Raw genomic sequence first — 140892 nt, 5'->3', positions numbered from 1 at the left:
ATGTTATCGAGTTGTATCTACTAATAATATTATTATAAATTTATAAAAGTAGAGGGACTAAAATCAAAATTAAACTTTCCCCCCCTTCATCTCATTGCCCTTGGAAGGGGTTAGTTTTCTTAGTCCGATGCTGATGGATTGTTATGATAAATAATGATCTATGGTTATAATCCATCACCATCAAGCCTGATGCGGACGAGCAACATTTTAAAGCTTTGACAAGCAGCGCTTTATGTCATGTATTAAAATAAAGATTTAATCAACTCCTGTGTTTAGTTTGTATGTAGAATCGATACAGATTTAAGCTGTAGACATAATGTAATATGAATATATTCATATTGTGTATGTGTATACAACACCAAAAAATAAATTTAAAAAAAAATCAACATAAGAAAAGATATATATTTTAGGGGTTATAAAATTCTAGTATGAATATAAGGCATGTCTTAAATTCTTAATTTACCCTTAATGCAGGTCTTACAAATTTTAATCAGAATGATTTAGTAGGAATTGAGTCTAATTTTAATTTTACTGGTTGAAAATTACTTGACAGTTAAGTTTATTAATAGGTAAAATATCTTAGTAAATAAGATTTCTTAGTCCATTAATCCCATTGAATAACTCTTAGCCACAGTTTTAAAAACGGTGATGGATTTAATTATCAATAATAATTAATATTTTCATAAAATTACAAATCAATTTAGTTACTGAACTTTTTAATCTTAATTTTGGTTCTTAACTAATTCTAAGTAATTCATTTAGATCTAATCACTCCTAGCAAATGGTCAGAACTGTATTTGAAAGTGGAAAGTAACGTTATTTTCTTTTTGGTTACTATTGATAGCTGAATTACTTCAATTTTCCCATCGGAACACATGGAAAATGGAAAGAAGAGCGTTCATACACTGGACAAAAATAGTCAAATATTTCCATGGAGTCTCAAAGCATTAAAATTGGATTAGTTAACATTAAATTCTAATATCAACCAAGTTTCATACACAATTTATATATGTCATTAAAATTTAGATGAGACCAAGTTCGAAACTTGGAATTCACAATGCTGGAAGGACTTTACTTCAATACTTTCCTCGATTTTAACTGGATTAAATTCTAGTAATTATGTCAGTTTTTAACAATACAAATAGATGAAATTTTTAATAGAAAGAATCAGTTTGTTCTTTCATCTAACATGCAAGAACTAAATTATTTATTTTTTTATGTAAAAGGAACAAAATGTAATCTAACTCCTATTAAATCTTCATAATATTTTTACCTCAATAAACTCAACGTTAGACACAATCTAACATTTAACGTCTAAAAGTACAAGCTATAAGGGCTCCGTCAAAATGTTTTAAAACTTTAAACCAGTTAACCCAAAATTGTCACCGGAATCTTGTGATATCACCAGTCTACCCGGTGGATATATTATTTTTCTGGTCAACAGTGGTGGTCGGAAAATCCTACTAACGCATATATTATTTTAAACTAATTTGAAACTTTAAGAATTCAAAAATTGGGTGACAATTTCTCCTTTTTTATTAAAATGGGTTGCTTCTTTGCTTGTTTCAAGTTTGAAATGGGAATGAGATTCTAAAAAAGAATAAAGTCGTCAGCCTAGCTATGAAAGAGAAATTTTAATATTATTAATTATAACACTGAGATAGAAATAAAAGGACCTGGTGGCTGGTGGCTTTGAGCTGTGATTTAGCTGTCCCTTTTTTATTATATGTTTCTCACTTTGAATTTAATGCTCTAATTTTGGTTTTGGTCCTTCTTACTATGTTTAAATTCGAAATTTAATCTACCTATTTTAATTTTACGTAATTTGGTCATTCATTTTTTGTCATGTTACAAATATGTTAAAAGTGATAAAAGTGGTTTATTCAAGTTTAGGCCACGATTTAACTTTTAAATTATACTCGTATTTTCACTTTAGTACATGATTTTTTTTATTTTGATACTTGAACTATCAATTTCCTTCAAATTCATCTCAAAATAAAAAGTTGCTAATAACAACATAATATATGACACATTCTTATAGGATACCTATAATTCTTTAACGAATGTTTGATTTTCTTTTTTTTTTAATATAATATTAAGAGTAAGGGATAGGATAATACCATTCGAATCCATGCTAAATAAATATATGATTAATCATTATTCCATCCAAATCAAGACAATGACTAATTTTCATATGATCTTAATTGTGTAATTGAATAAAAAGATAAAATAATTATAATGTTACTTCAATGATACGAAGTAATAGTGTTGTCCTTCCGAACCTATAATAATATTATAAGATTGTAAATTTAAAATTATCCCAAAATTGAAGTAAAAGGACTAGATATCAAATTTTAATATAATATAAGGGCTAAAGATAATATTAGACCTTAAATCTAAATAATATATTTTATTATAACAGCTTTACAGAAATCCTACATTTATATTTATCTTCTCTCCCATACACACATCTCCATACTCCAAAAACCCAAGATCGCTCTCTCTTTTGTCTCCTTCTCTCTACATTTCCTTCTTCAGATCTCCAAATTGAAACCCCAAATTCGTGTTTTCTGCACAAACCCAAGCTTTTGTTCAAAAAAAGTTCAAAAAAAGGTGGCATTTTTAATATCAGATGTCTCATGTGAAATGAAGAAGACGAACATTATCGACCTCCATTGTTATTCTTCTTTTTGTTACCTTTTGTTTCTTTTAGTTTCAGTTTTTGTATCCTTATGTTCATGCGATGAGCATTATGCTTCCAGCCATGGCGGACTTACCGACAAGGAAGTGTCGTACATAAAGCAACGACAGCTGCTTTATTACAGAGATGAGTTCGGTGACAGAGGGGAGAACGTCACCGTCGACCCGTCACTGGTTTTTGAAAACCCGAGGTTGCGAAACGCTTATATAGCTTTACAAGCTTGGAAAAAAGCGATTCTTTCCGACCCGTTTAATCTCACCGCCGATTGGGTTGGATCCGAGGTGTGTGACTATACTGGTGTTTACTGTGCTCCAGCGCTTGATAACAAGAGAATCAAAACCGTCGCCGGTATTGATTTAAACCATGGAGATATTGCCGGATACTTGCCGGAGGAGCTTGGGTTACTCACCGATCTGGCATTGTTTCATATAAACTCGAACCGGTTTTGTGGTACGGTTCCGCATAAGTTTATAAAGTTGAAGCTGATGTTCGAGTTGGATCTTAGCAACAATCGGTTCGCCGGTAAGTTCCCTGAAGTGATTCTTAAGCTGCCTTTACTTAAATTTTTGGATTTGAGGTTTAATGAATTTGAAGGAACTGTACCCAAAGAGCTCTTTGATAAAGATTTGGATGCTATTTTTATTAATCATAACCGGTTTAGATTTAATCTACCGGATAATTTTGGTAACTCGCCGGTTTCTGTTATTGTTTTGGCTAATAACAAGTTTCACGGTTGTGTGCCGGCGAGTCTTGGGAACATGACGAGTCTTGAAGAGATAATTTTAATGAACAATGGGTTTCGATCTTGTCTGCCGGAGCAAATTGGGGGGTTGAGAAATATGACTGTTTTTGATGTTAGCTTTAATGAGTTAATGGGTACTTTGCCGGAGCAAATTGGGGGAATGGTGAGTCTTGAACAGCTTAATGTGGCACATAATATGTTGTCTGGGAAGATTCCAGCAAGTATTTGTCGGTTGCCGAAGTTGGAGAATTTCACGTTTTCGTATAATTTCTTCACCGGAGAACCGCCGGTTTGTTTGGGGTTACGTGCTTTTGACGATAGGAGGAACTGTTTGCCGGCGAGGCCTTTACAACGGAGTGCTGCTCAATGTAGGTCTTTCTTGTCTAGACCGGTGGATTGTAATTCATTTAGATGTGCTCCTTTTGTTCCTTCTTTGCCGTCTCCTCCTCCGCCTTCTCCGCCGCCGGTTGTTGTGCTGTCACCGCCACCCCATCGCCCGTTTTTATTCCACAATCACCACCTCCGCCGCCGCCGCCAGTATACTCTCCCCCTCCCCCTTCACCACCTCCACCTCCGCCGCCACCTGTGTACTCTCCTCCTCCGCCTCCACCATCGCCCCCGCCACCTGTTTATTCACCTCCACCACCACCACCACCACCACCCCCTCACCTCCACCGCCTTCACCACCTCCACCAGTTTACTCTCCACCACCACCACCTCCATCCCCACCTCCACCATCACCCCCGCCACCTACTTATCCATCACCACCTCCACCATCTCCTCCACCACCTTCACCAGTATACTGTGTGAGGTCTCCACCTCCTCCACCACCAAATTCACCCCCTCCACCACCTCCATTGTTTTCCCCACCTCCACCAGTTCCTTACTACTATAACTCCCCGCCACCGCCACACCATTCACCGCCACCTCCGGTACATTCTCCACCACCACCACCACATTCACCTCCTCCACCAATTTATCCATACTTATCTCCACCACCGCCACCACCTCCTGTTTATTCCCCACCTCCTCCAGTTCACTCACCACCACCACCGTCACCTCCTCCATGTATTGAGCCACCTCCACCACCACCACCACCAGCACCGTGTGTAGAGTACACGCCATCACCCCCACCCCCACCACCATCACCATCACCCCCACCCCCAATTCATTACAAACCACCTCCATCACCTTCACCCCCACCCCCACCAATCCATTATCATTCACCTCCACCACCATCACCTCCACCGGCTCCCGTATACGAAGGGCCACTGCCACCTGTAATCGGAGTATCATACGCTTCACCTCCACCGCCACCTTTCTATTGATTCTTTCAAGAATTTCCCTCTAACCTTGATTAAAAAAAAACCCCCAAAAAAGAGGAGAAATTCTCTCCCATAAATTATTTGATATTTGGAGTTGTGAAAAATAAAAAGTAGAGAAGAGTTTAGGTTGAAAGGAAAGTTGTATGTATAGGGGATGAAGTTGCAAAAAAAAGAAAAACCATAGTCATCTAAAGCCCTTACAATGGTAGCAACAAGCAACACTTGCTTCATGTTGCTAGCTTGCTTCTAGTTTGTGGGCTTTTTTCTTTTTATTATTGTTATTATTCTCTCTTATTTTTTTTATAGTATATTCTCATGAACATTTTACATGTACTTTATCATCATTTAGCCATTCATAATCAATTCTCCCTTGCTTCATTCATACCTTTTACATTCTAAATGCTGTTGGAGATTTCCAGTTTTTTTGGCTTAAAAATTCTGGGTTTTTTAAGTTAGTTTTGTATGAGTGGATTATGAAAAGGTCCCTGGAATTTCTATCGAGGAAGTAGGTGGTAATTGAGATGATTAGTGGGACCCTAAAAAGGGGGACATTTTCCTTAATTAGTGGTGGATTCAATCTGCGATCAATTTTTAAGCATTTAATTAATGTTGTTGGGATTTAGTCCCATGTGCAACCCTTAATGCTGGTGGGTTTAAAATTTCCAATTTTTTCTTTTTAAGAGATAATACATATCAATCACAAAGACCAATCAGTGCCATTACAAACGAAGGTCTATTTGAACTAGTTCAGTGAGAGATTTCTCATTAATCTAGTTAAAGTATGTGTTGTTATTCACCTGCCAATCTACCAATTCTCTATTCGATTCTCCATCAGTCTTATCCCAAATTGCTGAATAGCTTTCACACTATTAGTAATTTGCTAATTAAGATTTTACGATATGGAAAAATATTTAAAATAAGTGTATCGAATTATAAGTACAGATGTGCTTACTTTATGATTTGATTTGGAGCAATGAAACTGAAATTTTATTTTTTTAATTATACACGTACGTTTGAAACAAAAATTATTTATTTTTATATTGGAGTATTATAATTATTTATGTATACATTAAGTAAACTAAAAACGGTGTCTCATATGTTGGTACTTTATGTAAAAATGATTAAAATCTAAATGTCACGAATAGAATTGTATCCAATGACATTACATATTAAAATAAAGTTCACGTGTTTTAAATATATTTTAATTAGATTTAAGTTGACTCTTACCATTCGTTGTTGTAATATTAATATTTTAAATTTTAATTTAAATTCTAAATTTTAAACCTAAATTCGAGATTAATTTAATATCAATCCTAATTTAAGAACCACTAGTGCAATTAATGATTTTTTGGCATGTTTCGTTTTTTTCCCCTTTTTGGAATATGAAATTTAAGAGTTGAAAGCCATAGACACCACAATTGGCTATTGTCCTTTTTTTTCTCAACAATGTGGCAAGAAAACAATAAACCCAACTCTTCCTCAATTGGTACTTACGTTAGTGCTTCATTTTAGTAGGACATGCAGCCTCTCAATTGTGATGGTTGAGTCCATTAAATGTGATTCATATAAAATTAAATGCTATATCTTGTGCTATTACAATACCAATAAGTATTGAGTACATTACATACCTAAAGATAAGAGTTTTTGAGGCCAGAATTAAGTTTTATAATTTTTTGAGAGTTAAAATACAATTTTACTATTTTAAAAGCTTATATTTTTATAATTTTTTAAATAATTAAATCATTTTTTTTATCATTTTAAGGGGTCAAAGTGCAATTTGATTATATATTAATTTAAAACTTTAAAGGTCCAAAATTTAAATTTCACATTTTAGGTGAGTTGCCTAAGAGAGAACATAAGTTCTAGTCTTGGAGACGACATATTGGAAATGGCAACTACAAACCATGAACATGGACTATAAAACGGGCATTAAGAATATAAAAAAAGAACAATTGCCATTACAATTGTCCAAAATTATCCAGATTTAAAACAGCTCAAACAAATAATTATTACAACCAATTCGAAATGATCCAAAATTGAAATAATTTTAATAAAATAACTCAAAATTGTTTAAACATGCAATAATTCGAACTTGAAATTGACTCAAATCCCTTGTCTTCATCAAGTTGCAATATTAAATATTTGATTACCAGGAGCGTATCTAAGGGGCTTGGCAGGGGCCACTCCCCCTTAAAATGGAAAATCTTTCATTTAAGTCCTTTAAAATTTTTAAAATTTTAATTAGTAAAGGTAAAATTACATTTTTATTATTATAAAATTATAATAAAATTTTGGTCCTAAAAAATTTCTTACTTCACCATGCTGATTACTTAAATCAGTTTATTTGCTCTTGTTATTTTCTGGCCTACAAAGTAGAGTACTAAAATAAAAGGTATGAAATTGAACAATGTTGTTCTCTTTCAATAATAATTTAAATGGAGAATGTTCAAACAAAGAAAGAAGATCCATGACCCTAAAAATACGAAAAGTTTAGATAAAAAGGGTAAAATTCTGGTTTTGGTCCTTATGCTATGTTCAATTTTAGAATTTAGTTTTGATCATCCTAGTTTTATAACATTTCTTCTAATTAAAGTTTCATTAAAATATTTTCTCAGAAACACATTTTCCAACATATCGTTTGTTGTTGTTGGAAAGGGTATTTTTAAGTATAAACTACTATCCATAAAAGCAGTGGTTGAATGTAGGAACCATTCCATAAGGCAATCTAGGGTCACTTTCCTAGCTCTGAAATTTCAAATAGGCTCTTAACATATGATGTTATCAGAGTTGGAGTTTTGTAAATAAAAAAATTAATGTTTTGAAGTCAAGATTCTATTAAACACCAAATCTAAGTAAAAAGAAAAAAATTAAAATGAGATGCCATAACCTAGTCAATTTTGAGCTTGAATTCTATTTGTTTAAATTAAACTAAAAGCAAAGCCAACAAGCAAGTCTTCCACTTGCAAATAGAATGACAAAGATGCAGAAAGAGGGAAAATAAGATAGAAACTGGGGCCCTACAAAAGGTGATAGTCACATGGGATGTTAGAGCTTTGCATATCATTAAAAAAAATGATGTAAAACTTTTGAATTTTGGGTTTAATTTTACCTCAAAAATGGGGCATAACTATCATTTAATTAGTGTTTCAACAGGTATATGGAAGAATATAAAGCCGTTGCTTATGAAAATTAAGATTTCTTTTAACAATTTTATAATAGCTTCCTGTTTTTTTTACGTAATGTTTAGAACTACTCATAGCTCGTCTTTCAATTCATAAATAAGAGGATAACACGCTTTAGCGCACTCGAATCATAAATAGGAGTTTGACATTTTTTTAATGTAGTATTTGTGTTATTTTTTAGTCCAATTTAATACTTGTATTTGACAAAAAGTTATATGTTTCGGTACTTAAAAGTAACAATGTTAATATTTTAGTGTTTAATTTTGGTTTTAGGGTTAATTTGGCGAAAGTTAATTACTAATACTATTAGCTGATTATAAATTTTCATGAAATCAAATTTAGAACCCGAATTAAATACACAAAAAAATATATCATTGTTACCTTTAACAACATAATATATACATTTTGTTAAATACAAATATAACATTAACTAAAAAATAACACAGAAACTATATTAAATATATATTAAAGTCAAGCACAAAATTATGTATTAAAATCCTAAAAAATTGACCCCAATCAACAAAATGCAAAAAGGAAAACTAAATAAAATAAGCATTTCCCCATCAATTTACCAAATCCCACCCCCAATGATTTGTGTTGTTCTTATGGTAATCTTTTTGCCCATACTTGCTATCTAAGTATTGTTAAAAACAAACAAATCCTTACAAATAGGTAACCTTAGAAAAATAATGCATTTTGATGAAGATATTAAAAGAGGATTCGTAATTTTGTATCCCTATGATGATCTAGATGAGTTAATGTTGAGAGTAGGGGCAGCCGGCCAAAGCTAGGCATCATTGAGGACAAATCCGAATTTAATATATTATTAGCTGATACGTTTCTTGTATTTGATAAAAGTTATATATTTTGGTACATAAAGGTAACATTGTTAACTTTTTGGTGTTCAATTCAGATTTTAAAGTTGATTTCATAAAAATCCATAATTAGCTAATAAAATTAACAATTAACTTTCATCAAATTAACCCTAAAACCCAAATTAAATCACATCCATCAGACTATATTTGACAAATTAAATGCAAAATTAAACAAACTCACAATTAGCACTAAATTTATTATATCAACAAAATCATAAAAAATTCAAACCTAATAATTATATTAACAATTAACTTTCATAAAATCAACCTTGAAAACCCGAATTAAGCACTAAATGCTAGTACCATTATCTTTGGATTCCAAAATATATAACTTTTGTCAAATATAGATACTCAATTGGACCAAAATAACACAGGTACCACATAAGAAACAAGTATCAAGCTCGAGTAGCAAATGATATATTAATCCATTAATTAGTAATTATATATATCTTTTGCTATCTTTATATATTTATTATTTTTTAAAATTTATAAACAAAAATAACTTAATATATTTTTAGTATTTACATTATAGTATACTATGTCTATTTTTCATAATATATAAAAGAAAAAATTACAAACTGCAAAAAGAGTTAAATCGAGCTCATATTTTGAATTTTAGAGACTGAATCATCCCATATTTTAAACGGGTCTAATGTTTTTATCTTAACCCATTTTTCAATTCTAATATGTATGTCCTAACTCTCCCAAATTTTGGACAAATCTTGGGCTTGAACGAAAAGCATGATTCTTGAACATGTTTAGGTTTAATTATGGCTTTAGTTTTCTACACTATTGAAATTTAATATTTGATATTTAAGGGTTGGGAGGAGCTATTGGTAGTTTTAGGCATTGTATCAAAAAGAGCAGATGTAATAAGAACCTATAATGAAATTAATATTTTTTTATTTTTACTTTAACATGACTTATAACATTATTAGTAGGGCGAGGGTTTGATTGCGCTGAAATGCATTATTCTCCTATTTAAGGGTTGGGAGGGGCAATAGTTAATTTTAGGCATTGTATCAAAAAAAGTAAATATGATGAGAACTTATGATGGGATTAATATTAAAAAAAAAAAGAATAAATAATGACCTGAAATAACTTTTAAATGGTTTTAAATATTCAATTGATATGTAAATTTTTTATTGATAATTTTATGTATTCTTATCCTATCACTCTAATTATACCATCGAAAAACAGTAAAAAGAATGACTTCCACTTTATAGCTTTAACAGCAACAAATAAATATATCATGATTGTAGGCCTACTAATAAAATTATAAAAATAGAGAAATTAAGTCTCTAAGTTTCTAAAGCTTTTTAGTCATTGTGACAGTGATGGGGTGCTGGATTTAGTAATGCAACTTCAACAACAAGAGTACACGACCCTCTAATGGTATAATTGGAGTCAAGTTAGTAAATGAAATATGGTCCCCATAATTTAGTACAGTTGAATTTTGGGTCATGGAATCATTGATCAACATCATGGATTTATATATATAAGGAAAGGTAGGTAATGTTTATATTGAAAATCTTTAACGATTGTATTATGAATTCAATTTATAATTTTATTCGGAATTATAATTTGTGATTACTTGAACCAAAATAAATTCTTTAAAAGTATCTAATCTAATATAAAATTGAATTGTAAAATTTGATACTAGGTGCCAAGCACTTAAAAATGGGGTTATATATTGACAAATTTAAATTTCAAATGTATCAATTTGTTTTATGAGAAAAATATACCCCACGAGAAACATCAGGGGTTGACAAATGTCCTAGAGATATAATAAATATTTTTTTTTTAAAAAAAAGAGAGACATACAACATGCTTGTGAAATAAAAACAATACATTGTCAATGTAGCAAATATTAACCCTAAGTTGTAACTCTAATAATTCTAACAAGATATGAACTACAATAGGAGTCAAGGTATCTTGTACCAAAACTTTCAGAAATTTTCATCAAGTTATTTAATTTTTTTTAAAGTTTTCTCAATTTGATTTAATTTACTTTTTATTTTTATAATATTATTAGTAAATCTAAATTGATTTCACATTTAATTATTATCACTAAAATAATGATATGGAACCATTTTTTAAACGATGTTAAGCATTTAATGGATATACAAATTTTATATCGATTGAATATGATTGAGAACGAAGAAGAAAATAAATTTCAATGTCATAATTTTTTTTTTTTGGGGGTTGAAAGGAAACTAGTTAACAGGACTAGTTAGCACCAACTACAAAACTGAAGTTGTCTTCCGCCAGAATCCGCAAAACTGATCCGAGTGGTTCTGCAAACACTTGCATTAAACCAATATCAGCATGTGCAAGTTTGGCCATATGATCAGAGACGAGATTTGCAGTTTGCTGGACTTACCGTAAACGGACCACCAACTCCGACTGAGCATTTGCGACACTAAGCGTAACTCAGTAAGATTGCTGTCCACAGCACAGCCGGCCCGAAAAGCTTCGACAAGAACACCATTGTCGCTCTCCAACTCTACTTCCTATACCCCATTCACCCAAGCCAGCTAGAGGCCCTTGCCTCCAATTGAAAAACCGAAGCAGCCCTATATTCATCGCAAATCAAAGCTGCCAGTCCCCATCCGAGCCCTGCAAGACTCTTCCAACAGACGAACGTCGACAACTTCCGTCACACGCGCCGTCCGTATTAACCTTGATCCAAATTTCATGTCATAACTTTAACCACAACAATTAAATATATCACAATTTTCAACTACTAGTACAAGTTTCTAAAACCTTTTGGTTATTAAATTGTTGTGATGGTGATGGGATGTTGGCTTAGTAATGCAACTTCAACAACAAGAGTAAGCCAATTTGAGTCAAGTTGGTAAATGAAATATGGTCCCGATAAATTAATACAATTGAAGACTTTGATGTAAAAAGAAAAAGAAAAAGAAAAATAGGACTCGAATTTTGGTAATGGAATTAATAACTCTATTTAGAGTCTTATTTAAATGGTAGTAGTGTTTAGGACCGAACATAAGACCCAATGTTTATTAAAACTTCACTGTTATGGAAATCTTTTGCGATTTCACCTTAAATTCGGTTGACACCTCTTTTCGGATTTTAAATTTTAAGGATTGAAATGTAAAATTTGATACTAAAAGCGAGTTACTTAAATATGAGGTCATATTGAAAAATTTACATTTCAAATGTATCATCTTATTTTATGGGGAAGAACATAAGAATGAATTCTAAAATTGCTCATAAACTTTGGTTAAAAATGCAATGTTATACACGAACTTTAGGTTTGCGCATGTCATTTTGGTTTGATTTAATTTTTATAAACAACTAACATTATTATCGACATAATACAATTTTACATTTACATATTACATACATAAATAATTATAATATAAAAATAAATCGATGTCTTCATTTTTTTAAATATGCACAATTAAATTGAAATCAAAATTTAATATTTATAATTATAAAAAATTAAAATTCATATATTAAATTACATATTAAATCAAATTTTATATATAATTTTAATACAATATATAACCATATGTTAGAAGTCCTAATAAAAACAAGAGGCTGACTATAATGGAGCCAGGGTGCCTTGGGTTTTCAAATTTTTTAAAATTTCAATTCAGAACCCTTAAAATTTTTGGAATTTTAATTAACGCCTCCAAAATTTTTAAAAATTTGACATGAGCCACCATGAACAAGCCCATGAGTGTAATTTAGGCCTAGTTTTCATATTTGGGCCTATTAGTTTCTCTTTGAGAAAGTAGTGATGACATACATGTTCATTAAACAAGATGATAATATCTATTTATTTGGGCCATCAATGTTATTTTCTGTTTGGATTTCTAAAGGAGGTTTGACATGTTAACCACCCAATTTCTATGAGTTCTCAAACCTCATCTTAAATTAGTTCTCATATTTTAAGATGTTTTAATTATATCTCCAAATTATTCAAGTTATATCAATAAGCCCTTTCGTTAGTAAAACTGTTAAATGACGTGTCAAATCTTATATAGCCAAATTTTAGATATTTTTAAGAAAAAAGATGTTGCAGCATAACTTTTAAAAGTAAATACTAAAAATAAAGTAAAACTAAAAAAATAAAAGAGTGAACGATAAAGCATCCGTAAAAGTTCCAAAAAATTTAAAATCAATATTTTGACAACATCCATTTTAACAATATTCATTTTAGATTATGTCATACAAGATCCGATGTATCATTTAATAGTTAAATTAATAATTTTAATAACAAAAGAACCTAATTAATATAACACCGATAATTTGAGGATATAATTAGAATTATTCACTTATAAAAAAGTAGTCAAAACTCCTAAATCTTTACTATATTAGATTCACAAGCTAGATCATTCTATACATATAGATCAATCAAAAAGACAAAATGGTCTATTTATATGACTTTTTGGAGTGAATTTAGGGAGAAACTAAAAATTTGTTAAAAAAAAAGAGTTAGTAATGGTTATTATATTAATTTACAATTTCACAAAACATGAAGAGTTTAAATGGTAATTATACCATTTTTGGGTCCATGAAATGATTGAATGTCTAGGTATAAAGTGAGGATACCATATCTTCATGTCTGTTTTATAATTCAAAATTCGGGATTCATGGTTGCCCCTCCTAACAATATTATTTTCAAGATCTGAACTTTTGTTCTTTATTGAAAATGCAATATACCTATCAGATTTTTGCTGTTGAATGTATCCCCTAAGTGCTTCCAATTCCATCTCTTGTCAATAGGACGAAGCTAAAAATTTTATATTAAAGATTGATATTGAATTATATTATTTGGAAAGATCAAAATGTAATTTATTATTAACAAGTGCTAGGTGTAATGGTAAAGAATATTACAATTTTAACAGGAGAATTCAACTTCTCTTTTTAAAAATGATGTTGTTGAAAAGAATAATCACAAATATCAAAAAATTTAATATTCACGAATCATAAAATTAACATAAAACATATCGTAATTAAAAAAAAATAATTTTACTAATATTTTTAGCTGACACTACCTATCCTCTCCTAAGTGTTGGAAGGTCCCTACCTTCAAATTCTTTTATAAACTGTATTCGACTTGCCTTTGCAATTTTTGTGTATAGACAGACCATAATGGGAGTCGAGAGCCTTGGCCTATCTAAATATTTTTGGAAATTTTTATTAGGCTTTTGAAAATTTTAATTAAGACCTCAAAGTTTTAAAAAATTCTCATTAAACCCTTCAAAAATTTTGAAACTTTTAATTAAACACTTCCAAAATTTTAGAAATTCAATGTAAAGATGCGTTAATGATTTTGTGCCACGTAACTTGCCAAATTGTTCTCCCGAACTAGGCCTAAATCTAGGCAATCCATGATGGACATGTTTGGAAGAATAAAGACCAAATAAAGGGACAAAGTTAAAACTTTCTTTTAGGGAGGGCCAAAACTAAATTATAAATTTTTTAGAGTGTATAAGTACAAAATTTTCATTGTATTAACTTTGTTGATACCAAAAAGTGGCGTGGAAGTTAGAGTCGTTTTACCTTATTTGGGTTGAAAGTCGTAGGGTTTGATGGAAGAGTAAGGATGGAAAGGAGAAGGAGCAAGAAGGTAGGGAGGATGAAAAATGGGGGTTGGAGCTTGAAGGAAAGTGTCTATGTGTGATCCTCCCTTGCTCAGTGGCGAGATATAAATATGGTCAGCTTCCCTTGTCATGTATCGCCTCCTAATATGTTAGGTGGCCACTTCTTGATTCTTTCTTATGTAACATGAGATGATTACATTACATGATATAAGTGATTGATATTTTGTCAGTAATGTTTAATAATTGGATTGATAGTTGAATTTTATGTTTTTTAAATTGAAACAATGGTCAAATCGTTCAAGTTGTTAGTTTACTGGTTCAATCAATTCAATTGATCTGATCAAAAAATTATTATAAATTCAAAAAATTTAATTTTTTAAAAAAAATCTCAGTTCAACCGGTTCGTATTGGTTCTTAATCTGATCGGTTCAAAGTCACTCTTCAAACCGATACTCTGATTGATTCCTAATCCAATTCAAACATCACTAGTTGAATCAATTAAATTACTAATTTTGATTCAACTAATTCAATTGTCAGGCCAACAATAATTAAATAAATTATTAAAAATATTATAAGATCGATTCATCTGTTAGATATGGATTCAACACTAATATTTATACTTGTATACCAGCTAATTCCCAATTTAATTGATTAGTCCAGTGGTAGTAGTCTAATTGTCTGAAATGGTTAGCTTGTGATGTAGCAAAACAATTTGTATGGCGAAGTTAAGAGATTATGATGCCTTCATGAAGGTATCCTAGTGGCGGAGCGTACATGTATAACATAAATGCATCACCATTTTTGAGGCACCTGCTTGCCCGGGCGCCATCCTAGCCAGATATGTTGTACTTAACATGCTTGGTTCCAGCCAGAAACATCGTTTGTAATACTATTCTTTGTAATTTAATTTACTAAACCAAACAGATTAGATGCTAATCTGTCCAATTCCTTTGTTAGAACCCCCATTCAAACATAAGCTAACTTTTTTGTTGCTTTTTTTAAATTTAAATTCTGTAAATAGGAAGACCAGTCTATAATTATGGGCAATGAACATACAAAATATTTGTTGTTAGCCATTGATTTGTACCAACAAAGGCTCCTTGATTGACGTTATTTGCGTAAAATCAAACCCTTTTTTTCTTTCTTTTTTCAAATAGCTACAAACATAGTTATTCTGTTTTTTTTTTCCACTTTTTTTTCCTTTAAGTTTTCTGACATTTGTTAATTAAGAATTTAACAAAGTTCAAAACAGCTAAAGCAAGGGTAAACACGTTATCCAAACATAGATCACAAGAAAAGTGAAGCAATTTTTTATTACATTCTTACGTAGGAATCCAGCAATTGAAGAAAAGAAGGGTTAATTTCATTGTACATCCTCGAACTATAGTTCAAATTCTAAATCGGTCTTCAAACTTCAAAGCATTTTATTGAGTCTTGAAAGTATCATCATTGTATAAATCAAACAACTCAAATATAAAGTACATAAATCAAATTTTAAATAAGCATGTATCTATCGCATGGATAACTTGGATTTGACAGGTAAAAAAGAAAGGGAAATACTCCTCTTAAATGGTGATGACATAGTTTGCTTTTTTGATACATTAGATCTCAATTGTCCATGCGGTAGGTACATACTAATTATAATTTGATCAATTGTTTTAAACATGCTCTACGTTAGATGTGAACATTTAACATCAAAATTGATAGCTAGCCAAACAAATTAGCATAATTGATATAATATTGATATTTCTATGACTAATAACATAATTTAATCAAACAAATTTGACTACTATTGTTTGGGTCAAGATTGAACTTTTAAAATTCAAAAAGTACAATGACTAAAAATTAACCAATTCAAAAGGCATAAGGATTAAAATTGACCAAATTAAAGTGTACGAACTAAATCTATAATTTACATGTAGTACATAGATTAATAGTCAAATTTGATGTGAAATTTAAATACCAAAACATGAAATGAGTATAATTTAGAAGTTAAATCACGAATTAACCCAAAATTTTATTGTCTCATTGCTCTTTTAGCGTATGGATTATGGACCAGGTCCCCTACTTTAAACATAAAAGGGAAAAAGAAAAAAAGTACTTTAAATTTTGTCAGTCATTGTGGACAGTTCGATTTTGTATTGTGCAAATGAAAATCCACGTGATTTCAGAATTTTTTTTTAAATCTTATAAAATAAAATAAAAGTATCATGGATGTCATTGTATTAAGAGTCAGATTGTATTTTGTCAATTTTATTTAAAAATTGAGCAAATTAGTCAATGTACATTAGATCAAAGAGCAAACTGATCATTCTGTTAAAAGTTTCACTTATTCTTTCTGTTAAAAATTGACGTGATTAACGAAATAACTGAATAATTATATGTGATATGCCAAGTGTATCTAAAGTTGATGTACAGAGACGAACTTTAACCGTAAAAATAAATAGAATTTTTAATAAAATGACTAGTTCACTTTTTAATTTGACGTTTAAAAATTCTTTACTTATATTTTAAATAAAAATACAATTTAATTATTAATAAAAAATCTTTATAATATACAATATCCAAATCAAACTAAAGAAATAAGAAAAATAAAATAAAGTTAATAAAACCCCACTCTGGGAAACTTTTATAGTGCCTTATCTGGAATCATTCAATCTTATTATAGCTTTGTTACTTGTTTATTGGACCATTGCTCTCCTTTGCTCCCTTTTTTCTTTTTATCTCCCTTTTATAAAAAAGATATATGGATCAATTTTTTATTTGTTCATTATCATTTTATATTTAATGAATGGTAGGTACATCACCTAAAAAAAATAAATGATGTATTATTATTTTATTTACTTACTTGTGGCAGTACGATTTTTTAATCTTTATTTTTAATACAATATTTAAAATTATCTATAATTTTCCTCAATCCTTAAATAAAAAGATAATTCATTAATAATATATATGATATCATATATTAATTAAATATAATTTATAAAGATAGATATATACGTATTTATATGTTTATTAAGAACTATTACAACGTATATCCAATGATTACAAGAATTTACTATCATAAAAAGTGACAAAGATTGACATGTCTTTATTCTAATTGAGTGGCCTCTCATTTTCACCCTTTTCTTTTTTCCCTCACCACCAAATCAACAGTCCTTCAAGTATGTAATCATTCTTTTATTTTTAATATTTGATGTATATTTTTAGTAAATTCTTTGATATTATGAAGTGAATTTTTAAGTTTTAGTGTTTGAGTATGGTTGTTGGTTGATCTTAAGCAACACGAAATTATGGAAAACATTATTACTATTATTAAAACAAAATAATATTATAGATTTTAGTTTCAGTTTTGGTTTGAGAGTGCTAGTTTTCCTCCATTGATATACAATAATAAAAAAACAATATTGTCAATTGAATTTTAAGTAAATTTACATCATCAAGAGTATTTCTTGATTTAAAGGTTTGGAGTTATGAATAATTAAAAATTATCTTTAATCTTCTAAATGCTTTAATTTTACTTGGGCTCCCATCACTAAGTTCTTAACTTCATGTAAAACTTTAACATATGCAAGCAAGGGTTTTAGTTGTGGATCATGATTTTCCCAATTTTAATATGACTCTTTTTATGGGATTGAAATTGTATTTATCATAATTCCATTGAGGGTGCATGAAAAATCAGTGTTTGGCATGTGACCTAGTTAATGGAGTGTGTTGAGAAGTTAATGTAGTTAGTAGTTAGCAAAATTAGGCAGTTACAAGATTAGTTAGTTAGTTAAACAAATAGCCTATAAATGTAAACATACTCTGTGTATTAAACAAGTAAGTGAGAATTTTTCAACATGGTATCAGATGCTATGGTAGTCGTTTTTTCTGGCAGTTTTTGGTTTGTTCTCTAGGGCACTTTTCATTTGTGTCTTCGACGTTTTTTGGATTGCTGGTTATCTTTGTTTTCTTTTTGGGTTCTTTCAGTAACAAAGAAGATGAGTCTCTCTGATTCTGTTCTTGATTTCAATCACCCGTGTTATCTTCATCCATCAGATACTCCGGGTACATTGCTCGTCGCTCATCAGTTGACAGGTGTTGAGAATTACACTGTTTGGAGTCGGACGATGAGAATTGCGTTATTGGCAAAAAACAAGTTGGGATTTGTGGATGGCACCTGTTCTAAAACCATGGTACCGGAGGATATGGGTCATCAGTGGGAGCGCTGCAATGCGATTGTCCTTTCTTGGATTCTAAATACTGTTAGTAAAGAACTCTCGGCGGGGATTGTTTTTGCGTCCAGTGCGGCAGCAGTTTGGAACGATCTTAGTGAACGATTTCACAAAATTGATGGTTCAAGAATTTATTTCTTGCATCGTGAAATTACTACCTATTCTTAAGGTACGGTCTCAATCTCTGCCTATTTTACCAGATTGAAGTTACTTTGGGACGAATATGATGCCCTTGTACCACCGGTTTCTTGTGATTGTGGTCAGCCTCGACAGAATGATGTTCATGTTGGACAGCAGCGTTTATTCCAGTTTCTTATGGGATTGAATGAGTCATATAGTGCTGTGCGTAGTCAGATTTTATTGATGAGTCCTTTACCGTTTGTTAATCATGCGTACTCGATGATTATGCAAGAAGAGTCGCAGAGAAAGCATAGTTCTAGTAATGTTGGGGATGACTTGGTTCCTTTTTCTTCAGTTCAGATGGTACAGAAAAAACGATTTAATGGTATTTGTGACCACTGCAAAGTTAAGGGACATAAAAGAGAGACTTGTTATAAACTCATCGGTTATCCTGCAGATTTTAAGTTTACAAAGAGGAAAATGAATGTTTCTTCTTCTTCGGCAGTGAATAATGTTTCTACCCCTGACTCTGCTTGTAGTAGTGAAGTACTGGACTCTAGTGGGTCATGTCCGACAGCACCTATGTTTACACAAGATCAATATAACCAGATCATGCGTTTGTTGAATAAAGACCCTGTTGTCGTTGAAGCTGCTACCAGTATAGCAGGTATGGTGGATCTTGGTAACAAATGGATCATTGACACTGGGGCCACTGACCATATACTGTCGGATCTTCATTTCTTGGAATCTCCTGTTGCATGTCCATTAGGGTCACCAAGTGTTAGGCTTCCAAATGGGTCTTCAGTCTCCGTTACTCATACTGGCACTTGCACAATTTTACCTAACCTTTCATTGACAAAAGTTCTTTATGTTCCGAATTTTCGTTACAATTTACTTTCTGTTTCCAAACTTACCACCGATCTTCATTGTATGGTTTCTTTTTATCCTCATTTTTGTCTTATACAGGATCTCTCCAGTGGAAGGATGAGGGGGATTGGTAAAGCACAAGGTAGTCTTTATATCCTGGATCCGTCTCAACAGACTATGGTTTTACCTCCTTCTTTTGTTACAATGGCTTCTACAGATTCATCCATTGCTTCTATAGATTCATCCATTCTTCGGCACCATAGACTTGGTCATGCGTCGGTTTCGAGACTGAACAAGGTTCCTATTTTTTCTTGTACAAAATCTGCTATTGACAGTATTCATAAGTGTCCTGTTTGTCCACTAGCTAAACAAACCAGACTTCCATTTCCTATTCATAAGTCTCGTGCTAATACTGCTTTTTCTCTTGTGCACATTGATTTGTGGGGACCTTATCGAGTTTCTACTCATAGTGGTCATAGGTTTTTTTTAACGATTGTTGATGATTACACACGAATGACTTGGGTTTATTTGTTGCGCTCTAAGAGTGATGCTCTTATATGTCTCAAACAATTTTTTGTGTTGGTTAAAAATCAATTTTCTACTGTAATCAAAACTGTTCGTAGTGATAATGGGTATGAATTCTTTAAAAATGAATGTACTGAATTGTTTAATATGTCTGGAATTGTTCATCAAAGTTCATGTGTTTATACTCCTCAACAAAATGGAGTTGCTGAATGAAAGCACAGACATTTACTAGAAGTCGCCCGATCCTTAAAATTTCAGTCTCACGTGCCTAGCAAATTTTGGGGTGAGTGCGTTTTAACTGCCTGTTTTTTTATTAATCGTCTTCCTACGCCTATTTTAAGCTGGAAATGTCCTTTTGAGCTATTGTATCATAAGTCACCTGATTTTTCTCGATTAAAGGTCTTTGGTTGTCTAGCTTATGCTACTAATCCTAGCTACCATGATAAATTTTCTCATAAGGCTATTCCTTCTGTATTCATGGGTTACTCTCTTGTACAAAAAGGATACTTGCTGTTTAGTCTTGAAACCAAAACCTTTTTTGTTAACCGAGATGTTGTTTTTCATGAAACCATATTTCCTTTTAAGATTCCCACCAAACCGGTTTTGCCTTTTCCTGATGTTGATCCTTCTATTTTTCTACAACTTGAACCTTCCTCTTCCTTGTTTATTCCATCTTCTTCATCCTCTTCATCTTATGTACCCGAGCCATCTTTTAACCCTTCTATGCCTACTGCTGTTCCTTTACGACGTACTACGAGGTCTGTTAAGCAGCCTCCTTGGATGAAAGACTACGTTTGCTCTAACCAATCGTCCACTTCTTGTGCCACAAGTTTGTTTCCTATAGTTGCTGTTTATTCTTCTTCTCATTTGCCTATTCATACTCAATTGTTTGCTGCTCATGTTTCTTCTTTACTTGAACCCCGTACTTATGATGAGGCCCTTTTGGATCCTCGGTGGGTTGATGCCATGCAAAAAGAGATTCAAGCTTTGGAGGCTAATGGGACATGGGAGATTGTTCCTTTACCGCCTGGCGTTGTTCCCATTGGCTGCAAGTGGGTTTACAAAATTAAATATGCTTCTGATGGTTCGGTGGAACGCTTTAAAGCACGGCTTGTTGCTAAGAGATATAATCAAAAGGCTGGTATTGACTTTCATGACACTTTTTCTCCGGTCGTTAAACATGTCACGGTTCGGACGGTGATAAGCATGGCAGCCATTCATAACTGGCCTCTTTTTCAGATGGACGTATACAATGCGTTCCTTCAAGGAGACCTATTCGAAGAAGTTTATATGGAAATTCCAGTTGGTTTTCGCAGCCAGGGGGAGTCTCATGTATGTCGTCTGCGTAAATCGTTGTATGGTCTGAAGCAAGCGTCCAGGCAGTGGAACTCGAAGCTTACAGAGGCTTTAATACGAGGAGGATATGTACAAAGTAAATACGACTATTCCTTGTTCACAAAGAGGGATGGAGGTAACATGGTTGTTCTACTCATATATGTGGATGATTTATTAATTACAGGCAGCAGTGCTAGCATGATAGATGAATTGAAGCAGTTTCTGCATTTGAATTTTAAGATGAAAGACTTGGGTGTATTGAAGTTTTTTCTTGGAATTGAAATAATGAGATCAAATAAAGGGATTATATTGAATCAAAGGAAATATGCTTTGGAGTTGATAGCTGATTTGGGATTAGGAGAAGCGAAGTCAGTATGTACACCGCTGGAACAGAATTTGAAACTCACATCAATTGAGTATGATGAGTCGGTACAAACAAAGGTGGATGGAGATGATTTAGTCACGGATGTTACAATGTATCAAAGGTTATTGGGAAGATTGATATATTTGACAAATACACGACCAGACATAACGTTTGCGGTTCAACATTTGAGTCAGTTCATGCACAGACCAAAAAAATCGCATTTAGAAGCTGCTTTTCGGGTGGTACGATACATAAGGAAAAATCCTGGTCAAGGTATTCTATTATCTGCAGCAAGCAAGACACAGTTGATTGCTTTTTGTGACTCTGATTGGGCTTCATGCCCCATGTCTAGAAGATCGGTGACTGGTTTCTGTATAAAAATTGGAGAATCCCTTGTTTCGTGGAAGTCAAAGAAACAGACCACAGTTTCCCGATCATCGGCAGAAGTGGAGTATAGAAGTATGGCAGTGGTTGTAGCAGAGGTTGTATGGTTGAACGGTTTATTGAAAGAAGTTAGTCCCAATCAATTTGATAAATCATTGGTTCTTTCAGACAGTAAAGCAGCGTTGCAAATTGCTGCTAATCCCGTTTTTCATGAGCGGACAAAGCATATAGAGATTGGCTGCCATTTTGTAAGAGATAAAATCAAGGATGGAACGATTCAGATGCAGCACATTAGAACAACCGAGCAACTTGCTGATTTGATGACAAAGGCCTTGAGCATCAAACAACATGAGTTTTTAGTATCCAAGTTAGGGGTTAAAGATATATATCAACCCTCAACTTGAGGGGGAGTGTTGAGAAGTTAATGTAGTTAGTAGTTAGCAAAATTAGGCAGTTACAAGATTAGTTAGCTAGTTAAACAAATAGTCTATAAATGTAAACATACTCTGTGTATTAAACATGCATGTGACCTAGTTAATGGAGTGCATGCATCTTTAATTAAGCCTTGTCATTTTTTAGAGAATCTAAATCTTTTCTTAAATACATAATAAATCGGCAATCAATTCAAACTCATCATCATTATATAATTTTATTTTCTTAATTACTTAATTAATGTCCAATTACTCAAATTATATTCTTTAAAAAAACATTTCAATGAAGAGCCAATAATAAAGCTTGAATCTATGCGATTATTATTATCTAAAATCTAATTTAAGAACGAGTAATCGTTTTAGTTATAAAATTATAAATCTAAATATCAAATACGTGTTTAATTGTATTAAAATATAGGTTTATTAGGATATTTTACCTATATTTATTATTAAATAAATTTTAAAAGAAAATGTTTACATTACGGCTGTGACAAAATCTAATTATTATTAATTTCTCTAATTGAATTAGTGTTACAAATTAACCAAATACTAATTCAGCAACAAAAATAAAAATTGTATATGTTTCCAAAAACCAATCAAAGCCTAAATACCAATTTTTAAAATAGCAAAGAGACTAACACCATAACTTGACCAATAAAATAAAGGGATAAAATTCAAGATTACATATGAACTTTGGTCTAATGTGTGATGTTATATATGGATTTTTATTTTCTGCAATTTTATACATTAAATGTTGATTTGATTCAATATTCACAAATTACTAACACAATTACCGATATAATACCATTTTAGGTTAACATATTGCATATACAAATAATTATATTTATTCAATATAAAAATAAAACGACATATTTATTTCTCTAAATGTGTATAATTGAATCAAAATCAAAGTTTCATATTACATTTGAACTACTACAATCAAAATTTCATGTATCTAATTGTATTAAATCAAAATTTACATATCAAATTATGCATTGAATCAAATTTTAAATATAATTTTAATATTTATCTCTAAAAAATTTCATAAATTTATGGTATATTACTAGCTGATTAGAGTTTAATAGCGTGAATACAAAGCATTAAAAAAAGTGATGAATATTGATTGAGTCGAATGATAGTGAATTTGATATGTTTCATGTAAAGTTTGATATTCAGACATTATGGGTAAAAAAATCAAGAAAATTTTTTAAGGTGTAATTTGATAAAAGAAGTTTAATTTGGTGTAATTGTACACATGAAACACGAAATGTGATTCATATGTGTAAATAAAACTTTGATTATGATCATTGTACATTTTTAAAGAAATAAATAGATACATTTATTTTCATATTTGATTAATATAATTGTTTGTGTATCCAATATATCAATGTAAAACAATATTAATTCAGCATTATTGTTAGTAATCTGTAAAAATTGAAATAAATTAAAATTTGATGTATAAAATCAAAATTCATATATGATATTATACATTAAATCATAATGAATGCATAATTTTGATATTTATTAGAAACAACAACATTGAGGATGTTTGGCTCTTCACTTAAAGTTTTGACCGGAGATTAAATTTATTGAAGTTATAAACAAGCCTTGTAAGCAAGGATGTATAGGAGAGGGGTACAATAAGCTTACGCCATGGGAAAAGTGAAAGATGATGATGAAGAAACCCAATTACATACCCCAAAAGCAAGCTCTCCATCTCTTTTTCCCTTTATGGTACACACACAGATATATTAAAGAAACGGAAAAATCTATATCTCTTTCTTCTTCTTCTTCTTCTTCTTCTTCTCCTGAGATAGAAGGAGCTCTCTATTTGTAGAGAACGTTGCCGTTTTGGGATTTTAAAGCTTTGGACTAATCTCATTTTCCAGGTATACATATACGTTCATTTCTTTAAGACTGCAACTTTTATTCATGCGTTTTTCGGTGCGTGTTTATGATTTTGAAGAAAAATGTTTTGTTTCTTTCTATACTAATTTTCTTCATTTCACACCAATCCAATCACGAAAGGTTCGTGGTTAGATTTTTCAGAATTAAGATTAAATTGATATAATGTATAAATGTTGAAGATTAAATATGTTATTTTTAAAAGTAGGATAAAAAAGAAATAAAATTGAATAGTTTGATAACTGTTTTGTAACATTTCAGAGTTAGGTGACTAAAAAATAAATTTACTAATAATTAGATGATTATTTTGTAACTTTTCATAGTGAACTGATAATTAAGTGACTGCTAATATAAATTTACGCTAAAAAAAACTCAATTTTCTTATAGAAGCACACTCCCAACTTTTGACATTTTGATACTATGATTATTTAACTACTTTTAAATATTTAATTTTTAAGTTAGTTAATTGGACCAAAAATAACCAAATCAAACGTGAAATCAGCAGATTTTGCAAAGGTTAAAATTGTACCAAAACAGTAAAAGGACTGCTTGCAATTGAAGAAAAAGATTTCAAAGATTCCTCCACTCTTTTGTTAATTTCCATTCAGGTTCTCCATGCACAAATAACCCATCTTTATTTTTTTTGGTGACATAAATTTTAATAATTTGCATTTTTTGCAATGCTCTTTTTTCAGTTTTGCATACAGCAAAGAAAAAACAAAGATTCACTGCCAAATTTAATTTAGATGCATCAATTTCTTATTAAAGTAAAGATAAAAGCTGCAAGCTTACCCTGCATTGCACGCAATCAACTTAGGTTCTCATTTCTAACCGGTTTATTTCTAAGTTGGTTTAAATCATTATTTGGGTCTAAATTTCATAATTATTTTTCCCTTAGGGTCTGAACTTTTTTTTTATTATAAAAGTTAAGTCTTGAACTTAGCAATTATTCTCACATTGGGGCCTAAACTAGGCAACTGTTACCACATTGGGTATAAACTTTTTTTATCTAAATTAGTCTCGAACTTGACAATTATTCTTATATTGGTGCTTGAACATGGCAATTGTTCCCGCATTGAAGCCTAAAATTTAGGGTTAATTTTTAAAATTAACAATGTCACAAAGTAAAACAAAACTAAAAAAAAACCAAATTACATAATGTATAAATATTGAGGGTTAATTTTTTTATAATCAAGATTAAATTGATATAATTCACAAATATTGAGGGTTAAAGTTGCTATTATACTAATTTTAAAAGTTACCACAGTTAGCTCACTAGTGACCAAAAAAGACAAAATTAAATAATTAAGTGATAAATTTATAATTTTTTATAGTTAGGTGACCAAAAGGAAATTCTAACTATAGTTTAAGCTGAAAAGAAAAGAAACCCAATTTTCTTATGGAAGCACGATTTTCAATAACTCCCACCTTTTGACATTTTGGTAACGGTATCATGGATCCACTATGACAAAAAAATGATTATTTAAAAATTTTTTTAAAACAAGGTTTCCATTTTTGCAGTGAACTGGGAATCTACTGTTTTTTTTCCTTGCTACTTTCTTGGAACACAATGAAACCTGTAATGTAATGTAAGAATGGAAGGTAGTACTGGAAGGTCCAAAAGTGAAATGGAAAGTGGTTCAACAAGCAACAACAATGAAAGTCGTATAGCTTTCAAGGAAGGTTCCTGGTTTGGTCAGTTCAAAAATGGTTCCAACCCTTGGATAGCTAGATATGTCTATGGTTTGATCTTCTTAGCCTCGAATTTGTTAGCTTGGGCGGTCCGAGATTACGGCCGCAACGCGTTCCCAGAAATGGAAAGTAAGACGATTCGATTCAATTGTTTTGTCTCCGACATTGATTTCCCTTACATAACATGTTTCACGATGTGGTTGCAGGACTGAAGAACTGTCAAGGCGGCCGGGGGTGTTTAGGTGCCGAAGGTGTCCTTCGAGTGAGCTTAGGATGTTTTGTATCCTTTATATTATGTCAAATTTGATCCATTTCTAAATTTGTGTTGCATTGTTAATCTGTTACCTTAACTTTATATGTTAGGCATTTTATTTCATAATGTTCCTTTCAACTGCTGGTACTTCAAGTCTTTACAATTGCAGAGACACATGGCATTCAGGATGGTGGTCCTTCAAGATCGGTCTTTGGATTGCCTTGACGGCAACCGCGTTCTTAGTGCCTACTTTTATCATACAGATATACGGTTTGTGTTCTATTCATAAGTTCTGTTTTGTTAATAGACATCGATGGTCTTAACACGTGTTTTCCGGTTGCTCGTGTAGGGGAGATTGCGCATTTCGGTGCCGGGTACATGACAGATTCATGTTATAGTATGTTGAGGAAGTTGAAGATGCTTCCTATGTTATAATTATTCAAATCTTAATTGTTTTAAGATTGTTTTCCTTGTTCTTATAGGGTCTTTCTCTTAGTTCAGCTTGTGAGTGTTATCAGTTTCATTACATGGTTGAATGATTGTTGTCAATCAGACAAAACAGAAGATAAATGGTAAGTCTCGGCCCCGACTCGAACCGCACGATCGTGATCGTAACAATATTGATGAAAATTTACTTTATTTCTTCAGCCATATCCATGTGATGTTGCTTGCAATAGCTGCATATATTATATGTATAGTTGGGATCATCATGATGTATATATGGTATGCTCCAGAACCGTCTTGTCTACTTAATATTTTCTTCATTACATGGACACTGGTACTCATTCAACTCATGACGAGTGTTTCTCTTCACCCAAAAGTACGTACTCAAACTTCTCCGGATTGTATAATCCCATAGCATGATTTGTAACCTAATGAAGTGCATGATTTGTGAAACAGGTGAACGCGGGTATCTTAACTCCGGGACTCATGGGACTTTATGTAGTATTCATCTGTTGGTGTGCGATTCGAAGGCAAGTTTTTTAACCCTTTTGCAGTTTTGAAAACCGGCGTTGGATCGAGTAAATGTTAACCTATTAACATTTATGTGTTTCCAGTGAACCAGCTGGTGAAAATTGTATTAGGAAAGCAGAGGCTTCAAACAGAACAGATTGGCTTACAATCATAGTAATGTTTCATTCTTTCGAAAATGTTTTACGGGCCGAGACACGGTGATTAAACTCTTTTTGTGTTTCTTTCCAGAGCTTTATCGTCGCGTTATTGGCTATGGTTATCGCTACGTTTTCGACCGGCATCGATTCTCAATGTTTTCAGGTTAAAAAGGAAGCACCTGCCGAAGATGCGGTGCCGTACGGTTACGGTTTCTTCCACTTCGTTTTCGCGACTGGTGCTATGTATTTCGCGATGCTATTGATCGGATGGAATACTCATCATATTATTAAAAAGTATGTATTACATTTGAAGAATCACTTATTTGATAATAGGACTGGTTGTGACATGGTTTGATTTCGCAGATGGACGATCGATGTCGGTTGGACAAGTACTTGGGTGAGGATAGTGAACGAATGGCTAGCCGTCTGTGTTTACTGTAAGTACATAACTCGACTATTATCGACGAGTTTCGGACGATCCTTAAGGACTTGATATTTGTTGCAGTGTGGATGTTGGTGGCTCCTATCATATTGTTGAGGTGCAGACAAACAAATGAATCTGCATGAAATGGTGATCAGTCATGGATTTATTTTATTGCAATTGGGTCCTTTGGATTCCATTGTTGCATAAAATGGTAACCATTTGCTGAAGCATAGTAGGCAATCGGTTAGATGGGGATGTTTGGATCAAAGTGGGGGAATGGGAAAATACAAAATTATACTCAAAATTTGTGAAAGCAAAATGCCTAATTAATATTTGTTAATACACATATTGAAGGAAGATATAAACTTCCTTTCATTTCTTTAGCAAATTTCTCCAAAATCCACCCTTTTTTTTTTCATCGAAGTTATATACAAGAAAATTTATGATTATAACATCTAATTAGCTTCTACATTTGAATAAAATTTAAGATAAAAACTTTGTTTTTACATCGTAAGTAAATAAGACGTGAAGCTATGTTATTACAAATAATGAATGATAAAATGATCATTTCGAACAAAAAATATGATAAGAACTTGAATTTAAAAATAAAAATAGGAATGATTTTCATTAAGATAATTAAGTTGACCATTTAATTGACGTGCTTTGTCAACTTTATACGGTGAGAGAATTTAGTGATTTCACATATTTGTTCAAGTAAGAGTCTGTGTTTTTTAGTATCTCGTCATTTTTGAATGACTTTACTTACCTACCAAATGATTAAGTTATTAGATAGTGAAAACTATACTTACATGTGCAAAGTGAGGCTACAACTTGTGAGTGTTGGCTTGAGATTAAATCATTATTCTTTGTGTTGTGGTGATGTTAATGGATTGATTTTCCGAATAAAACATCACAGATGTATGTTAAGTCTAAATTGCGTTAACAATATTTATATGCAAAGTTAACCATATATATATATACAAAATTTTATTGTTATGATCACAACTCTTACCACAATATAACCATGCATACATTCAAAAGCAAATATTTTCCTCCATGATCTAGCAAGTAGCAAAAAGAGGATGCATCAGAATCCAATGGGTTGCTTTGTTTAACTCAAGCTTTCGAGTTTGAGTTTGAATCAATTTTAAGTTTATGTTGGATGGATTTGAACTATTAATTTTTTTACAATCAAATTAGATTGACTCGAATTTAGATTTGAATTAATTAAGTTAAATTTTAAATTTAAGTTAAAACTTACAGATCTAGTCATACAAGAAGTAAAGTATCAACTATTGGTACACCAAGTTTTGACATAAGTGAATTGCATTGAATCTATTAAATAATCTTTCAATACAATCAATTAATTAAGTTTTATAATCTAAATATCCTCACTAGTTGGTTGTACCCAACGGAAGGTTCCCATAAAACTCTCAAAATGTGGTGGTTGTGTATCATATCCCCAGCGTTGGTTCTTCGTTGCTACGGTGCTATCTGCAGCTTTATGCGGTGAGCTGATACAATATTTTGCCATAACTTGTCGGGGGAGGGGCGGTGCTTTGCCTGCTCCTAAGCTGTTTTTCAGACCAAAAACACAACATTTTTGCTGCTTGTCTTGTCTGTAACCCCACATTTCTTCAATGCTTCCATGTGAAGCGGAAAAAGAATGGTGAATCCAGGCCGTACGTCATGTGACTAACACGTGCTTAACTTGCTTTACCCATTACCATTCACCACTCACTTTTACTCTCTTATTTTTTTAAAAAGAATTCCTTTAAAGAAGTGATAAAAAAAAAATTCTCAGAATCAAAGCAGCTCATAATTCATCGAAAGCAAAGAAAGGCATGAGTTCTCTCTCTGAAAATTCTGACTTTGAGAAATCTATTTCTGAGGAGTTGATCCCTAAGAAAGTTCGTTTCAGAGGCGAAGATGTTGATGCAAACAATATTATGTTGATCGACTCGCCCCCGGAAAAACCCACCTCGTGGAAGGACATGCTTGTAGGCCAATCGTCAAAGGAGACTCTCAAAGTTTTGGAAGGAAAAGATGATCTAGATATTCTGGAAGGAGATATTCAAAAATCCTTTGTGAATGGCATCCCCTCTATTTCCTTCTCGGATCGGATCCACAAAATCCTTATTCAAGGTATGGATAACACAGTGGTTTTAAAGCTGCTTGGTCGTAATATTGGTTTTTTGGTTTTGCAGAATAAACTGTATAATCTGTGGAAACCTTCAGCGGAGATTCATATTATGGACATAGAAAATGGATATTTCTTGGTTAAATTTCAGAACAAGTTGGACTGTGAAAAGGCGCTTTCTGAAGGACCTTGGATCATCTTTGGACAATACTTAACAGTCCAACCTTGGTCCTTAGCCTTTGATCCCACACAAGCTTACCCTAATGTTGTGATGGCATGGATCAGATTCCCTGGGTTACCTGGGTATTTATACAATCACAAGATCATCACTGTGATAGGGGAAATGGTTGGAAAAGTGGTTAAATTGGATATGAACACGGATAATAGGACTAGGGGACGTTTTGCTAGATTGGCTGTTTATATCAACCTGGAGAAGCCATTGGTATCCCATATTCTGATCAACGGCCGAAAGCAGAATGTTGAATACGAATCCTTACCTACAATTTGTTTTCGCTGTGGGAGATTTGGGCATGTGGAGAATTCTTGCCCTTTTAAAATTTCTGAAAGTCTTAGTGAAAAGGAGATTGCCCCACCGGAATTATCATCGGATCTTCAGAACACAAACAAGGTTGATGTGGAGAAGGAAAACGGGAATTTCGGTCCTTGGATGATCGTTGAAAAAAAATCAAGGCGTAAAATTAGGGAAAAGGTGAATAATTACTCACAAAGTGGAAAAGAAGGATCTCGTTTTAGAGTCCTTAATGATGAAGATTCAGTCAAAAAAGATGATGAAGGTTTTATGATGGATTCCAGGCATGATAAAGGTAAAGAAATTTTACATGATATTTCTATGGGTAAAGTTCCAAATGCTTTCTCCAACGGCAAACTTGAGTGGAGAAAAAGCAATAATAATAAGTCAAAAGAGGTGGGCTTGAAGGATAGTGGTGGTCCCACCTCTAAAGTTAATGGTAGGCCAATTTTGGAGGCCAATAATTCCCTTTCTATTCTGAAGGATAATTCTCCTATTATAGTTAAGGCTTTTAGCAGATTGGGCTATGGAGACTTAACTGCGGGTCAGGCCCGAGGAGTTTTGGGCTCACCTGCTCCGGAACTGGTAGACCAACATCTCTTTACTGATGATGGAAGTAGCAGTCGGTCTTTTACTGTAGCTGAAACGCAAAAAATCCCAGGCGACAGTGTGGGTTTCAGGCCTGAAGGAGAAAGTTCTGGAAACCGGACAGTTTTGAAGGACTCAAGTCGTGATAGTATAGCTATTCCTCAAGATGTTGGGAATCTAGATTCTAATCGACACTCGGCGGTGGTTTTTCATGACAGCTCTCAAAGCAAGGAAAACAACATTATCCATCCCCCAAAAAATTTTGATTCTTCTCTGGTGCTATCCTCCGGTTCGAGTAAAGTTATTAAGAACAGAGGAAGAAGTCAAGCTAAGAAACAGGCTAAGATCCTTCTTGGCAGCAATACTAGATTCAAAATTTCAGGATCCCAGCGAACATCTTTGAAGGAATCGATGGAACACCTCGCCGAGAGCATCTCGTCCTTTGCATCTCCTAATCTTGGGGTTGTAAATAAAGGGGGTTCTGTTGTGCAAATAGAGGGAGTTAATGCTCCTGAACAGTAAGGATATTCTTTTAGTCCTTATAGGTTTTGCTTGTTCTGATAAGTTGATATTGGGATTTTGGCTCATTTTACTTTTTCATTTATCAATATATTTTATTATGTCTTTAAATTTAAAAATTTTTACATGGAATTGTCAAGGGTGTGCTAGTAGGAAGTTTTTACGAGTCTTTCAGGAATACAATGCAGAGTACAGGCCTGATATTGTTTGTTTGGTGGAACCAAGAGTGAGTGGTTTTAAGGCTAATCTTATTATTGAAAAATTGGGGTTTAACTTTTCACATCGGGTTGAAGCTATTGGGTTTTCAGGTGGCATATGGATTGGTTGGAAGGATTTTATCCAGATTCATATTATTCGAAATCACCCGCAATTTATTTTCTTACATGTCAATAATAGTAGTCCTAATAATCCTTTTTTATTTCCTTCGTTTATGGCAGTCCGGATAGGTCTAAAAGAAAGCTTCTTTGGGATGACTTAAAATCTACAAATTCTAATCTTTCTTCTCCTTGGCTTATTATGGGAGATTTCAATGCTATCTTATCTTCTTCTGATAAAAAGAGCCCTGTCTCTATTGGTAAGCGCTGTGATTTATTTGGTAATTTTGTTGAATCTTGTGAGTTGCAGGATTTAGGGTTTAACGGACCTGCATTCACTTGGCAAAGAGGTGGTACCTTTGTTAGACTTGATTGGGCCTTAGCCAACGATGCTTGGGTGTCTGCTTTTCCTCATTACTCTGTCCATCATCTTACTCGTATCAAGTCAGACCATAGGCCCCTCTTGTTATCTACTGCATCCGACCTTATCATTTCTCAAAGCAGACCGTTTAGATTCTTAGCGGGATGGACGAAACATAGTGATTTCTCCAACTTTGTTAAAGAAAAGTGGAATTTCGCAGGTAATATGTTTGAATCTTTGAATAATTTCACTTTTTTTGCTAAAAATTGGAACAGGAATATTTATGGTTTTTTGGGTACTCGTAAGAGAAATCTTATGAGATCTCTTAATAATATCCAAAAAACCATGGAGCATTCTTCCTCTACATATTTAGCTGGAAAAGAATTGGAAATTCAGGAGGAGCTGGAAAATGTGCTTGATCATGAAGATCTACTTTGGAGACAAAAGGCTCGCTGTGATTGGCTTCATTTGGGGGACCGAAATACAAAGTTTTTCCATAGTCGCACGATGAGGAGAAGGAAATTCAATCGTATCATAACCTTACGTGTTAATGGGGATTGGTGTACTGATCAAGATTTCCTGCAGGCTAAGGCGGTGGAATTCTTTGAAGGTCTCTTTGGAGAGGAATCTCCTACGTTGGGGGATACTCCAAAGGTTGGTTTTCCTCGCTTTAACGCTTCTGAGATTAATTTTCTAGAGGCTCCTATTTCTAATGAGGAGATTAAAAGGGCTTTGTTTGACATGGCTCCTTTGAAAGCTCCTGGAAGTGATGGTTTCCATGCTCACTTTTTCCAAAGCCAATGGGATATTCTTGGGAATGATGTCTGTCAGTGGGTCAAAGATATTTTTGATGGACGTCCGATTGAAGCTGAATTGAACAATACACTGATCGTTTTAATTCCCAAAAAAGATAACCCTGAGGACTTTAGCCACTTTAGGCCTATTAGCCTTTGTTCTGTTCTCTACAAGTTGGTAATGAAAATCATTGCGAATCGGTTTAAAGTTATACTTCCTAAGCTTATATCCCAAGAACAAGCTGGATTCATAGCTGGGCGTAACATTTCTGATAATATTATTTTAGCTCAAGAGATCATTCACTCTATGCGCTGTAATAGGAAAGGAAGGAAGTGGATGGCTATTAAATTAGATTTGGAGAAAGCTTACGATAGAGTTAGTTGGGACTTTATAAGAGCTTCTTTGGTGGATGCTGGAATTCCTGTCTTCTTAAGGAAAGTAATCATGTCTGCTATTTCTTCCTCTTCCATGCAAATTCTATGGAACGGTACACCTACTCAAAAGTTCAAACCTAAGAGAGGTATTCGCCAGGGTTGTCCTTTATCACCTTATCTCTTTGTGCTATGCATGGAATGGTTAGGACATTTTATTCGGACTGAAATTGACTCTGGAAAATGGGATCCAATTCATCTTTCTCGAACAGGTCCTTCAGTTTCTCATTTGTTCTTTGCGGATGACTTAGTTATCTTTTGTAAAGCTCAGCTCGACCAAGCTAGTCTCCTGGATAATATTCTACCTCGATTTTGTGTGATCTCTGGACACAAAATAAGTGTTAGGAAAAGTAGCATTTTCTATTCTAAAGACACTGAAGAGAATGTTCGTAATCAAATTAACCAACTTTTTGGATTTCATGAAGTCCGAAACCTTGGCATTTATTTAGGTGTTCCTCTCTTACATCAAAGGATTTCCAAAAGTACCTTGAGCTTTATTGTGGATAAAGTGAGGAAGAAATTACAGAGTTGGGACGCTAGGAATCTATCTATTGCTGGTAGAATCACGTTGGCCCAATCTGTTCTTCTGTCTATTCCTAATTATTTTATGCAGTCCTTGATGATCCCGAAAGGTGTTTGTGCAGACATTGAAAGAGTGGTCAGGCAGTTTATTTGGGGTAGTACTGATGGCCATCCGAAAATGTCTTTGGTGGGTTGGAATTCTATTTGCCAACCAAGGTCTCGAGGAGGTCTTGGTTTCAGACATTTGGAAGATCAAAATTCAGCCTTTCTTATGAAGATTGGTTTTAATCTTGTTTCTAAAAGTAACGCACTTTGGGTTCGTGTTCTTCGTGCCAAATATGGTTGGAAAGACCAGATCCCGGATTCTATTAAAAGAAACCAATGCTCTCTATTATGGAGGGCACTTTCTAAGATATGGCCACTCCTTAGAGATAATATTGCCTGGTCTATAGGAGACGGTGCTACTGCTCGATGTTGGAAAGATCCTTGGATTCCAGGTATGGGCCCTTTAATTTCAAAAATTCACCATCCTGCTAACCTTGATTTGGATTGTTGTGTTAGGGAGATGGTCAACCCAGATGGTAGCTGGAATTTGGATTTATTTCGTGCCAGGGTGCCTGAAATTATAATAAATAGAATTGTCAGCATTCCTCCTCCTCACCCTCACTCTGGTTCGGATAGGATTATTTGGACTCAGTCCACGTCTGGTGTCTTCTCAGTTCATAGTGCTTATTGGCGTTTGAAAGAGAATTCTTGGAATCCTCAGGAGGATCACTGGAAGATTGTTTGGAAATATCGAGGTCCTCAGAGAGTACGAGTCTTCCTTTGGCTTGCTTTCAATCAAAAACTTCTTACAAATTCGGAACGAGCTAGAAGGGGAATATATCATTGTAGCTCTTGTTCTATATGCGGACATGATATTGAAGATTTGATCCATGTTCTTAGAGATTGTCCTTCCGCGCAAGAAGTGTGGCGGCTTGTGATTCCTGATCAGTTAAAACAAAGGTTTTTTTCCGTTTCCTTTCAGGATTGGCTTTTCTTTAACCTTTGTTTTAATGAAAGATTGCAGGTTTATGGTCTCACGTGGTCTTGCCTCTTTGGATTACTCGTTTGGCGTATATGGAAGAATAGAAATCTATACATTTTCCAGCACATATCTTGGACAGCAGCGGAAGTGATAAAAGTCTCTTGTTGTTGGGGCCGTCACTACACCTTCTATACTGAAGATCAATCTAAGAGCAAGCCGGGCTATTCCTTGATAAACAATTCAGCTGACAATTGGGTGTTTTTATTCACTGATGGAGCTGTAGCAAGAGATTCTGGCCATGCTGCATCAGGAGGAGTGGCTCAGGACCATGATGGAAATTGGATAGTGGGTTTTAACCGTTTCCTTGGCATGTGCTCCCCTTTCGAAGCTGAAGTTTGGGCTATTCTTGACGGGATCCTCATTCTTCTTAATAAGGGCTATAAACGTTTCATTATTATGACAGATAATCTGGAAGTTGCTGAGATCTTGTCTAATATGGAATTGGAAGACTCAGGGATTACTGTGCTCCGGAGAACTCTTCGTATTTTGCATTCAGCAGGGGAGTAGAGGATAAAGCACATTCCAAGAATTCAAAATTTGGTAGCAGATCGTCTCGCTAAACTCGGTTTAAGTTGGAAATCAAGCTTACAAATTATGGATGAGGCTCCCAAGGATTTTTTAGATTCAATTCAAGCAGATAAAACGAATGGTTGCTTTATGTAACTGATGTTTTTTTTCACCAAAAAAAAAAAAAGAATTCCTTTATTTTTCCACCCACTATAATAAAGGAACCAAAATCATTCACATGGTCCAACCTGGTCCCCTTAATCTTTGTTCAAAATTACTACATTTACATATTTTTAAAATATAGCTACACATTATTATCTCATATTACTACAAAAATATAATTTAAATCTTATAATAATTGCTCACCTCAGAGGGCGCCAATGATTCAATGCCACATCTCCCTCTTCTTCTTTACATTAGTAATAAGGTATAATTCTATTCTTACTTCTACTATACTAAAATTTAGCATCCTATACTTCAATTTAATGGTCTAATCGACTAAAACCGAACTCAAATGCTGACAAGTTCGATAATAAATTCGATTTAGTTATTCAACTTGAGCTCAAATAAGCTTGTTCCTATACAAGCTCAACCTCGTTCATATTTAAGCTCTTCCCGTGTAATAAAGGTAAAAATGTAATTTTATAATATAAAAATATATTTAAGTAAAAGGTTCGATTAGGCTCACAAGCCATTCGAATCAAATATTACAGTGCTCGAATTCGGCTTGATTGATAACTCAAATTACTTGACTCGATAATTATTGAATTGAATTTGAATTTTTTTTTTTGGAGTTGAAGTCGAATAGCTTGCAAGCACTAGTGTCTCATTTACACTTCTAATTCAATTTGGCATAATTTGATCTCTTAAATTTTATAATGTCAGAACACTTTTAGTTGTTATTGTTAAAGTGATTACATGAATTTTTTTATACAAAAGGAAACAACTTTAAGCATTCAACTGATATGCAAATTTATTATAAATTGAACATGATGTGATTAAATATCATAAAAAAAATTCACATCATCAATTTAATGACAACAACTAATGGTATTATCAATTTGGGCCTACCCAGAACATTATAGCAATAGAAAGATCAAGCTATAATAAATTAAAATAGAGAAATTAAATTTTAAATTTGAGTATAGTAGAAGGATGAAACCCAAAATTCAACCAATTAGTAATAAAAGAATGAAGATGAAGACAAGATTTGCCAACAAACTTCAACTCTTTTTTGAATAATTCATTTCCATCCTATCATGTATATATATACATTATGTGTGTGTGTGTGTATAGACCATATTCTTCTTTTGGAATTGATTATTAAACTTGTTTTGATCTTTCTAATGCATGCTTAAGGTCATGCGCCATGATCATATATTATACCAAATGTACTTATACACCCTACTAAAGATGCTTTATCCACTCTTTTACTATAAATCTATATTACCGACATGCTAAAATTTAATTCAATTTGAAAAAATTGATTTTTTTTTAATTTTGAACTAATTGAATTGAGTTTTTCGAATTTGAATCAAATTGAATATTACAATTTGAATAATAAATTGATGTAAATGCCCCTTAGGTCCCTTCTAATTTTGAAAATAAGCAAATTGATCCCTCTCAGAAAAAGTTATAAAAAATTTAAAATAATATTAAAATATTATATAAACTACAAAATTTAAAAATTATATAAAAATATTAAATTATAATACTTAAAAAAATCAAAATAATAAATTTGAAACCTTAAACAAGTAACCATACTACATTAACATAATCTTTTTCTTGTTATTTTGGCTTGAAAATGTTCTCGATTTCAAATTTATATTTTTTTAAAAATTAATAATCTTGTCAACAAATTTTAATTTGACATGTTTAATTTTTTATTTAACTCAGAAAAATTTATTCGATTCGACTTGACTTAAATTTCATTTCACTCAACGCGATTAAAAAAATCAAATCGAATTAAAATAATAAATTATCACTTGCTAAATTAACTAAAGTGAAAATTTTTTTAACTCATGCCATGTTCAGCTTCTCCTTCGCAATCTCTGGCAGTGCTAACTATATATGATCCCCTGTTTTATTGCTTTACTTCCAAAAACCAACTACAATATCTCACATGAAATTTGTTTTATATCTCACCTTCATTCCCTCACTCAAGTCTTTTTTTATAACAGCGTAGCATAGTTTTTCATGTGAATGCTTGGTGTGTTAACTGTCTTCATCTTTTCTTTTGCTTTTTTGGCTTTGGGGTTGCCCTTTGCTTTGACTAGTGTGGCACTGGCAACTCCAAACAAACAAACGAACAAAATAAAAATTGGCCTTGTAGGTTCTTTTCTTCTTCAATATTGCTTCACAGTAGGTTCATAGGTTTCTGAATTATAGTAGCTTTTGTTTTTCCCAAGAAACTTTGACTTTCTGTTTCGCTTTTTCGAATTGATTTTTCTTCTTATAAATTTGACATTTTGGCTATGGTTTGAGTTTCCCAAGTGAGATTATATTTTGTCTTTGGTGTGTTAGAAAACAATGGGAAAGCTCAGTCTTGGCAAGATGTTGGATTGTTTATATTTGTCATCAATTTCAGGCTCATCATGTTCTTGTTTCTGCATGAACAATGCTTTGGATGATGAGTTTGAGAGGAAGCCATTGATGGTATCTGAAAAAACCCAGTTGAGACTGAAAGATGTTGTTTCTGGCAAGCAAACCTTGGCCTTTCAACTTAAGCCTAAGGTAAGAGTTATTTTATTTTATGCCTCTAATGTCTTCTTTATATTATCTTGTTCCGAAGTATCGTCTATGGGCAGTCGATTAAACCCACAATGATTGAAATTATTTTTTCCTAAAGAACAATATTTTAATTTATTTATATTTTAAAGGGTTTGAGATTTTTTTTTTACATTTTGTTTGGGGTTTCTGTAGATGGTGGTACTAAGGGTATCCATGCATTGCCATGGTTGTGCAAGAAAAGTGAAGAAACACATTTCCAAGCTGGATGGTAAGTAACATATTTTCCTTTTTCCATCTTTTTGAATTTTCCTCCTTGTTTTCCATCAAAAGATTCATACTATTACTTGAAATTAAGTGTTCTTGTAGGAGAGAAATAAAATTTAACCAAGACGATTTTAAATTAATTTAGGGTTAGGACATAAAATGATCTTAATTATCAAATAAGAATACTAATGAGATCCGAACCCTATTGCTTGAGAATAGACTAACTAGTACTAATAATATAGAAATCCCTATTCTAGAAATCAAAATATATTTTTGACCGATTTACTTAAAAAATAACAATTGAGCTCTTATACATTAAATTAAAAAGTAAATTAGTTATTTCAATTAAAATATTTATGTAATTCTAATTCTACTGTTAAAAACTAACGTGACAGACGGAAAAGTTACACCTAACGTGCCATATATACCTTATATTGACGTATAGAGATTAGTTTTTAATAATAAAAATGGATAAATTTTTTAACAGAAAGATCAATTTACTCTTTGATTTAATATACAAAGATTAATTTGCTCATATTTTTAATAGATGAGACAAAATGCCTAGTACAAGGGCTTTGATTACAATTTTGAAGAAAAACCTAAATTTAAATCTTAAAGATATATTATTAAAAGGAATAAATATGAACCTAAATATAATCAACATTAATTATATTAAAAAAGAAAAGTATGGTAACCTTTCATTTACAATTTTTTAAAATATAATTTACACTGTCTTCTCCCCTACTTGTATTTTTTTTTTAAATTGAATTATTTTAGTAGTTTAACCATTTCTGACAGTAAACCTAACAAGCTCAGAAGTAAAAGCAATATATTGACCATAATGCATTACAGTCATGAGCCATCACTCATCCATATACAGAACCAAACATATTATAATGCAAATGTTGTTGTATTGCTTGTCATGCAATGAATTTTGCCTTCGTTTTCTTGGTTACTATAATGTAATTCTTAGCTGTCCCGCTGAAAAAAACAGGAGTGACCTCATACAAAGTAGACTTGGAAAGCAAAAGGGTGGTTGTTATTGGTGATATAATCCCTTTTGAAGTGCTTGAGAGTGTCTCAAAGGTTAAAAATGCAGAGCTTTGGACTTCTTGATTCCTCCATTCATGAACAATTCTATTTATAAAATATAATATTATATATATATATATATCTCAAAGTTGTTGTTAGCCTTTTTAGAGGATGGTAAAGGAAGTAACATAGCCATCTAGGCCATTACGTTAGTTAAAATAGCTGTTAAAAATACTGTGTAAGCTTATCCTGGTTTAGCTTTGCTATTGCATTTTGCAAAGCAGCAAAACAATATTGTAATTACTATTCGGGATCCTTGTTTAATTGTAGTTTTAGTCCCTCTAAAATGCTGAAATTTGAGATTTAATCATTTTACTTTGGGATAAAGCAACATTTAATCCCAAAATTTGACAACTTTTTTTAAGTTGGTCCTTAAATTTTTTTGGTCCATATTAATTTTGGAATTTGACAATTTTTCCCAATTTAATCCATGATTAATGTGTAATGACATGATACTTACTTGAAATTTTAAAAATTATATAAAATATAAAAAAACATTATTAAAAGTTATTAATGACTTTTAAAAAAAATAAGTGATGATACTACACCATCCAAGAGTGTTTGTGCCTCCTCATCTTTAACGAAATCCAAGTTGTTAAGTTACAGGATTAATGGGGACAAAAGAAATTAGGGACCAAGGTGGTAAATGGTAATGTTGTCTAAGTTTAGGTACTAAGCTTTACTTTATCTCTTCTACTTTAATTTGGTATAATTTTGTCCCTCTATTTTTATAGTGTTATTATTAGATTCAAATTGATAACATCGTTAATTTTTATTAAAGTAATTATGTGAATTTTTTTTATTGTTACTCGATCACAAATTTAAGGTCATGTGAAAATTTAGTCAACTATATTTAACAAATAATAAATTTATGTTTAAATACATTTTTATTTTAAAAATAGCAACTAACGAAATTAGGCGACTTATTCTTAACTCAATTGGTATCAACATTATTATTAGCATAGAAGGATATGAGTTCAAACGCGCTAAAGCGTATTTACCATCCTATTTATAACTATACTAATAATATTACAAAAATAAAAAATTAAATTTTAAATTTAAGTATAATAAATGAATTAAATCAATTTATTGATTTTTTTTTGGGAAATGGCATTAGATATTAAATGGTGTATTATTTTTGGATCCAACATGGCCCTGTTCTAGTGGTGATTGATACCTAAAACACTTTTTTTTTGTTAATGTGATTTTTGTCCTTTGAAAGGCATGACATGTGATTTTAGGGTTTGATTAATGAGAAAAAACAGAGATGGACCCATTGCATGACAGATTCAATCAAACCAACTTATATTGTTTGTTGCATGCATTAAGATAATTAAAGATGTGGCTTAGAATATCAATGGAACACAAAACATAAATCAATAGGTTTTCACATCTCAAATGCCTCCTCCACTTTTACTTTTTTTCTCATTAACACTGTTATAGGAAATGGGGTATAGAAATTAAATTGAGGTTTTATAATTTTCAAATATGTATTTTAAAAATTAATTGAATTGGATTCAGATCGATTGGATTAGGTTTAAAAATCACGTATGTATATCTGTTACTAATTAGTATTGGGCCACAAGCTTGAAAGTGGAAGGTAAAAAGATTTTTCCGGTCTTCTCAATTTTAACAAAGAGGAAACTAGTTTTTCTAAAAAAAAATTAGAGTGATTTAGTTCTTATCAATTTTAAAAGTCAACAACTAATGATAAATTAGTACATATTTTCTATTGGTACCAAAGCAAATCTAACTCTCAAAATTTATGCACTTTATCAATTTTGTATTGATTTTATAAATTTAGCCCATAACATTTACACAGAATGTAGAAACACGGAAACTAAATTTATTATTATACTAATCTAAATTATGTACAATTGACAGATGATATTAATATTGTGATTAATTGTCCCCAGTTATTCACTTTTAAAATTTAACAAATTAAATTGTTCTATTTTTTTAAAAGGGATCAATTTATTGTATAAAACAATGAAAATAATTATTGAATTACAGACGTACGAAGCATTGGTTGAATAACAATGCTAAAGTTTTAGTAAAATTAAGATGTTATTATGTGTGAATTTTATTCATTTTAAGTATAGTTAATTGTTCCATTTTTATAATAAAATTGGTTTGGTTTAAATTTGTCAATCTTGACCGAATTCAACTTAAAAAGCTAATGGTTTTGCTGGAATGAATCAAATCCAAATTATCTTAATTTCAAAATTACTTAATTAAATAAGTATCCTAAGATGACTTAAATTTAAGTGATAAATTTGAAATGATTTCTAATTGGGTGTTTAAATTTTTTAGATTTAATTTGGTATTTAAATTTGACATTTTTTTTCTTAATTTGGTACTTAAGTCTTTTTTGAGTTCTAATTTAGTACCCGAACTTGACTCTTTTCTAATTTGGTACCCAATCTATTTTTTTGTCCAATTTTGGTCTTTGAGCTTGTCAAATATTTTCCAAATTACTCCAATATACTAACAATGTTATTTTTTATGAGATAGCAAAAATAACCAATATATAATCGACATGTGACAGATGACATGATATTTCTTTTTTGTAGTTGAAATGTTCAATTACTTTTACTTTTATTTATTTTACTAATTTAAAATAATGAATTTATTTTATTTTAGATTTTTAAAGCTTTTATTTTCTTATTCAATATTAATATGTTAAGCATAGCTCAATGCCTATTTTTTAACACGAATTTCCTCTAATATTAATGTACATTTGTAGCATGATACCCTTCATGTTTTGAGTAATTTGTATAATAAGTACCAAAAAGAAAAAAATTACAAATTAGGTTTAAAAAGTCTAGGTATTAAATTAAGAAAAAGTATCAAGTCAAGTCAAGATACCAAATATTATATTCCAAATTATCCTATCCAAAACCAATCTAATCCGCCCAATCGAGAGTCAGCCTGCCCCAATTTCAGCCCAATCGATACAGCCCGAAACTATCGGCTCATCGGACCCAATATTGCCGAACGGTATGAGCAAATCGTCAGGTTGATTCTTCCAATTTATCCAACATTTTTACTCGGATCTTGAAATTCAGTGTTCACAGTCACCAAAGCGAAAAACTTGAACCAAGGACCAGCATGAAATGCTTTTCGATCTCTAAACTCACCACCAAATCTTTGTCTTTGAAGTTTCCGCTATCCTTGTTCCCCAACTACCCCGAATCATCGGCGGTTGCCGCTGCTGCTCGATTTCCAAGCCTTTCTCCTCGTTCAATCCGGTTCTCTATTTGCAGTGACGCCTCGAGGTCGTCGGGGGGAGGTGTTTCCTTATCTAGTCGTGATCGGAACTTGTCCACCATGGCTGGTGCCGATGAGTTTGTCAAAGGAAATGTTCACCCGAACGGCGTTGCTGTCATCACTCTAGATCGTCCCAAAGCTCTCAATGCCATGAATTTAGGTCCTTTTCGTTATTTATGCTTAGTTTACATGTAAAATTCGTGTCTTTTTAATTATTTAAATTTAAATGGTTATTGTATGAGCTAAAAGATTTACCTTTGATTGTATTAAAGCTGATGCCAAGTGAATGATCCGTTTTAGCTCGATTTTGAACTACAATATATACTTTATAAAGGATTGTTGAAGGGGGGCTGATTTTTGTGAGAAGTCTGAGAAGTATTGTCCGCCAGGAGCCGGCAGACCGGCTCCTGTCTTGTCGCCACTGGAGTTTTGCCTCCGGACTCCATTGAGAGGCCGAAAGATTGAAAAGCACTATATGCAATAGGTCACGGGTTTAAAACCCACCAAGTGCAAATATAGAAATTTCCTACCCGCCTACATGCTCTGCCTTCTCAGGCATTGGATGAGACGCTCACATTTTGTTGAACTCACCGCCTCTTTAAGCACTCAAGCTCTCACAGAATCGAGGGACAAAACCCCCACCAAGGATAATATCAGGGGTTTGCAAGTTCCTGGTGGGCGACACTTTGCAGACTTCTTCTTACGGAGTTGGTCTCTCCTCAATAATGATAAAATTTGATGTAAGGGATAAAGCTATCAAAAATAGTTAATAGCAAAACGAGAAAGGAAGACCTTGTTCAAGGATTTGCTGGTAGTAATATTGGAAATGAGTATATTTATAGAAGTACGTAATGGTTCTTCAAGATATTAAAAGAAGAATCCTTTTTGTGTACAAAAAAAATTGATATCATTGAGAATTAATGGGATATTTTGCAATTTAAATTTGTTGCTTCGTCGATATGAATTATTGTCGGTGAAACATTTGTGTATTTTGATAAATGCAGATATGGATATCAAGTACAAGCAAATTCTTGATGAATGGGAATCAGATCCAAAGGTCAAATGTGTTTTGATCGAAGGCAGCTCACCGCGTGCCTTTTGTGCAGGTACTTTGAAGAACAAATTATAGGATTCTTCTTTGTCAAGGCAAATATACTTCTACAATAGCATTTCTAGATGTTGTTTGTAATGAAAAATACGCATTCGTATATTTGTAGGCTATTTTTGTATGTTGCTAGTGTTAAGGGGGAGTTTTCGGGGCTAACCATTGATGGATAATGCAGGAATGGATATTAAAGGTGTTGTTGCTGAAATCCAAAAGGATAGAAACACACCTCTTGTGCCAAAGGTTCCTTTTCCCTTCCATCTGAAATGCATGCTATGTGTTACAAATATTTCCTGCAAGTTCTTGTTATATCCACTGTTGCTAGCTATAAGTTGTTTGCATTTGCATTGTTCTTGTTTTGGGCAGGTTGCGGTAGTTCTAGTTTTCTTTATCTTTTATTTTTTGGGCTCTGTTTAGTGTTCTTTTCTCATTGGTAACTTAGATATTAGCTTATATGCAGGTGGTGATGTGAAGCAGATAACAGAGAAAAACAACCTATCAGATATGATTGAGGTTATATTATGTACCGTTATAATCATAAACATTTCCAATTTGTCAAAATTTAAGTCAGCAAAAGATGTCTATCATGGTTTTCAAACTCGAAATACAACTCTTACCATGGCTATGATATGATCCACTTCCGATCGCCATTTATGATTGTGCCTTTAGGTGTCAGTAAAGCTCTATCCTTTACCTTTTCTCCTGAGAAAAATGAAACCATTTTTACTTAAAGAGAATTTGAAACCCCGCAAGTAATTGTATGCAATTCTTAAATTTCAAGCATCCTTGAGTTTAGGGATTATGTGGACTTTATATAAATCCCAGGTGGGGATAGTTGCGGTCAGATAATTGTAGGCAATAGGAATTCCATGGTAAAAATACCATGGAAACCCTGTACTAGAAGTTGAATTGCAATTTGCTTTCTTTACTCAAAAAATGGGCAAATTAGCACCTGTACGTTAGATCAAAGAGCATATTGGTCTTTCTATTAAAAATTCCGTTGATTTATATTGTTAAGTGGTGGCGTATTTCTGTCTGGTTACTTGAATTAGTCCCTCCATGTTAGCACATGGTATAGAGATGACACGCCAAGTGTCACTATTTGGTTGTTCCATCGACTACATCAGCACTTAACAGTAAAAATGGATAGAATTTTTAATAGAAGGACCAGTTCTCTCTTTGATCTAATGTACAAGGACTAAGTTGCTCATTTTTTCAGTAGAGGGGACAAATTGCAATCTGGCTCCTGGTATAGTGGCCTTCATGGTACTTTTACCGAATTCCCCTTTTTTCTTTCTTGAATAACATAATTCGGCTTCTGTGTCCAGATGAAATTAGCTTTTGCTTATAACGGTAGGAGCATAATTTAAAATAGAACTGTTGACGAGTTTGCTTGCAGTTTTAACTCGTAAGATAAGTTTGAAGTGTTTTATCTTGTGAATGCATCAAGATTGTAAATTTTCGGTTGTTACACGTCCCTGATTGTCCTGCACCAGCAATGATTTCCTCATATGTGCATGATATGTTCGTTGGACTAGATATTTTTTCTTATTACGGAGTTGTTCGTATACTTTGTTTTTTTCTCATTACTGTAATGCTGTTTTATCACTTTGTGTTTATTACCCTGTTTCTGAAGTAACTTACCTAATTATGCTGTATTGTTTTTCCAGGTTTTTACTGCAGAGTACTCTCTAATATGCAAAATTTCCGAGTACAAGAAGCCCTATATATCGTTTATGGATGGCGTAACAATGGGCTTTGGCGTTGGCCTTTCCAGTCATGGTCGTTACAGAGTGGTAACTGAGGTACAAACTGATCTCTTTGCAGTCCATAATTTTTTTATCTTGCATTTTAAATTATTAATATCTTTACAAATTCTCTCTAATGTTTTGTTCTTGTATAAATCATTGGATCAGAGGACTGTTCTTGCTATGCCGGAAAATGGAATCGGTTTATTTCCTGATGTTGGGTTTTCATATATAGCAGCACAAGGTCCTGGAGGGGGTTCCATTGGTATGTTTCTTTTTCTCTAAAACTAAGCTCAAAGAGTTGTACCAAAAGCTGGTTGGTACAGTATGCTATAAATCGAACCAGAAGTACTGGGGTTGACGTGTGAGTCTTTTAGAACGTTTTGGAGATGCAGAATCCCTAAAGCTAAACTTTAATTGTTGTACATATGCACAACCACTGGTTTACTTCTCTTGCTCTTTTCAAGGTAAAAGCATCATTGGGGCTCTTGTACGAGGAGGTGGATAGCATTTTGCTCTCTCTATTAAAAAAATGGGCAAATTAGGCTTTGTACATTAGATCAAAGAGCAAATTGGTCCTTCTATTAAAAATTCCATCCATTTTAATTGTTAGAAACTAATCCCTCTACTTTAACATGAGGTATGCATGGCATGCCACATGTAACTATTTGGTTATTTCGTTAGCCACGCCAATTTTTAACAGTAGAAATGGATGAAAGTTTTAACGGAGAGGACCTTTTTACTCTTTGACCTAATGTATAGAGACTAATTTGCCTTTTTTTTAGTAGAGGGGGCAAAATGCAATCCGCCTCTTAGTACAAGAGCCTCCATGATACTTTTACCCTCTTTCCAGCTCACTATATTGTACCCCTCTATCGTTGCCATTTACAATTTTGGAGTTCTGCAGGTGCTTATCTTGGAATGACCGGGAAAAGGATATCAACACCTTCAGATGCACTATATGCAGGGCTTGGAACACACTATGTGCCATCTGGGAATCTAGGTTCACTGAAGGAAGCCCTTCTGTCGAGTACCTTGTATATCTCTGATCTTCTTTCTAGTTTAATAGTTTTCTTTTCAAATGGTAGTGAAATTCTTTTAGGATCTTATGACAAACGATATGCTTATGCAGTTCTGAGGATCCAGACAAGGATCTTACAACATTGTTGGCAAAGTACAGCAGTAACCCCGAGTCTGAAGCTCACTTGAAGTTGCTTTTGCCTCAGATAAGTTCATGCTTCAGTGCAGATAAGTCAGTTAATGAGACAATCGAAGAGCTTAAAAAACATCTGCAAAGCACAGAAGCTTCTGGTAAGCTTAGTTAAAACCAGTTAATCCAAACAGTGAATTGATCTGCATATGCATCATTATTGTTCTCTTTTCGATGTTTGAGGACACCGAAACTGTCAATATAGATATGTTTTAACTGTTTCTTTCTGCAGTGGCAGAGTGGGCAAATGATGCTCTGCAGGGGCTGGGAAAGGGCGCTCCTTTTTCTCTTTGCTTAACGAAAAATTATTTCTCTCGAGTTGCATCCGGATATGGTAAAAGTGGCAATGAATTTACAACGGTGAGTTTGGTGATGTATAACCCAACTGCCTTTCTCTCTCGCGTGCCATTTTTTTTGTAGTGATATTTTTCATGTAACATCTATATATTTGTGTTGCATTGATCATTTTCCAGCTAAAAGGTGTTATGAAAACCGAATATCGCATTGCCTTACGGTCTTCTTTGCGAAATGATTTTGCCGAAGGTGTCCGTGCAGTCTTGGTTGACAAAGATCAGGTTGGCTGTTCTTGCTTCTGCTCCCTTTCTCTCCAAGATCGATCCACTGCTTGCTAGGGCTATTATACTTTGATAATATGCGAATATATCAAATTTTATTTCTTTGGAATGTACATGTTGTTCATGCATTTATACTGTGCATACTTGTTTGTGTGGATGTGCATGTTCCTACATGCTTTTGGGTTTTATTCTTATTTGCCTTAAGGACAGTACCCTTATTTATTCCCAGACTTGTCAATTGGGTGGTCGGATTAGATTTTGGATAGGTTAATTTGGGTTTCAAAATTTTCACATCATTTCGGGTTCAAATTTGAGGTTCGGGTTTTTTGAGTCAAGCCGTTACGTATTCAGGTGCAGTGGCGGAGCCAGAGTGAGGCAGGCAGTGGCCTTTCCCCCACCCCTAAAATGTTACAATTGCTTTATAGTCCCTTTAGAAATTGTAAGATTATAAGTTAGTACAATGGTAACCTTGCATTTTGGCCCCCCAAAATTTCTGGCTTCACCCCTGTTTGGATTATTTCGGGTTTGTGTCGTTTTGAGTTAAAGTTGTTTTAGATTTGGGTCATTTTGGGTTTGGATCATTTTGCATTCAGGTCAGTTTGGGTTTTCATGTTTAGGTGAGTTTATTTGTTCATAGTTGTGAATCATTTTTCTATCTGTTTGCAGAATCCAAAGTGGAATCCTCCGAGCTTGAACGAAGTTAACCCGAAGGATGTGGAGGCAATTTTCGAACCATTAGGTCCAGGAATTGAAGAGTTGAAAGTGTAAGTATCCCAGCTTCACATATCAAGTCGTCTGGATGGTCCATAGTGATGGAAATACAAATTTGGAGGTGAAGAAAATAAATAAACAAATTATTATTCAAAAGCTTTTAGTATATACTTAGATGGCACTTGAAGGCTTTTAATAATACTGTGAAACACTGGAGCACAATCATGATCATTGATCCTTGATCTCTACAGTGTACATTCTTGACATCCAACTCTAAGTTGGAAAAGTTTATAGATTACATAGATTGTTACATTCTAACATTGATGATGGAGAGTACTTGGGGAAAAAATGAGATAAAAGTGAGATAAAAAGTATCATGGAGGCTTCTGTACTTAAGTGTTAAATTGCATTTTGCTTCTTCTAAGCAAATTAGTTTCTATACATTATCAAAACGGGTAAATGTACTATGAAAGTCTCTACAGTAGGAGCTAGAAAATAATCTCTGTATGGGAATTGATCTCGTTAAAAATTACATTAATGCTGAAAATATTATGATATTAAATGAAACCATATAAATTCCAGGTTAATTATGTAATTAGAAATTATTTTGCCCAAGTTGACAATACATAATAATATCTGCGGGAAGATACCCTGGTCGTGGGTTCTACTTCATGACGTGGAATGGCTGCCCGTTTGCCCGCAGCAAACAGATTTAAAATACTTTTTGTTTAAAAAAGAAAAGAAAAATTCTGCTAAATTCCCACGGCCTACCGCTGATATATATATATATATTATTTTTTTAAGGTTAAAATATGTCATAAGCACCTTTTGTTTTTGAAAATTTGAAATTTAGTATATATGAAAGTATTTAAACTTAGTAATTTATATTTATTTGGTATTTTAATTTTTTTTACCTAATTAGCACTTAAACTTGAAAATTATAAGCTAATTGATACCTTTTTAGGTGTCTGATTAATCCTATTAAAACATGTTGAGATAATGTTGATGTGATACAAACGACCAATAACATAGTGACATGTGATAGTCTCGTATTTTAATACATGAAATTTTTTTTTTATAAATTTTAAATATTTTTGTCATGTGTCAAAATGTGAGACTGTCATGTATCACCATACTTTTAGTTGTCAGTGCCACGTCAGTATTTTTTAACGATGTTAGTTAGTAACTTGAAAAAAGTACTAAGTTGGCTTATCGTTTTCAAGTTTAGATGCCAATTAGGTACCAAGTAGGTATAAATGGCTAAGTTCAAGTACCTCTGCATATATTAATCCTATTTCTATTTTCAAGAATTTAGACCCTCTATTTTTTATATTTCAAAATTCAGGTCCAAACTATTAATATTGTTAAGTTTTTTGTTAAATTAACGTTTATTACCATGTCATTTTTTTAGTTACATGTTACCAAGTGGGTAGTTTTTTTTTTTTAATTTCAAAAGGTCACGCTAACAAATTTAACAAAATAGTTTAATAGTATTAATTGTTACCTAACTATGAAAGATATAAAATGGTCACCGAACAGTTCAACTTTGTATTTTTTGATCATTAGCTAGCTAGGTGATAGCTTTTGAAATTGGAATAATAGTAACTTTAACCGTTGATATTTATAAATTGTTTCAATTTAGTCTCAATTCTAAAAAAAAACTAACCCTTAGCATTTACACATTGTCTAATTTAGTCTTTTTTTTGCAGTTCTACTTTTTTTTTGTGACCTTTTCACCTACAAAACTAAAAAAATTATCACCTAAATTTGATTAAAAATATACAATAATAATAATAACACTCAAAAATTCAAGATAATAATTTTCATATTTTCTAATTCTTTTAATATTAATCCTTAATATCCCAAAGAACAACAAATCTGTAAAAAAGAAAGAAAAAAGATAAAATTACACTGTGTAAATATTGAGGGTTTATTTTAAAAAAATAAGACTAAATTAATGTGATTTATAAATGTTAAGAGTTGAAGTTGTTATTATATCAATTTTAAAGGTTGTCACTGTTAGCCAACTAGTAACAAGAAAGAGATAAAATTGAATAATTAGATTACGATTTTGTAACATTTCATAGTTGGATAACCAAAAAAGAAATCTACTAATAGTTGGATGATATTTTTTTAATTTTTCATAATTCAATGATAAAAAAATTATTAATAATTTAGTCAATACTTATCCTATAATTAATTATGTCGCCAGTTGCCAGCGCATGAAATTCGAGGTAGTTACTAGTTATGGTTTAGGAGAGAAGAAAAGGAAAACGTGTGCAAAATGATGACAAGGATTCCACGTGTGGGGATAGATATGAAGAGAATTGAAGGTGGTGGTTCTCTTTTTTCCTTTTCTCTAGATTTTCCGATGTTCCTTTTTGACTGTGATTAATACTACTTTCTTTCTAAAGTGTCTATTCTATCTTGCTTTTATATAAAATTTAAGATAAAAGGCCTAAAGTTATTCAACTAGTAGTACTTAATTTCCAAACATTTGAAAATGGTTATTGAATTATTTAAATGTTTTTATTTAAGTCATTGAACTATTTAAAAAGTTTATGTTAAGTCACTAGGTTGTTACGTTTTTTTTTTAAGTTCAGCTAGCGAGTTCTAATTGACAATTCGATGATCAGTATGGTGGATCAATACTAATCAGCAAGTAAAAAAACATACCTTAGATTCAAGTTGTAACACCCCTTACCCGTATCCGTCGCCGGAATAGGATACGAGGTATTACCAGATTTTACTAATTTTTTTTAAACTCAATATAACCCCTTTATAAATATCTAATCCTCCCTGCAAATTTTAAACCGAGACCAAGCCAACACAACCAATCCATTTCAACATATTTTCAAGATAGATTTATTGTATTCATAAGATAATCTCATCACATGCCAAAACCAAAATTTGTTAGCCATACCAATGGCTAACCATACATTCATTCCACATTAACATCTACTTTACTAGCTTATACATGCCATTGATTTCCAAAATAAGTTTCTTTATGTACCGAGATCTTGAGGTTGATAGTGTGATGCTTCTCCGATGAAATCCGACCTCCGAGCTCTTAACACTACAAAACAGGGGAAAAAGAAATAGGATAAGCACTTTGTGCTTAGTAAGCTCATGTAACAAGAATTATACTTACCTAATATTTTTCATACAATGTAATAAACATTCATACACTCATTCCATACATTATTCCCCTATCATGCACAAACTCAACATTTAAATTAGTCCAATAAATTCCATGTATCAATAATTTATACCATGATTGATGAGCTCATCAATACCATGATTTCCATTTCCTTATTATTTTTCCATATTTACCCCGTTGAACCACTTGGAATTTCGATGGATTTTCAGAGGTACACTTTAGTGTACAATTTCAGGTCCGTCAATTCATATTCATGTGCGCACATTTCCATTTCAGATAGCATACTCCCGCGAACCTCATCCTTACAGCGGGATTACCAGTCCAGACTAAATCCCCTGTAATATAAACTCACAGAGTATTGTCGAGATTACCAGTCCAGGCTAAATCCCCTACAATGACAATTACTCTAATGAGCTTGGATCTGAATTACCAGTCCAGGCTAAATTCAGACCCTAATTTGGATTACCCGTCCGGGCTAAATCCATTTTCCACATATTCTTCGGGAGGGCTATATCAGGATAGGATCACCTGTCCGGGCTAGATCCTTTTTACCGTCAATTCCTTTTCAGAGATCCATCGAATTTTCCTTTCATTCAACCAGGATTTATTTCCTCTTTTCATCAAGTATATCAATACTTCATCAATTATCATACAATAAACATGCAACTCATATTCACAACAATAACAAATATTTCAAGCATTTACGAATATAATTCAAGTTACACGAACTTACCTCGATACTTGTTCGTAAATAAAAATCTACTAATCCTGAACTTTTTCTTTTCCTCGATCTAGCTTCGTATTTGAATTTTCCGAATTTGGTGCAAAAATTATGAAAAACCAGCTTGAAGAAACCATTGGGACGTTTTTGGCTGATGAGAATGCAAAAAATATGAAGAGAATTCTAGATATTCCACTTTAGTCCTAACTTTTAAAGCAATTTTTGCAATATTCCAATTTTACCCGTAATTCTTCAATTCTCCTGATTTTTCTCAACGTATGCCGCCCAAAATATATTCTTTTGGGATTATTTGCAATTTATGTCCCTCCTCATTTAACAATTGAGCTATTTAATCCTTCTAGTAACTTTTACACCTTTTCAATTTAGTCCTTTTTACGTAATTGACTATCCAGACATTAAAATTTTCTAACGAAATTTTTATACCATATTACTAATATTTCATAATTATTTATAAAATTATTTTTGACTCGGTTTTACGAGATCAAAGTCTCGATACCTTATTTTTACCCAATTTCTTCAATAATTTCTTTTTCTAACTAACCACTAAATCGGTAAAATTTTTCTATCGATATTTTCATACGATTTTCCTATCATATCAATATTCATGCAAAAATATTAAAATAAATTTATCTTTAAATCGGATTTGTGGTTACGAAACCACTATTCCGATAATTTTGAATTTGGGCCATTACACAAGTCGATTTAATGGTCAGTGTCAGAGATTGAAAAATAAAGGAGCTTAGATTTTGGTTTGTACATTCATAATATTCAAAGCTATTTCATGAAAAAAAAACTAGATTGTAGAAGAGAAGTGAAATGAGAGCTCTTGATTGATGTAGGCGGTGTGGGCAAAAAAGGCCATATAGCAACGATTTTAACAGTCTATTAACTTAAATGAAAATTTTCGAATAATTCAATGACTATTTGGTAACTTTTTGAAGTTGAATTATCAAAATGTAAGCTTACTAATAGTTTAGTGACATTGGGTGTCGTTCACCCTATAAAATTTACATTTTTTTATCGAGGGATCTATTTATATTGCTATAAAATTAACATGTTATATATATATATTATAACCTTTTATACTATTGATGTTTTAACGATTCAATCATCGTATTTTAATTTCATCCATGTGGATCATACACAATAAGTTTGGAGTAAAGAAAAAAATAACTATTTATTTTAGATTAATTATTTGGTACACAAGCGGTGGAAATCTTCAACTCTACAAGTGGGATTAAGATTTTGCCACATGTCCCATTTATTTATTTAAAAAATTTTAAATACAACTTAATGACACATGAAAAAATCTCAACTCCACTTGTGGAGTTCAAAATTTCCACCGTCAATGTCCCAATTAATTATCCTTTATTTTATGTAAAAAAAACTTTTCAACCATTAAATATATATTAATATAGTATATAGATTGTATTTTAGATCTATATGATAGAAATATTGGATCGATTTTAAATTTTATATGTATGACAAATACAATTATATTAATAAATTCAATGGTTGAATTATTAAAATATCAATTATAGTATAAGTTATGAATTTGTGTAAAACTAGACCTGATCATGAGTTGGGTCACCCAGCCCGGCCCAAAAGGCCTCCCTAAATGTGGGAGGGTTGGCGCAAAAATATAGGCCCGATAAATGGGCTTAGACAAAAAAATAAGGCCCATTTAAAAAAGGGCCAGACATCAGGTAAGGCATTTTGGCCCGAGCCCAGCCCAGCCCGAATTCACTAATGGACAAAAAAATTTACTTTTTTTTTTGTTTTTGAATGTTATTTTCTAGTTGTTTTATCCCTATTTTGCTACCATTTTACTATTATGTTGCTACTATTTTGTTGTTATTGTTTGGATATTGTATAAATCTTATTTTATTGTTAATTTTGTTATTATTTTAAATGCATTTGTTAATTTTGTTATTATTTTAGAGGCATTTGTTTGTTACGTTGCATTTATCTTAGTGTTATTTAAGTCTACATATTTTTTTAAATTTATTTTCAATTTGTTGGGAAATATTTATTTATTATATATATTTAAAAATTATATAAAAATTAATACGGGCAGGCTGAGTTGGGCCCGGGTTTTAGCATTTTTATTCGGGTCGAGCTTGAGCAAAATTTTAGGCCCATTTTTTGGGCCGGGGCCGAGCCTAGTAAATTGGCATGAATTTTTAGTTGAGCCTAACCCAACCCATGAACACCTCTATGTAAAATTAACAGTTATACATTAATGCAAGTAAATCTCTCTTCATATTTAATATTATATAAAATAAAAATAAAAAACCATGTCAAAATTTAAATAGAAGAAGTAAAATCATAATTAGATGAAAAGTCAAAGGGCATCAAGATTTGTGGTATCATGAGAAAGTTTAGTTGAGTACTCTTCACATTATTGGACACATTCTCTATTAAGAGGATTAATTTCAATAGGTGCGGAGTGAAACTAACATGGTTGAAAAATGGAATCCTCTTTATCCCACTTATACAAATGAGGTTGAAATTAATCCATATATTTGTTGAGCGGCCCGGCCCGACAGCCCGCCCGAAATATGGGAGGGTTTGGGTAAAAATATAGGCCCAAAATATGGGATTGGGCAAAAAAACGAGGCCTGTTTAGAAAACGCGCCGGGCCTTGGGCACCACTTTTTGGCCCTGGCCCGGCCCAGCCCGGCCCGATATAATAAATATATTTATTTTTTAAATTTTTTAATTTTAAAATGTTTTTTATTATTTTTTAATTTTAAAATATTTTTAAAATACTTTTTTTAATTTTTAAAATAAATTTTTTGTATTTATTAAAAAATGGGCCGGACCGAGTCGGGCCCGGACTTATGATTTTTTCCCGAGCCCGGGCCTAGGACTCAGGCCAATATTTTTATGGGCCCGGCCCGGCCCGGCCCATGAGCACCTCTATTGTTGAGGCAAGGGTGAAAATGTGTGGAAATTAAATTATAAATTTTGTAATGATCATGTACGTTCCTAGTGGTATTGCACTTCTATTTGTAACATGGTGTTTATATTTCTAGAAGTCATCATAATGATTATTTTATTTTGATTAATAATTCATCCCCCGTGCATTACTATGATAAAAATACGTTAAAAACTGCCATCGACTAAGATAGTATATTTAATAATTAATTAAATATATTCTTTTCTTTATTTTAATAACAAAAATCCATAATCCTCCAGGTCAAATTTCATCTTTAACAACCCATTATTGATTAGAGCACTTAATCATTGTTTAATATATCATTAAAGAAATACACAACTTGCAGTAGGGTGGTGATGTCACTACACAATTCCTTTTTTCCACTCTTTTTATCTTTAAATTGTTAATTAGTCCACTAATCACAATTATTAATAATTAATTGTAGTTTGGATTATTTGACTTTGCTTCCTTAATCTATGCGAAACATCAATAGGGACAAAACCAATGTCCAAAAATCATCAACTTCCTTACATCTAGAATCTCAAATATAAAGGAAATCAGATTTCTAATTTCATCCACCTCCAATTCATTTCAACATTATAAATTAATAATTTAAAATTACCAAACTTCAAAACCAATATTTTGCAAATGGAGTCAGTCAGCACTGTTGTTATTGCAATGATAAGGAGGACGTGGGTTCGAACATGTTTGGGTGTTATGGATAATATTAAAAATTGTATAAAAATACACATATTTTAAAGATTAGATTGATGATTGAATCAGTTCGATTGTTGATCTTATAATAAATAAATAAATAAATAAAAATGTCCAATATAATCATTAAAAGAATTTTAAAAATAATATATATAAACAAGTTTAATGGTTGTTTTTTTTTGTCCTGATTTTTGGTTTTTTATGAGTTTTGAGTTGTTCGTTTAGAGATCAGTTTAATTTCTTTGTTTGAATCAATATACTAATTAATTTTTAATTCAACCAGTCCAATCTAATTTCAACAATAGTGGTTAAGACTATAGGCGATCATGGGTCGGGCCAAGTTCGAGCAGGGCCCAAACAAATTTTTAGGCCCGTTTTCTAGGCCTGGGCCCGGCTCTGCCTGAAATATGGGCCTAAAAATTTGTCCAAGCCTGGCCCACAAAAATTGCTAAGCCCGAGCTTGGCCCGGCCCGACTCATATTAAATTTTACAACACCAAAATAGTATCAAAAACCTACAATATATATATTTAATTAAAAATAAAAAATATATATTTAATATATAATTTGGGCCGGGCTGGGCTGACTGGGCCAACAAAGTTTTACTCGAGACCCGGCCCGTTTTTTAAACGGGCCTTTTTTTTGCCCAAACCCATATTTTGAGCCTATATTTTTACCCGAACCCTCCCATTTTTCAGGCAGGCCGTCGGGCTGGGCTGGGTAGCCCAACCCATGAACACCTTAAGTTAAGACTTGAATAACCTGGAGACAAATTAAACTAAACTTGAAATGAGAAAAAAAAAGAGAGGTTAAAATATGCCATTTGTACATTTCAAAATTTTGGAATTTAGTCTCTATATTTTTATTTCTTGGAATTTAGTCTCTTTACTTTTTAAATTTCAAAATTCAAGTTCAACTATTAGTACTTTTTTTTTGTTAAATTTGTTGGTGTGAAAGTTTGAAATTAAAATAGAAAAACTTACTTTGTAGCCATGTAATTAAAAATAAATAAAAACTTGTAATGAAAATGAAAGAATAAGGACTAAATGCTAAAGTTTTTAAGAGTATAGAGACTTAGAACAGATTTTAACCAAAATTTAAAATCTCCACGAACCAAACCAGCTGAGTTGAAATTAAGGTTGTGGTTATATAAGTAGGCCATAAAAGAAGTCATTTTGTAGTTGTGCTCCTCAAACTCCAAAGTAGATTCATCATCAACAACAACCACCAAAATCCAAGCAAAGTCGGCCATGGCTGCAACTCCATACTTGGTTTCAAGCTCCAAAAGGAAACTTCGTTGCCGATCTCGGAAACCCAGTTTGAGGAAACGGTGTTCGTCGATGGCAAAGCAGCAGAAAACCCGGTTTTACATCCTCGGACGTTGTGTCTCCATGCTTTTGTGTTGGCATGTTCATTCTATTTCAGATTGAAAAAAAGTAGTTCTTACTGTAAATCATGACCAAAAAGAAAAGCAAAAGCTGTTTGCAGACATGGATTCGACAAAGCTGGGTCTCAAGCTTCAATTGTCATCAAGGTTTCAGGTGAGAAGAAGAAGAAGAAGAAGAAATAGCTGAAATTAAGGATTTGTATGGTAAAATGGAAGGAGCAAACTGTAAATAACAATTTTTATTTTCTTTTTCCTCAGAAACCCTTCTTTTTATTTTTACGAACCACTATTAAATTACTGTCAACACAGAGAATCTCTACAATTCGAACTTATGAGTTATAAGATGGAGACCTTTAGCTAATGCTCCAACTACAAAGACATAGTTTTCTATTTTCTTTTGATTATTACAAGCAAATATTTTTACCTTTCTCTTTTCAATTCTATTTATGTTCAAATTTTTTATTTAAATCCCAATAATCCATTCACCTTCTTAGTGAGTGCCAAAGTTAGGTTACAGGAAAATTAAATTTAATAATTTGGACTCTAATTCCCCAAAAAGATAGATTTCCTATTGACCCCAAAAAATAGATTGGCCCAACTAATGTTTTACATCATCCTATTGACTCAATCTGCCCTTTGGATATACTTGCTCCCGTAGTTCTTGTTTGGCGTTAGAAAGCTTGCCATTGTTTTTAACTAAACTAGTTGAATAAAAATACTTATTCCAATTTTAAAGAATTTGAATAAAAATGTAGACTAAAGTATGAGTTTGTACAAATAAAAAATATGAATTAGTCTCGAGCCCAATTTGACCTAACATATTTTATAAATTTGTAATATATTATATTATTAAGTAATTTATAATATAAAAAAATTAAACCTATAATAATGTAATGTAATTTTTTTTACATTTAAAAAATGTTATCTTTGTTTGTATGTAAATTTCTAATAAATGAAAATAATATATAAAAGTATTAAATATTAAAAAATAAAAAATAAATTTGGATTAACTATTTATAAATATAAGCGGATTTGGACAAACTTTTAAACTCATACTTTAAGCAAAATCAAATTTGAATAAGTATAAAATGCATTAATATTATACTCAAGTTTAACCCAAATTCTACATCACCCAACCCATAACCCTTGACATTCTCCATTTGTCTATTTCTTGAATTTTTGTGGCTTATTAACCATTGAATTATAAATTTTTAGGGTTAAATCAAAATTTAAGCAATGAATTTGACAATTATTCTTATATTAGAGCTTGAAATTTTTTTGTCCAAGGTAGGCCTTCAACTTGGCAACTATTCTTATATTAAGGCCTAGACTTCTTTTTGTCCAAATTAGGACATAAACTTGGCAATTGCTCCCACATTGGGACTTGAACTTTATTTTGTCCAAGTTAGTCCATAATGTTTCTTTAAAACCCCTAAAGTTCATGCCTTAATGTGGTAACAATTGTCAAGTATAGGCTCCAATATGAGAACAATTGCAAAGTTTAGGGACTAACTTGGACAAAAGAAATTAAGCTCCAATGTGGGAACACTTGCCTAGTTTAAGCCTTAATGTGGGAACAATGGCCAAGTTTAAAGGCTTAACTTGGAGGAAAAAAAAATCATGCCCCGATATGTGAATAATTGCAGTTCAAGCCTTAAATAGCGATTTAACCCTAATTTTTAAAACGAAGAAGTAACTTGATTTAATTTTTAGGGTAAATTATACTATTAATCACTGAACTATGATAAGTTTTCGTTTTGGTCACTTAACTAAAAAAGTCACAATTTTGTCATTGAACTATTCAAAAGTTTTTTTTATTTAGTCATTGAACTATTCAAAATTTTTTGTTTAAGTTACTGTGCTATTAAGGTTTTTTTTTTAAGTTCCACAAACAAGCTTTAAGCGACAATTTAACGATCAGTACGGTGGACCTATGTCAATGAATAGAAAAACATACCTTAGATTCAAATTGATCTAACGTTCAGTGTCAGAGATAGGAGAAAAAAATTGTTTAAATTTTGGTTTGTAGATTTGTGACGTCTAAAGCTGTTTTATGAAAAAAAATTGAATTGTAGAAATGATGGAGAAAGAGAATTTTTAATTGACATAAGTAATGCGAACAAAGAAAAACATACAGCATCGATATTAATAACTAATAACTTAAATGAAATTTATTAAATAATTTCATAACTAAATTATAAATTAATTTAATTGAGTGATCGAAACAAAAATTTACTCATAATTTAATTACTGATAAACAGTGTATTTGATCAATATTAATAACAAAGCTGCGATCTAGCAGTAGATTTTGTTCATCGAGGTGATCTCGCTGCGTCCGGTATCATAGTACAACGAGAAGGAGCGACGTGGCGAGTTTTGATAAGCCGTTCGATTCTCTTTAGTTAGGAAAAACAATATTAGCGGGCTTTTTTGAATTTGAATCTCGTAATTCGTAACGGTTAAATACTCCACAAGCCATTTCCTCTTTCTTTACGCCCCTCCCTTTCTCTCTGTATTACGCTCCCTCGTTATGGCTTCGCTTACTCCCGGTATCCTCCTCAAGCTCCTCCAATCAATGAATTCCTCCGCCCGTGTCGCCGGCGACCACCGTTCAGGCCTCCTCCAAGTAATCGGCATCGTTCCGGCTCTTGCCGGATCTGACGAACTCTGGGCCAACCATGGTTTCTATGTTCAACTCTCCGATTCCCTTAACTCCACCTACGTCTCCCTCTCCGATCGCGACAGTGAATTGATACTCTCCAATCGGCTCCAGCTAGGTCAGTTCGTTTACGTTGATCGCTTCCATTTTGAATCTCCCGTGCCACGTGTCTCTGGTATCCGACCGATTGCTGGTCGTCACGCTTTCGTTGGTTCACCGGACCCTCTCATTGCTCGCATTTCGTCTTCCAAGAGGGATTTCGTTGTACAACCCGTATCCGAATTCTCCTCGGATCCGGTTGCAGTTTATTTGTCTAACAAGAAGTTGGAGCAACCAACTCAAAGTGGAAATAAGGATTCGAAAATTGAAAATCCTAGAACAAGGCAGCCTCTCGTGCCTAGAGATAACGTCGAAGTTAATGAAAATTCGGAAAGGTTTTCGTCTCCGGTGGCTTCCAAACGTTCGGTTTCGACTGTGAAGAAAACCAGTGCGGCGGTTGTGGAAAGAGATCCTTCTCCGGCGGGGAAAGGAAAGAGATCCGCATCTCCGTTACCTTCGAAATGCATGGTACCGAGCTTGATGGCAGGGAAGGAAGATAATAAGAAAATTGGGAGAGAGTCGGTGATCATGGTACCTTCGAGGTATAGGCAACCTTCTCCCAACGGGAGGAAGCAAGCATCACCAGGTGCTCGAAGACCGTCACTTTCTCCGGCGAAGAGGTTGGCCGGAGGGTTGAAGGTTTCGCCGGCTGTAGGGGATTCGAAGAAGAAGATGGCAACCATTGTTGCTGGGATTTCGAAGGCGTCCGAAGCTTTGGTGGGTTCTGCCAAGAGTAGTAGGAAGAGCTGGGATGAGCAACCAGAGAAGGGTTCAGGGGAGCTGAAGGAGAAAGCTTATGTTAAGACTAAGCCGGATCTGCAAGCTATTTTGCGGACTCAGGTAATTAAGTTGGCTTTCTTAGTTTGCTAGCTTGATTAATTAATCACTAAAATCCTAAGAAGATTAGGCTTATGTGAAAATTGATATGTAATTGCATCAGATAATCTCTTTATTCTCATTCTACTACTAATGGAAAATCCCACATTAATTTTCTTTTAAAAATAGTTAATAGTTTTCAATGGTCTTTAAGGTTCCTATTTAAAGAAAATGGAAACTGGAGACAGAACCAATTATGCTTTCAAGGAATCAAGAATGAGAGCATGGAATATTTTCTAGTAGAGTATCATGTAGAATTTGAGTTTTATGTGCCTCTTTGTTGCCGAATTTTCTGACTTTTCGGCAATATATTTTCTTTTCCCAGACGGCCATTTCAAGACGTTTAACTGATGTACATAGTCAGAAATCCAATGATGGAAATTCTTCAAGCAATGAGAAAAGAAAAGCTAGTTCACCTAAAGATGGTTCTGCCGCAGAGAAACCAGCACGTGGGAGTGGAGCTCTGGGAATCACCGTCCATGAAAAGAAATGGACTGATGGCAGTGTTTCATGGGATACCCTTTCTGCTGACCTTGCAAAGCTTGGAAAGGTATGGGGTTGTGTCGGGATTTATCAAGAAGCTATCAAATCCATCTTATTTTTGCTTTTTCTGTTTGCTTTCCAATTAAGAGAGTGCTTGTTTGATTCGAATTTCCTGTTTAAGATGCTTGCTTTCTGATATTATCTTGTCTAAACTGAAAAAAAGGTGATGTGATGGATTTGGTAGAGTAGAAATAAATATGCTGTAGTTTCTAGTAAAGAATTAACTTCTTATACTTTCATGCTTAACACTTGGTAAATAGTACTAATTGTGTCTAGTCTTTGTTGTTAGCAAATGTCATTGGTTATTCAAAATTTTCAATGCTGTTGAAACCTTATTGAAGTTTCATTATTCACACATAAGTAGAATGCTATGATTGTGGGAAAACTAGTATCGCCACTAATGAGTGCTTGTCACCATCGTTGAACTATTGTTATTACCCTAAAGTTTAGATTTAAACAAAATATGTTATGTGAAAGTGAAGCTATTTCATGTATTTGGTGGGTTTTTAGAGAATCACATCTCTTTACTCATATTTAGATATGTATTGGACGCAAGTAAGATATATTTCAGTTTCAGTTAAGTTGTGCTTTATACAATATTATTTATAATTATACTTGTATTACTTTTTAAAAAAATATTGGCCACATGTATTTCAAACCATCAAGGTCTCTCTGCTGATATTGTGCTTAAAAGTCTTACCTAAATATTAGATAATTTCTGTAGCATTGGAGTTTTGTCCGTAGCAAATGACTCTAATCATAGATCAAGGCATTTCAATTGTTGATGCCTTAAACTGCATTCCTTTGTTTGATTTGGATCTAGAACATAATCTAGGGTTAATGCCTAGGGATTTGCAGGAATGTTGATAGACTTGAATACACTTTAATGATAAGCAAATGAGAACAAAATATATAGTTAAACAAAATACATTGTATGAATGCAGGAAGCTATGCAAAGGAGAGTTCTTGCTTCTAAAACTGCAGCAGAGGCATTGGAGGAGGCCATAACTGCCGAGTCTCTTGTTAGGAATCTAAGGTTTGGATCCATTAAAATCTTGCAATATTAAGCATATAAATAAATGTAGCAAATAACTTGATGCATAGGCCTAAAAGGCTTATAGTCTGTGCCTAATTTTATACTCCCAACCATATATGGTTCCAGCATGTTTTCAGAACTTTCCTCTAAATCCAAGGCTGGGAATCCTTTGCCAACCATTGACCGATTTTTATCCATTTACGACGATGTCGTAAAGTACACTGGAATTGCTGAAACTGTTGCAGCTGGTTGCAAATCCGGCATCGAAGAACACTCGAAATCATCTTCTCTATGGGTTGAAGCTGCAGTGACAACTGATCTTGAAATAGTCTCCCTTCTAACCCCTCAAAACAATGAATCTCTATCAGCTTTACAAATAAACCTGTCTCAGCATGCTTCACCCAAAAACCAACTCAAAACCAGTTCAATCCCACAGCTGCAGCAAAATAATAATGCTGCAATGTGGACTAGAGGTGAAGGGATGAAAGAGACAATGCACTTTGCAATGAACTTGAAAGTTGAGATGCAAATGTGGTTTATTGGTTTCATCGAAGAGTCCTTGAAAGCATTAGTATTAGATTGTGGTTCCATTGCAGCGGTTTTATCACAATTGAAACGGGTCAATGATTGGTTAGACCGGGCGGTTTTGAAAGGGGATGAGGTATTGGTTCACATGGTTGAGAAATTGAAGAGGAAAATCTATGGGTTTGTTATTCAGCATGTGGGTAGCACTTTTGATAATTCCTCACATTTATCCTTATATTGAATATTATTACTCTGTTTATTTGTTTTAAGTTATTTGGTTTCTGAATAAAAAAGTTATGTCCTTTATGTAAGTAATGCAAATAGCATGGTTTTGGCATATCAAAATTCATTTTGTCGGTGCTTTTTGAAATTTGGTTAGGTATTTGAATTTTTGGTTCGAGATCTTCGAGTCTAGTGTTTTTAAATTTGTTATTTTAAACTTTGGAATATTTTGAATTATTTATTTAGATTTTTACAAGTTTACACCATTTTGGGTCATTATTATTTTCGAATTTGATCAAATTTATTATATACTTGCCATATCATCCTTCATCGAGCCACTAAACAACTATATTTAAAGATAAAACTTAGTGAAACTTGATCTTGACTTCACCAAGAGTATAGTCTTAGATTCGTATAATAAAAAAAGTCGCGTCACATATATTAGACCAACACATTTCCCAAAAGATACATGGAGAAAATTTCTTGTCAGGTCAATTCATCACCCTTTCAAGTTTGATGACATATTATTCAGTCTTTTTACATTAACTTCAACAATATTGTTAGTTGACATCCATTACAATATCGCTTGCACTTGCAGGTTGCAAACCATGCCAAACTAATCCCTTTTTGTAAATACATCGTCTCAACACCAAAGTAAATGATAAAGACATAATATTAATCATATAACTCACACTCAAATATAATTTTTTACCATTATTTTTAGTAACTCTTTATACCAAACCATTACCTTTATTTATCAATAATATCTTATATAACTTAATTATTATAAAAAAATAAATTAATTAAATGGAATTTTTAAATTCTTCAACCAAAAGATAAGTGAAAGGTTTAACATTTTGAATGCGGTTGGGCCCAAGCATCACCAAAGTTTGACCGAAATTCTCGAGTTTGCCTAAATTCCCACAAGCCACAAGTAAGTTTAGCTTTGAGTCGGCAAATTAGGCATCTTCCTTTAGCTTAGCTCTCCCCCTTTCATTCATTTCTTTGAAAAGTATTTTAATTGTAATTTTGTAATTGAATCATATTAAATATGGATTTCTTTTTGCCTTTAGTTAATCATTTTATCAGAGAAAAAATAACTTATATTTCAAACAATAAATTATTATTTAAATTTTATTAATATGGTCCAAACCTGTGCTCTCACTAAATAAAGCTAAGATATAAATCATAGCAGAGGATATAAAAAGAAATATGTTGCACATCAAGGTCCATGAGTGCCCCTTGGTAACATGTGATTGTTTAGTCCATGGAAATGTATTTTATTTAACAAAGACAATTTATTTAGAGTGCGACTTTATTTTTAGTTTTACTCTTCCTACATATTCAAAATTTAATCCTTCTCCTTTATTTTCTCGTAATTTAATTTTTTTATGAGTAAATCTAAATTAATGACTCGTTTGTTATTGGTGTTAAAGTGGTGACAACTTTTTACAAAATATCAAACACTTGAATGATATGTAAATATATGTAAATTTATTTTACAAGTTCAATTATAACTTCAAACAATATGCATTTGAATCGTTTATAATCAGAATCAAACCGTAAGTAGTTTAATTGTAGTAATAACCATAATGTATATGGAGCCATGTTATAATAGCTCTAGAGATGACTATTGCTTTTAAAATAAATTTAAAAAGTGTCTACATATGGAAAGTGAGCTTGCATGTCGTAATTACATCGACTAAGGTGCTTCTAGCGGGACACTACCTTTCGTTGAGGGTCTAAGATCCAACCCCACTCAATAAGGATAAAGCAACATTTAGCCCTTGAACTTGACTATTCTTCTAAACTTGGTCTCCAAACAATTTTTGGTCTATATTTATCTAGAAACTTGGTAACTTTTCTCAATTTGATATTTAACTTGGATTTTATTAAGGAGTGATGATGTGGCACTTTAAAATTATATCACATCATCAGTTAATTTTTTTACAAATATATAAAATCTAAAAAATACAAAAATCATTTAAAAATATTTGGAGTGTCATGTCATCATAAGTCAATAAAATCCAAGTTTACGACCAAATTAAGAAAAAACTATCATGTTCCGATATTAATGTAGACCAAAATAAAGTTCAAGGGCTAAAGTGAAAAGAGTTACCAAATTCAAAGACTAAATGTTGTTTTATCTTGTAAATTTATTATTAATTTAACATGATTAATTGAAATTTCACGTAACCCTTATTGTGTGACTAAATACAAAAAAAAAAAGCAAGCACATCATTTTAAGAACAATAACTAATGATTTTATTAATTTTTAACCCCTTAAATCAAAGAAATAACGAGCTTAAATACGTTTTAACTCATATTCTCCTTATTGTTACAATAACAACAATACAGAATGCCAACCAAATTATTTATTAATTTAAACCCACTAATAACATTAAATGTTTATATTATTATCACTAAAACATAATTAGGCTACCTAATTTTAAAGTATGAAAAAAGAAAAAGAAAAATACTACTAACAAATACCTTAATTAATTTTTGAGTAGAGAGATCGAATAATTATGATCTAATTTTAAAAAAAAAGAATTATGATCTAATATTTATTTTTAAATAAAAAAATTTAGTTACATTTATTTATAAAGTGGGTCCAAATATTTGCATGATAGCCAAATGTCTTGTAAAATTTCTTTTCTTCCTATCCACCATAAGTACCATTTATTTATTTTATTTTTTAATTTCACAAAAAATTTGCCAAAAGGTCCAATGGGCCATTTCTTCCCAACCACAAAGTCCAATCTGATCATCAGTAAATCTAACGGTTCATATTCATCCAACTTCACTTAAAATCCCTACATCTCTAAACACAGCACCCACCATTAAGTACCCTAAAATCAAAAAAGTAAAACAAAAAAAAATCCAACCTTTGAAACCCATTTACGTGCATTTGCCCTAAGAAAGACCCATCATTCGCCACGTTTCTTTCTATAACGAAAATAAATTTTCCCAGATTCCAAACAGAAAAAAAAAAGGGAAATTTTTTTAAAAAGGGAAAACATAAAAGAAGAGAAAAGGGTTTTCTTTTCGTTCTTTATTTCATCTCAGTTTTCTTTTTTGTATTTATTTTTACATAGGAAACTTGTAAACACTTAACCTACATTTGAAGAACACCTTGCTTCCTTCACTTTTGTTCTTTTTATTTTATATATATAATATTCGTTTTCCCTATTTCCAGAAACCAAAAACGTGGTTCATCACAATATTTTCCGGCATTTCTCAGATCATCCCTGAAAACCCAACCAAAAAAATTTAACCTTTTTATCAGTTTCACGTTTATTTCACTCTAAAAATATCAAAATTTCCCCCTTTTTTTTTTAACTTTCTTTCTGCAACCCCAGAATTTTCCATTGCTTAAAAATCGTTTCTTTGATAAACTACTGTTATACTTACAATTCTATAAAAAAAAGTTCTATTTTTTGGCGTGGGGGAAGGATTGGATAAGAGATAAAAAAGAAAAAATGGCGGGAGGAGGGAAAGGCAGGAAGGAGGCTCCTTTGGTGATTAACAGCACCAATGTTTTTGCTGCTCTTGGTAGTTTGAAGAAGAAGAAGAAGAAGGGGGGTGAAAAGGAAAATCTGGGTTCATCTTCTAAGAGCAAAGGGTTGAAAGGGTTGGGAAATGAAGCAGAGAAAAAAGAGGTGTTTTGGGCCCCATCACCTCTAAAGGTTAAGTCTTGGGCTGATGTTGATGAAGAAGATGATGATGATTATTATGCTTCAATGGCTCCTCCTGGTTCTGCTTGGGGCATTCCTAAAGAACCTGAACCTACTTTAGAGGTCAGCACTTTGTTTTTTTTTTTTTGGGTTATCATTAGATGATTTGTTGCTTTATTGATGTTGTTAATATACGTATGTTTATGTATGATATAATCTTGGGTCATGAAAGTATGTATGTGTTTGGTGATGGAAGGGATGATTTTGTTCATCGATGATGATTATGAATCTTGTAGATGTAAATGTAACAATGCTTGTGTGGATTTATGAACATCATGATGAAATTTGTATGGAGGGTCCATGTCTTGTTAGGCATAGTGTCTTCAAAGGCATTCATGATTCATGATGAACTAATTATGTTTGATAACATACATGTTCTATGTAGTTGCTAAATTAGATTCTTTTTGTTTGTTTTTATTTTAAACTCCGGATTGATAGGATATTGATGAATGGTTCTATTGATTTGATCATTCTTTAGACTTTAAAATGAAGTTAAACTCGATTCTTGAAGCTAACACATGTATGGTGTTGTGTATATTAGGTTTCACTCTATCCGGTTTACACATGTACGTGTGATTGATGTCCTGTGTTTAACTGTTGAATGCCTATTAATTTTGCTTGCACTTGTATTTAGTCCTTATTTGGTCTTTTTCGGTTAGGGTTAACGTTCAACTAAATAGCAATCGAGTTACAAAATATTTATGCCGGTAAACTTGGTGCTATTTTGTGCTTCTGAATTAGCTGACAGTAGTGAATGTCTTTCCATATTGAATCTTTCGAATATTGGTTCTTTTTATGGTATTACTAAGTTTGATGTTGTGTATAACAATATCTTTTACTACCATATATTATCATTTGAAGCAAACAAACTTTTAAAAATGCGATAAGGATATTATAGATTTGGTTTTATTTTGTTTTTGCATTCCAGGAAAGTGAAAGCGAGGAAGATGGTCTTGACGAAGTTGATGATGAAGTTGAAGAAGAACATGAAAAAGAAGCTGAGACACCAGTAGAAGTGCAGCCGGTTACTACCAAGCTTCCCGAAGCATCCGCGGTTAATAAAGAAGCGGAAAGACAGCTTTCGAAGAAGGAACTGAAGAAGAAAGGGCTCGAGGAACTGGATGCTGTTCTTGCTGAGTTAGGATATACGAAACAGCAGACAGGTGGCTCGAATGATTCCCATGGTAATTAATATCAACGCACTTATGCTTCTTAGTCTTTCAACGGGACAAATAGCATTTATCTGAAAATGTAATGAGTTGAAATCATAAACTTCTAAAGGTTGAAGTTGGAAACTGAGACTTTACGTCAAGTATTGATTGATTGTTACGAGTGGAGTTGCTCATTATTCACTGTGTATTGATTTCTTAATAGTTTTTCACGTGCTGGTACTGATCGCAGGTGATGAACAGGGGAAAATTTCAGAGAGCAATGGGAAAATCGAAAAGAAAGAAAAAACTCCAGCCGAGAGCAAGAGCGCCAAAAAGAAGAAAAAGAAGGATAAATCATCGAAGGAGGCGAAAGAATCATTACAGGTCCCAGGTGAAGGCAGTGTTAACGTCGGAAACGATGCCAAAGAAGCCGGTGAAACCAATAAGCCAGAAGAGACGCCTGCTGTTGATGTGAAAGAGAAGCTGAAAAAAGTTGCTTCAGCTAAAAAGAAAAAATTGAGTAAAGAGATGGATGCCGCGGCACGAGCTGCCGCCAACGAGGCTGCTGCGAGAAGTGCAAGGCTTGCTGCTGCAAAGAAGAAGGAAAAGAATCACTACAATCAGCAGCCGGTGCGGTAAAGTGGGTGAAAGGTTTTCGGGTTTTTTGGTTTTATCATTTATAACTTTCAACATCATGGACATTTTACCCTCCCTTTGTTCGTTTTTTGTTAATGCGAAAATAAACATCAGTATATGGTTTTTGGTCAATTGGAGTTTTAACATGGCATTTTGATTTAAGAGAGAAAAATATAAATGTTCGTTTGAAGCTCAAATGCAATGCTATTTTACTGGTAATTTGTGCATAGCAGTATATTAGGAACTTGAGCGGTAGCTTCAGGGGTCGAAGTGGGTTTATTACCCTAGATTTAGTGTGTGTGCGTGTGAGGTTGAACTTACATTGTGTATATTAGGAACTGCAGAGCATGCCCCATAGTGTCTTGAAAACTGCAGCTATTTGGTGATGTATACCCTATCCTTCCATATTGCTTCCATGATCAAATTAATTTTTTCTCTTAAAAATTAATAGATTAATTTATTTAATATTTTAGTAGAGGAATAAAATATAATTTGATTTACTAATATTTTTTATGATACTTATAATATAGAGTTTGACATTGATAAGACTCTAAATATTAAGTAATTAATTTAAATATTTATGTTATTATAATGTATTAAGTTGAGTTGGCATTATTTATTGATTGGGTTTTAGTTTTGTTGTAAAATTATTTAAAACTTATTCTGTATTATTAACTGGACTTCTATTTTATTTATATATATAAAAATTCTTTTAGTTAAATTAATAAATTTAAAAGTTAGGAAAAAATAAATAAAATTTCGAAGTTGGAATTATTAAAATATTAATGAAAAAAGTAAAAAACTATTTGAGCTTTATAAATGAAATTCCCCTGAATATGGGTTTAATTGAAGAATTGTTGACAGGCTCAACTTTCAATAAAATAACAAAATATCAAAAAGTGCTTTACTTCTTATACATTTTCTACCTTTGAGATGATTAGAATTATTTGATTAAATTCAAGTTCTGTGAATCATGCGAACCAAGGACAGCCGCCAGAACGCACTCACTTCCCACAATGAGCATGTCAAATCCATTCCACCATAGCGCGCAATTCAGCTTGAAGAACCAAGCCTATACCAATATGTTGGCAGATGCCGTACAACCAGTGGCCATCAGAAAGAGTGACAGCACCATCTGTATTCAATTTCGACCACCCGACAGCAGGTGGCACCCACCGTGCATCTACAGTACCCACCTCGCGTTGTATCGAAAGCCGAGTTATATGCCTTATTCCATGAGACTGAAGTTGATGGAATTGATCCTACGCATCAGAGAACACACGACGATTTCTGCGTAACCAAATTTTCCAACAAAAGATACCCAAAACAATATTTCAGGGCACAATATCAGCTATCATTCGCCATGAAAAAAACCCAAATGCAAGTCTGGTGGAACAATACTTTGCCCGATCGGTGAAACAAACGGACAGCCCCGAAGGACATGCAAAGTTGTTTCCACACCCGCCGCACAAACACCACATAGCCCATTAGTCATCAACCGATCTCGGAGCACCAGCCATAAGAAATGGCCAACCCGCTGCGGCACATGCAATTTCCAAATCAACCCACCAGATCGACTCAACTCAACCCGCTGCACCAGCCATTAGGCATTCCGACTGTATTATTGTTCTTGATATTGAAAACTACAAACAAAACATGGTAGCCAAACACAACCAAAAGATCCTACATTAAGTCAAACTTTCAACAAAAACAACCCTCTCATATGAAAATCCATGCAATTAAAGCAATCAACACAAGGCAATTTCCTCCATGAAATACTTTCACTTTCTCTACATCATTGTTGCTACTAGGGGTTGCCTTCGAAACCGAGTTCGAACTTGAACCCAAACCCGTCCCGGCTAATGAAGAAGTTGACCCAATAGCTGGTGGGGAACTTATTGTAGTTGAAGAACCAACTTCTTTAAAGATTTTTGTAACACCCCTAACCAGTATCTATCGCCAAAATAGGGTTATAAAGCATTACCAGAGTTTACTAATTAATTTTCAGACTTTTCTTTTCATCAAGCATTCGTATTTATAACCAATAAAAATCAAAAAATTAATGAGCTAACGTTAACCAATTTCACTTGTACATACCATTATAACCAAAATCAAATCATCCAAAATTATCGATAGAACCAATGGATAATGTGATATATCTCCAACAAGCTTCCAACTCGATCGAGCTTCCGATAATCATTTCAATGCATCAAATAATTATACATATTACCAATAATAATTCAATTCCAATAATAAAACACACACACATATATATAATATTCATTACCAAATAGCATTCACTTCAATTAAAATTATACAGAATATAGCTCATACGAACTTACCAGGCTAAATTGCAGAAATACCAAAATTCAGGAACATTTTGGAAATTTTCTATTTTTCTCAAATTTCCACCCAATCTTGATCTAAATTAATATTTCATTCAATTTACTAATTTAAATAATAAAACAATTCATTTCATGCAATTTGGTCACTTTTTGACATTTTTACAAATTTACCCTTAAAGTTGTACTTTTATTCAATTTAGTCCCTGAGCCTAAAACGTTCAAATTATCCATGCTAACTGAATATTCATATATATATTTTCCTCCTCCTCCTCCTCCTCCTCCTCCTCCTCCTCCTCCTCCTCCTCTCCATTCCACATTCTTAATTTATATTATATGCTTATAAGTAACATTATCTATGATTTCACTATTTACTTGTAAATTTATTCAAAATTGTCCATTTGAGTCATAGCCACTAAATTATTTTTATCTTGAGCTAAAGAACTCAAAATTAGGATCCGATAATTTTCCCTGAAACTAGACTCACATATCTTCTTGCCATAAAATTTTCAGAATTTTTGGTCTAGCCAATAAGTACAGTTTATTCTTTAAATTTACCTCTGTTCTACTCAGTTCTGACCCTTCTTCACTAAAACTTAATTATCTCATTGTACAGAATTCGGATGATATTAAATTTTATTTCTATTGAAAATAGACTCTTTAAGGATTTTAACATATAAATTATAATCCATATTTAATTTTTTACAATTTTTTATAATTTTCCAAAGTCAGAACAGGGGAACCCAAAATCATTCTGACATTGTCTCACAAAATCTATTATATCTCATGATTCACAATTCCATTACTTACACCATTTCTTCTATGAGAAACTAGACTCAGTAAGCTTTAATTCCATATTTTGTTCATCCTCTAATTTCATTTCCACAATTTATGGTGATTTTTCAAAGTTAACCTACTGCTGCTGTCCAAAATTGTTTTTAGGGCAAAATGTTAATTACTAAGTTTATAAATTCCTTTTTCCCTTTCTCTATAATATTCCCCATCACTTTCACTTATTTCTCTTCACTAATATATCAAGAACATAAGAATTTATATAAGAAAACTCTACTATAACATCTTTTCCATGCTATTTCATTAATATCAAACTTAAAAATATATTGAAATCTCAATGTTCTTATCTTGTCCTATTGATTTCAACCTTTTACTTGATTTTCTCTCTCCTCCAGCTTCAATTTCTTGAATCCAAATTGATATTTCAGCTCCCCATAGTCTCCTTGTTATCTTTCTCTCTTGATGGCTATGGAAATTCTTTTGATTTCTAAGTGAAAATGGTGAACTTTTTTGGTGGAAGGACCAAATTGTAAAGAAAGCAAAACTTTCTTTCTTCTCTTCTCTTCTAACGTGAATTGCATGGAAAATATGGTGGGTTGGTTCCTTTTCATCTTTCTTTTCACTTATATATACTAAATAATAAAATAATAAAATATTATTTAAAAATCAAATTAAAATATTAATAAACTAATATTTATTTATTTAATTAATCTAAAATATCTCCAACATCATCATTATCTTCTAGATTTCTCTCTCTTCTAAATGACCATTTTGCTATTTATGATCTTTTAAAATTTCATCCTTGAGTCATTACTTAATTTGGTAAAATTACGATTTAGTCTCTCAAAATTCTTCACCTATTTAATTTGGTCCTAATTCATCCATTTTCCTTAGTTTCTAGATTATTCCACCCTTAAAATATTTTCATTATTGGTCCTTCAACTTTTTATTATTTTCACTTTAACCCCTCAAATTTTGAGTATTTACCCTTGGGCAACAAAACTTTTCTCACTTTTACGATTTAATCCTTTCTTGAATTAATATGTCATAATTTACTTCTTAATGTTGACATAACTCAAAATTACCCTTTTTATCACTTTATTTCCTTATTTTACTATATTAGGAATATTATCTTACTTTCTTACTGTAATAATTTTCGGGGTATTACAATCTTTGCATCTAGTGAATCTGGTGATAGGTTCAAAATACCTACCCAACACCATAAAAAAATAATGGTAAAAGAATTATGGACACCTTTGTACTAAAAGTCAAATTAATTTCCTCTAATTAAAAAATGAGTAAATTAATCTCTGTATAGTAGACTAAAGAACAAACTAATCATTTTGTTAAAAATTCTACTCATTTCTATTGTTAAAAATAGGTCCCAGTATGTTAGAATGAGGTACACGTAGCACGCCACATGTAACTTTTTGGTTATTATGTTCGTCATACCAGTTTTTAACAGTAGAAATAGATAAAATTTTGAATAAAAATGATCAATTTGCTCTTAGATATAATGTACAATGACTAATTTGCCCATTTTTTAAGTAAATGGAGTCAAAATGTAATCTGACTCTTAATATAGGGATCTCCATGGTATTTTTACCCCAACAACAACAACAACAACAATTAGCTTCATAAACCATTAAAAACAGACAAATGTATAGTATTATTGTAAGAGAGTTCACACATACTAGGGCAGTCAGACACTTTAGCATCATTATTACAAGCTGATGGCATATGAAGAGCCAAAATGGTATTCACTGGGAGACCAAATGAAGGATCAGTGCTCTCTTCAATGAGGATGCACTAGCACTTTGGCTTGTCGGCCTTCATTTTTTGTGTGTCTTGGCAACACTGTGGTGCTGATTTCTTTGCGGTTCCACTCACAAAAGGAATACAAGATGCAAGATTAACAAGCTGGTCAGCACATCCATTCTCATCACCCTCCATTATTGTTGTCTTTGTTGTTTCCATGACAGCCCATGTTGCCAATATAATGCATATCACCACCATCTATAATGATCCCAAATTTTGGCCCTATAACACAAATTCCTTCTCTAAACTTTTCTAGGTTTTTGTTGTTTTCTGGTTTTATGCAAATTGGGGGGTCTTTTTTTTTTGTCAAGGTTTCTTTTGGTTTTTTTAGCTTGAATTGGTTAGGTATATATAGAGAGTTAGGCCACTTTTTGCTCCAATCATTTTTGTTAAAGTAACTAGGAGGTCCCTATATTATAGGGATTGGATCAAATTAGTCCCTATACTATTAATAAGAATCAAATAAGTTCAAATTCTAACAAATTAACATTTACTGTATAAAAAATATCTTTAATTTTTTTTAAAATTTCAATTTAATTTCAAACAAAAGATTTTATTTATAGAACAATAAAAATATTAACTCTGTGAAACAATAAATGATATTTTTTATATTGAAAATGTTAACTATATTTCAATTTGACCGTATTTGACTTTTTTAATAGTAAATTGATCGTTTAAAAAAAGGACTAGTTTAATCAGATCTCTATAATATAACAACCTCCCAAGCACCATATATGAATCCTTTCCTTCATTCATAACCAGTCTTTGCATTTAACTTTTTTTCTCTATAATCTCTTGAAATACAGAAGCTGAAGTTCATTGTGAAGGAAGGGGTAACACTTAATATACCTACGGAATGCCTTGAGAGATGGTATTCCATATTCCAATGAAGTATGTTAAAAAGCCATTCCCGATGATATCTCTTTGATTTGATTTCAGGGTTTTTTTCCGATATATTTGGATGAACAGTGAAATCGATACGCTTAAAAAGGTTTGGCATCAACAAATTGCATTCAAGTATATTACAGATATCCTTGTATGTACAATCTTTGTAGTTTAGGTTTCTTTGTTTCCCGTTTCCCTCCTCATTTTGCACGTCTTCCACCGTTGTCGGTAATCGGGGGAGTAACCTACTTGGAAAGGTGGTTAAGAACTACTATCGAATATCAATAACAAAAAGGCAAACCCTCATTTCGTAATCAAAACCGTGCATTTGCAAAGCGGACAAAGAGCTTTCATCTTGAGCCATTTATCTACACAGTTGGTATGGAAGAAATGAGAGCAAGGGAGTTCCTTTAGCATATCATTGTCGGCATAACTCACCAAACAAATGCAGCAAACCTGCATAATGTGCATATAAAACAAGTTGATTTATGGTTTTCGGGTGAAAACAGAACAATGTGATTATAATACTTCCTAAAACTTACAGCATCATCTCCCGGAATAGCGCAGTCCTTTTCGGTTCCTACGGTTTCAGCCCCTCCTTTAACTTCCGAATTAATTTTCCTTATGCTTCCGCTACCGTCTTTTTGTAACTTGAACTTGTAAGTTGGCAATGAATCGATGCATTCTGAAGAGGCTCCTTTAATTAGGCCTAGGTCTCCACAACAGCATGCTAAAACCACACATAGGATGAAGGGCATAGTAAACTCGAGATAGCTAAAGACGAGAAACATTATACATAACCTACAATGGAGTCAAAGAAACTAGTTGATTTCCGGACAGAGAAAAAACAACGAGTAGTATAATACTTATACAGGTAAGTGTCGACACCTGTGTAAATTCGAAGCCCGCGAGGAAGAGTAACCTCCAAATAACCAAACATTTCCAATAATAAACCATACAAAAAAGTAAGCTTTTAGCACCCATTTAAAGTGCTCTAATAATCTGCTAAGCCTGCCAAGTTATCATGCAAAATGCATCAGCGGTCATATATAAGTAAAGATTGATGAAAGTTATATATAAAACACACAGACAAGTAAATCTTAGGACCAAAATGAAAAGAACTCATAAAAGACCGATAATGCATACTGTCTGAGGCTTCAATTTACTTTGGAACAAGCTAAAATCTTTCTTAAAACGAGCACAGCAAAAAATGATTTTTAAAATGTCTATTGTACTTTCAATAAGAATAACAGTAACAATGAACATAAAAGATGTTCATAGGAACCTAGGAATAGTAAAAGTAACATGGAGGCCCTTGTACTATAAGTCAGATTGCATTTTGTCCCCTCTACTCAGAAAACGGATAAATCAGTCCTTGTACGTTAGATAAAAGAGTAAAGTAGTCATTCTGTTAAAAATGTCATCCATTTTTATTGTTAAAAACTGATCCTTTCACGTTAACATGAGGTACACGTGGATATTTCATCAGCCACGTCAATTTTTAACAGTAAAAATGGAATAAAAAGGACTAGTTTGCTCTTTGATCTAACATACAGAGACTAATTTGCTTATTTTTTTAGTAAACGGGGCAAAATGCAATCTGATTCCCAGTACAGGGGCCTCCATGGTACTTGTACCACCTAGGAATCAATCAATGTTTATTTCTTCTTTTGCTAGACAAGCCAAATGCAAAATTTCTTCCGATACTAGATATTCTAACACACGAATATAATCAATATTTGCACTTTTCGATATGAAAACTGACTGATTCTAAGGACAAGACCCGAACTTTCAAGCTCAGAAACGGAGACGCGTAAACGGGATCATGCAACTTGAAGCCAACTATTGTAATGTTGACAACAATTAAAGCAAATGGTTCCACAACAAGAAGAACATAACACTAAGAAACCATCAAGTACTAACAATTGAGCATCGGAAAACATCGAACATAAAAAAAGGTAAGCACTTACGTCGGATATGGAAGAAAACAATGTTGGAAAAGGATTGGAATAGAAGCAGCACAACCTGCAGCATAACCCATAATCCAAGTAGACAATGGAGCTTGTGGTTTTTCATTTCTAGAAACTACTATAACAGTTATTGAAGCAACAATTTGACTTATATTGAAAACTAATCTAATATAAACCCAAAAACAAAATGGTGACATAAAACTTCCATGACTTGAAGATGGTTGAATCACAGGTTCATGAGAGTCAACATTGTTCACAACTTGACCATCGTTTGGTGCTATATCAAGAACATGATCATTGCTTTCATGGAGGTTTTCAAGTGTTTGCTCCATTTGGTAAAGTTTCTATTTTTTGGCCTTTGATCAACTGTTCTTCATTTTCAAGCCATCATATCAGTTTGTGAATATCTTTAGCAAACCAACAAAAATCAGTCCTTGGTCGAACCGCCAATTGTGCTGCATATACAAAAATTTATAAGAAAACCAACAAATACTCCAAAACAAAGAACTTATTCATAGCCAAAAGAAAAAAATTGATCTTCCCTCGATTTTCTCAGCAAATCATCCATTAGCTTGGAAAAACCGCCACAAAGAACAAGAGAATCATTAATTTTAGTTATAATAATTCAAATGGAAGCAAAAGTCTTCATCTTTTTTATTTTCCCAGCAACCAAACATTTTCCAATTTCTCAGGGCTGAAAAAAGAGGAGAAAAAAAGTAGTCTTAAACTAAAAATGGGTGATCCCAATTCTCAAGTTCAAGACTTTGTTTACATATTTGGATTCAAAATTCTCTCTTTTTCTTGTTTTTTTTCCCAGTTTTTTTTTTCTCAGCATCCAAACATCAAGCAAAAAGCTTACATGCATTAAAAATTTCAACTTGAAAGCAGAGAGGAATTAAGCACTTACCAATCACCAAAATTGATTAAAAAAAAGTAACTTGACGTTTATACATATTTAACCCAACACTTAAAAAGGACTTACAGTATCTATTTTTGGGTTTTAGCCACTTGACCAGCTCTGTTTGGTGAAAGCAAAATAATAAAAGGGAGCAAAAGATTTTGATCAAAAGGTAAGATTTTTGGTTTACAAAGAAAAGCAGGAAAGCAAAACGGCGGTAATGCACCTGTTTATTTGTCGTTTTAAGCTTGGTTTTTTGTGCAAATTTCCCTTTATCCCATTCTAAACGGGTCTGTTCTGCTTGGTTCAATTTTAGGTTTTTAATAATGTTAAATTATTTGGTTTTTCTTTATATCAATATTAAGTTTTAAGACATCAGTCAAGCTTTTAAGTTTTTTCACTAATATTTTTTTTTGTTAATTTTAAGACTATTTTGTCATTTTATCATATGATTTTAATTTTTTAATTCTAGAACTTTTTATATTTTAAAATATTACATCAATAAATTTAATTAAAAATAATAATAATTAAATTTAAATTTTGAAATTTAAAAAATAAAGAAACTAAATTCTAAATTTGAAAAGAGTACAAATACTTATAATATATTTTAATCATATTTCTAAAAATATATATTTAACCATTAATATAAAAAAAAATTCCTACCATACTTATGCCCTCCATTGAATTATTTTTTGTTGTTGAGTGGGCATTCTATTCACTTTTTTTATTGGGGAATTAATTTACTTTTAACTTTTCTTAATGCTGACACATATTTTTTAAAGTAATGAATTAATAATGGAAAATTAAAATTATCATCTGTTGACTGAAAACACATAAAATTCTAAATTACCACAATCTTTTTATTATTGCAATCAATATTATTACGAGAAGTAAAATATTATATCCAGTTATAAACTGTTATGTTAAGTATAAACAAGTTTAAGGTTTATATGTAAAATACTATACTTTTTCTTTATTGGGTTAAAAATGATATCTAAACTATTATTTTTTATCTAATTTGCCCCAAAAGTCAATACCAACACATAAGAATATGACACATGGTAAAATATTATTAGATGTCATACACTTAAAGGGTCAAATGAGATAAATTTGGTGTTTAGGTATCACTTTGGATCGAAAGAAAGTTTAAGTATTGTTATCCTTCGCCCTTGGACCCCCTTGCTAGATCAAGGAACTTGGCGAAGCTCGACCTCATGGCCACACCAGGGGAGAAATATGTTTCGTGCGGACATTCTGTCACACCAAGTGAGCATATTGTTTAATGAGAAGAAGATATAAGGAGAAGAGTTCTTGATGGAAACCATCCATTTATCATATCTTAGCTTAACGAGCATATTGTTTAATTATTTCTAGTCGATTCCAACAATACCCTAAATTAACATCTACCACCCTAATAGGGCACCCAAAGAATAGGGAACTTAATGGCTAGGACCCACCCTTCCTTCTACAAATACTTCTTTAAACACCAAGGGTATAAGAGAAAGAGTAAGACATATTATCCAAACTCTGCTCAAGTATAGTTTCAGTCTCCTTAAATCACCATCTATAGTGTAAGTTGCCCTCTTTCTAGTGGCTTACCACAACCCTTATGGCGTGAATCGCCCCATTATACTATTCAACATTTTGTATAACATTAGTGTTAATTTGCCTCATTAGTGGGAGCCTAACAAAAAGCTATATTTTTATCCTTAAAAGGCAACAACCACCAAGAGCAAGAAGACCAGAGCATTCCCCAAAGCTAACATCAGAACAAGTCTGAAAAATAGGGCCAAAATAACATGGTGGAGGCCTACCATCCATCTTACCTTCAAATTAAACAACAGACACATCCATCCTCTACCTTTCATCCCCTTAACAAACCATCACGAAGATGAATATTGTTGTTTTAAGGAGAAAAAGAACCCTGACCAACAATCCAATAATATCATGAATTGTAAGCCTAAAACAAATTCCTTTGGGCTCAACCTTGGGAGCATGTCTGAAAGAAAGCCTGAAGGAGTGAGGAGCAATCAAGAAATGAAGAAGGAGAAGATTCCTCTTGGGACTAGAGACAACCCTCCAGAAGGAAACACAATTCTAACCTAACGTGAATATGGTTAGAAATTTCCTATTTAGATAAAACCTTATAATAGCATATACTAAAAATAAAACAAAATAAATTGTTGCTAAATATAGATAATTAATAATATTAATAGTAATGATATGTCAAACAATTAAGGTATCCAATTGGCACAATTTTATAGGATTTAAACCCATAATTGATAAAGCAGGGGATATGTTACCAAATTTATTAATTTTTAGTGTTATCTTTCCTCCACTTTAAAATGGCAATGCTAAGACCCGTCTCTACATCATAATAAGCTATTATTTTCACCGCCTACAAATATTTCTTTCACAATACATGGGTTTGAGAAGGCTTCCTCTTTTGCTTTGTGTTTTGATTATAGTTTCATGTGAGTTAATTTTCTCTTTTTTATTTAGATGTAAATCCAAATATGTCAAATTATGATTTTAATCCTTCTATTATGCTTAAATTTTGAATTAGATCTCTATATTTTAATTTGATATAATTTAATACTTCAATGCAATTATATTAGATAAAGTTCTGATGTGATTTTTTCTTAAAAAATTCATTCCAATTCATCATATGGATTTTTGGTATGTTGAAAGTGTTTTTTTTTCTTTTAAATTTATGTCCATTTTAATAGTTAACTATTTGGATCAGGGTTAGGGACAAAGGCAAAGAGCGCCAGGCAAGGCCCCCTCTCCCCCAATGGTAGATTTTCTAATGACACCCTTAAATTTTTATGAAATTACATGTTAATATAATGATAAAATTACACTTTAGCCTTCAATAATTTTCTGGCTTCTTCCTTGACCGGGATAGAAGCAAAGGGAATAGGGGTGAGCAAAATTCGATTCGACTCGAAAAAATCGAAAAAAAATTCGAATTTCGAGTTAAACGAATCAAGTTATTCGAGTTAATCGAGTTATTCGAATCAACTCGAATTTTTTTTCGAATTTCGAGTTCGAATCAAGTTTAGTTTTCGAATTCGAATAATTCGAATAATTCGAATATCAAACTATAATATTTTACATTTTTACCCCAAACTCCCAAACCTTTTTACTTTTTCCTCAAAACTTTTACTCCTTCCCACTTTCTCCCCAAAACTTTTACTCCCTTCCCCTCCCAATCCCCCAATCTACCCAAAATCCATTTCCCACCAAAATTTTACTCTCCCATTGATTTTTTCTCAAAATTTTACTCCCAAAAATCCTTAAAACATTTTATTTTCCCCCAAAATTTTTACTCCCTCCCACTTTTCCCCTAAAACTTTTATTCTCTTCCCATCTCACCTCCCATCTATCCCAAACCCTCCCCCCTCCAATTTTTTTTTTAATATTTTCCCTCTAAAATTTTACTCCCCCTATTTACTTTCCCTCAAACTTTTATTCCCCAAAACTTTTTATTTTTCCCCTAAATTTTTACTTCTCACCCTTTACTCCCAAATAAAAAAATCAAAATATCCAAATAAAAAATCACTAAACATAAATAGTAATAATTTTATTTATATCTACTATTTATATTATTAAATTAAACTTCACATTTTATATTATTTATATTATTGAATTGTTTAGTCATATTGAATATTTATATTAAAATTGAATTATTAATTATGCCATAAAATATTCGTGTTAAAATTTTATATTGGTATCAATTTCACATTTTATTTTTAAAATAACTTTTATTAAAAAATCATATTTTTACATTTAATATATTTTTAATTCTAAAATACATAGTGACAAGAATCTGAAGATAATTGAAACAACTAAGCAAGCAAAGAAGCTAACCAGTATATAAAAAATTAATAAATAAATTATGAAGTGATGAAAGTTAATAAAAAATTTGATTAAGGTGGACAAATTTTATTACGATGGGTGACAATGGTTACAAGGACCTAAAATTATTTTTTAAAATTTAACTCAAACAAATATATTCGATTCGATTCGATTCGAATTCCATCTCACTCGACTCGATTCGAGAAAACTTCAAATAAAGTTAGGATGATAAAATGAGATTTGAAAACTCGATTAACTCGAAAATTTTCGATTCGATTCGATTCGATTCGATCAAATGCTCACCCCTAAAAGGGAGACAGGCCCCTTGGTTAAATGGAAATTTTTGTATTTTGGTCCTGCTCAAAAATTAATAATTCAATTTAGGCCCTTTTATTGCAATTTTTTCTGCTTCCACCCCTCAAAATTTATAGTGTTATCTAAGTTCCCTAACATAAAATTCCCAGCTTCACCCCTAATTTGGACTAACTAATAACATTATAAAAGAAAAAGGATCAACTTGTGCCAAATTGAAGTAGAAAGACTAAATTTCAAGTTTAGACATAGTATAAGGATCAAAACTGTAATTTAACGGATCCAAAACTATCATCCAATTTTAGTAGCAAAGCAACTAATGAAAGACATTTTTGTTGTAGGTATATCCTTTCAACAACTGCTACAAGTTGAAGGTTGGAGACGGGAACCAGTTCTTTGCACCCATGATGAAGACTGCAAGGATTACTGCAAAGGGTTATATCGTTGCATCAAAGGCTGTTGCAATTGCTTCGATGAAATGCAAGTTCAACAACAACAGCAACATGTTAATGAAGCCATCCCTGTTTCATCTTGTTCTAGAGGCAATGGCCCAAATAATATGCATTAAGCATGCCAAGTTGTTCATTGTATATCAAGTGAAATAAATTTGCTTTATAGTAAGGCAAAAGCATTGTTTTTTCTATTGATAAGTTCCGAATCAAAATCTTTATCCAAGGAAAATGAGTTCTTTTCAGGGACGAAGGCAAAGGATAAACAAAAGCCCTAGTACCCTTCAAAATAGGAAAAAATATATAAGTTAATATATAGTAAATTTGTAATTTGGCTCCCTAAAAGTGATAAAATTTTGATTTAGTCCTTCTAAAACCTTGAAGTGAAATTACATTTTAACTTTGATAAAAATATATAAGTTAATCTCGACACACCAAAAACTTTTTTTGATTTCGCCCCATGTTCTTTTCATTGAGTGCCAAAGGATCAGCTTGAGCTTTTGTATATAGAGTTTATTGTACCAGACGTCTCGAAACCGTGATCCTTATTCTAAATTAATCCCTAAACTTCAAAACGTTCTAAGTACATCCTAAACTGTTGAGGTTATATCAATCAAATCATTCTATTACTAAAACAATTAAGTGACATGTCATATCTTATTTGGCATAATTTAAAATGAAAATTTTAAAACAAAATAAAAAGTGAAAAGTATATTGGAACATTTTCAAAATATAATATAGTGTTCCAGTCGTTACAAATGAAAAGTTATATGACGTGGTTATTAACCAAGAGTTATCACATTTCATGGTGATGAAGTATGTGTCTTAAATTCAAAAATCATATCACTTTGTTATTAACAATAAATCATGATTATTTAGGGATACATCTATTGAATAATTGCGTTTATTGTTAAAAGATGTAACTATCCATTTAGATAGCCGTGTTTGTATAAAGAGACATGAGAACTCCTCTAAATAGAAGTCAAATTTCATTTGATTTTATATTTTTTAATTTGTAATACAGTACGTAATTTAGTCATTCCATTTTTATTAATATTAAATGGTTTGTGATTCTAATTTATTTCATATCATTTATTAATAATAAAACCTTATTAATCATTAATTAGTGTCCACTTGTGCCAGATAGGAAAATTAAAGTAGCAAAATTTCATTGATTGTAAATCATAAATGTAGTATTTAATTTAAACCCATAATTGGATACGTTACCAATTTGAATACATTCTTTCTACCTTTAAATTCCCAATCCTACCACCCTTCTCTACACTTTTTTTCATTGCCAGACATGGGTTCCAGAAGCCTTACTCTTTTGCTTTCTGTTTTGCTCATAGTTTCATGTAAGTTAAATTCCATTTTTATTTTATTTTGTTGAAACTATCATCCAATTTTAATAGCATGGCATTTCTTTTTGCAGGCTTGAGCTTTCAACAAGTGCTACAAGTGGAAGGTTGGAGAGAGATACCGGTTCTTTGCACCCATGATGAGCAATGCAAGCAATATTGCAAAGGGGAATATCGTTGCATCAATGGCTCTTGCAATTGTGCTGATGAAATGCAAGTTCAACAGCATGTTAATGAAGCCGCCCCTGTTTCATCTTATGTTAGAGCCCATTCCCCAACTACTATGCATTAATTATACATAAAATATTTGAAACCCAATAAGTTGTTGGTATAATAAATGAAATATAAATTTTCTTTTATAGTAATTCATACCTAAATTCTCTCCTTATTTTTTGAATCCATAATCTTGCTTAAAAAGGAAATGAGTTTTCTTCAAGGCCCCTCTAAAAATGGGAAATTTTACAAATTAAGTTAATAAATGGTATATTTATATTTTGGTCTATAAAAATGATAATATTTTGATTTAGTCCATCTAAAACTATAAAGGTATATGATAATATAATGATGAAATTACATTTTAGCTTTGATCAAAATATATAACTTAATCTCGACATCCTATCATCCTATAGCTTTTGGATATGAAGTTAATTGCACTGGATGCCCCAAAAACATGAACCTCATTCTATATTGATCCCTAAACATCAAGACGTTCTAATTACATTCTTAAACCATCGTGGTTACATCAATTAAGTCCTTTCGCTATTAAAATCATTAATTTAATTGTTAAGTGATATCTAAATCTTATTTCACATAACTTAAAATGAAATTTTTCATACAAAAGAAAATGTTAAAATGAAACAAAAAAAAAGTTAAAAGGAAATAGAAATGGAAAAGCAAAAATGAAGTGATATATGAGTTTTAGTAATAGAAGGACTTAATTAATATAATCTTGATAGTTTAAAGATGTGATTTTGAAGTTTGGAGGACTAATTTAAAATGAGAATCAAGAGATGCCCGATCCACATAACTCTTTGTATATATATGTAATATTTGAGTAATTGAGCATCACTAATAAAATTTTTTGGGCCACGAGAAATGGCCTCTTGACGATGAATAATATAGCCCATAAGTTGGACTTATTTTTTAAGGATTTGTTTCGCTGGATGTCCACCAATTATGATTCAGATTTTAAATTGGTCTTTAAATTTTAAAATATTTTAATTGAGTCCTTATAATATAAATATTGTACTAATTAGGTCTTTGTTAGCCTAGTTATTAGTTTAAGCATTGAATGTTAGTTCGAATATGATGTTGAAGCATATATGAAACGCCTGGACTAAATTTTGATCATGTGTACCTATCGCATGTGCAACTATGATATGATATGTTAAAAAAAAGTCCTCTTAATTTTTAAACATATTGTCTATCTTTTTGACACTTTAGATACACGTTGTCCATGTATTAGGTAGAAATGTGTTTAAAATTTGATCCACGTGTTTTAAATATGTTCCATGCTAAATACGAACTAGATTTAATTCCTAAGCTTATGACTATGCTTGTAAAAAATTTCGATTGATATGATGACTCAGTTTAAAAATTTTGAAGATTGATTACGAATTGTAAATCTAGAACATAGCTTGGTACAATGAGTTAGGAGTGTTGTTTAGAAAAAAAAAATCATATCAACTAGTGAAATTATAAAAAAATTAAATTAAATTTATGTCCAATTAAATTTATGCAGAAAATTAAATACTGGGTAAAGATTTCAAAACCATACATTTGGACTCAAAAGAGAGATAGTTAGGGGCGTAGCTAAATAGAGAAGCAAGAGTCTTTGTTGGTTACCCCTCTTGATTAAGTGGACTAATAACAATTTTAGTCTCTCCTAATTGTTAAGTATTCAGTTTAAATCCTTTTTTTAAATAAAATTTTATTATCACTCTTCATCCCCATCCCCAATACTAATTTCTGATTTCGCTCCTTGAGATAGTAAGAAGGTTTAGGACTAGGAGTAATTTGGACATGGCTAAAAATAGTTATTGGGCCACGGAAAATGGCCCATGAGTTAGGCTTATTTCTAGTGCTAGATGCTATCTTGCCTAGTCGAATTTCCAAATATTTTATCTGTATCATATACCTATTTAATATGAAAAATTAAATCTATTTGAATAATTCCATGTCAATACTTTTATTTGAACTAAAACATTTTCATATTCAATGTCAAATGTTAGTTTTTTTTTTCAATTTAATACTTGGGTTTAGTTTCAATCCTCGATTTGGTATTTAAGTGTTTCTTATTTCAGTTAAGTATTTAAGTTTGATTTTAAGGTTCAATTAAATATTTTTTTATTAAAACACACATGTTAAATATTTATTATATCAATAGTATCAAATTAAATATTGAAATCAATTTTAAATACTAAATTAAAAAAAAACTTCAAGTACAAAAAATAAAAAAAATCCGTTACTTTCGAAAATGAAAAATAAAAAATAAAAAAATTATATTTTAATCTTTTAAACATTTAATAAATTAAAGTCGAAATTAGGTAATTAAATTATTAAAAAAATTAATTAATACAATAATAATATTTTAAACACTCAATTGAATTTCAGAATGTAATAAATTAGTTCACGTATCATCAATCTTTATACTTTGTTTAGTAAATTGATTTTTTAATTTCTAAAATTAACTAAAAATAGCCAAACACCACCAAGCAAGCCTGTCATTGTACTGAACTAACCATAATTATTATTCATCAAATAACATTTTGGTACCGAATTTGTAGACCATACATTCACAATGTCACATGCTTATCCAATTAAACCCATAACTTTAAATAAACTTACGTATTGACATCCCCTTTTATTTGCATAAATGTTATCTTATTTTTATTATAATTATTGCAAAAGTGGAGATTTTGGGAAATGTTATATATGAATTTTTATTCACATCATTCTAAATTTAAATATATCTCAAATTTTAAATCGTTGTATTGTTATATTAAATTGACTCTAATTGTATATATGATTCCACTTAAAAACTCCTATTGTATAGCAATAGCCATATGTCATTAGTTAACCCAAACTATTAACTCCGTGTGGTCCATTACCTGCATTATTTTATTTAAAATAATTATATCTAATTGTTTGGGTTAATTAATTAGTATTGATGTGGTTTACAAGTTAGCTATACAGATTCGGAAATTAAAAAACGAATGTTTAAACCACGAACTAGGTAACATCAAACATCAATCCATCTCCATCACAAGAAATGAAAATCATATCCTTTCTTTCTATGAATAATTTGTTGTTGCTTATTTGAATGTGATTGATGTAACACATCTTTTCTTTTCTTTTTTAATTTAATTTAATAATTCAACCATTTTTTCCTCCAAATCTCATTTTAAGTAGAGTGAAGCTAAAAATTTTATATTAAAGTCGTAATAAATTTTTAAAATTTTGGGATCAAATCACATCTGTCTCTCTAATTATGTCCTTGATTTAGGAAAGACATAAAAAATATGGAGTTGAAGTTAAGTTATATATTTTTATAAGAGTTCTAATGCAATTTCACCATTGTATTGACATAGTGTTTATAGTTTTTAGAAAGATTAAATCAAAATTTTATCATTTTTGGAGGATAATTATAATTTTCTATGTATTAAATTTTATAAATTTTTTAAGAGTCTAAAACAAATTTTCCCATTCTAGGGGGCCTTGTTTATCTCGTTGCCTTCACCTCTATCTTGATCTTTAGTCTTCTTTTACCATCGAGTGTTCAGGTTCAAGTTTAATCATATAAAAAAAACTATAAACAAACTTGTTTGTTGAGTTATTTAGTTTAATGCTTGTATCGGAACTGGTAATATCGAAAATTTATTGTGATTTAAAAAAAATTAAAAGCAACATTGGAGGTAATAATTTTGCCCCCAATATGGTTCATCTATAATTTAATGCCGAAATAAAGACATATAAGGGAGGGTATGAAGCTTTATGAGAAAGGAGAAAATATTGGTGCATGTTCATACTTTAAGACAACTTGGTTTACCTAAAGGGACGAACAAACAAGGTATTATGAGCTGTATATGACTATATGCATATGCATCTGCAAAGACTCAAAACCTATCTAGCTTGTCGGCAAGCAAACAAAGATTAAAAGACAACTTTAAAAGTGTTTTAGATTGACTTAGGCAACTTAAAAACGATTTTTGTATCCAAAGTAGTGCGATTTGTCGGGTTAAAGTTCAGGCTTGTGATACATGAGTATGGGGTAAGACTGAAGCAGAAGAGAGGGTTATACTTGATGATGGCAACATGTAAAAAATAAAATTGCAATTTCTGTGAAATTTCAACATGCAAGATGATTGCGTCTTTAGTTAAGTTGATATTACTACTACTGTAATAATAAGGAAGACGTGAATTCAAGTATATTTAAACGTGTGTTTTTTAAATTTATGGATTTGGAGTATGGATAAAAGTACACATTATATCCAAATAAAAAATAAAAAAAACTGCTTTAACCTCTTCCATTGGTTCTAGCATTGTTGTTTGCCATAGGGTTTTCTTCTTAGCCATTGATAATCAAGCTCATCTTACGAATTCAATTTTCTAGAAAATCAAGCAAGTCTTAACAATCCATCAATATTTACACAATCAAATTCATCTTAACAACAGATTGTACCCAAATCAACAATTTAACTATATTTAAAAAAATATTGAAATTGTCAAAAAGAAGTATTGATTGGTGATAGAGAAAATAACATTAAAATAAGAGGTTTTGACATCTAAAACATTTGTTGCCATAGAAGAAGTGTTGGAACAATTGGTAAATGATAAGTCCGTAGATGATCTTCAACCACATTCTCAACGTTTTTTATAATTTAAAAATTAAAAGGAAATTGATAGACTTGAAGATAAATTGAGAGAGTTTTTCTTTATTTTTATAGTTAAAATATTAATTAAAGAAAAAACTGAAATTTTAGTATTTTAATATTTTTCCTGTGCATGTAATACTAATAAGAGTAGTAATGGCCTCGTTTACTAGTTGTCGTCCATGAGAGTGGGCTTGGGTTGTTTTAAAAGAATCAAAAGCATCTTTATTTCTCTCTATTACTTTTCTTGAGAAACAAACAAGAAGAGGAAGGAAAAAGAGAAAAGTTACAAACTTTAGTCTTATGTTACAAATAACAAAAAAGAAAGTGTTTTGGACTAAATCTAGCTTTAGTCAAAAGTAACAAAAATGTCACGTCAACAATCGTTAGTAGATTAATAGAATTTTCAATGACAATTATCAATTCGAGCAATTATCTTAATTAAACTGACTAAATTGATTAAAAAAATTAAAATGGTCAAAATAATTAAGAACAAAATTATTTTAAAGTGACCCGACGTAGTTTACATATTAATTAAATTATTAGTTAGATATACAAAAATACTAAATATTTGCATTTAAATTTTTTTAAAAAATTAAATCATAAATTAATATCTAACTAATAATAATTTAATTCTTTTAAAAAATATAAAATCATTAATTAATATATAATAAAATTATATTTTTATCTCTCAAAAATTTATAATTCAATTATAAATCCTGGTAATTTTTTTAGAAAAAACCCATCTTTATCCGTTATCGCCGCGAATATTAAAATGATCCATAAGTTTGTACCCTAAATTTAAAGCCATATCTAATCTAGTATGGTTCCAAGGATTATGGTTGAACAAACACTGACCTAAAAAAAATAAAGGAAGAAATGAGATTTAATTACACGAGGCAAAGTTAGTTGTTGGGCTTCAACTTGTCGCTAACTCTTTTCGTAAACCACGAATTTTTGGGAACCACCAACTGTTTTGAGTTAATGCAACCATTACCCAATTTTCCTTTTGAAGGACCATAACCTAATTTTTAGTATCCCATATATGAATCACTTAAAAGACCATAATATTCTTTCTCATTTCATCATAGAATTAATTATGTACGTACCTTTGCAATTAAACCCTTATAAACTAATTCTATTTTAATGGTTCAGGCTGCTTATCAATATCTGCATTAATATCATAATCCTACATCATCACATGGACTAAAATTGTGGATAAAATAATTTAGGGACTAAGTTGAAAAAAATTATCAAGTTCATGGGCTAAATGTTGTTTTACCCCAAATATATTATATATTCATGCATAAGTTGGATTATAAAAAATCAAAATAAAACTTTAATTTAGTGATAAATTTAAGATTTTAAACATTGATATGAACTCAAATCCCATTATAAGTACACTTTTTGTTTTTTGAAATAAAAAATTTAAATACATTCGAATAATATAATATGAAAAATTATTTTTATAATTTTTCAATCGAATTAATACCTAATTGATTTGCAATACTAATGTATACGATGGTAAAAAAAGTTGAATTCGTCCGGTTACAATCAGCTCTATAAGATTTTCTTTTAAATGGATTTTATGGTTGGATCGATGTGTTTTATTATTAAAATATTCAGATTTATTTGGTATCAAGTTTAAATAAAATTTGCTCCAACCCTCTAATATATTTATGGAAATGTTTATTTATTGTATAACTATTTTTATATTTTCTAATTATAAAAGAATTTATAACATATATTTGAATTTTATAAATTTAAATATTGTAAATAAAAAATTAATGATAATTTTTTTCCTTAATTTTGACTTGATTGGACACTGCGTTTATTATGTGTTTAATGTAAGGGTTTAAAAAAAAAACTGAGCGATGACACTTGTACCATAAACCTATGACCAATTACATCAAAACCAGATATCGGCGGCAGAGACAAAAAGATTCCATGGCAATGTTAGAATTAGAAACACGTGTGCAAAGTTTTACATAATTGACGACAGACACTACTGAAAACTGATGCTACAATGCGAAAGAAAACAGCAGCTGGTTCTTTTTGCCAACTAAGCTAATCTGCCGGGGGATTTGTTATCTTCTTCTGCTAGCTCTTACTCTCAGGCAGACTACATACCTCCATGGTACAAAACCAGTGGCTAAACGAGGTTGTTCCTCGAAAACCGACAGCGCCCACAGGCCACTTGCAATGATGGGCTGTTAATGAAATTATGAGTGAAAGTTTTTCTGGTCAGTTTGCAACTCTACGACACGTTGATGGCTGCAGTTGAGCTTATAAGGCTGGCTGTAATAACAGGGTTTAAACAAAAACAGCCACAACTTATTCGAGGTTTGAATGTTTTGGGGGTGTGATGTATCAAGTAGTCAGTATAATGAGTAAGGGTGGGTTTGGATGGCGATTGGGTGCGGTGCGTATAGTTTATTTTTTGTTTCACACTACAGTATTGCTACAGTATTTAATCTCACTGTCACCGCTATTTTTACACTAACCGCAGGTAAACGCACCGCTCATCCAAACTCACCCTAAGATTAATTACGGAGGTGATTTGTATGCAGATGAGATTCCAACCATCAATTTGAGACATATACATAATATACTTATAACAGCATGGAGGTTGAATGTATCCATTTATGTTCTATCTTCACCTCACTTTAATTTAATTTAATTTTTACTAATATCTTTTTATATTTTTAATGATTTTAAATGCAAGTAAATATTTAAACATAAAACACATGAATTTTTTTATAACATATTATTACATTTTTACTAATCACGTGTACAATGATAAAATGATAATTGCATACAATAGAACAGGACGGGGTGTGACAAGCAATTACCATAATCGCTAAAAATTTCACTTTATTTGGAACGAATCAATCTAGATTTTGTTGTCCCTAAGTTAACTTGTTTGAAAGAATTTTTCAAAATGTCGTCTAATCAAATTCTCAACAATAATAAAAGATTATCTTTCTCAATAGAGCTATTTGAGTTGGACTCGAATTTTAATTACCATAAAAAGTTTAGATGAATGATGTAAATCTAAAATAGATTGAAAATGATATAAGATATAGGAGGGAAGGGGAGTAGTTGTTAAGTGATCATCATAAAACTTATCTCTGCCACATATATGTAAAATGGGGAGATTCAAAGGTGACCATCATTATAATTAACCCAGACCAACCTTTTTGTACTATTAATTAATAGCTTTTGGAGAAAACTAAATTGAGATGTGATAGGAGGAAATTGCTTCCCTCGACTTTGAATCATTATGGGTCCATCTTTTATTAATGTATGAATTACCTCATTCTAACATTTTGTTTTCTGAATTATTTTCAAAATAAAGAAATTGGGAAAACTAAATTAGGATAAAAGAAAGCTTAAGTAGTAAAAAATACATAATATATTATCTTAAACAAATAACTTAATTGATTCTTCTACATTAATCACTTCTAAATTTAATCCGCTTTCATAAAAACAAAAATTGAAAGTAATAAATTTACAGGCTGTAAATTGTAATATGAGGGCTACAAAACCAGTGAACCAACGGGCAACGGAACGGGGAACCACTAGCACCGTAAAAAGTACCCCACTTTTTAGCTTATCCAAATCCCTCGTTAACGACCCTGTCCCTCAACTGTTTGTCATTTGACGATGCGGTCCTTCTTTACCTTTGATAATAACGACAACAAATAAAACATCTGACAGTGCAATTAGATGCCTCCAGAATCAAGGTTTTACGTTAACCCTTAACCAAAAAAAAAGGTTTTAAAAATTGCTATAAGTGTCTATATTTTTCTAAATTTTAGAATTTAGTTTTTTAGTTAGTTAATCTCTTTATTTTTTAGATTTCAAATTTTAAATCCAACAGTTAACCCTATTAATATTTTTATTACGATTGATTACAACGTTATTTTTTTAATTATATAACTATCAAGTGAATCTTTTTATTTCAAAATGTCACATAAAAAAATTTAATAATTTAAAAATAAAATTAATAAATTTTATGCATATTTTAAAAAAATATATTTAAAAATAAAATTAATAAATTAATAAATACCAAAAATTTATTTTAAAAATTAAAAAAAGTATTTTAAAATTAAAAAAAATTTAAAAAGTATTTTAAAATTAAAAAATAATAACAAAGTATTTTAAAAATATTTTAAAATTTAAAAAAATTAAAAAATAAATATATTTATTATACCGGGCCGGGCCCGGGCCAAAAAAGTGGTGCCCGAGGCCTGGGCCGTTTTCTAAACAAGCCTCGTTTTTTTGCCCAAGCCCATATTTCGAGCCTATATTTTTACCCAAACCCTCCCATATTTCGGGCCGGGCCACCCGGCCCGTGAGCACCTCTAATCTACACTTAAATTAAATAAAATGATTCTAAAAATCTATGGCGTCATTTTAAATCCATTTGTGTTATCTGCTGCCAGCAGAGTAAAAAAAACTCCAAAAGCGGGTTTAAGCTAATGTCAAATGTCTTTTTTAATTATTTTATTACACCCTAAAAACAAATGACATCAACCTAGACCTAGTTGTAGAGCTTCAGTGCATAGGATAATAATCCTATCACATAATTTCTATAACTATCCTTATTTTAAGTAATTTGTTAATATGTTTATCAAATACAATTAAAAAAATTAAATGTTGAAACTTTTTATTTTCAATGGTTTATCAAACATACTCATATCATTTTTCACATTTTTATAGAAAAACAAATTTCTATTTGATTATTTTTATTTTAGATTATCAAACATATTTTAAAAAATAACGATTAAAAATATTAATTTAATTTTTTCAAAACATCTTTTGAATGACCAAGCAGTTAATTCCAATAAAAAAATATTTTTAAATTTAAATTGATAGCTTTAATTTTAATGCATATATAAACTTATAAAAGGAAAGGCATGCAGGTTAACTATAAGATGATTGATTATGAAAATGAAATTTACGTGTTCATCATGCATTTCAGTTTCATGTTGTTGAACTACTCTTCCCAATATATTATTATTATTATTTTCTTAGTCAAAATTGAATATGATTTGTTGAAGTTATGAGAACAAGTAAAATCATATATTTTTATTCATTTCTTCTTCTACATTTATTTCCTTGAACTCATCGCCTAAAAATAAATCATACAAATTATTCAAGATATAACACAAACTGCTGTTTTTAGATATAAAGAAATGGGGATATCTATATAGCTAGATTATTACAAGATAAGCTTCATTGTCGATTCCATATGATTAAAAACAACACTCCTAAATTTTGGGTATTTTTCTTTTATTTTAGAATGGATTATGGTCTAATTGAGACAAAATCAAGATTTAGCTTCCCATCTTCCACTTGCTTTTTTATATATATAAAATTGTAATTAATTAATTTCACGATAAAACGTATAGTTAATTGATTCATAGGTGGTTTCTTGGATTAATCATGATCATCAAATTAATATCACATCACATTTGATCATAGTTGTTGAGAGTTACTTCAAAAGCATTTATTTGAATAATTAGTATTGTTTGTTTTGCAAGGAAAAAAAAGTATTATTTAATTTATTTTTAATTACTTCATAAATATACATAACAGCTTGTATGGTGGAGTTATTGCTTTCAATACATTGTAATTCCTCAAAATAACTGTAAAAATAGAATGTCAGTAATGATAATATATTGCAAAGAAAAAAAATAAAAATAAAGAACACATAAATTTTTACGTATAAATCCTTTCGCGAAAAAAAACCACCGGCAGAGGAGAAGAAAATTTACTATGTCGAGTTCGAATAATTACAAGATTCTAATAGGAGTGTAGTAAGATTGAAATACCTTATTCTAATCAATATCAAATAGATGGAGTCTAATAAAGTTTAAAAAACCTTATTCTAAAATAAAATAAAAGAAGTGTAGTTTTATAGGAATTTTACTTTTACTTTTATTTTACCACTGTATTTTATTTAAATAAGGATTCGGGTCACTTAATTCTAACAATCTCCACCTTGACACGAATTCTCAATGAACAAGTTCTTCATCGCGAACTCTCAACGAACAAGTTCTCCACCTCTTCCATAAAACCCCTTAAGGGTTCAACTTCAACAATGAACACCAATCAAGTCTAAGCAATGCTCAAACTTGGTTATAGGAAGTGACTTAGTCATCATATCTGCAGGATTTTTATGAGTACTAATTTTGCTCACAACAATATCACCACGAGTAATAATATCACGAACAAAATGATACCAAACATCAATGTGTTTTGTTCTCTCGTGAAACATTTGATCTTTTGTAAGGAAGATAGCACTCTGACTATCACAAAATACTGTATTGATTTGAAGGTCTTCATTGAGTTCATTAAAGAGTCCCTTCAACCAAATAGCTTCTTTACAAGCTTCAGTAATCGCCATGTACTCAGCTTCAGTGGTAGACAAAGCAACTGTAGTTTGCAAAGTGGCTTTCCAACTGATTGCACAACCTCCGATTGTAAAGACGTAACCTGTAAGAGATCTTCTTCTATCAATGTCTCCAGCAAAATCAGCATCAACATACCCAATGACTCCATCTCTAGTTCTTCCAAACTGTAAGCAAACATCAGTAGTACCCCGTAAGTATCTTAAAATCCACTATACTGCTTTCTAATGTTCTTTACCGAGATTCGCCATGTTTTTGCTAACTGCACTGATTGTATATGATAAATCTGGACATGAATAAACCATAACATATATGAGAGATCCCATTGCACTAGAGTATGGAACATGTGACATGTACTCAATCTTATCATCTGATTGTGGAGACAAAGCCTAATGAAAGTTTAAAATGGGCTACTAAATGAGTACTAACAGGCTTAGCACTCTACATATTGAACCTGCAAAGAACTTTCTCAATGTACCCCTTCTGACTTGGGTACAATTTACTTGTTTTTTATCTCTAAGAATCTCCATACCAAGTATCTTCTTTGCTAGTCCCAAATCTTTCATCTCAAATTCTTCACTTAGTTGGGTTTTGACCTTTCTTATCTCTCATTTATCTTTTGCTGCTATCAACATGTCATCAACATAAAGGAGTAGATACACAAAAGAACATCACTGTTTTTCTTAAAGTAAACACAACTGTCAAAGCTACTTCTTTAAAATCATGAGAAGTCATAAAGGAATCAAATCTCTTGTACAACTGTCTTGGTGACTGTTTCAAACCGTAAAAGGACTTTTTCAGCAAGCAAACATAGTCCTTTTTTTTTCTGAGACTATAAAACCCTCTGGTTGTTGCATGTAAATATCCTCCTCAAGTTCTCCATGCAAAAATGCAGTTTTTACATCTAACTGCTCACGCTCCAAACCATGCATGACCACAATACATAGATGGACACCTAACATTCTTATGTTAATGATAATAATAATATGCATATATTATGAATAAATGAATTAAGATTCAATACAATATATATGATAGAAAATGATAAAAACACGACGAAGGCTTCTGGAGGAGGATATTGACCACTTGATACAAATAGCATCGTTTGGGCTCTAGCTTTGTTAACGTTTTAGTCATGTAGTAAATCCTTTTTTCAAAAGAAGAAGAAGAAGAAGAAGATAAAAACATGAATACTAAATAGACATTACAATTTTTTTTTAAACAATCTCAAATTTTAGATTCTAACAGGCATGAGTATTACATTTTTAAATTATTTACTATTTAGTTTACACTATTTTAAAAATTCAAATCTAAATTTTAAAATCCTAATTCCCATACATAAATGGACACCTAACATTCTTTTCAAAATACGTGGATAGGTTCAATAAATTTATCGCTTTAATCTTATATCTTTATTTCATTTTCAATAATACTTACCAACTATTTTATATTATTTTTAATAGTTTATTGTTAAATATTACAATATTATGAATCTACTGAAAATCATAATACCCAAACTATTTATAGCTAAAACTCAAGTTTATGGATGTTTAATTTATTCAAAAATAACGTGATATAATTGCGATATGTGAATTTTTAGTCTTAATATATGTATATGTCATGAATAAATTTTATTCGGTTCTTTATTTGTTGTTGTTTGTATTAATTTAATTATACATGAATATATTGTAATTATAAAAATAGAACTTATTTATTTTTACTTTTTTTACATGTATGAAATAGATCACATTTATATGAAACATTCGTAAAAATATTATGGAGGTATTATATTGGTAGCTAGTTTGTATTTTGTTCTCTCTACTAAAAAAATACGAAACTAAATATGTTAGATAAAAGAGCAAGTTAACATTTCTGTTAAAAAATTCATCCATTTATATTGTTAAAAATTAGGCATGTTAGATAAAAGAGCAAATAAGCCATTCTGTTAAAAATTTCATCCATTTCTATTGTTAAAAATTGCTCATTGTACTTTAGAATGAGGTACATGCGGCATTTCACATGTCACTATATGATTATTCTGTCAATCATACCAATTTTTAACAGTACAAATGAATAAAACTTTTAACAGAAATGATTAAGTTGCTTTTTGATTTTATGTACATGGATTAATTTATCTTTTTTTCAGTAAAAGGAAAAAAATGCAATATGATTTTTTTGTATAAGGGCCTAGAGTAATTTTACCATGAAACTTCCAATTTCTCAACAATTTTTGTGAGCAATAAATTTAATCGATAATTGAAAGAAAACATTAATTTAGGGTAAAAGAGTAAATAACAGAAAATACCATTTACAAAACCCCAAAAAATGAAACAAGGGAGAGGCGGGAGAGACAGACAGATGTACACTATAAAAGAGAATCGCTGGACTCGACTTTTCTACAACGCACTAAACCGCTGGCATCCCCTAAATACTCTTTTCTTTCATCAAAACTTAAATAATTTTTTTTAATTTTTTTATTTCTACTTTGATATTTTTGAAAACTCGAAACGAAATTTCAAAAACGCTAGGAGAGCAAGAGAACGAGACGAAGACAAAATTCGTTTGTAGATCGCAAGCCGTAGAAGTAAACAAAGAAGGATTTGCAGATCTTAAATCATGCTGTAATTTTCTCGAGGAAATTTTTTACCTTCATTGATTCGTTTCTATTTTCGCTTGAGGTACGGACGTGGAGGCTCGCATTTTCTGTTTGATCTATATATATATATTTATATATAGTTGAAATGTTGCTGCTCTATTTGGTTTGGGAGAAAGCAGAGGAAAAAAGTTGGATGTTTCTTTGTTTTTATGTTGTGTTAACTGTTGAGTAATGGTGGAAGCCACGAGAGATCTAAGATTTTTTTCTTTCTTTTTCTGAGCAAGAAAATGCAGCTTGAAATTGTTTCCGTGTTAGGTGTTGCTAATTTTAATTTTCTCATGAAATGGAGCCGGGAAATGTAAAAGATCGTCAATGGAATGTTCTGTTGTTTATAGTAAAGTTAAAACGTGTTTATGAATTGTTTGCTGTTTTTCTCTCACTTTCTTTTCAAAAAAATTTTTTTGGTTTGTTTTTGAAACTTTTATTGCTTAGATCTGCTTCGTTCCCCCCCCCCCCATTCAGCTTCCTTTTTGCGACATATTGTTTTCGCACTAGTTAAGAGTCTGTGTGTTGTATTTTCAATGGTTTCTCTGTTAATTTACTATGTTTTTCCAAAGATGATTGAAACATTATAGTATCTTTTAAGCCTCTGTTAAATCCTTCTTTTCTAACCAGATTTCCAGAGATAAATGATTTCTTTGATTCTTTTTTCTGTTTCTGGTTCAATTACGGAGAAAACTAAAAAGTAGATTTTGTGATTATCTGAATTTGCTAACGTTTTTGTTGTTTTTTGTTGGAATTATTCTGATTCTTTTATTATCATATATGATGTATGTTACAGTTGGAGAATGCTTCAGCTGCCTTTCTAAAAGATTGTTTCCAAAAGAGGGAATTTTAGTGGATAATAGAAGTTCTTTTTAATTCTCAAAATCATGGTTGCCACTGCTGCTACATCCTCATTCTTTCCCGTAACTTCTTCCCCTGACTCCTCTGACTCAAAAAACAAGAAGCTTGGAAGTGGATCTACTAACCTCGGAGGCATCAAGTCGAAACCATCTGCTTCTTCTGGAAGTTTGCAAGTCAAGGCAAATGCTCAAGCCCCTCCAAAGATAAATGGTACCACTGTTGTAACTTCTCCGGTTGAAGGTTTCAAGAACGAAGATGGTGCAGGTTCCCCTCATCCTCGGACCTTTATCAATCAATTACCTGATTGGAGCATGCTTCTTGCCGCTATCACAACCATTTTCCTGGCTGCTGAGAAGCAGTGGATGATGCTTGATTGGAAGCCAAGGCGGCCTGACATGCTCATTGATCCTTTTGGTATAGGGAGGATTGTTCAGGATGGTCTTGTTTTCCGTCAAAACTTCTCGATTAGGTCTTATGAGATAGGTGCTGATCGTACGGCATCCATAGAGACGCTAATGAATCATTTACAGGTTCACCAGCAGTTATTTGGCTAGAATGGATATATTGCAAAAGCTTCTTTTTTTATAAAGAAATTAATATACCTGCAGGAAACCGCGATTAATCATTGTAAAAGTGCTGGACTGCTTGGAGAAGGTTTTGGTGCTACCCCTGAGATGTGCAAGAAGAACCTAATTTGGGTGGTCACTCGGATGCAAGTTGTGTTTGATCGGTATCCTACTTGGTAAGACATACTTTCAAGCTCATGGTTTGCTCTTATAGCAACAATTCATGATACGACACTTTTGCTATCCTCATGTGGTTATGGTTTTATGTGTATCATCATGATGCTCTGTTGATACGTAAGGCATGTCTTTTGCTATTGACTAGTTGAGTTCTTCAAATCCGCTTATTTTTTGCTTGGACTTAGTTATGTCTGCTTTGCAGGGGTGATGTTGTTCAAGTAGACACTTGGGTCAGTGCATCAGGAAAGAATGGCATGCGAAGAGATTGGCTTGTCAGTGATAGTAAAACTGGTGAAGTTTTAACAAGAGCCTCAAGGTAGGGCATTGTTTCAAAAGTTTCTTCTCGTGCTTATGGCTGTATTTAACTCTTACCTTATGGACAAATGATGAGATGATCTTATGACACCTTTACGTGAGGATCACAATCATTTGTATTCTTTCATGATATAATCTGCACCAGTTTGTTCATCACAAGAAAATGTTTTCATTAGATGCATGAATTAATAGTTTAGTTCCCGAGATCCTGTTATGCGTGCCTGTACATTATTGAATGGTGTTTTGATTCTGGTTTTGGTGATCTGCAGTGTGTGGGTGATGATGAATAAATTGACTAGAAGGCTATCTAAAATTCCTGAGGAGGTCCGAGGAGAAATAGAACCTTATTTTATGAATTCCGATCCTGTTGTGGCAGAAGATAGCCGGAAATTAGTGAAGCTCGATAAAAGCATGGCTGAGCACGTGCGTAAAGGTTTAACTGTAAGTCCTTGCTTACCCTTCTGTTGGTACTCATAAGTGTCTTATAACTTGTTGCATTCTTATTTAAACTTTATGTTTTAATTTACAGCCTAGATGGAGTGACTTGGATGTCAACCAACATGTCAATAACGTGAAGTACATTGGCTGGATCCTCGAGGTAGACTTGCTCCAGTAAAACATTACCCCCAATTTTCTTTCGATTCCATGCGTTTTAACCGTAAAGTAATACTTGGTTGCAGAGTGCTCCATTGCCGGTGTTGGAAACTCACGAGCTTTCTTCCATGACACTGGAGTATAGGAGGGAGTGTGGGAGGGAGAGCATACTGCAGTCGCTAACAACCGTGTCCGACTCCAGTGTAGGAGACTTGGTGAATGTGGGTGAAATCGAGTGCCAGCACCTGCTGCAACTCGAGGAAGGGTCCGAGATTGTGAGAGGGAGAACTCAATGGAGGCCCAAGTATGCCAAAAGTTTTGGTAATGTGGGTCAAATTCCAGCAGAAAGTGCATAGAAGGAAAAAATCCCAAAATTTCTCTTATTGTGACCTAAGTGGGGCAATAGTCTGATTGCCGGGTGTCACAATGATTTATGTAGAATCTAATCATGTGTTCTATGGATATATATATATATATATTTATGCTTCTTTTTTATATATAAATAATATTATATATTCCTTTTGATTCGTCTTCATTGAGAACTAAAAAAAAAGTTGTAAGGTTCAGTGTAATTAAGTTCTTTGCCTTATCCAGTTATCCTTGCTGTTTCTAAAAACCTTGTCGGTTGGCCGACAAGCTAATTGGCTATTTGTCGAGGTAGAGGTTTTCAAAATTGGAAGCCATGTGAAATGGTACCATTTTTGTATACGAGGAATGCTTCTATTATCTACTATACTTGAAATCAAAATCTTTAATTTGTCACCGTCTGTACCATTTTGGCATTTCATTCAAGAATCCAAGGTCTTTTACTTATTGTTTTTATTTTATAATCATAAGAAACTGATCTTGTTGAAGCTGGATGGTATTTAAGTAAAATCTTACTATCAATGAAGGCTTTGAACTTTAAGGTTCAAATTTGGTCTAAATTTTTGAGTAAGAAATTCACTTTCACTTTTTCTAATCATTTGTTGGTCTTTTAAATTTAATTTAATTTATAAGCTTCAACATGTTCTCAATTGAATTATCAACATTTCAATATCATATCAATTAGATCTTCTCATTAGTATACCATTAGCTTGGATATTAAATACTAGTTCGAATCTGATGTGGGATATATCGAAAATAGATAAATCAAATTTTAAATCTGTATTGCATAAATAACTTAGATTTAATGTATTAAAAAGATAATGTACTTTTTGAAAGTAAAGCACCTTAAAAGGGGTAAAAAAAGTATATTAAAACCCAAGAGAGCTATGTTTTTTTAGGAGGAGGAGGATAGAATCAATCAAATAAAACGTGACAAGACCTTTTTAAAACAAGCGTCATGGAAACTCTGCAATAAAAAACACATGAAACCAAGTTCATGGTTGGTTGTTAAAGAAGAGGACTATTTTTTTTTAATATATCAAATCTAAAGATAGGTATAAATATGTTGAAAATTTTATCCTGATGTATACTTTATGCTACCACTTAATCTCTAAGCTTAGTTTTTAATGATTGAATTAAAACGTTAAAAGATAAAAAGATTAGTTTTATAATTTAATAACCTTTGAGAAATTGGTTGGAAAGATTTGTTATATAATGGGTATGAATATGGGCTTTTTTGGGTTTTAGGGCTAATGGGCTCAAGGCCTTTTTCCTTGTTTAGGTCCTTAAACTATCTCAACAAAAATTAAAATATGTCATAAGTCCCTATACTTTTCATAAATTTAGGATTTAGTCTTTATACTTTTATTTCTAGGAATTTAGTCTCTTTACTTTTCAAATTTTAAAATTCAGGCCCAGTTGTTGACATTGTTAAATTATTTTGTTAAATTCAGGTTCATTCCATCATCATTTCTTTTAATTACATTGAAACCAAGTGATTTTTTTATTTAAAAATGTCACCAACAAATTTATCCAAAAAAATAAAATTAATAGTGTTAATTGGACTTGGATTTTAAATTTTGAGTCTAATTTTCTACAAATAAAAAAAAAAATCAATTCTAAATTTGGGAAGAGTAGTATAACATATTTTAACCTATTTATCTAATACAAATTTTTTAGTTAAAAACACACTTAGAATTATAATCACAAATAATACACATTTAAGTTACTTATAATTAGAATCAAATCATTAAGTTAATTATATTTTGAAATTTATTGATAAATGTAGGATGTAATGATAAGACACATTGTACTCTTAAAGAGAAAATATAGGTTCGAATCTTAAAAGGCTACATTATTAAAAGGGACAACCATCTAAACATGAAATAAAAAATCATTAAAATGTAGAAGATAACTCACACATGTTTTGAAGCTGATGGGAGTTCCATTGGAATAAAGGACTTACATGCCCATTTGTTTCAGCAGAAAATGAAGAAAAATAGGTTATGATTCTGATGCATTGCCATCGCCAACACAATAGAGAAAAAGGCAGAGTTGTCCGTTAGAATAATGATGGTATAGCACATGGTAAAAGAAGAGGAGCCCCCATTCACCATTTCCAATTATTCTCCTTCTTAAACCCCGATTCTCAGTTTTATCACATCACTCTCACAATCCCAAAATATTCTTCACTTCCTTTTACTCTTTTAAATCATGCAATGAGATTGCAAAATAATGAAAGATGTAGTAATAGGAAACATTATATTTGAACTTCAAGTCCAAATCTTTTTGTTAGGAGTAGTGATAAACTTAAACAAACAAAGTGAAAATGGAATATACATTGGTTTTTTAAAAAAAAATTGCATAATCATCAACTTATCCTTCAACATTTATATCTTTTGTTAATTAGATTATGATTTTTTTTGAGCTAAAATTGATCATGAACCTTTTAAAAAAATACACAACTTACTTTTTAACAGAAATGTTGACTAAAGCATTAATTTTTCAATTAAACTGGAGCTAATATAAGAAAAGGTTAAAAAAGGAGTACAATTGAAGCAAACAAGCATGTCTTTCCTTCACTGAGTTTCGCCGTCAACTAGGAAAAGCATTGTTGTTGCTGTTAGGCTTGCTTCAATAACCAATCCTTGAGCTACACCCTTTTTTTGACCTAACTTATAATTCTGCAACCATTATTCACCTCTACTGTTATAAAAACTTTCATTATTTCTCTTTGTCACCTTTCTATCTCCCCAGCAGAAAAAATGGAAAAAGAAGAAAAATTGCGGGGAAGAAAAACGTGAAAAACCCCAAATTTAAAGAAAAAGAAAAGGAAAAAAAGAATGTGAAAAATTTGTGGGGTGGGGAAGAGTCGAAAAGAAAAAGAAACGATGAAAAAAGAACATGAAAAATAGGGAAAGAAATAAAGAACAGAAAATCATACGTGGTTTGAAGAAGTAGAGTGGTGAAGACAGAGAATGAAAATACAAATATTTTAATTTGAAACTATCATAAATAATGTCACAATTAGATAAGTGTGGCCAAGCCACCAAAATTACGGTCAAGCTACTAGAAAGATATGTGGTTAAATCACTTATAATAGCCCGATTTTTAGAAATGTTGAAAACAGTGGTACGAGACCATTAAATTCAGAAAATAAGCTCGTAAATTTTATTATTTAATAATTATGAGTCAAATATGATTTTTAAGAGATTTTTGAATTAATAATTTGTGTTTTATAAAAAATTATTAAGTCAAGAAATTGAGGAAAAGAGGTATCGAGACCTTGATGTTATAAATCGAGCCGTAAGTATTTTTATAAATATTTATGGAGTGTCAATATGGTAGTGTTAAAGTTTCGTCATAAAATTTTAACGTTTCGGCAGTCAATTAATTAAAAAGAACTAAATTGAAAAGATGCAAAATTTGCTAAAATGATTAAATAGCTTAACAATTAAATAAGAAAGGACTAAAAGATAAAATGGACCAACTTAAGTGGCAGAGACGGCATACCGTTAAAAAAATCAAAGATTTTTATGTATTTAAGGACAAAATTGGAATTACAATAAAGTTTATGTGGCCAAAATTTATTTTAAGGATTTCAAGACCATTTCTTCTTAAAATTTCGGTGGAAAACAGCCATGGAAGAGGGTTTAGAGCTTGTCTTCCATATTTTAGCTTCAAGTAAGTGTAATTCTTACTTTTTCATTGAAATTTTTATATTTTTAGACTTTTACAATTAGGTCCAACTTAGTATTCTACTAGTTTCTCATTTTTTTGAAAGTTTAGGAAGATACCATTGATAAGTTCATAAGATTTTTGTTATTTGATGATGAAATTGAGATGTTAATGGATGTTTAAAGGTGTTTTATTAAAGAATTTTGGATGAAAACATGTTTTAGGGATTAAGTTGAAACGTATTGAAATTGTGGAAAAATTCTGAAATTTCATGGAATCCATGGGCTTTTATTGATAGGTATGAGAATTATTAGGCTTGGATCAATGATTAAATTGCAAGAATTTCATTTTTCGAGCCTAGGGATGAAATTGTCATGTGTTAAAAGTTTAGGGTCAAAATGGTAATCAATATATTGCACTAAAACAATTTTGGGCAGCAGTAGTGTGCCAACTTTGAAAAATCACCAAAAATCGTGGGAATCGAATTAGAAGATGAGTAAAATATGAAATTAAAGCTTATTGAGTCTAGTTTCTCATAGAAGAAACGGTGTAAGTAATGAAATTGTAAATAATGAGATATAATAAATTTTGTGAGACAGAGTCAGAATAATTTCAGAATTCCCTGTTCTGACTTTGGAAAATCATTAAAAATTGTAAAAAATTAATTATGGGTTAAAATTTATATTTTTAGAATATTTAACAAGTCTATTTTCATGAGAAATAAACGGAAATACCATTCAAATTCTGCACAATTAGATAATCAATTTTTAGTGAAGAGAGGTCAGAACTGTCGAGCAGTGCAACAGGGGAAACTTTAAAGAATAAACAGTACTTATTGGATAGGTAAAAAATTCTGAAATTTTTATGGTAAAAATATATATGAATCTAGTTTCATGGAAAATTAACGGATTTTAATTTGGAGCTCCGTAACTCCAGAATAAAATAATTTAGTGACTCTGACTCAGATGGGCAGCTTTAAATTTACATGTAAGTGAGTAATGAAATTATGTATAATGTTATTAAGCGTGTTATATACATTAAGGATGTAGAATTGAGAGGACGAGGAGGACAATAAAATATATGAATGAATTGTGTATAAATGATTATATGCCCGATTATAATCGGTCAATGGTAAATTGAGTGGTAAATACGTATTGGTATTGAAAGAATTATTGCGGTATTGAAAAGCAATTGATCAAATGTTTAAGAAATTTAGTCATGGTGTATATATATATGTGTGTGTGTGGTAATTTTGATATATGGATGTATTTTGGTTGTGGATTGATCATGATGATAAAGGTTAGGTATATTTGGTCTATTAAGTGACATAATTGAGAAGTATGATAGGTGGGTCATTCTATGTGTGAGATGATGGTACAATTTGGCTTGGTTAAGTAAGTTAAAAGGATGATTATATCATTGAGGTTGCACTGATTAATTCGGTTTATGTGATGGAAATGTCAAGTACATTTGTCTTTGATGCGTGATGATTATTTAATGCCATGAGAATTTGTTTATTGGTGATGTTTAAAATGTATCTATATTTTGTTATATAACTTGTTTTGTAATTTATTTGACAAATGATAAAAATTAACTCAGTTACTATGTGAGGTGAATTATGATTTGGGTAGCACATCTATATTCTGCAATAATAGATAAAATATATTTATGTCATGGGTGAATGGTTAAACACTTGGGCTAGTATAAGGTGTATAGTTAGTAAGGTTAGTTGGTAATGAAGTAACATGTTTTGGTTTAACATCGAATAGAAAAAATTTGTACTATCTTTGTGGCTAATATTGATAGTTGTACGGGAGAAGAATGGATACTGTATATGTGACACTTAGCTTATGAGATATTGAGTAATTGATATATTACAATAGTTAAATATGAAAATGTGACGACATGAGAATATGTAATGATACGGATCAATTCAGGTACTCGTGATGAATTCAACAAGTAAGTGGAAATTTATAAATTCATACGACAAGAAAGTGAAAGATTGTGAGTATATTGGGCCACGTAAACCCTAATTAGCGAATCAAGAATAACAATTTGAAAGTTTTAGTTTAGATGAAATTTTACAACTCGGTTTAATATGATTAAAAGTGTATGTGTTCTGGTAATACCTCGTACTCTATTTCAGTATCGAATACAGGTAATGGGTGTTACATCACTAGATAAGACAAACCATTAAATTGTCAACACTTCCTCCATTACATAATTATCTCACTCCAATGCACATACAATCACTAACCATATATCCAGATGCACACAAATCATACATGTTATACATATTAGAACATGCTATTAACATGCTTTCAGAAGTCGTACAAATAAAAATAGAATATCAAAATTTATTTATATATATGTCACACATATCACAAAACAGACCCTACGAAGTAGTTAACCTCAAAGCATGCATCAAACACGGCTCTACTAAATTTTACTGAAAATGGGCCCACATGCCTGTGGGACTCACAAGGCCTACCTGACCTAGCTTGTGTAGCTCACACGGCCTAACACACAGGCGTGTGACTCACACGATTTGGTAGACAGTCTTGTGGCGTCGACAGTGAGTTTGTCCATTTTGCACTGTTCTCTATTTTTCAGGACAAAAGGTACACACCTTACTGATTTTCGAAGTCAACACAACAATAACAAATTTAGTACCTAAAAACGACAACTACAACCAACTCACTTAGCACGAAACAACTAAAATCGAAACTTCAATTCGACATTTACGCACTTAACAAGAATAACCCCCAAATTAGTATCGAATACTTACCCTTGACAAAGCAGCAACTTTTAATAGCACCTAAACCACCAGGGAATTTGATGTCCCACAATCATCACCTAGAAGAGTGTTCATCGCCCTAGGTGTGGCCTGGGTTCGAGTTGCGCTAATCGCGTTGGTTGTTCAGGCTATTTTCCTGTTATTGTAATTTACCAAAAAAAAATACACTCTACTTGTTGGACAACATCGCATAGAAGAATTGGGGAAGTTTTGGAGAGAAATTTTGTAACAGCCTGATTTCGACCCTAATCGGACATAGTGGTTTCGGGACCACAAATATGAGTCAAAAAAATATTTTAATATTTTTGTGTGTGTTTATTATGTGTAAATTTGATTGTGTGAAATTTTCGTGTCTTAATTTTATCGTTTAAGTGACCGATTAAAGAAAAAGGATTTAATCGCGTAAATAGTAAAAGTTGCTAACTAATTGTTAAAGTACTAAATTGATTTGTTCTTTTAGTGGTAGGTGTTTATGTTGTAATTATACCATGAGTTATATTGATGGACGGTTATGTATATTGTATATAAACTTGTATATTGAATTATAAAGGTTATTTTGGTAATTATATTAATTATGATAATATAATAAAACATAAAATAAAAACATCACTTGCATGTTCATCTTTAGTAGCTGAAATTAGCCAAGGAAAATAAAAGAAAAGAAAAGCTACATTCGACCTTTTTCTTGCTCAATTAAGGTATGTAATTTGTTCGGTTTTTGATAATTTTTACGTTTTTGAGATCGTTGCTAAGTTATCTTCAAAGCCCATGTTTCAAAATTTGAAATTTATGATGATTTTGTGTTTTGACATTGATGATAGCTTGTGATTTTTGTTGTTTGATGGTGAAATATTAAAGATATGTGAAAGATTAATATATTTTGTCTTTGAATTTTTGGTGAAATTGAGTAATTAGGGTTAAATTGTGAAAATAAATTTTTGAGGGACTAAAATGATAAATAAATGAAAAATATGGACTTGTATGGACTAGGGTAAAATTCGGCCTAAGCATGGTATGTGTGAATTTTGTGTTTTATGTAATAGAGACTAAATTGTAAAAAGTGTAAAATGTTAGGGGTAAAATGTTAATTTGCTCATTTATGTGTTTTTGGATTAAATTGAATGAATTAATGAATAAAAATGTTAAATTTGAATATGTTTAGATCAAGAAACGAAGAAAACATAATTGGATCGGGGGAAAACGAAAGTAGTCGAGTAGTCGATCGTGTCCGTCGATATCTGAGGTAGGTCGATAAGCATTTAAATTCTGTTAAATTCAATTGGTATATAGTATATATATGTGATAAATGGAATTATTAAAGATAATGTTAGTCTTGGCCGAATGTATTTGTTAAAATAGGTAAGTAATTGAGTTCGATTCAAATAGTATTTAACATCTGCAAGCCTGTACGAACCCTAGAAATGCATGAGATTTTTCTGATAAATGTTTTCGTGTAAGACCCTGTCCGGGACAGCGGCATCGATCAGTGATTACATGTAAGACCACGTCTGGGACGTTGGCGTTGTATAAATCTCTTGATTATTCGAGTATCCTATTTAATTTCGAACGGTTCAATGGGCAATGATAAATGAAGATCAGATATGAAATTGAATTGCATATTCAGGTATGTGTTTGTTAAATGTATGTTTACAAATAGGTTAAGTTGTTATTTATAATTATGGAAAGTATGTGAAAATGGCATTTGAATTAACTAAACCCATATATATGTATATAAGCTGTTGATTCGGCCCTTGTTGAATTAAATGTTGTTCAATGGAAAGGTTATAATTATATATATAAGTTTATTTTCGATTATATAGCTTGAGTTTGAAATCAAGGTATGAAATTATAATGGATGATGTCTTTATATATGGTATGGTATATAATATAGGTTATATTAGTTAAATGTTATATGTTATGAATAATAAATATGCTTAAGCTTATGACTTACTAACCTTTAAATAGCTTACGGTGTATGTGTTTTGGTTGCTTTTGTTTTATAGATTTTGAGATTGTTACGAGCTCAGGAATTTGTCAGAAAAGCTCATCACACTATCAAATAACTATGGTATTTTAAACTAAAACTTCTTTTGAAACTATGACATGTATAAACTAGCTTTGAAGGTTGTTTAATTCGAAGATGTATATATTAAAGCCTTGCGAAAATGGCTTAACATCTTGTTATGTTTGGTTTTGGATTGAATTATGAATTATACATGACTTGATAATAGTTAGTATTTTATGGATAGGATTTTACATGCGAATATTATGTGTGGTTTATTTGGTTGGCATCAAAATGAATATATGATATGATCTATAAATAGAAGTATATTTGTAAATGTTGGAGAGTAAAAGAATGTTAAGTGTTCGGTTGTATATTGATTTGGTTTGAGGTGTGATTATAAAATTTTAAAGGGTTTGTATAATTCATTGAGATGTATATTTAAAAATGTTAATGCCTATGTACATGTTTGTGGTTGTTTAATTTGTTTGATAGGTTAATGAGATTACCAAGAGTTATAAAAGTGATATTTGTTTTGCATCTTAGATTAATGTGGTAATGAAATGGAATGTGGAATCGGGAAGTGAATTATGTTTGAGCATTTATTGCATGAAAATGGTTAATTCGATTATATGCATTTAAATCGGTATATGAATTGTTGTTTAAACATTGGTTTTTGATAGATAATTTGATTAGTAAGAATAGGTTTGTTTTGGGCGTATAATGTAATAGCGATAACTTATATACATATAATAGGACATATGTAATTCGGTTGTATAATTAGAACATGTATATTTGTTTTACATTTGGGAGTGAGTTGATTTGGTTACAAGATGAGCTAATTACCGAACACCTGTTAAAATATTTTGGATGTTGTTAAAAGAGATATATGTGTGAATCGACATTAGTACGTATAAGGTACTTTCATTGTATAATTTGGTTTCGGTAAATTATAAGTTTGGCTATGGCATACGTTTCTTTTCTTGTATATGTGCATATTTTAGTTAGTTAAGAATTAGACTATAGCTTGTTTTATATATATAACATATGTGTAATTAATAACCATATTATATTTGGCTAAACATAAATTCAAATTATATGCATTTATAATCGGTTTTATAGGTAAGTATCAAATTGGCTATTATGTGTTTGTATTTTTTTTGTTTTGAATAGGTGAGTCATTAAATTCGTTAATTATATGACTTAATTATATAGCATATTTAGTTATAGTATTTAATTGAAATAGGCTTGGTTATATTAACATAAAGTGCTATTGATTAAATAATTTATGTCTCAATGACTGAGTTTGTTTATGTAAAAAAAAAATAAATTTTGGAGACTATGAAATTATGAAAAGTTAAATTGTTTAGTCTATTGAATTTGGAAATGTTAAAATGTACATTATTTTATTTTATTTTATTTTTTTCCGTTTAATTAGTTTGGATAATTGAATTAAATTATCTTATTTGTTATTTATTTTTGAAATAAGCTTAATATTAAGTAATGCTTCACAACCCCAATCCGGCGACGGATACGGATTAAGGGTGTTACAAATTTTTTGGGGATAATTTCTAAAAAAAAAAAGAAAAAGAAAACTACCCATATCCCACTAAATCCCCTAACTAACCATTATAAGATTTCTCAGAATTTAATTGAATCCTTACCATTAAACCAACATATTTATTTTTGTCAACAAATCTCCAGAATTTAAAGATAAGTCAGATGCTCAAGTTAAGAGTTGGGACAAAAATAACAAAAATTTAAGGGGAGAGATTTGAACATAGGACCTCAAGCACATAAACAATTTTAATATATATTTTTAATTTCATGTAAATAATGATGTAGATAAAAAAATGACACGTGGTAGGTTTTATTAATTGAAGTTTTTCCTTAATGGAGATAATGATAGGGGCCAATAATGGTTACGAAATTATAGTTTAAGTATTTGGTTCGACAAAAAAAAGTTTAGGTGCTTAACTTTAAAAAGCATTATAATTTGAGGGTTGTTTATTCAATTAAGCCTTGTTTTTAATACATTTGCGATGACAAAAATGAAAAAAGGGTTAATTGCACAAAATATATTAGTTTATCACTTAAATTTTAAATTGATCACTAAATTTTAAAATGTTTTAATTGAGTATCGAAATATAGTAATAATATTATATTAATCAAATCCTTCTATTAGTTTAATTATTAATTAGGTGTTAAATTTCAGTTCAAACTTAAAGGGTATATTTAATGTGTGAATAAGTTGAATTTGGCATGTTTGGGGAAACTCTCAATAAATTAAGAGTAAGGGCAGAACTTAGAAAGAGCTAGAGTGGCCTTGGCCCTACAAAAAAAAAAAAATCCTTAAGGCCTTCAAATATTTTAAACTTTTTAATTGAACTGTCTAAAATTTTCAAAATATTTCCTAAAATTTTCATTAAACCCCTATTTTTTTTGAAAATTGTAAATAAGCCCTAAATTTTTTGAAAATTGTAATTGTACATCCCAATTTTAAAAAAATTAATTAGACCCCAAAATGTAATGCCACATCCACAATTGTTTAAAGGGTTAATTTTTAACATGTTAAGTTCATGTTATAGATATTTAAGGTAACATATAAGGTGTAAGGTAAGGACTAAATTGTAGAGAGGACCTAATTGATACGAAATTTGTGATGAATTTAAAAATTAAAGTGGGGGTGAAATTAACCCAAAGAAAAAGGAAAAAAAAACGGTTCCTCTATATTGACCAAAAGAAAGAAAAAAACGCATCCCCCAGTATAATTATTGCCATTTGCTAGACCCGCTCTCCTTCCGTTTTAACTCTGCTTTTTTTTTTTTGCACTTTTTTCGAACATCGAGATACCTCTCTTTTTCTTTTTTATTTATTTATTTATTTATGGATTCTTACCAGACATTTGTTCTTTGCTCTGTCTTGATCACTTCTTACGAGCCGCCGACAATTATTTCTTTGTGTTTCGTTTCTCATCTGTAAATCCCACAATGGTGTTAAGTTTCAGCTCTGTAATTTTAGTTTCAGTTTTAATACTGAGTTATGGAGTCAACTCAGAACCGGTTCAAGACAAGCAAGCTTTACTTACGTTCCTTTCAATGGTCAAACATGAGAACCGGATTCAATGGAACTCATCAACTTCAGCTTGTGATTGGGTCGGTGTCGAATGTGATGCTACACGGTCTTTTGTTTTCACTCTCCGGTTACCTGGTGTGGGACTCGTCGGTTCCATTCCACCTAAAACGATCGGTCTTTTGAACCGACTCCGGGTCTTAAGTTTAAGGGCGAACCGTTTATCCGGTACCGTTCCGGCCGATTTTTCCAATTTGACTCTGTTGCGGAGTCTTTATTTGCAAGAGAATCAGTTCACCGGTTCGTTTCCGTCTAGCTTGACTCGTTTAACTCGTTTGGTACGGCTTGATCTTTCTTCTAACAATTTCACCGGTCCAATTCCTGTCGGAGTCAACAATTTGGCTCATCTGACTGGTCTTTTCTTGCAAAACAACACGTTTTCCGGTTCTCTTCCGGCTATCAACTCTGACGGTTTAGATGATTTCGATGTTTCTAATAACAACCTTACCGGTTCAATTCCCTATACCTTATCTAAATTCCCGGCATCTTCATTCGCCGGAAATATCGGACTTTGTGGGGGTCCACTCCGGGCATGTAACCCAACTTACCGTAAAAGTTCCGGGCTTTCCACCGGCGCCATTGTTGCCATCGTCGTTGGGTCTGTACTCGTTGCATTATTGTTCCTACTATGCCTCATTCTTTTTCTTTGTAAACAGCAAAGACGGCCGGATAGAAAGGAGAAGCCAGTTACGGAAGAGACACGGGCAGCTCCGCCCGCGGAAGCGGGGACTTCGTCTTCTAAAGATGACGTGACCGGTGGGTCAATTGAAAGGGAAAAGAATAAGCTGGTGTTTTTTGAAAGTGGGGTTTACAGCTTCGACTTGGAGGACTTGTTGAGGGCTTCAGCTGAAGTGTTGGGAAAAGGCAGCGTAGGAACGTCGTACAAGGCGGTGCTGGAAGAAGGGACGGCGGTGGTAGTGAAACGGTTGAAAGACGTGGCGGCTAGTAAAAGGGAATTCGAAATGCAAAAGGAAAAGTTGGGTAAAATCAAGCATGAAAAAGTGGTTCCTTTGAGGGCATTTTACTACTCCAAAGATGAAAAACTGCTTGTTTACGAGTTCATGCCTAACGGTAGCTTGTCTGCTCTGCTTCACGGTGAGTTTTCTTTTTTATTTGAATTCATAAGCATGCAAAAATTGGCTTACATTATTAGGGTTAATTGCATTAGAGGTCCTTCATTTATGATTTAAATTTTAAATCAATCTTTAAACTTCAAAACATTTTAATCGAGTCTTGAAAATATATCGTATCAATTAGGTATTTCTTTCTGTGTAGCCGTAAATTAGAATGTTAAATGTTAAATCAGATCTGACATGACATGGAGTGTATGTGGATTGAATTTTAAATGCATCTATATCTATTGCTTAAAGAGCTTTAACCTACATGTTAAAAAAAATAATTTTTTTTATTTTTCTACCATCATCTCTACTCAACCCTTAAATAGATAGAAAAATATTTTTTCTCCCTCTATAATTTATAAAATCTTAAGTTAGTATATGGTAAAATTTATATTTTACCCAATAATAATAAAATTTTTATTTAGTCTCATAAAAAGTTATAAAGATATAATAAAAATACCATTTAACAATATAGATTTTAATTTTAAAATTTGATAACATGTTTTAGAAGTCATGAATAATAAAATACATGTTGGTTTGAATATGACTTTGACAAGTTGGGTTTCCCTTTTTGGTCAAATTGAAAAGTTGATATTGACAACAATGGGTCTCCACTTGTTACATTTATGTTTCTTTTCCCTTTTTCTACATTATATTATGTTAATTTGTTTGGGTTATAGTGGGGGGTTTCATGATGGAAGAAGAATTGATATATCATTTAAGACATTTTTTCCCTTTGGGGGAATGGATTCATTTGCATCATTCCTCAACTTTCTTTGAATTTTAAGTTTAAAACAAAAGTAGTACTTGTCTTTTCTTTTTGGTATTTTTGTTCTTATTTCTGCCACTACCATTGCATTATGCACTTCTTCTCCCACCATGTTTAATGGTATGTCACATCAGTAAAACATGTTTTCATCAAATTTACGTACATGGAATTATATTGCAGGTAGTAGAGGCTCAGGCCATACACCACTGGATTGGGACAATCGGATTAAGATAGCATTAAGCACCGCTAAGGGTCTATCATACCTCCATCTTTCTCAGGTCGCTCACGGCAACATCAAGTCCTCCAATATCCTTCTTGGACCAAACCGCGAAGCTTGCATCTCCGACTACGGTCTCAACCCGCTCTTTGGCAACACCACTCCGCCTAGTCGTGTTACGGGCTACCGAGCACCTGAAGTGCTTGAAACACGTAATGTTACGTTCAAGTCCGATGTTTATAGTTTTGGTGTTTTGTTGCTAGAGTTGTTAACAGGTAAATCACCTAGCCAAGCATCATTAGGGGAAGAAGGGATTGATCTTCCTCGTTGGGTCCAATCGGTGGTTCGTGAGGAATGGACAGCTGAGGTTTTCGACGCGGAGTTGATGAGATATCACAATATTGAGGAGGAAATGGTGCAACTGTTACAAATTGCAATGACTTGTGTATCGGTGGTTCCTGATCAAAGACCTGCCATGGTAGATGTGGTACGCATGATTGAAGATCTGAATAGAGCTGAAATCGATGACGGATTACCACAGTCATCTGATGCTAATACTCCGCCTACCGAATCAAGGATTCCACCTACATCCGCCACACCTTAAAAGCATAATGTGAAGGAAGAAGAATTGCCTCAAATTTGTGTTTGTCTTATTTTGTTTTTTTAATTTTTATTTCGTTTCTTGAGTTTATTTGCATATCATAATATAATTTTGCAATTAGATCAGGGGGATTTTGAATTGATTTTGGAAGATGGATAGTTTTGTATATTATATTATAATACATGTTATGCAATATATTTTAAAAATCCATTATCTATATCCACCTTAAAAGTTTTTCTTACAATGATTTTTAGAAAATGGACTGATAAGTGAGTATTTTTTTATCTAAAAATATGACAAAAACAAAATTGTCAAATTTTTTAACACTATTAACAATTGGATTTAATTTTTAAATATGAAAAATAGAGGGACTAAAATTCAAATTTGTGAAGAATACATCGACTTATGACATATTTTAACCTTTATACTACAAACAAATATTATTAATATATTTATAATTGTAATATGTATTTATTATTAAAATATTAATATTAAATATTTTTAATAATATATGAATAATATTATTTAAAATTTATTATTGAAATAAAATTGTAATATTAAATAATTTATTATATTATTAAATATAAATAATTAAATATTGAAAATTATAATATTTGAGTGAATAGGAATTTTAATTTTAATTAATATAGTCCATGTGCGATTCGAGACTACTTTCCTACCTATTGTTTTTAATCTATTTTTAAATTGTCTCTTACATGCGTTCTTGGCTGGAGCAAGTGTCTTTGGCCCGGCAAGACTGTAACTCTAATCCCTTCGTTGATTTTACCTCTTCCAGATACAATTGTTTCTCTTAATAACTACTTGTTACTTGAGCCAGTGAAGTGGTACCACGTCTCACTAAAAAGGCTACTTATATTTTGGTTGGTGGCTTGATTCGTAGTGTATGTATTTTTAACAGTTAACTATTTGCTCATTTCTCAGCTATGTACCTCCTCCAACAACCGAGGCATTGCCACTCCGTGAGCTCTCGGGGCTCTTTGCGGAGTCAGGAGATAAACCCGAAGTATTTCGGGCTTGAGACAATACCTTCGATTGTTAAGGATTTAGTCGACTATTGTTAAGCTGTCGAGACCTATAAAAATAAAAACCTACTTGAATATATAAAATTAATAGATAAAAACAAATAAGGTTACATTTATAGAAATCATGATAATTTTATTTCATTAATAAAAATAAAGGGGGCTTAAAATTAAAATTAAAACAAAGTAAAAAGAGGTTGTAAAGTAAAATAAAATCAAATAAAATCAAATTTTTATTTTTAGGGAAAAAATAAAATATTAAAGAAAATTCAAAAGTGTCCTGAATTACATAAAGCAAAAATTTTCAAGATATTTTGACAATTTTCGCATCAAACTTCTAGGCCATCTTTGGATGCTTTCCTGATGTGTATGGGCTTGAGTTGTAAAATAACTTTAATTAGATATTTTAGTTCCCTTGATATATTACGATCTTAAAGTAGAGATCTGTAACTCAAGTTAAGGCTAAAATATTGAAACTACACCATGCTGAAATGCAAAAACTTGTAAAAAAAAACTTTAAGCTCACTTTTCACCAATTATTCCCTAAATCAAATAATATTAATATAAATAATATAATTAAGAACATAAATAACATAATTTAATAGAAAGAATATTAAAAATAAATTGAGAAATTATGCATTTAACAAATGATACTTTAGAAATTTCTCTAGAAGGAGTTAAACTCTCAACACCAAATTTGTATATAATTTATAAACAAATTAATAAAATATAAAAACTAATGGCTTACAATTAAATAGGATTACATCATAGTTATAATAAAATGAAAATTGTTCATCTCTTTTGGAAGTTGAAGAATTTCATGGAGAAAGCAAATACAGAAGCAAACAACAAAGTAAACCCAATTAGGACAAGACAGACTATCCATAACCAGTCATGTCTGAAGCCAAAGTAATCTTCCACGAACTGAGCCACTGTTTCTCCTGTCTCTAACTTGTTCTGCAAGTCACCATACTGTGAAGTTGTCATTCCCCACATGGACCATGAAACCGGACACACCCAAGCATACCATCTCCACCACACAACAATCCTCTACAAATTTGTAAAAATTCCATTCAATCATCATGTATATATATATATATAGAATCTTAATAAAAAAAGATGGAAAGAGATGAAAGTAGAGCTTACTGGTCGCGGAATTATGAAACCGGAGAAGAGACTCCACATTGTAAAAAAGATACCAGAAAGTACTGCAGCAGTTGGTTGATTAGGACTTGCAGATACAACCATGATTCCATAGTATATGTAGAGAAGAACTGTGATGAACATGATGAATGTGTTTAAGAAGAACTTGGATGCTGTCCATTGAAACCCCATCATTGCATAAACTATAACCCCATATATAGCAACTTGAGCTATGGTATATGGGATTTCAATAGCAACCTGAAAATGGGAAAAAAATTGTTACTTGGTGAGCATGGCAAACCAAATGGTAAAGATTAATTAATTACCTGTGCAAAAGCATAAGGTAATGCAGAATAAAATCCAGCAGCTCTTTCTCTGTAAAAGACTGTTCTTTCAGCTATTATAACAGGTCTCACTGAAGCAGCACTTTGTGTTCCCATGAATGTAATTGCAGTGTACATTGCACCCATTGCATTGAAAAGATCCTGTTTTGTTCCCCTGTAATAATCAAAGTTAGTATCTTTTCTTCGATTCAAGCTTGAGCTTAAAATGTTTACCTTTTGCTTCCAAGGTTCCAGAATAAAACTCCGAAAATAATGCTCATTGCAGTACTGAAATAAAGCCTCACTGCATTGTATGATGTGTTCCTCCAATATGATCTGTGTTGTTTCCATAAACAAGCTATGAATTGTGTAAGGTAGGGTTGTGCATACTTGGTCGGAAAATGGAGATCGTGTGAGCCAGGAGGTGGTGTGCTCAACTCCGAAATCAAGGCCTTGTTTCTTCTGCAATATTAGCTTGGAGTATAAGTTTTAAGAAGTAGCAAGGATTGTGATTACATTATATGTATATATATATGAGATAATCAACCTATAAAGATCGGATCTTTTGTACAGGTCAGCGAATTTTACTCCTAGAATCTCTTCTTGAGGTCGTGTTGTCACTTCCAACACCCAGGTTGCCGGGTTATAGCCTTCTTTTATCTTGCTTACTCCATTGATATCCTCAAAGTACTTGATCAAATGGCTTGACATACGGCCTAGAGGACCGAAATATATTTCTTCACCTCCGCGTGTTAATAGGAAGAGCTATATATAGATGACATTAGAGATTTCTTGTCACTAAAGTTTTCTCAAAAAGACATATAAGAGTAAGTTGTTAAAATCTCTTACCTCATCAAAAGATTCGAATATATCGATACTGGGTTGGTGAATTGTGCATACCACGGTTCTTCCTGTATCCACCGTGTTTCTCACGGTTCTCATCACAATAGCTGCTGCTCTTGCATCAAGACCTGAGGTTGGTTCATCCATGAAAATTATCGAAGGGTTAGCAATGAGCTCGACTGCAATGGTTAACCGTTTACGCTGCTCGATGGACAGTCCGTTCACGTTAGGAAATCCAACCAATGCATCTCTCAATGGCTTCAACTCAATCAATTCCATAACTTCCTCAACAAAAAGCTTTCTACTTTCAGGATCAATGTCACGAGGCAACCGAAGCCACGCCGAGTATAGTAAAGATTCGTAGACAGTTACAAGAGGAGAATGAATGTCGTTTTGTTCGCAATAACCGGTAACTCGAGCAAAAGTATCTTGTTTCTTTTGATAGCCTGAAACAGTGATGTTTCCTTCTGTATATCCACTGTTTTTCCTCCCTGCTAACACATCAAGCAGTGTAGTCTTACCAGCTCCACTAACACCCATTAAAGCTGTTAAAACACCTGGTCTGAATGCTCCACTCACTTGATTTAAAAGCACCAATCTGTCATCCAACACGCCTTGGGATCTCATTCCCTAAAAAAATGGTAACTTCATGTCATGTGATAGGATTTCAAGAACATCTCAAGCATTGTATGTTGATTAATTACCTTTGGCATATCAACCGAATACGTGATGTTCTCGAAGGAAACTGATAGTGGTGTAAAAGGAAGAAGCATTCCTTTCTCTTGATAATTACGAACCGCCACGGCATCTGCAAGTGCATGTACTTGTCAATGAGGTTGAATCTGAGGCAATACATATAGAAAATGAGAGCTCTTAAAGGGCTTACTTCTAGATGCTCTCTTAGTCTTTGAGTTGCTTTTGTTTAACAATGTTCCGTCACCTTCACTTGCCATGGTAGTGTCTTCTTTAGTAGATTCTTCACTCAAAAACACTGCCTGCGATTTCCCATATTCTGCAGGCATTCATCGAAAATGAAAATGTTACTCGAAAAACGGGGGAAAAAAGTGACTTAAAAAGTGAGGTTACATTACCATCAAGGTAAGCAAAAGCCAGAGCAGATATGGCATTGAAGAGGAATATAAAGCCAATCAATGCAACAATACTAATCCAATACCAATTTGGATTAGTGAATACCCCACGAGCTTTCAAGACCGCTACTCCAACCGTCTCTTTTGTTCCGTTAAGAGCCTGTATTCACTTCCACATTCACATTTTTATATATACACTTTGAAGCTCAAAACTTAAGATAAAAGCGAAACTTACTTTATTCCAAGCATGGCCGAGGAATTCATTTACTGAAATGGCAGTTTGAACATACATAAGAGGCGATGTCCAATATCCCCATATCAACCAGTTGGGCATATTTTCTGCAAGGTGGAAGCTCATATTAAAAGCCATATATGTCAAACTATATATATCAGATATGTTAATAATACCTCTTGATAAAATAAATCCACCAAATATTAAAAGCCACATCACTGAAAGACAACCAGCTGTGTTAGCAACAACGTGATCTCTAGTTAATGCAGCAAGGCATCTAAACAGTGCATAAGACATTTGTCCACTCATGACAAGGACAAGATATTGTTTTAACATCCTGTGGCAACACAAATATGAAGGGGTTAAGAAAGTGAATGTAAGAAATGAGTAGTGATGTTTTGTTTGATACTGACCTTGTAATGTTGGGATCAAATCCTATTACGTAGTAAGTTATAACAATCCAAACAGCAACTTCAAACATTGATATAAAGATACCAAGAACTGCTGTTGGTAATGAAAATGCCCATGATGGATAAAACAGACGGTCTCTTTGTTTGTAAAAGACTGGAAGCTTATCGATCGTTAATGGAAGTTCAAAAAACCCGGTGAAGTTAATCGTGTTTAGGACAAAAAAGAGAGCCCCTAAGTAAACTGTTCCATCTGCAATTGTACTATGATGTTTTCTAGCTTCAACGAAAACGGTAGCAACGATAACTGCACCGAGTTCCAACTGAAATATCTTGAAACCATGTAAGAACACATTTCTTTTCATCAAAATAACTTCTCTTGACAAACAAGCTTTCATCAATTCCATTTTGTTAGCTCCATATCTAGTTTTTGTCAAAGCTGCAGGGTGATTCTTTGACCTGTCAAATGGAACAGCAAGCTGGTTTTTGATGTCTAATCCAATATGAAACGACTCGAAGGCTTCAGCAAATTCATTAACCGAAACAAAACGATACGGTGTTTCGTGACGAAACCAGTATTGTCCTTGATCTTTTCTTGATGTAACCTGTTAACAGGGTTGGTTTATAGTTATTTCAATGGAATGAACATAAAACAAAACATGATTCATAACATGTACTTACTTCTTGTAAGTAATCCGCAACGCCTTTTCTTTCAGGACATTTGAACCCCATGGATTCGAAGAACTTAAGAACGTGGTCTCGAGGGCCCTGGTAAACTATTCGTCCTTCTGAAAGAAGGATAATGTCATCAAAAAGCTCAAAAGTTTCAGGTGGGGGCTGAAGAAGTGAGATTATAGCAGTTTTGTTGAAAATGTGGATTGATTGTTTGATACAGTTGACAATTTGGTAAGTTGTGGAACTATCAAGACCTGTTGATATATTGTCCATAAAAAGTGCTCCTACAGGACCAACAAGCATCTCCCCTGCCAGTGTCACAAACATTCAAATCACCAACATTGAATCTTTATCATGTTTTAAAATAGCTAAAAGTACTATAGAGGCTTTTGTACTAAGAGTCTGATTGTATTTTGCTTCCTCTACTAAGAAAATGAACAAATTAAGCCTTGTACATTAATAGAAAGGACCAATTTGCTCTTTGTTCTAACGTGCAAGAACTATTTTGCCCATTTCTTTTAAGTAAGGAGGACAAAATACAATCTAACTTCTAGTAGAGTGACTTCCACAATATTTTACCTTTAAAACATGTTATAAGTTTGCATTTATACCTGTAGTTACACGTTTCTTTTGTCCACCAGAAACACCTCTCATCATTGCATCTCCTACTATGGTGTCAGCACAAACTTCCAGTCCTAAAATCTGTTGGGGCAAAACAAAAACAAAATGAAAATTTAGCAAATTTTTAATGAATAAAATTTGGTTATATAATATAGGGTAAATTACACCCGAAGTTACTAAACTATTAGTAAGTTTACGTTTTGGTCACTTAACTTCAAAAAGTTACAAAATGATTACTAAACTATTAAAAAAATTTCATTTAAGTCAATTATTTGTTTAAATTGCTGTTATATGGCTTATTTGTTTGCACCAAATACAAAATAAAAAATTCTTCTTCTCTTTCTCTTTGACAGTTTAGTATTTTTTTCATAAAACAACTTTGAGTCACAAATTTGGGAACAAAAATTCAAACAGCTTTCTTCTCAAATTTCTGACAACTGCCAGGCATGTTTTTCTACTTATTGATGGGTACTGATCTATCGTATTGATATTTGAATCATCGCTTGATGCTCATTGGCTGAACTTTAAAAAAAGAAAAACCTTAACAGACCAGTTACTTAAATGAAATTTTTTCATCACTTAAATGTCTGTTTTGTAACTCTTTTAAGTTAAATGAAAAAAAAGTAAGCTAATTTAGTTACATTTACATTATAATATAAAGATAGCTTGATACTACCTTGAGAGCATAGTCTGTAACAATTTCTTCCTTGTGTCCTTTCAGAACTGATGCCTGCATGACAAAAGATGCATAAAATGTTGGTCAAATTCGCTTTTGATCCCTCTACTTTGACAGTTTTCATTAATTTCACCTTCATTAAGGCATCGATATAAGGATCTGGTCTAATATTCAACTCCTTTTCTCTTCTAAGGAGCTCAGTAAGCATATCTGAACAATGCCAAAACAAGCACCCAAATGAATATCATATACCAAAATTCTATAATATATGTATATGTGTATATATATGAATTACTTACCATAACCAGTGCCAACGCCTTGACATTTGGCAGAGAAAGCCAAAGTTTCTCTAACAGTCAGTTGAGGTAAATGGATATCATATTGGCTGATATAAGCTGATGTTCTTTGAGGAACAAATTCATGCATTTCGTGACCATTATACGTTACTTTCCCAGAAAACTATAGTATTCAAAAAAAAAAAAAACTCATAGTCAATATAACTGATTCTAAGTCAATAAATGAAAAATAATATAAACAAAGAAAGACTGTTGCAGTTACCTTGACTAGTGGGTCAAGTTTACCGGTCAATGCTTGAAGTAGGGTGGTCTTTCCTGAACCTGGTGGGCCTAAAAGTAGAGTTAACCTGAAAATAAAATAAAATAAAATAAAATCTGTATTAACTTGGTCTAATTTTGGTTTTGGTCCCTCTACTATATTCAAATTTGAGGTTTAATCTCAATACTTTAAAGAATCCATTTCAGAAAAAAAGGTACTATGATAGGTGAAAGTATGAAACAGTAACACCATGTCATCTGTATTCATTTTCCAATAGTTTAAATGTACATAAGCATTTTCATCTTGAAAATGAAAATCTTGAAGTTCAAGATGAAATTACTGTTGTGACATTAAATTATTAGAAATAGATAATATCTTTATTTCATACAATCTTTTCTCTCTTTATTATACACTAATAAAAAGAATAAAAAAAAGACTAATATAAACAAAATTATTATTTAATGTTATTTGTAGAATAATAAAATTTTTGAACAATATTAACTCTATTAAACAGTAAAGTAAATAAGTAAATATTAACCCAAAACTAAAACCAAAAATCAATTTAATTACCTGCCTGGCTTGATAATCCCACTCACATCTCGTAAAATTGAGAACTTTTTCTTGTGACTTGAGAGTATATGAAGGTAAAGCCCAACACCCTATACCACGTACAAATAAACCATAGCTTTTTTCTTTCTTTTCTTAATACCATCATCGACAAATATGAACTGTGATATGAATGATATATATATATTCTTGCATACATGGAAAGGTGTATCTTAAAAGAAAAAAAAAAGGAAAAGAGTATATATAAACATGCACGGTATACCTCTACAATATTGAAAAGTGAGTTGGAGATTGTTGGCAAAGCCCTACTACCAACATAGGCTTCTCCTTGTACGTTTATGTCTTCGAATCGAACTTCTATTGTTGGCAAATTCAAAGAAACCCTAATTCATCCGATTTAAAAAAAATATTTTTAGCGTATTTAATACGAAGAAAATGGGTCAATATGGGTCGAGTTAAAAATATTCATTCGTATTTCAGTAAGTACTAAGATCCAAGTCTCACAGTTCACAAGTGATTTATAAGTACCATTTTCAGCGTCTAAGAAGCTGGTGATATGCTTTGACCCTAGACCCGGAAAAAAATGTAAGAAAAGGGGTGTTAGAATGGTAACCTGTCGATTCTTTGTTTGATGTTCTTCAAGAACTCTTCATGTTTATCAGCGTTCTTTATAAACCTATTAAGCAACTCTTTACTTTCTTGGAACCCAAGTTTTCGAAGATCAATCTCTTTCAAGTCACCCAAAACCCCATGCAAAACTCCTTTACGAGCACGGTCGTAGGTGGGGAGTCGTTCGAGAGCTGCCCATTTCAGTGCTTCTTCATCGTCTTCTTCTTGCACTCTGCTGCCTGACATGGTCGAACATGTCCTGTAATGTCCTATTTCCATCGACATATTTCTCTCTGTCTGTCCTAAAAACACAAATAGATGAAACCAAGACAAAAGGATCTCGTTGTCAACAGTCAACACTACACGTTACTTTTTTCTCCGCTACAAGGAGGAATTAAAAGAAAAAAAAAAGTTCGTATATGGAGATTTTGGGATGTGTTTTGTTTGAAAGAAAAAGATCGTATCTGCATTTAATTACAGAATGGATTTTGTGCACTTGTTGTATATCCTTTGCATGAACTTTCTTTAGTAATTTGTAACCACTTTTATTCATTTCCCTTTTTTCCAAATACAATTTTTTATAACTTACCTTAAAAATCCTAACGCTTGTGCATCAATTCAGTTGCAAAATTATTTGATTAAATTACCTGTGAGGTCTCTGTAGTTTTAAGACTCTCCCTGTTATTAAATGGTTCAATTTAGTCTCTATATCTATTAAAAATCTTCAACCAACCAAGCTAATATTGAAATGATATTTCTATTTTAAAATTTAAAAATACTAAAATATTGTTGACATGGATGCATGTATTAAATCTAAATACTTTTGTCCAATTTTTAGTATTAAGGGGATGAATTTTTAGATTTCGCAAAATCTTGTTCGGATTACATCATTTATTACAAGCTTCCGCAACTTAATATTCACGCTTTGTCTTAGCTGTATCCAATTTTGTAATTTGATTCATCCATAATATGTAAATTTGTTCTTACTTACATCTTTTTACTTCACTTTATTAAAAATATATATGCATTTATTTTTAATTTTTTTATAAAATTTTATATTAATATTAGGTAAAAGTAGCATGGAGGTTCTTGTAATAGGTGTTGGATTTTATTTTGTCCATTCTACTAAAAAATGGACAAATTAATCTCTGCACATTAGATCAAAATGTAAATTGGTCATTCTGTTAAAAATTTCATCTATTTTTACTATTAAAAACTAGTCTCTGTATGTTAACATAATGTACATGTGACACATCGCATGTCACTGTTTGATTATTCCGTCTGGCACGCCAATTTTTAATTGTACAAATAAATGAAAATTTTAATAGAATGGACTAATTTACTTTTTGATCTAATGTATAGAGGCTAAAAAGGCCTCTATGGTACTTTCACCATTTCTATTACTAATAATAAATAAGTCATTACAAACATTTGTATTTTGTAGCTATATGATTAATACAATTCTCTTTTTTTCTAAAAATATTTTTCATGTTAATTTTATGGTTCATATTCGGAGTTCGTAATTATCCTTCCTAATAATATATTATTCAAAGCTGGAACCTACATTTTTCCTTAAAAGTGCAATGTATCTTACCACTGAATACAACACTTCTTAATAGGACAATTGCTTTTTAAGTAACACATATTTGTAAATTATAAACAAGACCTTTTTTTTATCTTAAATATATTTAAAAAATTGAGAAAATATGAATGAAATTAAATTATTCAATTATAAATCAAAATTGACTTTCAATTACAGACAAAATTTTAGTTCAACTGACACTATCGTTGTTGCAACAATTAAGATGTGTGTTAAAGTATACTTAAGCACGTATTATCCTTTTATTTAAGGGTTATAGAGAAGTAAAAATTATTTAAATTCAATTTGGATCTAGTACAATTTTATTTTTGGTACAACCAAGTTATCCTCTATGTTTGTTTTACCATTTATAGAGACTAATTTTTTCGGAATTCATGGTTGCCCTTTTCAATAGTGTTACCTTCAAGATATGAACTCGAATTCTTCTATTAAGAGTGTAATACGCCTTAACATTACACTCTATACTTGTTAGTGGAATTTGACATATAAAGAGTTATAAAGTTGGAATGTTGGTGAGTGGTAAGTTTTTTTTTATTTTTAGGATTGTTAATTCTCTAACATTTTGAAGTTGAGTGACCAAAACCTAAACTTACTAAAAGTTTACTGACCTTGAATGTAATTTACCCAACTTTAAAAAAACAAAAAGGTTATAAGCAGATTCAAAAGATGAATAATCTCACAATCATTATTGATTCTGACATGAAATTAGATAAACAAGACAGCCAATGAATTAATAATACAAACTACATATCAACTTAAAATTTGGAGACTTAGTTATGCTTCTGGTGTTTCTTGTTCTGCTGTATATACACAGTAATTGCAAATATAACCAGACTAGCAACTGGGGAAAACCTTGCATATATTGAGCTTAAACTTGAAAAATCAAATCTTTCTACTTTGGGATCCATTATGTAGTCAAAATAGAGCACAAACAGCCTTACTGAAGTCAATCCAAGGTAATAGCCTTCTTTCAAGCACTTAACAGGCATTGCTGTAAGTCCATTGCTAATAATCTGAGGAACCAAAAAGAAGTCTTGTAGGAAATAAACAAGATCCACCATTACAGCCATCCAAGTTTGCCACTCATGTCCAACAAGCAAAATAAGAAATCCAGAAGCATATATGGCCATGGAAGTCGACATAACCCTTTTCTCTCTAGGAACATATCTTAGTTTAGATGACCCTTCAAACATTGTCTTGCTTCTAGATTCTATTACCATATAGACAAGTCTTGTAATAAGTAGTAACATGACCAGTAAAAGAGCCTTTTCGAAACTTTGAACAAGTTTCAACATTCCATATGATGGATGTGTAGTAGGCAAATCATAATCTTGAGATCCCATTGGTTTCAACATTAATTTGGCATTACAGATCAATGGAAGGCTATATCCAAGGAACTGAAAAGCAAGCATGGTAGTAGAAATGTAAGGAACAATGTCTGCATTTACCGTCATGTATAACAGCTGGTTCCATATGATTGCAATCGACATGGTGAGCAGTAGACTGCCTATGATCGCCTCGAAGTATGCTCGTTGAGTATCTGCTTCGAAATAATCTAGATAATTACTCGAATGAACATGAATGTTGATCAAGTTAAAGTAGAGGGGATCATCTACTTTCCTTTGGCTGTTGATGGTGATCTTAGCAGTTGGTTTTTTCCACCATTGTAAATTCAGTGGTGGGTACTGAATGTTCACTGATATAAGACAATCTTGGCCTCGTTCTATGCCGATGCTCTTGACCAAAGCCTTCCTACATCCGACCAAATGCATCTCACCGAAGCTAGGATCATATGCACCTTCCAGGGACAATTCTGAAACATCTTTATATGTTGTTTGCTCGCGTTCTTTCTCAGTTTTGAATGCGAGATGCATCGATATGTTCCATAACCGGCAACTTGTGAGCTCATCTTTTGTAATGACTGGTTTGTGGCTGAGATTTCCCTTCACTAAATTGGGGTCAGACCATCCAGATAATGGACCTAAAGAAAGCACCTTGATATGAATAAGGACTCGAGATTCCGGTCCGGCAATCAGTTGATCATCAGGGACTACAGAGCCATATAAAGCAAGATTACTGGCCAGTTGGTATAACTGAGAGAGTGGCTCTTCTGCATCTTTTAGAGCTGGATACTTGAAGAGCCATTGCTTGGCAATGTTTAAAATTTGATGAGGTATTGTTCTCCTCTCAAATGCATTGACCAACTTGATCATGGAATAATTATAAGATAAATATTCAGTGAAATCTCTGGTGTTTATCCCCTGCATTGCACTAAAATATAAAGGATTGTACAAACCTGTATCCTTTTTCACATTGGATATGGTTCCAAACAGGAAGCTTCTCTGCTTAATGGAAAATGAACGTGGGAAGTACATTGAGATCACATAATCACATCCTTCAAGTCCTGAGTGGACCGTCCCTTGACATCCAACCATGGAAAGCTGTCCAGAAGAAGAATTCCATATACCCTCAACAGCTAAAGTCGACCCTGAAAGGCCAGTTCGTAAATTTTCCAAATATCGGAAACTTGTTTTGGTAACTGATCTCAGCACTGCAGTCACCTTTACACTGCCGGTTCTGTTTGTATCTTGCTCGCATTTGACATGCTGGAAAATGAGCTTAACCTCATCAAGACTCGAAATACCAGTAGCCTGCATCTCCTTCTCGAGAACGAAAGTGCCTAATTTGCCATGGATCTGGTTCTCATAGCTGCTGTTGAACCTGTAATTTGGAGCAATGCTTAAAAATATTTCTCGATACTCATGGTGAAGTACTTGGCAGAACTCTTTACCAGTAAGCATATGGACACCATCTTCCATCAACTCATCTTGGTAAGGGGGTGGATCAAAAGTTGTGGATTGGACCAATTCTGAACTAAATTGATATTTTGAGTGGCCACTCAACTGAGAAGATATATGAACTTTACTGGAGTACCTTTGCCCTCCTTGTTCATTTAGACTTCTCATTTCTCCATAGATTGCTCTTTGTGTCAAGTTGAAGATTTTAGGATAGCGTAAAACAAGCAAAACTTGATCATCTTGCAAGAAACGAATATGGCGGTGATTATAAGTGGGAACATGGCCGGTTTGAAGCTCCCAGAACGCATCATAGTCACATGTGTCGGTACAAGGCAAGGTTGAAGTTGAACTTCCTACCAAGCACATCAAACGTTCTTCTCCATTATCTTCTACCTCCATATAAACCCCTTCGAAAACAATCTTCATGACCGATGAGCCTGGATTCATATTAGGCTCTATGCCACCATAAGAAAATGACCAGTCCTTGGATATGCCTACAGATAGAACCCCTCCAAGACTTACTGTGTTTTGAAGTTGCTGGATGGAGTTGACATCCTTTACCTCAAAGGAAGCTAACTTAAGTAGGGAAGTTGGAGGTTGACTGCTCTCAAGGTTGCCATTGTCATCAAATTGTATCAATGGTGCCTCATCAGTTTCCTGCTCCCAATCACCAAGATAGAAGGAGAGTTCATTCTTGAGCCTACTTCCCCTGTTGACATCAGGTTTTAGTTCAGAAGCTAAGGTTAGAAAAGAGCTGCAATGCTTTTCGATATCGGTAGACCGGTTGTATGCAATGACGACTGAAGAATCCGGCAGGGTCGGGTCGAAGTCGTAAGGTGGCATAAAACTAGCTATTAACACAGGCAATTCAAAAAATATCCAGAGGAGAAGAACAACAAAGAGTTGAACCTTCATTGTAGGGTATTTCATCAGCACTGCACCCCAAGGTACCCCTTAGTATGCTTAAATAATGGTGCCAATTTCCAAAAGTCAAATGTTAGACATAAATTGTTTAATGCATCAGTTATGGATGGTACTGACAAGCTACCAGCAAATGTTCTCAAAAAAGAGTCGAAATGTTCAAAGGAAGCATCTTTTATGGTGGCAAGTTTGAATATAACACATAACAGCTTACATGGCCATGTTGTTGGCAAGAGACAATCCCAAAGTCAACATTGGTATTAAGCCATATTAGCTGGTAAAGAATCTAATAATTGCAAACTACATTGGGTTATCTCAAAAACTATGGAAAGGCAAGGGCAACTATTATTTTTTTAGAAGCAAGTGTAGTTAGCCACACCAACATGCTGATAAAACAAAACACAGGCAAAAGCCTGTCCACCTATGGGCAACCAACCTCAATGTTACAAATGCACCCATAGTTATATAAATAGAAATGAAAGGGAGAAATAAATACGCTTATTGGATCGAGTGATAATGAATTCAATAATTTTTTGAATAAAATTTTGAGTTTAGATATCATAAATAGAGAAAATAGTGTTAAAAGGAATTTCTCCCCTCTATAAAAATCTAACTCAACTTAATTTCAGATTTAATCGAATATAAATATAATTATTGATGGGTAATTTTGTATACTATGGATAATTATAATGTCACATTTTATTAATGGGATAAATAATTTTTTTTTGTATAATCAAACTTCTTCTAACAGCCTTATTTGTTTGTCAAAATTTTGGATGTTATAAAGAGGTGCATATTATACATTTATAATAACATTTGAGATTTAAATTATATGTGATCATTTTTCAATTTTTTAAATTAAAAAACTACAATATATTAATAATATTATTACTCAGTGAGTTAAGATAATATCTTAAATATAATTTACAAATAAAATTTTATTTATAAAAAAAATATTTTCATATAATAAAATATGATTAATATATATTTTTTATTACACCCTATAATACACTTGTCACACTCTTAATCCGCTTGTGAAGTTTTCTAGACTCATAAGTGGTGTATAAAATATTTTTCCAAATTTGAAACAAGAGACCCTATTATAAATGATAAAAATAAAACATAAAAAAAATTGTATAATAAATTTAGTTGTTATAAATAGTGATTTATAAAATAAGATATATTATTATGAGGTTGTTTTTAGACTTAAAACCCCATAACTTCTAGATGTTTAATCAAAATTTTATTTAATTTTTAATAAATATATTTTTAAAATTTTGGGTAGTGTAATAGTTAGGCTAAAAATGGGCCAAGAATGATTTAAGATGCAAGCCTGAATTCAACCCAAAATTTTATTTCTTCATAGAAAGCTAAAACATGTGTAGTAGTTTGGGCTAATTGGATTAGGTTGGTTTTTGTTTGATATTTGATTCGTCGATTATATTTGATCGGGTATATATTTGTATTTTTATTTTTATAATTGTTTTGTCTTTGTACTACTAAAAGTTAAAACGAATTTAATTTTTAAAATAATATGTTAATGACTACTTCACAATAGTGTAGAGAACTATTGTATGGAGTATAATTTTCATTTTAGAAATACTTGCAATGAAATTGAAGAAAAATTAGGGCAAATTTGGATTCACTAATATATAGTTGTTAGGCACCATTCCCCCACCACTACCATCAAGAATATTTAAAGACTAAAAACATCAATTCGCTTTCACTGAATCAACAACAATAACAAAAAATAAAAAACACAACTATTTTTTTGTTGTGCTTTATTCAAAACATAATAATATTCTTGATATTTTGTAATGAGGTCATGTAAGATATTACGTGGCACTTTTTGGTCACAAGCTTCGCACGATCACCCACTACCCTCCACATGTTTTTATCCCAATATAAATCCTCACCCTTTCTTATTTAATTTCCTCAACTAAACCAAAACCTCCTAATTTTATTACCTGTCTTCCCCTTCAAGCCAACGACAAGAGTAAAAAACTTCACACTTACCACCTTCCAATCATGAGCAGCTCAAACTCACGTATCATCATGCATGGTGGTGATAATAATATTAATAGTATTATGAGAGAGTTATAGACAGTACTCGTTCATACATCATGTCTTTAATATGACAATCACATAGTATAGCTAGTCCCTTCAAATTAGCTTCAATAATACCTTTAATTGACATATTTTACTTTACCATTATACTTATGGATGGAGAGCTCAATGATAGGGACCTACACCCAGTCGGCCTATCTTTATAAATACCTATTCTCAGCACTAGGGCAAGTAGCCCACATGGTCTCTATTTTGCTAAAACTCAGGCTTGACTTCCCAAACCAGTTTCCCATATCATCTACGGTATGAACCATTTTTATTTTAGTAGCTTTTCACATTTCCTATGATGTGAACTACTCCATTAACTCGTTTTTTTTGTATAATTTAATTGTTACAACAATTTTAGTAAATAAATAATATAATTATATTAAAAGTTTTTAAAATTAAAAAATTGATTCACTGCACTCCATCAAATATAGCAGTAGACTATTGGCCATAACAGGTGGTCTAGGGATTGTGGCCCATATCAAATACTAGGCTCATTTACAGACTATGAATGTATGGCATAAATAACGGCTAAAACCTTTTATATGATGGTATTCCTTTTTATTTATTTTTCTCTAAAAATGCTATAATTTCAAATTTTAAAAAAATATGGTTGGAAATTTTTTGGTATTCAATAATTATATTATATTAAATTAAATCTGAAATTAAGTTGTGTTAGATCTTTAAATAGGGGAACAAAATTCTTTCAGCACTATTTTCTTTATTCACAATATTTGAACTTAAAATTTTATTCAAAAAAGTATTGAATTCCTTATCACTCGACCCAATAAACGTTTTTGTTTCTCCTGTTCATCTTTCATTTGTGTTTATATAACTATGGATGCATTTGTAACATTGCAAGGCATATCTAATGGTTGGTTGCCCATAGGTAGACAGGCTTGTGCTTTTGTTTTGTTTTATCAGCAGGTTGGTCTGGCTAACTACACTTGCTTCTAAAAAAATAATAGTTGCCCTTGCCTTTCCATAGTTTTTGAGATAACCCAATGTAGTTTGCAATTATTAGATTATTTACCGGCTAATATGGATTAATACCAATGTTGACTTTGGGATTGTCTCTTACCAAAATGGCCATGTAAGCTGTTATGTATTATATTTAAACTTGCCACCACAAAAGATGCTACAGTTGCTTCCTTTGAACCTTTCAACTCTTCTTCGGGTAATCATTTGACTTTTGGCAATTGGCACCATTATTTAAGCATAAAAAGGGTGCCTTGGGGTGCAGTGCTAATGAAATATCCTACAATGAAGGTTCAACTCTTTGTTGTTCTTCTCTGGATATTTGTAGAATTGCCTGTGCTAATAACTGGTTTTTTGCCACCTTGCGAAACCGACCCGGCCGTGCTTGATTCTTTGGTTGTCATTGCATACAACCGGTCTACCGATATCGAAAAGCATTGCAGCTTTTTGTTAACCTCAGCCTCTGAACTAATACCTGATGTCAACAGGGGAAGTAGGCTCAAGAATGAACTCTCCTTCTATCTTGGTGAGTGGGAGCAGAAAACTGATGAGGCACCATTGATACAATTTGATGACAGTGGCAACCTTGAGAGCAGTCAGCCTCCGATTTCCCTACTTAAGTTAGCTTCCTTTGAGGTAAAGGATGTCAACTCCATCCAGCAACTTCAAAACACAGTAAGTCTTGGAGGGGTTCTATCTGTAGGCATATCCAAGGACTGGTCATTTTCTTATGGTGGCATAGAGCCTAATATGAATCCAGGCTCATCGGTCATGAAGATTGTTTTCGAAGGGGTTTATATGGAGGTAGAAGATAATGGAGAAGACCGTTTGATGTGCTTGGTAGGAAGTTCAACTTCAACCTTGCCTTGTACCGACACATGTGACTATGATGCGTTCTGGGAGCTTCAAACCGGCCATGTTCCCACTTATAATCACCGCCATATTCGTTTCTTGCAAGATGATCAAGTTTTGCTTGTTTTACGCTATCCTAAAATCTTCAACTTGACACAAAGAGCAATCTATGGAGAAATGAGAAGTCTAAATGAACAAGGACGGCAAAGGTACTCCAGTAAAGTTCATATATCTTCTCAGTTGAGTGGCCACTCAAAATATCAATTTAGTTCAGAATTGGTCCAATCCACAACTTTTGATCCACCCCCTTACCAAGATGAGTTGATGGAAGATGGTGTCCATATGCTTACTGGTAAAGAGTTCTGCCAAGTACTTCACCATGAGTATCGAGAAATATTTTTAAGCATTGCTCCAAATTACAGGTTCAACAGCAGCTATGAGAACCAGATCCATGGCAAATTAGGCCCTTTCGTTCTCGAGAAGGAGATGCAGGCTACTGGTATTTCGAGTCTTGATGAGGTTAAGCTCATTTTCCAGCATGTCAAATGCGAGCAAGATACAAACAGAACCGGCAGTGTAAAGGTGACTGCAGTGCTGAGATCAGTTACCAAAACAAGTTTCCGATATTTGGAAAATTTACGAACTGGCCTTTCAGGGTCGACTTTAGCTGTTGAGGGTATATGGAATTCTTCTTCTGGACAGCTTTCCATGGTTGGATGTCAAGGGACGGTCCACTCAGGACTTGAAGGATGTGATTATGTGATCTCAATGTACTTCCCACGTTCATTTTCCATTAAGCAGAGAAGCTTCCTGTTTGGAACCATATCCAATGTGAAAAAGGATACAGGTTTGTACAATCCTTTATATTTTAGTGCAATGCAGGGGATAAACACCAGAGATTTCACTGAATATTTATCTTATAATTATTCCATGATCAAGTTGGTCAATGCATTTGAGAGGAGAACAATACCTCATCAAATTTTAAACATTGCCAAGCAATGGCTCTTCAAGTATCCAGCTCTAAAAGATGCAGAAGAGCCACTCTCTCAGTTATACCAACTGGCCAGTAATCTTGCTTTATATGGCTCTGTAGTCCCTGATGATCAACTGATTGCCGGACCGGAATCTCGAGTCCTCGTTCAGATCAAGGTGCTTTCTGTAGGTCCATTATTAGTGGAGGGAAATCTTAGAAACAAAACAGTCATTACAAAAGATGAGCTCGCTAGCTGCCGATTCTGGAATGTATCGATGCATCTTGCATTCAAGACCGAGAAAGAACTCAAGCAAACAACATATAAAGATGTTTCAGAATTGTCCCTGGAAGGCGTATATGATCCTAGTTTGGGTGAGATGCATTTGGTCGGATGTAGGAAGGCTTTGATCGAGAGTATGGGCATAGAACGAGGCCAAGATTGTCTTATATCAGTGAAAATTCAGTATCCACCACTGAATTTAAAATTGTGGAAAAAACCAACTGCTAAGATACCATCAACAGCCAAAGGAAAGTCGGTGATCCCCTCTACTTTAACTTGATCAACATTCATGTTCATTTGAGTTATTATCTAGATTATTTCGAAGCAGATACTCAACAAGCATACTTCGAGGCGATCGTAGGCAGTCTACTGCTCACCATGTCGATTGCAATCATATGGAACCAGCTGTTATACATGAAGGTAAATGCAGACATTGTTCCATACATATCTACTACCATGCTTGCTTTTCAGTTCCTTGGATATAGCCTTCCACTGATCTGTAATGCCAAAGTAGTGTTGAAATCAATGGTACCTAAAGGTTATGATTGGCCTCCTCCAGCAAATGGAATGTTGAAATTTATTCAAAGTTTTGAACAGGCTCTTTTGATGGTCATGTTACTACTTATTGCAAGACTTGTCCATATGGTAATAAAATCTAGAAGCAAGACCATGTCTGAAGGGTCCTTCAAACTAAGACATGCTCCTAGAGAGAAAAGGGTTATGTTGACTACTATGGCCATATACGCTTCTGGAGTTCTTATTTTGCTTGATTCTGTTGATAAACAAAATGGGCTATGGCAGACTTGGAGAGATGTAATGGTGTATCTTGTTTTTGTTTTTCAAGACTTCTTTCTGATTCCTCAGGTTATCAGAAATACGGTGATGGGAATGCCGGTTAAGTGCTTGAGGGAAGGCTATTACCTTGGATTGACCACAGTAAGGCTGCTTGTGCTCTATTTTGACTACTTAATGGATCCTACTATATATACCAGAGTGGGAAGATTTGATTTCTCAAGTTTAAGCTCAACATGTCTAACGCTTTCTCCGGTGGCTGCTCCTGTTATATATGCAATTATAGTATACATACAGCAGAACAACCAAAAGCATAGAAGTCTCCAAAGGGTAAGCAGATATGTCGTTTGCATTATTAGAGCATTTCTAATATTATCCTTTGTTTATCTTGTTTATCTGAATTAATCAATAATGGTTGTGAGATTATTTATCTTTGGAATCTTCGTAACTTTAACTATTATTCCATAGAAGTCAAATTCAAGATATCAATATTCTAAATTTATAACTCTTTATATGTTAAATTCCACTAAGGAGTTGGACAAAAAAAGATTTCCTTGAATAAGTATTGGATGCAATTTTAAGGTACATTAAACCCTAAAAAGATTAGTTTCTATATACTGTAAAATGAACACACGGGTTGACACCCTCAAATGAGAAATCTCATTTTTGTGATCCCTTTGAAATTTATGAAATTTTAAGTTAGTATATGGTAAAATTACATTTTGCCCCTCAAATAATAAACTTTTAATTTAGTTCTTTAAAAGCTAAAAAAATATAAACTATTAAAATGGTAAATTTACATTTTAGCTCTAATAAAAATATTAAAATAATTTATTTTTTAACATTATTCATGCATCGATCAGTGTGCAAAGTTCTGGTTGGTACAACCGGAATTAATCAAAATGAGCCGGTGCAATCAGTACATACCAAAATTTACGCTGGTGTGAAAAAGCAAAGTGGTCGTTCCAGTTTAATGGTGCCAGTGCAATCGGAACTGGTGTAGAACCAACGTATTGGATTAATTGTTGAATAAACTCATTCACAAAGTAAGGCTCCGCAAAGTAAAATTGATGAATTCGAACTGCATTAACAAATCTCTTGTCTTTATTACAACTATATTTGATGGAATGTATATATTTATATGATTTATGGTTCGTGAACCAATGTTTCAATTTTAAAAAAAAAATAGTAAAATTATATTATTTGATTTATTAATAAAATTATTGTAACAATTAAGTTGCACCAAAATGAAAACGATATAACGAGGTGGTTTGCATCATAAAGAATGCAAAAAGCTGCTAGAACAGAGGAGGTGGAGGTTCACACTAAAGATGGTGGGATGAAAAGTCAGGCTTGAGTTTTAGGAGAATATAAATTATATGGGCTACTTGTATAACTTCATTTGCCTTTGGGCTTAGAAGTATTTATAGAGGGAGCTGATGGATAGATAGTTGGATATTCATTGAGTTCTCTACTCACAAAGACACCGGTAATATAACAAATATCAGTATTATTAGAATTAATTTCAAGATATATGTTTGATGAATCTAGTGAATTCACTAGAAAAAGGGTGTGAACTCATGTATGAAAGAAAATGAAGAGAAAAAGGGTGTAAGCCATAGGAAAGCTTAAGTGACTCAACCTGGTGCGTAGCAGTTGTAGATAATTTTGGTATTAGTACAGCATATACTTAGGAGGTAACATAGAAGTAGGGTAATAATTAAAAAATGTACTTTCCGTTGACAAATATAAACAAAATAGCATAATAAAATGAAACCAAAAATTCCTGTCTTCCTTCACACTCTAATTCCCTGCTTTTTCTGTTTTGGGACAAAGCCATTCTCCACTGTCCCTCCATATATTCTTATATATGGTCAAACCATAAATAGTCCTCGAAAGGGATTGTTGATAATTCAATGGAAAAGCCTTAATTAATTCAACATTTTAAGCTTTTATATATCCGCAATTAATGGATAGCAATCCAGTGCTTCTACTCACAACAATTCCAGTAAGCTACCTATCAATGTTTGAATCTTGATTAATAAATTTCAACAACTTAAACACAATAATCCCGAAATAAATTGATTCGCATTAAGAATTTTTTACTTGAAATTATCTGAAATCTGAAATCAATATCATCCAAATTACAGCGCTAAATAAAATTCTATACTTGTACTGTTCACAAATATGAAATTTAATCCTTATACTTTTATTTTAGGAATTCAGTCCTTCTATTTTTCAAATTTCAAAATTCAAGTCTAATTATTAACCCTATTAAAATTATTTCATTAAATTAAGGTTCATTACAATTTATATCATTCATTACAGAACATGACAAGTGTTAACTTGTTAAACTTGCTATCTAGCCATCATTACAGAGTACATGGTAGGAATGTTTTCGATAGGACGAGGGTATTTGTAACATGAGAGATCTCACTATTCATTTTAACTCTGATGGGATAAAATAGTTGAACCCACATGATGTTTGATAAATGACTTCGTATTTTGAACGAAGTCCACACCATCCGTTGTTTAAGTGGTAGTCTTCTAGAGAGGATGATTTCACAAGTGATTTTCTGATATGCTGGTGACAGATTTTCTGTTTAAGTGTCTTCTAAACTTCCCATATATTCTAACATGAATGGAGTACAACAAAAACTAAATTCTTATAACAAAAGGAATATTCAAAACGAGAGGATATGAAAGAATATGAAAAACACGTGTCACGAGGAGAATCTCCTTTCCTCTTTGCTTTGCTTTTTTTTTTTTTAAAATCAGAGTGAAATTAAAAGACTAAAAGAGGTGGGGGAATGTGCAGTGCAGATAAGAGAAAAAAAAAGGGCATGGATTGGAGTCTTGTACCAGAAGAGATGTTGCTTCTAGATATTAATTTTGGGGGTTCTTTTAGAAAGAGAGCAATACCCATCATTAAGGGAATTCGATGCAGTCGTCTCTCACAACACATGACATGAGCTTGTCTTTACTTTCATGTAATGTTTAAAAAAAAAAAAGCCATTTCTTATCGTTTTCAAGTGATGCTCCTCGTCATAATATCCCTAAGTTTGCAGAGAAAACATGTTGTAATTTGGGAGAGAATCTTTGTTACCTTCCTAACCACTTTCATTAAAGTTAGTAGCAGAAGATTCCCAGGGTTTTTTTCTTTTAACCCTTTTTTTCCCCTTAATTTAATCACATTACAGATATATTCCTTCCTTAAGAGTCAAATATATATGATATTTCTTTTCTCTCTGCTGAATTCCATGCACCCCATTATAGCGCAAGTATGCAACTTTCGAAACCAATAAACAAAGTTGCATTGCCTTGGATACTTAATAGCTAATCGATATACAGTGGGATCAATGCCAGGTCTACTTTATGTGTATACATATTTATAATTTTATAGGGTTAGTTTAATGTAAAATCCTAACATTAATACACACTATTTGATATTTAGGCGAATCTAAAAATTATTGTTTTAGGGAGATTAAAATTAAATTATAAATTTTTGAAAGATCAAAATGTAATTTTACTATTTACTAATATATAATTTTATTATTATGAAGGGATTAATTTTTTTTTCATTTTGGGGCCAAAGTGTAATTTTATTATATATTAATTTATAATTCTTTTATTTATGAGTGGTTTGATGTCAATTTTCCATTTTGGGAGCCTATCCCCCATTAAAACTACCCTTTGAGTTTGACTTAAATGTTCATTTCGGTACTTGACTTTTTTTTGCCCCAGTTATGTAACCATGTTTGTTCTTTTTACTAGAACATGCATGTTAAACATTCATTGAATGACACAATGTTGTTTGATCTAGATATTAAATTAAACATTAAAATTAAACTCAAGTGCAAAATAATATATTAATTAAAAAGTTTTTGAAATCTAGGAAAAGAATCAAAAGGATAATACATCTTCCTAAACAATCAAAGTAAGCAAAAATAAAAGCAAAAAAACACTAAAAGAAAGAAAGCAACTAAGAAGAGGAAGAATAATCTTTTGCATGGGTGATTTCGAATTTCGTACAAAGACTAAGCACATGACCTTTATGTTTTTGCTTTTGGACCCTAGTTATTGAATGTTGATTGATTCCCTTCTATCTCTATTTATTTATTTTTCTTCTTTTAATTGCCTTTGTTCTTTGCCCTTAATTACCTTTATCTTTATTTCCCTCTCCAACCCTACTTTATTCCCCAATTGAAACTCACCTTTAAAAGAACCGAATCCTCATTGTGTTCACAAACCACTTATAATACCCTTTCCTTCCCTTTCTTTCTATTTGTTGGTGTGTGATCTTATAGCTAGCATGTCACCACTATTCTTCCAAACAACAACTTTTATCAGATAGTTTTCTTTTTCTTCTTCTCTTGTCTTTTATTACAGTCAGACACCCCGTACAAAAACAAAAACATGGCATCATCTTCTTCTTCTGAACTAACCCTTGATTGTAAACCCCATGGCCATTTTGCGGCGCCGTCCAAGTGTTACGCAGACCAGCAGCAGATTGTTGTTGTTAATCATACATTGAAGCTTGAAGACTACCTCTCTCGTCTCGAGGAAGAACGCCTTAAGATCGATGCTTTCAAACGTGAACTTCCCCTTTGCATGCAACTTCTTACCAATGGTACTTTACATATATATATATATATTATAGGATATCAATTTTGATTCTTAAATTTTTTTTATATATAATAGAATCATCACCACCTTGAGATCCAAATGACAAGAAAGAACTCAAATATTTTTTCCTAGAGCTGATTTGATAGAAGTTCCTACCTTTTTTCCTTCTATTACAATCATTTTTATTTATGGCATTTAATTATAGTTTTAGTCTTGCTACTATTTTGAAATTTGAGATTTAACCTCTTAAGTTAAATTTGGCATGACTTTGGGTCACTCTATTTCTATAATATTATTAGTAGGTCAAATTAATAACATTGTTAGTTATAGTTATTAAAGTGATAATCTAATTTTTTTTAAAATATTATTATTGATTAAATATGATTAATTATATCTCCATGTGTAGTGCCAGGTCTTGACATTTTGGAGGGATAAACTAAAATTTTAATGATTTTAATGAAAATTTTTAAAAATTTTGGTAGATCTAACTACTTTTAGAAAATTAGAAGGCTTAATGAGAATTTTTATAAAGATTGATATGCCTAATTGAAACTTTTAAAAATTTTGAAAATTTTAATGAAATTTTTTAAAAGAAAAATATTTAAGGCTTAATCAAAAATTAAAAAAAAAAGTATAACAAAAATTTCTAAAAATTTTAGAGACGTAAATCTCAATGACAATCCGCCTATGTCCATGTGGCTCTAAGACCAAATGACTGAGAAAAATTTGCATAATCACTTTAATAGTAACATCTAGCTATTTGATCAGTTTGAATCTACTAATAATATTATAAAAAAAAATCTAAGTAAATAAAATTGATGTAGAATGATTAAAACCCAAATTCCAATATTGTAACGGTACTAAAACCGGAATTATACAATTTATAAAAGTTAGAATTAGCTATGAATTCACACGGTTCAATATACGCATACATTTTCTAAAGAACTAAAGCAATAATGAATAGTAATAGTTATTTTTTCATTGTTCTCAGCTTTGGAGTCATCAAGACAACAACTACAGGCATACCGAGCGAATCAAGGACCAAAACCAGTTCTTGAAGAATTCATGCCCCTCAAAACCTCAGTGTCGGAGAACATGGACAAGTTCCAAACCATATCTGATCATAAAGCCAACTGGATGACCACTGCACAACTATGGAGCCAAGCAGGACATTACGAAACCAAACCACAATCCTCCTCAATTACTACATCATCCCCTAAAGACACTGATATTGGTCTGAATGTTGTTAGTCCCAAGTTAGGATCATCATTAGATTCCAAACAAAGAATTGGAGGAGCTTTCCTTCCATTCTCCAAAGACAGAAACTCATGCAGTACTGCTCTCCCTGATTTATCACTTGCTTCTTCAGACACTGAAAACGGAACATCTTGTCAACAGAGAGATGATGGGACAA

At 32.1% G+C, this 140892-nt stretch overlaps 15 protein-coding genes, 1 long non-coding RNA gene and 2 pseudogenes across 25 annotated transcripts in view; 14 read left to right on the top strand and 4 right to left on the bottom strand.

Moving 5' to 3' along the window:
• The first annotated feature begins 2466 nt into the window (after positions 1 to 2466).
• Positions 2467 to 5101, top strand: LOC107932992 (leucine-rich repeat extensin-like protein 3; annotated as a pseudogene). Its single transcript, XR_005915877.1, has one exon. The product of XR_005915877.1 is annotated as a leucine-rich repeat extensin-like protein 3 (transcript).
• Positions 5102 to 24276: 19175 nt separating this feature from the next.
• On the top strand, positions 24277 to 28421 carry LOC107932956 (probable serine incorporator). 3 transcript variants are annotated; one of them, XM_016865085.2, is made up of 12 exons: positions 24281 to 24536; positions 26074 to 26373; positions 26451 to 26524; positions 26608 to 26767; positions 26847 to 26871; positions 26980 to 27069; positions 27146 to 27317; positions 27398 to 27471; positions 27556 to 27625; positions 27773 to 27903; positions 27973 to 28046; positions 28115 to 28421. In XM_016865085.2, the coding sequence occupies exons 2-12, from the start codon at positions 26148 to 26150 to the stop codon at positions 28174 to 28176; spliced, it is 1158 nt and encodes a 385-aa protein (XP_016720574.1). In that variant the 5' UTR covers positions 24281 to 24536; positions 26074 to 26147; the 3' UTR covers positions 28177 to 28421. The 3 variants fall into 3 exon arrangements, with proteins under 3 accessions (XP_040952883.1, XP_016720574.1, XP_016720572.1); XM_016865083.1 differs by having other exon boundaries at positions 24284 to 24536; positions 27701 to 27903; XM_041096949.1 differs by lacking the exon at positions 28115 to 28421 and having other exon boundaries at positions 24277 to 24536; positions 27556 to 27669; positions 27973 to 28052.
• A 1051-nt stretch (positions 28422 to 29472) lies between these two features.
• Positions 29473 to 31942, top strand: LOC121219208 (uncharacterized). The gene is made up of 2 exons (XM_041096947.1): positions 29473 to 30178; positions 30241 to 31942. Exons 1-2 carry the CDS (start codon positions 30125 to 30127, stop codon positions 31810 to 31812), a joined length of 1626 nt encoding a protein of 541 aa, XP_040952881.1. The 5' UTR covers positions 29473 to 30124; the 3' UTR covers positions 31813 to 31942.
• Positions 31943 to 37940: 5998 nt separating this feature from the next.
• On the top strand, positions 37941 to 40219 carry LOC107932961 (protein SODIUM POTASSIUM ROOT DEFECTIVE 2). The gene is made up of 3 exons (XM_041096946.1): positions 37941 to 38559; positions 38749 to 38824; positions 39815 to 40219. The coding sequence occupies exons 1-3, from the start codon at positions 38356 to 38358 to the stop codon at positions 39934 to 39936; spliced, it is 402 nt and encodes a 133-aa protein (XP_040952880.1). The 5' UTR covers positions 37941 to 38355; the 3' UTR covers positions 39937 to 40219.
• A 2651-nt stretch (positions 40220 to 42870) lies between these two features.
• Positions 42871 to 48905, top strand: LOC107933011 (3-hydroxyisobutyryl-CoA hydrolase-like protein 3, mitochondrial). 4 transcript variants are annotated; one of them, XM_041096945.1, is made up of 11 exons: positions 42871 to 43342; positions 44187 to 44288; positions 44466 to 44510; positions 44748 to 44800; positions 45958 to 46092; positions 46204 to 46300; positions 46943 to 47072; positions 47168 to 47346; positions 47478 to 47605; positions 47719 to 47820; positions 48487 to 48905. In XM_041096945.1, the coding sequence occupies exons 1-11, from the start codon at positions 43024 to 43026 to the stop codon at positions 48586 to 48588; spliced, it is 1392 nt and encodes a 463-aa protein (XP_040952879.1). In that variant the 5' UTR covers positions 42871 to 43023; the 3' UTR covers positions 48589 to 48905. The 4 variants fall into 4 exon arrangements, with proteins under 4 accessions (XP_040952879.1, XP_016720635.1, XP_016720634.1 ...); XM_016865146.2 differs by lacking the exon at positions 44466 to 44510 and having other exon boundaries at positions 42873 to 43342; XM_016865145.2 differs by lacking the exon at positions 44748 to 44800 and having other exon boundaries at positions 42880 to 43342; positions 44466 to 44530.
• An 11046-nt stretch (positions 48906 to 59951) lies between these two features.
• LOC107932946 (uncharacterized) lies at positions 59952 to 63523 on the top strand. The gene is made up of 4 exons (XM_016865074.2): positions 59952 to 61072; positions 61434 to 61658; positions 62596 to 62687; positions 62814 to 63523. Exons 1-4 carry the CDS (start codon positions 60005 to 60007, stop codon positions 63451 to 63453), a joined length of 2025 nt encoding a protein of 674 aa, XP_016720563.1. The 5' UTR covers positions 59952 to 60004; the 3' UTR covers positions 63454 to 63523.
• Positions 63524 to 66273: 2750 nt separating this feature from the next.
• LOC107933014 (nucleolin) lies at positions 66274 to 69090 on the top strand. The gene is made up of 3 exons (XM_016865149.2): positions 66274 to 67234; positions 68100 to 68355; positions 68573 to 69090. Exons 1-3 carry the CDS (start codon positions 66917 to 66919, stop codon positions 68959 to 68961), a joined length of 963 nt encoding a protein of 320 aa, XP_016720638.1. The 5' UTR covers positions 66274 to 66916; the 3' UTR covers positions 68962 to 69090.
• Positions 69091 to 70376: 1286 nt separating this feature from the next.
• LOC121219207 (non-specific lipid transfer protein GPI-anchored 14-like) lies at positions 70377 to 74208 on the bottom strand (annotated as a pseudogene).
• A 694-nt stretch (positions 74209 to 74902) lies between these two features.
• LOC107932938 (E3 ubiquitin-protein ligase At4g11680) lies at positions 74903 to 77902 on the bottom strand. 4 transcript variants are annotated; one of them, XM_041096943.1, is made up of 5 exons: positions 77673 to 77902; positions 76766 to 77459; positions 75684 to 75806; positions 75338 to 75596; positions 74903 to 75251 (listed from the first exon to the last, which is right to left on the bottom strand). In XM_041096943.1, exons 2-5 carry the CDS (start codon positions 77095 to 77097, stop codon positions 75099 to 75101), a joined length of 867 nt encoding a protein of 288 aa, XP_040952877.1. In that variant the 5' UTR covers positions 77098 to 77459; positions 77673 to 77902; the 3' UTR covers positions 74903 to 75098. The 4 variants fall into 4 exon arrangements, with proteins under 4 accessions (XP_040952877.1, XP_016720548.1, XP_016720550.1 ...); XM_016865059.2 differs by having other exon boundaries at positions 76766 to 77220; positions 77748 to 77898; XM_016865061.2 differs by having other exon boundaries at positions 76766 to 77220; positions 77673 to 77874.
• Positions 77903 to 79976: 2074 nt separating this feature from the next.
• LOC107932986 (uncharacterized) lies at positions 79977 to 82525 on the top strand. Its single transcript, XM_016865119.2, has 3 exons — positions 79977 to 80137; positions 80410 to 80460; positions 82178 to 82525. The coding sequence occupies exons 1-3, from the start codon at positions 80086 to 80088 to the stop codon at positions 82402 to 82404; spliced, it is 330 nt and encodes a 109-aa protein (XP_016720608.1). The 5' UTR covers positions 79977 to 80085; the 3' UTR covers positions 82405 to 82525.
• A 1006-nt stretch (positions 82526 to 83531) lies between these two features.
• On the top strand, positions 83532 to 84008 carry LOC107932984 (potassium channel toxin alpha-KTx 3.16). The gene is made up of 2 exons (XM_016865118.2): positions 83532 to 83640; positions 83718 to 84008. Exons 1-2 carry the CDS (start codon positions 83589 to 83591, stop codon positions 83933 to 83935), a joined length of 270 nt encoding a protein of 89 aa, XP_016720607.1. The 5' UTR covers positions 83532 to 83588; the 3' UTR covers positions 83936 to 84008.
• Positions 84009 to 97265: 13257 nt separating this feature from the next.
• On the top strand, positions 97266 to 100610 carry LOC107933005 (palmitoyl-acyl carrier protein thioesterase, chloroplastic-like). The gene is made up of 7 exons (XM_016865141.2): positions 97266 to 97611; positions 98371 to 98965; positions 99044 to 99177; positions 99381 to 99494; positions 99763 to 99934; positions 100023 to 100091; positions 100174 to 100610. The coding sequence occupies exons 2-7, from the start codon at positions 98462 to 98464 to the stop codon at positions 100441 to 100443; spliced, it is 1263 nt and encodes a 420-aa protein (XP_016720630.1). The 5' UTR covers positions 97266 to 97611; positions 98371 to 98461; the 3' UTR covers positions 100444 to 100610.
• A 3428-nt stretch (positions 100611 to 104038) lies between these two features.
• LOC107932987 (uncharacterized) lies at positions 104039 to 109168 on the top strand. Its single transcript, XR_001693537.1, has 3 exons — positions 104039 to 104137; positions 108091 to 108171; positions 108932 to 109168. It is a non-coding gene; the product is annotated as an uncharacterized lncRNA (long non-coding RNA).
• Positions 109169 to 111687: 2519 nt separating this feature from the next.
• Positions 111688 to 114917, top strand: LOC107933021 (probable inactive receptor kinase At2g26730). Its single transcript, XM_016865157.2, has 2 exons — positions 111688 to 113157; positions 114130 to 114917. The coding sequence occupies exons 1-2, from the start codon at positions 111921 to 111923 to the stop codon at positions 114768 to 114770; spliced, it is 1878 nt and encodes a 625-aa protein (XP_016720646.1). The 5' UTR covers positions 111688 to 111920; the 3' UTR covers positions 114771 to 114917.
• Positions 114918 to 116530: 1613 nt separating this feature from the next.
• LOC107932950 (ABC transporter G family member 38) lies at positions 116531 to 123860 on the bottom strand. The gene is made up of 21 exons (XM_016865077.2): positions 123551 to 123860; positions 123200 to 123320; positions 122941 to 123029; positions 122374 to 122458; positions 122115 to 122274; positions 121949 to 122025; positions 121816 to 121869; positions 121130 to 121220; positions 120525 to 120826; positions 119850 to 120448; positions 119613 to 119773; positions 119440 to 119543; positions 119208 to 119364; positions 119003 to 119128; positions 118821 to 118924; positions 118123 to 118746; positions 117821 to 118038; positions 117508 to 117735; positions 117277 to 117448; positions 116954 to 117208; positions 116531 to 116857 (listed from the first exon to the last, which is right to left on the bottom strand). The coding sequence occupies exons 1-21, from the start codon at positions 123829 to 123831 to the stop codon at positions 116600 to 116602; spliced, it is 4266 nt and encodes a 1421-aa protein (XP_016720566.1). The 5' UTR covers positions 123832 to 123860; the 3' UTR covers positions 116531 to 116599.
• A 1953-nt stretch (positions 123861 to 125813) lies between these two features.
• On the bottom strand, positions 125814 to 128846 carry LOC107932949 (uncharacterized). Its single transcript, XM_016865076.2, has one exon. It carries the CDS (start codon positions 128785 to 128787, stop codon positions 125917 to 125919), a length of 2871 nt encoding a protein of 956 aa, XP_016720565.2. The 5' UTR covers positions 128788 to 128846; the 3' UTR covers positions 125814 to 125916.
• Positions 128847 to 132240: 3394 nt separating this feature from the next.
• Positions 132241 to 134340, top strand: LOC107932968 (uncharacterized). Its single transcript, XM_016865100.2, has one exon. It carries the CDS (start codon positions 132241 to 132243, stop codon positions 134338 to 134340), a length of 2100 nt encoding a protein of 699 aa, XP_016720589.2.
• A 4753-nt stretch (positions 134341 to 139093) lies between these two features.
• The window catches only part of LOC107932945 (myb family transcription factor EFM), a 2874-nt gene continuing 1075 nt past the window's right edge, over positions 139094 to 140892 (top strand). The window contains exons 1-2 of the mRNA XM_016865072.2: positions 139094 to 139482; positions 140470 to 140892. The exon at positions 140470 to 140892 is cut by the window's right edge and continues 135 nt beyond it. Of these exons, the coding sequence (XP_016720561.1) occupies positions 139269 to 139482; positions 140470 to 140892 (637 nt within the window). The 5' untranslated portion in view covers positions 139094 to 139268. The remainder of the gene's footprint in view (positions 139483 to 140469) is intronic.

The sequence above is a fragment of the Gossypium hirsutum genome, chromosome D07 (assembly GCF_007990345.1).
Source record: "Gossypium hirsutum isolate 1008001.06 chromosome D07, Gossypium_hirsutum_v2.1, whole genome shotgun sequence".
In the NCBI taxonomy this organism is placed as follows: Eukaryota; Viridiplantae; Streptophyta; class Magnoliopsida; order Malvales; family Malvaceae; genus Gossypium; species Gossypium hirsutum.
The sequence above is the reverse complement of the archived record's forward strand: the minus strand, read 5'-3'. Positions and strand labels throughout refer to the sequence as shown.

Bases quoted from the DNA above. Each gene is read 5' to 3' on its own strand.
- LOC107932956 (XM_016865083.1), top strand. From the start codon at position 26,148: ATGGAAGGTAGTACTGGAAGGTCCAAAAGTGAAATGGAAAGTGGTTCA. The intron at 27,472-27,555 runs GCAAGTTTTTTA...ATGTGTTTCCAG, and splicing joins TGTTGGTGTGCGATTCGAAG to TGAACCAGCTGGTGAAAATT. The intron at 28,047-28,114 runs GTAAGTACATAA...TATTTGTTGCAG, and splicing joins GCTAGCCGTCTGTGTTTACT to TGTGGATGTTGGTGGCTCCT.
- LOC121219208 (XM_041096947.1), top strand. From the start codon at position 30,125: ATGGCATCCCCTCTATTTCCTTCTCGGATCGGATCCACAAAATCCTTA. The intron at 30,179-30,240 runs GTATGGATAACA...TTGGTTTTGCAG, and splicing joins CCACAAAATCCTTATTCAAG to AATAAACTGTATAATCTGTG.
- LOC107932961 (XM_041096946.1), top strand. From the start codon at position 38,356: ATGGGAAAGCTCAGTCTTGGCAAGATGTTGGATTGTTTATATTTGTCA. The intron at 38,560-38,748 runs GTAAGAGTTATT...GGGTTTCTGTAG, and splicing joins CCTTTCAACTTAAGCCTAAG to ATGGTGGTACTAAGGGTATC. The intron at 38,825-39,814 runs GTAAGTAACATA...TGAAAAAAACAG, and splicing joins ACACATTTCCAAGCTGGATG to GAGTGACCTCATACAAAGTA.
- LOC107933011 (XM_041096945.1), top strand. From the start codon at position 43,024: ATGAAATGCTTTTCGATCTCTAAACTCACCACCAAATCTTTGTCTTTG. The intron at 46,093-46,203 runs GTACAAACTGAT...TCATTGGATCAG, and splicing joins GTTACAGAGTGGTAACTGAG to AGGACTGTTCTTGCTATGCC. The intron at 46,301-46,942 runs GTATGTTTCTTT...GGAGTTCTGCAG, and splicing joins TCCTGGAGGGGGTTCCATTG to GTGCTTATCTTGGAATGACC.
- LOC107932946 (XM_016865074.2), top strand. From the start codon at position 60,005: ATGGCTTCGCTTACTCCCGGTATCCTCCTCAAGCTCCTCCAATCAATG. The intron at 61,659-62,595 runs GTATGGGGTTGT...GTATGAATGCAG, and splicing joins ACCTTGCAAAGCTTGGAAAG to GAAGCTATGCAAAGGAGAGT. The intron at 62,688-62,813 runs GTTTGGATCCAT...ATATGGTTCCAG, and splicing joins TCTCTTGTTAGGAATCTAAG to CATGTTTTCAGAACTTTCCT.
- LOC107933014 (XM_016865149.2), top strand. From the start codon at position 66,917: ATGGCGGGAGGAGGGAAAGGCAGGAAGGAGGCTCCTTTGGTGATTAAC. The intron at 67,235-68,099 runs GTCAGCACTTTG...TTTGCATTCCAG, and splicing joins AACCTGAACCTACTTTAGAG to GAAAGTGAAAGCGAGGAAGA. The intron at 68,356-68,572 runs GTAATTAATATC...TACTGATCGCAG, and splicing joins TGGCTCGAATGATTCCCATG to GTGATGAACAGGGGAAAATT.
- LOC107932938 (XM_041096943.1), bottom strand. From the start codon at position 77,097: ATGGAGCAAACACTTGAAAACCTCCATGAAAGCAATGATCATGTTCTT. The intron at 75,807-76,765 runs GTAAGTGCTTAC...ATAACTTGGCAG, and splicing joins TGTTTTCTTCCATATCCGAC to GCTTAGCAGATTATTAGAGC. The intron at 75,252-75,337 runs GTAAGTTTTAGG...CACATTATGCAG, and splicing joins CTATTCCGGGAGATGATGCT to GTTTGCTGCATTTGTTTGGT.
- LOC107932986 (XM_016865119.2), top strand. From the start codon at position 80,086: ATGGGTTTGAGAAGGCTTCCTCTTTTGCTTTGTGTTTTGATTATAGTT. The intron at 80,138-80,409 runs GTGAGTTAATTT...TATTTGGATCAG, and splicing joins TGTTTTGATTATAGTTTCAT to GGTTAGGGACAAAGGCAAAG. The intron at 80,461-82,177 runs GTAGATTTTCTA...TTTTTGTTGTAG, and splicing joins AGGCCCCCTCTCCCCCAATG to GTATATCCTTTCAACAACTG.
- LOC107932984 (XM_016865118.2), top strand. From the start codon at position 83,589: ATGGGTTCCAGAAGCCTTACTCTTTTGCTTTCTGTTTTGCTCATAGTT. The intron at 83,641-83,717 runs GTAAGTTAAATT...TTCTTTTTGCAG, and splicing joins TGTTTTGCTCATAGTTTCAT to GCTTGAGCTTTCAACAAGTG.
- LOC107933005 (XM_016865141.2), top strand. From the start codon at position 98,462: ATGGTTGCCACTGCTGCTACATCCTCATTCTTTCCCGTAACTTCTTCC. The intron at 99,178-99,380 runs GTAAGACATACT...TCTGCTTTGCAG, and splicing joins TTTGATCGGTATCCTACTTG to GGGTGATGTTGTTCAAGTAG. The intron at 100,092-100,173 runs GTAGACTTGCTC...ACTTGGTTGCAG, and splicing joins ACATTGGCTGGATCCTCGAG to AGTGCTCCATTGCCGGTGTT.
- LOC107933021 (XM_016865157.2), top strand. From the start codon at position 111,921: ATGGTGTTAAGTTTCAGCTCTGTAATTTTAGTTTCAGTTTTAATACTG. The intron at 113,158-114,129 runs GTGAGTTTTCTT...ATTATATTGCAG, and splicing joins CTTGTCTGCTCTGCTTCACG to GTAGTAGAGGCTCAGGCCAT.
- LOC107932950 (XM_016865077.2), bottom strand. From the start codon at position 123,831: ATGTCGATGGAAATAGGACATTACAGGACATGTTCGACCATGTCAGGC. The intron at 123,030-123,199 runs GTATACCGTGCA...TACGTGGTATAG, and splicing joins CACTTTTCAATATTGTAGAG to GGTGTTGGGCTTTACCTTCA. The intron at 119,774-119,849 runs GTCAGTATCAAA...GTGTTGCCACAG, and splicing joins TTTGATCCCAACATTACAAG to GATGTTAAAACAATATCTTG.
- LOC107932949 (XM_016865076.2), bottom strand. From the start codon at position 128,787: ATGCCACCTTACGACTTCGACCCGACCCTGCCGGATTCTTCAGTCGTC.
- LOC107932968 (XM_016865100.2), top strand. From the start codon at position 132,241: ATGAAGGTTCAACTCTTTGTTGTTCTTCTCTGGATATTTGTAGAATTG.